Source organism: Canis lupus, chromosome 15 (assembly GCF_011100685.1).
Source record: "Canis lupus familiaris isolate Mischka breed German Shepherd chromosome 15, alternate assembly UU_Cfam_GSD_1.0, whole genome shotgun sequence".
NCBI lineage: Eukaryota > Metazoa > Chordata > Mammalia > Carnivora > Canidae > Canis > Canis lupus.
The window spans coordinates 53498656-53642834 of NC_049236.1; the positions used below are offsets into that span (position 1 = coordinate 53498656).

The 144179-nt window shown below is 37.9% G+C and overlaps 3 protein-coding genes across 3 annotated transcripts; 1 reads left to right on the plus strand and 2 right to left on the minus strand.

Annotated features, from left to right (window-relative positions):
- Positions 1 to 46484: 46484 nt before the first annotated feature.
- LOC111098919 (ragulator complex protein LAMTOR3-like) lies at positions 46485 to 47286 on the minus strand. The gene has a single exon (XM_038557613.1). The coding sequence runs from the start codon at positions 46761 to 46763 to the stop codon at positions 46485 to 46487; it is 279 nt and encodes a 92-aa protein (XP_038413541.1). The 5' UTR covers positions 46764 to 47286.
- Positions 47287 to 56754: 9468 nt separating this feature from the next.
- On the minus strand, positions 56755 to 66160 carry LOC119877053 (basic proline-rich protein-like). Its single transcript, XM_038559182.1, has 6 exons — positions 66114 to 66160; positions 61360 to 61487; positions 61047 to 61141; positions 59172 to 60709; positions 57863 to 57906; positions 56755 to 56819 (listed from the first exon to the last, which is right to left on the minus strand). The coding sequence occupies exons 1-6, from the start codon at positions 66158 to 66160 to the stop codon at positions 56755 to 56757; spliced, it is 1917 nt and encodes a 638-aa protein (XP_038415110.1).
- GUCY1A1 (guanylate cyclase 1 soluble subunit alpha 1) lies at positions 59142 to 119400 on the plus strand. The gene is given in 10 exon segments (NM_001018035.1): positions 59142 to 59175; positions 83109 to 83322; positions 91323 to 91690; positions 95200 to 95261; positions 98722 to 98780; positions 100259 to 100968; positions 102341 to 102826; positions 106513 to 106656; positions 110052 to 110206; positions 119019 to 119400. Coding segments are annotated over 8 exon segments (2073 nt in total). The 5' UTR covers positions 59142 to 59175; positions 83109 to 83322; positions 91323 to 91435; the 3' UTR covers positions 119221 to 119400.
- Positions 119401 to 144179: the final 24779 nt, after the last annotated feature.

A 144179-nucleotide genomic window follows, 5' to 3' on the forward strand; every position in this document is an offset into this window, starting at 1 on the left:
CTCCAAAATCCCACACAGGCAAAGATGGGAAATGGTGGTATCCCATCTGTGGAAATGCTTTCATCATGACTTGGCTCTTTTCTAATAGGGCCCATTGTCTTTTTCTGGTGATGACATTTTAACTAGACTACTCAGCAGCAGTCTCCCTCATTCATAATCACCAATTAATATGTACCTGCAACACTGGTGAGCAAGTGATTAAGGAAATTTTTTTTTTGATTCGTGCATGTGACAGGAAAGAACATAAATCTAACATCTTACTAATGACATAAGGATTCTTAAGGCAGGTTCTGCTCCGCACCTCTCCCATTGTCCATCTCCGTGTCAATCAGCAGCCATTTGGAAATAATGAAGTTAATGCAGTGGAATTCATTCTCAGAAGTGATACTTCCGGTAAGAGATGGTTTTGAACATAGCTTCTGCGTCTTCACTAATAAAAAAATAAACAATTTATAGTATTAAATATAATATTGAGCTTTCCATTTTATTATGAATTTCAGATGTGGAATCTTACCAGTAACCCAAAGAATCTACAGACATACATTTTTGGTTATCAGTCTATCTGAGCTTTTAATACTTCCATGCAAAATTTGAGAACTTAATCCAAAATCATGGAGCAATTGTGGTTCACAGAAGTTTAAGTTGCTTAACCTCTTTAGTTCTCAGATTCCTCGTGTGTAAGATGACAAATGAGAATCCATACTATCTTAGGTAAGTGTGAGTGTGTGAGCAGTCTGATCCTATGACGTTTCTCAGAACCTGCATTTTGGAACCAGCCTTGGATTACGACCACAGTAGAAGTGACGTGTATGTTAAATGGTCTGTTCTCAAAACTAAAGAGGAAGCCTGAAGGGGGAAAGCGTTAACCCTATCAGTTGGAAAGGGAAGAAGGTACATTTCATCTCACTTCTCTGTGCCTATGGTTATGCGCACAAACAGACACTAAAACTCTCAAAGTAGATAGTATGTTGATGGGAGTGCTTGGAGGGACAGGGAGGCAAATCAAAACTTGTCAGGAAGACGATTTGAAAGGACATGAGTTTTGGAAGATTTATAAGGCTGGATCAAGACATAGTTTGGAAGACACAAATGGCATCTGTTCTAATCTGAGTTGCCCATGGCTCCTAGATAGCTATGCTTAATGAGCTAGTCCTCACTGGCTCACTGAACCTTAAACACTGTCACAGAACAATTCCAACAGCTATTATGATATGCCAGCTATTATTTTTCTTTCTTTTACATGTACACATTGTTTAATTTCTCAACAAATTATTTGCTTAAGGATTATTAGTTTTAAAAAGATCTATTTGATGACTGTAATTTACTGCTATTATTTCCCTTTTTTCCTGATAAGGCCTAGTGTAAGAAAGATTTTGTTAATGCTTATCAGTAAATCCGATTGGAAGAAAATGTCTCTCTTTTTTTTTTTTTTTTTTTCTTTTTTGCCAGTGCCAAAGTGCTTGGTCATAGATATAGACAACCGTTATATTTTTATGCCAGCATTTGAAAATATTTTGTCTATTTTTTGGCTACGACTCATCAAGACAAAGTTCTTCCTACAAGGATGAAGGCAATTTGCTGCTGATGATTTTGGATATAATTCAAATGTTTTCCTAGATTTGGAAAGACCTTTTATGAACATTGTAATGGCTATAACATGGAAGTACAGACACTATGGATATGAATAACTGTCTTTAATTGCTTATTATTAAATCCATTTAAGATGATTATGTATATTATCCCAAGCCATGGAAAAAATGAGCTGCCTTTGCTGTTTGTTTATAGTTGCCTACCTCTCTACTTGTTTTTTTTTTTTTTTTTTTTGCATAGGGTATTGTATTTGTATGAAGGCAAATCAGATGGCTCAGATTTCAGTTCATGCTTCTCCTTAGCAATAAAGAATTTTATTTCCCCACTGAGCAATATTTCTGGCAGTTGAGCTAGTCTGTTTGTAGTGCTATTTAGTTTGGAAACATAGCTATGAGGTAGGTGCCCAGACCCCAAAACCCAGGACAGAAGACACCACAAAAAGCCCAATCACAGAGGTCTGGAGGATCCAATTTATCTGGATCCAACTTTTCCTTTCCCTTCTCAGGTCAGAGTCACAAAGAGTGGCACCATTCTCAATGGCAATGGAGTTATAGTTTCAATCTTCTGTGGTCACTTCACCAGTAAATGTCTTCATACAAATTATTCTCTCCTTTAGTTTCTTCTTTTGTTTTTCCTCTCCTCACTACACACTCCCTTTCTCGTCTTTTCTCTTCTCACCACATATCTTGACTTTACCTTTCTTTTTCTATTCCTTCTACTCTCCATCTTGTCTTTGTCACTTCCAACTTCCTTTTTCTTTTTCTTTTTCTTTTCCTTCTCTTTTCAGCCATTACTGGAAAACATACATCACTCAAAAGACTGGTCTCATTCAGCAAGAATGGAAATTCCAATATCTAGAGAGGATACCTTCTCTAATTCCACTTCTTCAGTAGTGGTTACTACTAAATATTAAAGGTGTATCAGATAGGGAGCATGGGTAGTCAGCCAGTTAAGTGTGGTCTCTTGGTATAGGTTCGGGTCATGATTTCAAGGTCCTGGGACTGAGTCCTGCATCCGGATAAGAGGTGAGGAGATTCTCCACTCAGCAGAGACTGTTTCTCACCCTCTACCCCTGCTGCTCACCAACCCTCTGCTAACTCTGTCTAAAAATAAATAAATAAAATTTTGAAGGTGCATCAGAGAATATAAAGGATTGATCATAAATGCTGTGTTCTAACAGAAATTGGCTTCTTTTTTTTAACTTGACCTTTTTTAAAAGATTTTATTTATTTATTCATGAGATACATAAAGAGAGAGGCAGAGACATAGGCAGAGGGAGAAGCAGGTTCCCTGTGGGGAGCCTGATGTGGGACTCCATCCTAGGATCCTGGGATCATGGCCTGACCCAAAGGCAGATGCTCAACCACTTAGCCACCCAGGTGCCCCAGCTTACTTCTTCTTAATCCAGTAAAGATTTTTCTCCATGTTATGGAACCTTAAGCTACAAGCAAACCTGAAAAACATTAGCCTTAATTATTTATGACAGATTTGAGGCTTTCCACTAGTAGAGAAATTCCAGAGACTTGCCTAGTCAGAGGAAGAAGTGATAATATTTGTTAACTTTAAATATTTAAATATTTGTTAACATTGTCATTGATACCTCGGCTCGACAATGTGAGCATATTTCTGACAACAATGTACTCAATAAATAAACAATGGTAGCTCCATCTTGCTTGGTCATGGGACCATATGATTACTCATTAATGGGATAAAAAACTGGATAAACAAAAAGCTGAATCAGATCTATAAATACAGAAGACAAACTGATGGTTGCCAGAGGGGAGGGGGGTTGGAGGTTGTGCAAAATGGTTGTAGGAGAGTGGGAGATACAGGCTTCCAATTATGGTATGAATAGGTCATGGGAATAAAAGGCACAGCATAAGGAATACAGTCAATGATATTATAATAGCAATGTAATGGGACAGATGGTAGCTATACCAGTAGTGCACATAGCATAATGTTGACAAACTTGTCAATTCACTAAGTCGTACCCTTGAAACAATTGTGACATTGCATGTCAACTCTACTCACAAAACAAAATAAATTACATATATGTGTGTGTGTGTGTGTATGTATATACATGAACTAAAGATAAAAATAAAAAGGAGGATTGGTGTGCAAGGTCAGAAATGAGATACAGAGCCTACCAGCTCAAAACCACTAATTGAATAGTTTCTTTGATCTGCTTTTGTATATTTAAGAAAGGCAAGAAAATAACTTCACAGTAGTCTGAAATTTTCCATCTAAGGAATTTTCTTTCTGAAAGATTTTATTCATTTATTCATGACAAACACACAGAGAGAAGCAGAGACACAGGCAGAGGGAGAAGCAGGCTCCATGCAGGGAGCCCGATGTGAGACTCGATCCCGGGCCCTGAGCCAAAGGCAGGCACTAAACCCAGGCCACCCAGGCATCCCAACATCTAAGGATGTTTCTATTTCACCATCGCCTCTTTCTACTTTGTTTTATCTAAATGTTTTTAAATTAAGCTTAAAAGTTTATTAACTTTTTTAATGACAAGAATTTTAATGAAGGATAGACATTACTCTGGTGACAAAGAGTAGTTTATGTTTCTTTCTAAACTATATTTTTCACAAGAAGGAAGTAAAAATTAGACCATATAAACTTATTTTTTACTATCATTCAAAGTACATTTTGTCTTCTGAGGTTTAAGTTCCTATATTGATTAAAGATTATTTTCTTAAAAAAAGAGATTATTTTCTAATATTTCAAAATTGACAAAATTAGAAGTCAATTATCTCTTAAACACCATGTATTAAGTGTGTACAAATAAATTATACAAAATCATCACAAAAATTGCATGTCAAATTCTCATGTGAGCTTCATATCTGCTAGAAGAAACTACTTTTAGAATGGAGACAGTTCCAACTCCTTTTCTATTTCATAACAGGAAAAACTGATTCTAGACAGCTAGCTACTTGTTAATTGTCATTTCTCCACCCAACTAAAATTTAAAATGTCTTCCATTTCTTTTAACTGAAGTTATTACTTTTTCTAAAAATATCTTTATATCAGAGTCGTTCCTGAAATTGCATTATTTCAATGAAGCTAACATATATTATAAAACTCCAGATCCTTTTTCACCTTTTCCAGAGTAGCAACATGTGAAGCCTAAAATATATTTGAAAGAAGATTTTTCAGTAAGACAATGTGTATGGCCTGTTCATTCTCATTAAATTGTTAACCTAGGGTGTGATCATAAATCCACATTCACTGACATTTTTGTCTGTTTACCATCAGAGAATAAATAACCTCAATCCTTGCTTACCAAGGAAAGAAAAAAATACTCAAGCCTTTCCAGAAACATCTTGAACTTGCTAAAGGAGGGTGAATGGACTTTGGGGAAAAATTATTAGCTCTTGGTCAAAGGAACAATTAATTCAAAACAGATTTAAATCAGGGAAGCCATAGACATTGGATTGGAAAGAGGAAAAGGAAAAGAAAAAAATGTTTTGAGTTTCAAGATGGTTTAAGGGATTTCTTTCAAGCCTAAAAATCCCAACCAAAGGAACTTAAAGCTTAACCAAAAATAACAGCACTATGATTCTTGGAAAAGAATCAAGTTTTTTTTTTTTTCAATAAAACAATTAGTACACATGAGGGATCTACTATACTAACAATCCTATAATATTTATATTGATGTTGCAATTGAGGAGTATATATATTGGACCAAAGTCATGCTAAAATAAAACAACACAGCATATGGCTAACCACAGAAAACGTATTTTACATTGTAAGATTCCATTAATAACAAGATAGATACATATCATCAAAACTACTTCAGATTTAAGATGGAGCAATTCCTCCCGCAGTTTGGTTTCGATAATTTGCATGATTAAATGATTCTACTTCAAGTCAATTTCCTAATACACAAGAACATCAAATTAATGTAGCTTCATGTTTAAACTAAAGAAAATACTACAGGAATTTTATATGAAATGATGGTATATTCCACTAAGAATCATCTGTAAGACTGAATGAAACCATGATATTATCCATATATCTATATATATATAATACATATATATGTATTAAGGTTAATTACATAACAAGCATGTTCTATTTCATCTGAAAAATATGATACCTATAATACCATACACACATGTAGGCAGAAATGTATTACAGTAACTTTTTATCTAATTTATAAATATCTAAATCATTTATAAGAAGAATAAACTAATTTCTTGGGGTTTGATAATGATCTATATCAGAATTTCTAAATTAATGGAACAAAATAGAAAAAAAGTACTTAAAGCCATAAGTTATATTTAGATATTTGTCAAGAAGCCAGATTCCATGGGTTTGGAATATCTGACCCTTTGGCATGTTCCCACATAATCAACCCTTTAACCCAGACTTGGAGTAAAGGGAATAACAGTTATGTTTTTCCTTCTCTGTTTAACTTGGCTTAACTTACTGTAGAAAATTCTCTTTCCCACAGCCTAATTTCGAACAAATTGTAATTTTAACAATACGCTTACCATGGTTAATTCAGTCATTTTGTCAGTTAGCTTGATGAAAGGCCAACTTTAGATATCATTTCCTTTTTAGGTGAGAAAGTAATTAGAAATTACAACCTACGATTGACTTGTATTCTTATTAGTCTTTCCCTGCCCCCCGCCCCCCACCACTGCACTTGAGCAAAAAAATCCTAGTCATGGGAAGATCCTAACCAAAAAACATGTGGGAGATAATATCAAGCGATCATGAAAAATACACCTTTTTCCTTCATTAGTAACCAATAAGTAATAGAATACTAGAAAATGGACTATTGACAAACCTTTGAAATTGTAATTTTTCCAGAGTAAATTTGGAAGGGCCAAATTTCTTGTTGATTTTTTGTAGACCTCAAAGAGAAAATTCAGGAATTTAAGAAGTAATTATATTTCCTAAATCAGAAGAGAATAGAAATCAGAAGAGAATTATATTTCCTAAATCAGAAGTGATTATATTTCCTAAATCAGAATTACCTTAATCTGTGATGTTTTTGTTAGACGATAGAGAATAGCTAGGGGTTGAAGAAGCAAGATAGTCTAATCCTGCATAAGGGAATTGAACAAGACACCACCCATGGATGGATTATTTCAGCATTGCTCCAAGCTCGCCTTCTTCATTTAATAGAGTATCAGTAACCAGAAGATATGTCAAAAGTCTCATTTACTGGGGCAAGGGGACTTCTGGGATGGCAGGTCGGCTAGGTACAATGCTGGGCAAGCAGCTGGCTAGTCTCTGTGTTAACATTTTCCAAGTAGGAATTGAGTGAAACACTGATGTTCCCATAAATGTTCAGGACATAAGTATCCTGCAAACATATTTTTTCATAAATGATATTCAATTGTCTTCATCATTGCCAGTCATCTGATCCAAGGATTCAGTGTCTTGGTGAAGAAGGAGGAAAATATTAAGGATTTTGGAACCCCCAGGATCTATTCGGTGGTCTAGTACTATTAATGAAGGAAAAAAAAAAAAAAAAAAAAAAGCTAAATTCCTTTTTTTAGGATCTTAAAAATTCATCATGTAGAAACTTAACATTCAATTATTTAGAGTATGTTAACTAATGGGAAAAAATGGCATCTTTTCCATTTTTCTCTATATCCAGAGCAGGTGTGGACATTCTTTTATTTTAATTTTTTTTAAGATTTTATTTATTCATGAGAGAGGGAGAGAGTGGCAGAGAGAAAAGCAGGCTCCATGCAGAGAGCCTGATGCGGGACTCAATCCCGGTACTCCAGGATCACGCCCCAAGCCAATGTCAGGCGCTAAATCACTGAGCCACCCAGGGATCCCCTATTTTAAATTTTTTAATGCAAATTCCAGTATAGCTAGCATACAGTCTTATATTAGTTGCAGTTGTACAACATAGTGACTTCCATACATTACTTGATGTTCATGGTAAGTATACTTTTGATCCCCTTCACCTATTATGCCTACCCCCTACCCACCAACTATGGTAACGATCTGTTTGTTCACTATAGCTAAGAGTCTGTTTCTTGACTTGTGTCTCTTTTTTTTTTTTCCTTTACTTGTTCATTTTGCTTCTTAACCTCCACATGTGAATGAAATCATATGGTATTTTTCTTTTCTGACTTGTTTCTTTCACTTTACAGTATACTTTCTAGTTCTATCCATGTCATTGTAAATGACAAGATATCATTCTTTTTATGACTGACTAATATTCCATTATATATATGTGAGATATGTATATATATATATATATCTGACTGACTAATATTCCATTATATATATGTGATATATATATATATATATATATATATATATATATATCACATTTTTATCCATTTATCTACTAATGGACACCTGGGCTGTTTCAATAGCTTGGCTATTGTAACTAATACTGCTATAAACATAGTGGTGCATGTATCCTTTCAAATTAGTGCTCTCCTTGGGTAAATACTCAGCAATGAGATTACTGCATCATATGGTAGTTCTATTTTTAATTTTTTGAGAAACCGCTCTGCTTATTGTCTTCCACAGTGGCTGCACCATTTTGCATTCCCACCAACAATGCACAAGGATTCCTTTTTCTCAACATCCTTCCCAACATGTGTTGTTTCTTATATTGTTGATTTTAGACATTTTGACAGGTGTGAGGTTACTATCTCATTTGAATTATTGTAGGGACTGGTATTTAAAGATTTTTTTCTTTGTTTATCTAGTTAATTGACTTTAAGATCTCCTCTAGGTAATCATGTATTTTCTATAACTATAGTCCCTCTTCTTTCCCATAGAAAACTAATTTTCCCAATTTAGATAGGATCATAATAGCAAAGTCTGACTCTTAGTTCAGTCATGAATATTCTTAAATGCAATCGGTATGTGCCAGTTTTGTTTAATGTAATATATAAAAATGAAAATCAGTCCTTAGGCAAATTTATTTGTTAAGCGCTGTCTCTTCCTATATACTATGGGATGGGATAAACATTTGGAGAATGCAGAATTGGAAGGAGATTGAGGATATGGAGGATATTGAAGGTATTAGGATGTCAGAAAGAATGTAACCCATGAAATTCTTTAAAGAACTCCTCTTTCTTGCAATTAAATATTTTGTTGCCCAATTCTGTAAGTTCCAAAAGAGTTATGAAATAATAATTATAAGCCATTGTTTGTGGTTATTTAACATTCGATGTTAACCTTAAACTCTAAAGATCCTCAGTGTGGCTGGGTGGGAAATGAGCAAACTCAATACTAGTAACAAAACCATTTTTTTTTTCCTGTTGGAGAAGGCAGGAGGACCATATTTAAATGTTGTTCTACATTTAAGATCATGACCTGGATATGGCAGTCATTTAATGATGCTGTTAAAATGTCACTTATGTCACTTCTGACTTTGGTCAGAAGAGTCTTCACTGCCATTACTGGAGATAGTAGGAGGCTACACGGCATGGAAATAAGATGTATATAGGAAAATAGAATGCATATAACAGGTATTTATGTAATAGACAGAAGTCCTGAGTATTAGTCTGATATTTTATTTCTAGATTAGAGATAATATCTTTCCTCTTATGACATGTAGTTTTGTGGAAATTTCATCATGACGAACCACATCTTGGAAAATGCAAGTTGCTATGTTTCTTTAAGATAGTATCAAATCATAGCTCTTCAACAAACTTAGAACAATACCAAATAGCACTTTTTCTTTTCCTCCTCATTTTATCTCCTTGACTCAGTTTGATCAAATAATAACACAATTTCAGGAATATTCAATTCAAATAAAAGCAAATGCTTTTCAAAAAAGCAAAGAATTTATTCAGTCTCAAAAGTTTTCAAACTTGTTCCTATATACGTAGTGTCCTGGATCATGAAATAATAATTGTCATGCACAATGAAATTTACTATTACAGAAATTGTACTATTCCTAAGCTAGCAAGAAAAAATATGTTTAGTTTTATTAACTTATCCTAGAGCATCTATAAAATCCTTTAACAAGTTTCTTTAGCTTCATATATTTTTTAAATTGTGTGAGACTGCATATATATTATCTATATATTAAATATAATATGTATTTTATAAATGTATATAGACATGTGGATATGTTATAGATATAGATATAAATATAGATATAGATCTATCAATTAAAGCTAATCTAATGCCAAAAGCCTCCCACTGAAAGGTTAGCATTCCATGCCAGATGCAGGGATTCTTAGTGTTATTTTGTTTGGTATACTTCAAATTTCACAATTTTGTAAAGATACGGAGATTATTACTTGTTCCTTTCCTTGTATTTTTGTGTAGTGAGTTGAAATTATAGAAACTAGTTACAAATAAGTCATATAATCCAGGTGTTTTTCAGAGATATCATTCATCCACCCATTCATTCTCTAACTCACCATTGAGTGCTTACCATGTGTGGAGCTCAGCACCAGGTACTAAGAAAAGAATGTTGAACAGACAGTAGGGGCTCTTTGGAGTCTACTATCTACAGAGCCACATATGTTGATGTTTTCTGTCAAGAAACTAGCCAAAAGAATCAATGTGTCCTTTCAGTGTTTGCTTTCTTTGAAATCCATAATTTAATAACATTTTAAAAAATCTTCTTTGGTCTTTAGAATTTCTTTACTTCAAATTAATTCAAAATATATTTGAAACATAAAAGAAACAAATCTTTTTATGAAATTACTAAAAGCAATGTTTATAAACTTGTGGACAACTGTGAAATTTGTTAATCACCTACACACACACACACAACACACGCACAAAACGGCTAACCTATCAGTAGTAATGGCAAAGGAAAACAGAATAAAGCTATTCTATATTTAATAATATTTCCTCTAAAGCTCTAAATGACCAAAATATGATTTCTGATGGAAAAATAAGTGATACTGACCAAAATATGTTGAGAAAACTAATCAGCACATCAACAATGATTTTCGTAGATGGGCATATTTCCCTAATTCCAGGTAACAGATGTCAAAAGTGTTTCACAATTTAGGATATCTGGAAAAACTAGAGAAAAATGTCTTCTTAAGCAATAATCATGGGCCTACTTTCATTGATGTTTGTGTTTATGTCAACAATAATGGTGATCAAATAGGTTAATTGTAGCAATTTATTGACTTTTGTTTCTAGAGTAATATAATTTATCTCAATTGTGATATTGATATAAATGAGGCATATAATAGTGAAACCCTATCACATTACCCGTTAATATTTGGAAATAATTCTATTCACTTCCGTGGCTATAATGCTTTCCTTTTCCACCCTGTCACCCCACCCTCACCAACCCACTTGGTTACAAACATGTTTGGTTGATTTATCCTAAGTGTACCATGTTTGATTTTCTCACATTTCTCCTCAAGACATTTGTACCCCACCTGTCATACATGTACATCCTACCCATAAATACATTTGAAGATTCGTAATAATTTCAAATTGCCCAAACTTGTATGTACTTACGGCCTCCTTTAAATCACCAATTACCCATTCCCCGATCCCCTACAGGGTAACATCTAACCTACCACAGGCTATTAAACGTGACCCCTTTAGGGTCACTAATGACTTCTTTGACTTTAAATAGAGCCCCTCCTTCCTCCTTGCCAACCCCAGGACTACTTGCAGAACTCAGTACTCCTCTAGGCTCCCAGAAATAATGTGAAGTCACACTGTGTGTCAGATATGGTGCTTTGTAAAGAGAAACAGAAACTGGTGCAGACCATCTGAAATAAGAAAGAAATTTTAGCAGAATCTGGCACCTCATGATCAATGGGAAGCAGCAGACCTGCCCAGGAAACCTGGCAAGAACAAAGAGGTCTTGGCAGCAGGATTCACTGGCTGCTGAGCTCCCAGTGCTAAAGCAGTCTGTTAGTCTCACATTCCAGACACCTTCCTTATTTCCATTTCCAAGCTTTGTGTAGGAGTCAAAGTGTCAGTCTTCAAAAGTCAAAAGTCCTAGAGAGAGCCGAGGGGTAAGCCAACTACATCACCATGCTTCCTCCTACCTGCAGGCTTGACTATTTCCACAGAATCTTTCCACACTTGGCTTCCAGGAAATGATTTCACTATTATTTAGAGAAGGAGAGGGCAGCCCGGGGGGGTTCAGCGGTTTAGTGCCGCCTTTGGCCCAGGGCCTGAGCCTGGAAACCGGGGATCAAGTCCCTTGTTAGGCTCCCTGCATGGAGCCTGCTTCTCCCTCTGCCTGTGTCTCTGCCTCTGTGTGTGTGTGTGTGTGTGTGTGTGTGTGTGTGTGTGTCTCATGAATAAATAAATAAAATTTTTTTAAAAAGAGAGAGAAGCAGAACGCCTCTGGCTGCATCTTCTCTTCTTCCTTTGCTAGAAGTGCTAATTGTGGCAGAACCTCCCTACTCTTACTTGTCTCTAAATTTTCGCTTCAGAGTCACACTCAAAGAATACCTCTCTGAGTCTACATCTTTCATCAGCCTCGATTTCTCTCCTCCTCCTCCCTCTTCCTCCTCCTCCGTCCGCTCGGGGGGGTTCCGCACGCGCCGTCGCCGCCCGCCCCGACGCTGGGGGCTGCTTCGCCTGCTCTTCCTCCGCCGCTTCTCCCGCCGCCGTCGCCTTCTCCTCTTCCTCATCTCCTACTCCCCTCCGCCTCCTCCTCCTCCTCCTCCGCCTCCTCCTCTCCCTCCTCCTCCTCCTCCCTCCTCCTCCTCCTCCTCCTCCTCCTCCTCCTCCTTCTTCTTCTTCTTCTTCTTCTTCTTCTTCTTCTTCTTCTTCTTCTTCTTCTTCTTCTTCTCTTCCTTAATCTCCACAGCCTGCTGGATATTTCTACTTGGATAAATTACTGTCTTTTCTAATTCAACATATTTAAACCTAAACTTTCAATCTTCTCTCTCCTCTCTTCTACAAAACCTTTGTACCACATTATCCCAAGCATATATATATAAAGTCAGCCTTCTACCTTGAGTTATTCTCAATTGTTAACAAACCACTGCTTTAGTTCCTATGTTCCCTTCCAATTTGTTCATTTGAGATGCAACTTTTCAAATTTATTATCCATTAGTTTCCCCATGTGCAGAATGCCTGGGATCTGCAACAGGTCCTCTTAAGGGCTTTGTTTGAAATGTCAACAGTAAGTCCAATGGGGCCCAGAGACTATTTGAGAAATAGGCACTCTTTTTAAGTTTCATTTAAATTCCAGCTAGTTAACACACTGTTTAATATTAGTTTCAGGTGTACAATATAGTGATTCAACACTTCCATCCAACACCTGGTGCTCATTGCAATAAGTGTCCTCCTTAATCCCCATCGTTTATTTCACCCACCCCCTCTACCTACCTCCCCTCTGGTAACCATCAGTTTGTTCTCTATAGTTAAGAGTCTATTTCTTAGTTTCTCCCTCTTCTTCCCCCCCCCTTTACTAATTTGTCTTTTTTTTCCCTTAAATTCCACATGAGTGAAATCATATGGTATTTCTCTTTTCTAACTGTTTTATTTCACTTAACATTATACTCTCTAATTCTATCCATGTCATTGCAAGTGGAAAGACTTCATTCCTTTGTATGGCTAAGTAACATTCCATTGTGTATATATACCATATCTTCTTTATCCATTCATCTATCAATGGACACCTGGGCTGCTTCTACATAAATGCTCCAATAAACACAGGGGTGCATATATCCTTTGAAAAATTTGTTCTATTCTTTGGGTAAATACTCAGCAGTGAGATTACTAGATCATATGATTGTTCTATTTTTGTGTGTGTAATCTCCCTACTGTCTTCCACAGTGGCTGCACCATTTTGCATTCCCACCAACCAATGCACTGTGCATGAGGATTCCTTTCTCTCCACATTGTCACCAGCACTTATTATTTCTTGTGTTGACCATTCTGACAGGTGTGAAGTGATAACTCAATGTATTTTTGATTTGTAGTTCCCTTATGATGAATTATGTTGAGCATCTTTTCATGTGTCTATTGGCCATCTGTACGTCTTCTTTGGAGAAATGTCTGTTGGTGTCTTCTGTCTGTTTTTAATTAGATTATTCATTTTTGGGGTGTTGAGTTGCATAAGTTCTTTTTGTTTGTTGCGTACGTTCTTTTGTAAAAAAAAAAAAAAGATTTATTTATTTATTTTAGAAAGAGAGAGCAAGGAGAGGGGCAGAGGAGAGGAAGAGAGAATCTTCAAGCAGATTCCCCACTGATGATGGAACCTGATGCAGAGCTGAATCCCAGGACCTGAGCCATAATCAAGAGTTGTCCACTTAACTGACTAAGCCATTCAGCTGCCTGTATAAGTTCTTTATATAGTTTGACACTAACCCTTTATTAGAAACATCATTTGTAATATCTTCTCCCATTCCATAGGTTGCCTTTTAGTTTTGTTGATTCTTTTACCTTGAAGAAGACTTTTATTTTGATGAAGTCTCAATAGTTTGTTTTTGCTTTTTGTTCCCCTGCTTCAGGACACATATCTAGAAAGAAATTGCTATGGCTAATGTCAAAGGGATTACTTACTGCCTGTGTTCTCTAGGATTTTTATGGTTTCAAGTCTCACATTTAGGTTTGTAATCCATTTTGAATTTATTTTTCTGTTCAGTATAAGAAAATTGTTAAGAAAGAAAAGAAGAAAGAGAAAGAAAGAAAGAAGAAAGAAAGAAAGAAAGAAAGAGAGAGAGAAAGAGAGAAAGAAGAAAGAAAAAGAAAGAAAGAAAAAAGAAAGAGAAAGAGAAAATAAAAGATGCTACAAATCAAAGAGTACCCTAATAAAACTTTAGGAGATTCAGGTTCTGTTTCCATTCTTCTCATTAATTAGCTCTAATAAACCATTAAACATCCCCTTACTTTCAGTATCTGCATCTATGAGATGAGGCATTAAGCTGTGTGGGATAAAATCTTTTCCAGTCTTAACACTTTATGACTTTTATTCAGATGACCCTGTTTTCCAGATGGCAGTATTAAAGCTAGATTATCAGAGGCCCCCCTAGATTTAAGTAGAGTTCTCAACAAACTCCTCAAGTGGTGTTTAAGATTGCTGAGGGGGAGTCCAAGAGCCTACAATTCTCCAACGTCCACTTTCTAAGAAATCAGGATCTGAAATGCTGAGCCAGAGTTTGAGTGCATTCTCTGTGAGCCTGGTCAATTATAGGATACGTGTCTCTCTCCATGAGCTACAATGTGTAGCACTGAAGGATAATCTGAGACATCATTTTAGGAATAATCTGAATCAGATGTCGATTATACCACCCGAACAAATCAACAATCTAAAAGGATTAGGCAGAAGAGAGAAAAATACATATGTGTTGGAGAAAGATTGAAGGACATTTCTCTTAGGAGAATTTTGTCCAGGCTCTTCATGATCTCAAGCTAAAATCTTTGACCTGGCTGGTGTGTGTGTGTGTGTGTGTGTGTGTTAGTATGAGAAGAAGGTATTAAAAGTATAAAGTAAAGGTATAAACTAAAGAGCAATGGGCTAAAAAGTGAATGAAATGTAAGAAAACAAAGGTGAAAATGCATAAAGTATTCTTTTAATCCTTTCAAGACATTTGATAGTAAAGGGAAAAAAAATATCAGTAGTAGCAAGAAGTAGATTAGGAGAAAAAAATACTTATTAAAAACCTATTGTATGTAAGGTACTATTGAAGAGGGTCAGTAACATATATCACAAACTTGGACCTAAAACTGTACTGTGACTTTAATGGAAAACTAAATTATCACAATTCTAGACCAAAATTAGACTACCAAACATTTTTGATGAAAACATACATCATAAAGAACAAACCAGATTGAGGAAGACTCTGATTTGTCAATCTTCTTGTAAAACTTCTATAGGTCTGCATGAAATAAGATGGCCTTGCTATCTCACATTTGTGACCCAAGGATAAATTGTCCGTCATGGCTTCTGGAGTTGTTAGGAGGCATGACTACCCAATGAAACTAAACACATTCAGGGAACTCACCAGACAAAAATGTCCTCTAAGCTACAGTTTATGACTAAAACTTTTCACAGAGTTCTGTAGTTTGAAATTGTGTGAAAAACAGAAAGTAAGGTTGATACATGCTAGAGGTCAGTGATAACACCTTTTCTTTTTAGAATTCCATCTGTCACCACAGCAAAGAAAATGTCCATGTATCACTGTCACTCACACAACTTTCTACAATACTTAGGGATGTGAGAACTGCTTTGACTTCTTTTCCTTCATTGATTTATGCATAATTCATTCCTACAACATCACTATTGCATATCATTCATGCAGTAGATACTAAAAGAGAGGAATAAAATGATGAAGAAGAAAGAATGCCATGTCCTTATAGGACTGACATGAACAATAACCAAATAATTACAGTGCAATGCAATGAGCATTATTATTATGAGAAGAGTGCTATAGAAACACAAGAGTTTGCACCCAGTCACAAATTTAGAAATGAATTACGAAAATAATTTAGAAATGAATTATGAGAAGAAAATAATTTCAGCTGAAACAAGAGGAGTTAGATGGACGAAGAAGAAGACTCTTCCAGGCAGATGTATTGGTAAAAGTACTTCAAGTTATGCTGAGAAAACAAAAAAGATCTCCAACACTTACAGGTTTACAACTATGAAGGTTTATTTTGCTTTCATTCTATGTGTCCATCATAGGTTGTTTGGCAGCTTTTGCTCCATGTCTTTTCTCTAGGACACAAGTTGATGAATCATCCTCCAGCTGAGACACTGCCTGTCTGTGGCAGAAGACAGATGTCCTTTTTAAGCACACAATGGCTCTTAGAGTTATCATCCAAAAGTGACACATACCACTTCTGCTTACATTTCACTGGAAAAAGCAAATTGTATGGCCAAATCCACAGGGCAACGATGTGTAATCTCCCAATGGGCAAGGAGGAAAACCACATTGAGAACTAGACTTAATGACAGAAGAATTAAAACATTTACCAATGGTATAAACAAGGTGATAGATCCAATACAGAATTTGGTATAGCTTAAGACTTAAATCAATTTCAATTAGCTTGAGCTTAGATGATGAAAGTGTGGGCCTTAATCCATGTGAAAAATCATGAGACCTGAATAAAGGCAGAAAGGATGGAAAAAGCCACTAAGATTTATGGGGATGTTTGAAAAACTGCCTTAGCAATGGTTGGAGAACACTTGGATATGAGACATTATCAAGGAAAGAAGTAAAGATGCAGTCCAAGTTTTGTTTCATTTGGTGTAGTAGTAACAGTCCTAGCACAGAAAACACAGAGAGGGATCGGGTGTGGGAACAAGATGGGAAAATCTGTTTGGAATATTTTGACTGTGGGTCTCCTAGAAGACATTCCACTGGAAATATCCAGTAGGCAGGTACAATTTAGATCTAAAGTTATACAGGAAGGAAAGCCAAGCCAGAGAGATAAACATGGTAGTCATCAGGACTACCATGTAAGCTAGGGAATGACTGGTGTCATCCAGGCTGATGGTATGAGAAAAGAGAGGATTAAAAGTTAATGCAGCACAACACAAACATTTTTCTTGTGGAGAGATTTTCTATGGCCTTCATTAAAAACATGCTCCCCATCCCTTTATCAGCCTGCCGCTAGAGGAAGGGCCTTCGCTCTTGAAGAAAGGCCATAGGTGCTTCCTTAGGCTCGCCCACAGCACTCAACATACAGTGATCAGAAGAACAATTCAGTAGTGAGTCACACAGTTTGGGTTTTATTTCCCTGCTTTGCTCATGGCAACCATGTGCCCTTGGAAAACCCTTTAATCAGCCCTGTCTTAATTCCCTCATTCGCAACACAGGGGTGCTGACACCTCTACTCCACACTGAGCTACATTGTCAGGACTGGCAAAGCTGAATAATATAGGCAAAAGCTCTTTGGAAGCTGGACTGTATTTTCCAAATGCGAGTTGGTATTCTAATGTGCACTCTCGAAGGGGAAATGCCTAAATCTATTTCGAGGTCTAATAAAATACGAAGAAAATAGAAAGTTCTTTGCCAGTCCTCATAAAAGAAAAATTGACAACATTTCTGACATGACTCATTCTTCCTTTGAAAACCAACTATCAGATAAGGGTCAGCTCCTTTTAAATAGAAACTTAAGGAAAACAAAACTTTCAAGAAGTCTTTTCTGTGTGAAGGCTGTTGTTTTTGACATTGCTCATTTTGGAGGTGCCTATCACTTATATATGAGTTGACCTCTGGCCCTAACCCCAGCTCCAATCTTTGTCTTTTTTCCCCCACCTCAGGCAGATGCATTTGAATGGTAATAAAATAGTTAGATTTTCCAATTATGTTATCAAATCTTCAGCAATCTTTCCTGTGGAGATCTCAGTATTAACCAAAAACTTGGAACATCATGATATTTATAAAAGATTAATTCCAGAAGGCTTGTCTAGAGATAAGAAACCAGAATTTGAGGGTTTGAACCACCAATGGCCCATTGGTGAATGTGTTTTCTAAAACTTACATTTTCAGACAGTAATTACAACTTTTTTTCAACAATTTTTATTTATTTAGATTCGAGCCAGCTTTCACTGTCATTGTTTATGTGTTTTGTTCTTGTAAATACCATTGTAAAAACTCTTTAATACCCACTATCCAAGCAGTTTATAAGAAAGTTTAGAGTCTTGGTTGCATGTCATTATTTTTAAAGCACTATTTTATTAATTTTTAATTTTTAAAGATTTTATTTCTATTTATTTATTTATTTATTTATTTATTTATGGGAGCAGATTCCCTGTGGGGAGCCCGATGCAGGACTCAATACCAGGACCTGAGCTTCGGCTCAGGCAGATGCTCAACCACTGAGTCACCCAAGTGTCCCAAGCATTATTTAAATACTCTGTCAAGAGAAGGACTTACACTTTCAAGCAAAAATTGCCCCAAACATGAAAGCAAATGAAAGTCAGTATATACCTCATAAAATACTGATTTAGAGAAAGAAATAGACACTATACATCTCATTAAATTTGAGTTTTGTGGAATAAAATGTTATCTATCTGTCTATGTATCTATCTATCTATCTATTCAGGGATATATTGATAGAAATTTTGGTCTTTGCAGTTAATTTCTTTTTTTTTTTTAAGTTTTTGTTTACTTGACAGAGAGGATGAGAGGAAGAGCAGCGGGGGGGGGGGGGGGCAGAGGGTGAGGGAGGGGCAGAGGTGATGAGCAGGGAGTCAGATGCAGGACCCAATCCCAGGATTCTGGGATCATGGCCTGAGCCAAAGGCAGACACTTACCCGACTGAGCCACCTAGGCACACTTTGCGGTTAATTTCTAAGCTATATTAGCTCTAGAGATAATGCATATTAGGTATATGGGCCATCATTCACCACCCCACCTCCAAAATCACTAACTTGTCATTATATATTTTCTCAATGAGTCCTCAGAATCTTTCTCAACACAATGTCCCAAGCAACCACTTCCAATCACTTAGGACTGGCAAAGAAGGTAGAAATTATTTCCCATTCTGAGAGCAACAGTCTAGAAAGGTGATAAATACCAATACCCAAATGTTTTTCATCCTACTTTAGAGTAGATATATCTTGTATGTAGATATGATCTTTGGTGTAAAAAAAAATTGCTATAAACATGAAACTTTTCTATGACTATTTTTTACATGTATTAACAGTATCTATGGTATAATCAATTACTACTCTTTTACCAGTATCCCCTCTGTCACCCTCATACCATCCAAAAATAATAAAGTGTTTGCTAATTGTTAATCCCTAAATGCTCGTGTAGCAATTATCACTACACTCATTTCAAATAAACTGTTAATTTAGGAAAGAGAGAACATGTTGATTTTAAATCTTATGCAGACTTTTGTCACTTCCATGACTACAGACTATTTTTCATATTTCAGCTAATCTTTTCATTACCATTTGTAAAGCAATAACAAAATGGACATTTATTATACACTAATGTGGAAAGTTATCATTATTCTTCTGGAATACATCCTTTTGCCTCTTACTAAAAGGCGTTTCCCTCTTTTTTACATTCTTTTGGACGCTTCCAAATGAAACTCCACTAATTGCATTGTAAAGTCATACTAGGTAGCTTTGGAGATCATGCAGATGTGTGTTGACAAAATAGCTATTTCAAACTTTGTACATTGCCTGAAAAAATGTTTTAATGATGGGAAAAAACACTTGTTAAAGAAAATGAGTTGACTGAAGGTAAACAGCTGTTTCTGTTTTAAATATCCCACCTGTTGGACTACATTTTATATCTGTCCCCCTTTCAATTCAAATCTTCAACAGATTCATCTTTTAGTTATTATTTATTTAACAACAGATGTCTGATATTTGTAGTTTTGATATATGCAACAAGCCGTTTGGTGTTATATTGCTCTTGGCCAAAGCCTTTGGGAACTTTATTATAATGCACAGTTCTTGGTTGACAGCATGAAACACATTTCCAACTGGTATGAAAAAAAAATACAATAATGTCTCATTGTCTACAGCATTATGATGTGAAATCTTAGAAATGTAGTTCACATCTTAATATATCAGCTTTGTACCAAGACTTGATATATCTCTTCGTAGAGAGTCCTCATTTAAAATTCACTTTGAATCAACTTAATAAATCCTGTTATAAAAATCTTTTATGGCTGCTTATCAAAGAATAGTTATATAAAAATTATTATTATATAATTATCATAAATTGATACTTGATTTTTTATCATGCATATGGTATAATTGTGGTAGTATAGTCATTAAAGTACATTTAGATTATTTATATAAATCATGACTTAAGTATCTTGAATAGTTGGACTGATATATCAACTCACTCAATATTAAGTAATTTTTATTAGCAATATTTCTTGAAAATATGTCTATTTTCTATTCTCACATATACTCAAAACTTCAAACACCTAACACATATCTCTTCTTCCACCAGATTTAGAGATACAAAGATAGTAAGATACAGTTCCTGTTTTCAAGGAGCAAACAGTTTTGTGGAACTGCAAGTCAAATAATCAGACTGTTCAAAAAAAAAACTTGAGCAGGATTGATCCATCCACTTGTTTGTTGACAAAATTAGTTGAATAAGTCACCTGTTATAAAGCAATTGAGTAGAAAGAATCTTATAGATTCTATTAGAGAAAAGATTTTGCCATCCTAGAAAATTCACAATTCATGGGCTGGATCATAGCATTTTCAATGTCTCTTGAATAACCACATACCTCAAATGAGAATTAAAATGACATACGCTAAACTTGTGTGACATTGATAAGCCCAGAAAACCTAACAGGTCCAATTTCCATGATTCAAACATACTGGCCAGAGAAAATGTATATTCCCTCTCTCAGAACCAGAAAACAATAATTTGAGATATTCTAAACTAACCATGACATGCTGTAAAGATTTTATTAGATAACAATAGAACTAGCAAAATGTCAGTATATGGCAATCATTTGAACAAAGAACTATTTGAAATTTAAGTCAAGAGTTTAATATGTTCACAGATATATTTGAGTAGATCATAGTCAATAATCTGATTTCTTCTCAAATGATATTCTTATCGATAAATTATAGGAAACTAATCTAATAAATGGGCTTGGAACCTTCTGGAATCCAATATTGGCAAATCAGGAATTTGGGAATGACATATCACATAACACCCTGGGAAGGCCTACAGAGACTATATGTACAGCTATGAGTTAAACTGCACATTTGAATGGTATGTGTGACTGGTGCTCCCAAAGCTCTGCAGTATACAACTTAGACAGTCTTCGGCAGCCCTGTGAGCCTGCAAATGTCTTGATAGTAATGTTTTGATTAATGGTTTTGTTGTTATGATTCTCACCTTTATGTCAAGATTAGTCCTAAGTTTGCTAAGAGGAAATTCACTCTGTTCCATTCAAAGCATCTGAATTAAATGAATTAGAAGTTCTAAATTATGGTTTGTTAAGATCAGTAGGGAATTGTATTCAAAATTCTACTAATTTCAGCAAAATCCTCAAGTTATGTGCAAGATTTGCTTGAAAAATAAAGTAGATTCAAGTTTATCCCTACAACAATGGCACTGTCATTTGCATCTCAAAGTGTTTTCTGGAGTAGCAGGTGAGGAATGACATCATAGTAAGCACCCCTACACTCCATCTAACCAGTGCCCCCCTCCTGTCTGTAAAATAGTCCTTAAGAGAGGCTGACCCATGGGAATGTGGGGCACGGTGCATGTCATTGTTTGTGTTGGGGAGACTAAGAGGAGGTCCACTCTGAAAAATGAATTGGACTCACAAATACAGACTAGTCAAGGGAAGTTCGGACTTTTGTTTGAGAATAAGAAAGTTAAAAAAAGAAAGAAAGAAAAAAAACCCACAGAACAAAACCTAAAAAAAAAAGTTAAGATCCAGAGTCAAGAGCATCAGATTTGCATTGGCAGCTGTTTCTGATCTGACCCAATGCCCCTTTTGACCACCTTTCCATGATTATTGCAAGGGAAGACTCCCTGCTAACTAGGCCATTCATCCTAAGTAGAGCTTTAAAGCGAATGAATTCAAAGTCAAAATTCTAATTCTTTAGTAACTACATAAGCTTTATTTTACTCATCTCTTGAATTAATAGATATTAGTTTTTGGGGATCCCTGGGTGGCGCAGCGGTTTGGCGCCTGCCTTTGGCCCAGGGTGCGATCCTGGAGACCCAGGATCGAGTCCCACATCGGGCTCCCGGTGCATGGAGCCTGCTTCTCCCTCTGCCTATGTCTCTGCCTCTCTCTCTCTCTCTCTCTGTGTGACTATCATAAATAAATAAAAATTTAAAAATATATATATATTAGTTTTTAATAAATATGACATAGTCCTCTTTCAAACAGTTCATAGTCAAGTAATGCAGTCAAATGTAAACAAAATACTGCACTATGGTATCCTGAATCCTAAATACATAAATGAGCAAAACAGAAAAGAAGCATGCTCAACTTTTATTTATAGTTTGGACGTAGAAAGGGAGACTTCACACATGAGAGGAAGTTAGAACAGCAAAGAGGGGCAGAGTAAAGACCCATAAGATTGCCAATACCACTCGTGGCTTCTCTCATCTCTGGAATATAAGGAGAAATCTCCGTGGAACAGTCTACAAGGGGCTGAGGTTGGGGCTTCCTTGCAACAGAGTCAAATTTACCTGCATCCTGCAGGTGGTGATACCTTCTGGGAAGAAATACAAATTTATAAAAGACTAGAGAGCAGCATGGGTCCAAAGTGGATATGGAGATAAGGGAATGTGATCTCTAACTCCTCCCTGGAACACCACATTTTTATTTATATATTTTTATTTTATATTTATATTTTTTAAAGATTTGTTTCTTTATGTGTAAAAGAGAGAGTGATGGGGAGGGGGAGAGAGAGAATTTCCAGCAGACGCCCTGCTGAGCACAGAGCCTGACAAGGGCTTGATGTCTTGACCCTGAGATCATGACCTGAGCCAAAACCAATGTCAGACCCTTAACCCACTGAGCCACCCAGGCACCCCTGGACCACTGTGCTTTTAAACTCAAATCAAAGTCAGAAGTTGTTTTTACACATAGCCAAAGCCATGATTTCTTTCTTCTGCTGTTTCCACGCCAGCTACACTCATCTCCCTTTCATTCTTCCAACGAGTTACATTTCCTATCCTAAGGGCTCTTGCATATCCTGCTCCTTCTGCCGGGAACACTATTCCTTCGCCAACACTCGACTATATTCCCAAACACACTTTATATCTCATCTTCAACTACACTCCCTCTGGGAGGTTCCCTGACCGTATCTCTACTTCCCATCTGAGAAAATCAGATTCCCCCTTCCCTGTTCTTTTTTTTTTTTTTTTTCATAGCTTTTAGGTTGTTTTTAATGATATATTTGGCTATTGTTTCCCATCTCACTAAGTATGGAGCAGTAGAAAAATATTAAACTGCTTTGCTCACCACTGTACTTTGTTAATGTGCATTTAGTCTAGGCTTTATTTAATAAATAAGAATATATCCTTAAACCAATTTGAAAATGTTATCTTTGATACACTCCTTTGTTGTGGCTGCTTCTGTGGTATCCTTCATTTCTGGATGTCAACATAGACTACTCAAATCAGATGTTTTAGTTATATTCTATAGTACTTCTAGCATAGTTTTGAATATCGAAAGGAAAATTATCTTTGCTTTTTCAGGAGTAAGGCTTAAGGGAAAAATCTTTAGTGTCCACTTTTTCATCTTTGCTTTTCTTTTGATGCATCTAACTTGGCAGTTATAAAAATTTTCTTCTGAGAAAGAGAAAAACCTCTGAGCCACAGGCTTTTCTAATGTGAGGCATAGGAAATTTCTGTTATAAACAGAGGAAGTCGGATGTTTCCTTTTCCATAACTTCTAAGAAAGTTATTATTGCTAACATCTATTCCCACCTCTGAATAAAAGTAACTTAATAACAAGTCCAAGAAAATCCCTCATCACAGAAATAAATTTGCTCCATCTAAAGAAATAGATGTTAAACATTCTTAGCAACTCGATGAGAGTATTTGCTGTTTGTACGTAATGTAGATATTTTAGTTATTGACAAGTCTACACCATGTTCTGCTAATGCAGGGCGATTTTATGTTTACCAAATATTTAAATCTGGTAATGAGTCTTCGTAGACAAAATGAAAGGCATTATAGTCAAACACTTGTACAGGACTTTATAACTGTAGGTGCTCGAACATCCCCACATAATTCATACTCCAAATCAAATATTTTTGAGTGTGCAAGAAGATGCTAAAAGTAATTAACATTATATAACTTTTGAAATGTTTATTCTTTAGCTTTAGGACAGTGTTAGTATATTGTGGATATATATAATTTTAATTATGTCCATTTTCAAAATTATTGATTACTTTGAATATAATATAAGCTAAAATTTCAGTTTCAGCTCTGACATGTAGAGCTAGGAAGTTGTCACCCTCATTTTTACAAAAAAAAAAAAACAAAAAAAAACTGAACATCAAGTACTTTTTTAGACCTACCAGAACACTGAGGTGGTAAGTCAAACCACAGTCCCAAAATCTGAAGAGATAGGAAAATCAAGAGGACCACAGCTCAGATCTGCTTACCAACAGCAGAAGACACTAGAGATATAACTGGGAGGAATATCAAAATGATTTTTTGATTAATTACTGAAGGTTGAGAATAGTCTGGCATGAGAATGAGAAAATCCTGGAGGCCACAGTCTTAGAAGGGTCCCTTACTTGTGGATTTTACCTCCATAAATCTCTCTAGGTTCTCATAGTGAAAATTGAAGAAAAATGGTAGAAGGAAAAGACAGCAGTCATTGTGAAATATGCCCACTGCCTTTTCCATTAAAAAAGCCCATTCTCTAAGGAAAAGGTTTTACAAAACCATGTCTTAACTGGGAGAAGGGAATTCTTCACATCCCAACCTTCTGCATTACCTAAGGAAGGAGCACATGCAACCCTCTGGGGAAACTTCCTAAAGACTGGGATTCAATCATAAGATTATAGAGAATTTTCCATTTTCCATATCTCACCACCAAAACGACAGAGCTTTTGTACAATAGTGGTTCATAGCTGAAATTGCGAAGGAGGTATACTTAGGGAAGCCCAGAGTCAAGAGGGAAGATCAAAAACAATTAAACTAAAGGAATTTGAAGTCTCTGGCATCCAGAGCTAAAGCAAACATCAATCAGAGTCCAGTGCCTATCATGACATAAATTTTCACACTAAAGACCTATTTTCTTCAATTACTATTACCCAATATATTATGCACAGATTTTTCCAAGAATTACAAGTCATGTCAAAAGGCAAAGAAAACAACAACAATAAAAGCAAACCAATGAAAAACCCTACAGTCTAAAAAAACAAGTCAAGTATCAGAAGTAGACTTAGATGTGACACCGATGTTGGAATCATTAGAACAGGAATTTAAAATAATCAAAATTAATATGTTAGGGGCCCTAATAGAAAAAGCGGACAATATGCAAGAATAGATGAGTAATATAAACAGAGATGGAAACTCTTAATAAAAAAATCAAAAGAAAATAATACAAATAAAAAATAGGATAACGCAAATGAAGAACGACTTGCACTGATTATAGAATAGGACTGAGACAAGAAAGAATCAGGGAACTTGAAGATAGGTTAATGGAATCTTTACAAACTGAAATGCAAAAATAAAAAGAATGAAAATGTGAACAGACAATTCAGGACAATGGGAAAACTTCCAAAGATACAACATAATTGGAATACTGGAAGGTGAAGAAAGAGAGAATAGGAGAAACATTTGAAATAATAATCGTTGAGAACTTTCTAAAACTAAGGACAGCAAACCATGGATGCAGGAATTTTAGAGAACATCAAGCAGGATAAATACCAAAATACTGACACCAGTGCATACAATATTCAAGCTACAAAACACAAAAACAAAGAGAAAATCTTCAAAGAAACTGGAGAGAGGTTGGGGGGGGATATTAACTGTAAAAGAATAAAGATAAGAATCATACTGGACTTCTCATCAGAAACACACAAGAAGAAAGTAGAGTCAAATATTTACAGTATTAAGTGAAAAATATTCACCCACCTGGAATTATATATCCAGCAAAATTATAAGTGAAAGAGAAATAAAGACTTTCTCAAACAAACAAAAACTGAAGACACTTCTTGTCAACAGACCTGTATAAGAAATGTGTAAAGTTCTTCAGAGAGAAAGAGAATGATACAGGTCAGAAACCTGGATGCACACAAATAAAGTGTTGGGAAAAGAATAATGGTATTTTTTTCTTTTTCTTAGTTCAATTTATTTAAAAGATGATGGTTTCTTTAAAGTAACAATTGTAAAAGTATATTGAATAGTTATAGCATACGGATAAATGCTATGAATGACATCAACGTCATAGGGATGGGAGCAGGAATTGGGAATATCCTGTTATAAATTACCTACACTACATGTGGAGCAGTCTAGTATTAGCTGAAGGATGACTTAGAGTAGTTAAAAAATATATATTGGAAAGTCTAGAGCAATCCTTAATTTTTTTTAAATGAGTGTAACTGATATGCTAAGGTAGATAAAACAGAATCATGTAAAATGCTCTTTAAAAACAGAGAACAGGGGATCCCTGGGTGGCTCAGCGGGTTAGTGCCTGCCTTCAGCCCAGGGCGTGATCCTGGAGTCCTGGGATCGAGTCCCACGTCGGCCTCCCTGCATGGAGCCTGCTTCTGCTTCTCCTTCCGCCTGTGTCTCTGCCCCCTTCCCCCGTCTCTTTCTATGTCTATCATGAATAAATAAATAAAATCTTAAAAAATAAATAAAATAGATAAAAACAGAGAACACAGAAAGCAGGAAGGGAAGAGAAACAATGAACAAATGTAATGAATAGAAAACAACTGCAGACATGATGGATGGATGGCAACTATACCAATAAACATGTCAAATTGTATAAATACAGTAATTAAAAGACAGTAATTTTATGAATAGATCTCTTAAAAAACTCAATTTTATGTTCTCTACAAGAAACCCACTTTAAATATAAACAGAAAAGCTAAAACTATAGCAATGGAGAAAAATATGGCATTTTAACACTAATCAAAAGGAAGCTATAGTAGCTGTGTGAATGAATCTCAGACCAGGTGGACTTCAGCATAAGAAAAATTATCAGGGATCTAGAGTGATTTTTGACAATAATTCTCCAAGAAAGCATAGCAATCCTAAAGGTGAATGTACAAAAAATCAGAGCATCAAAATAGGTAAAACTGATGGAACCAAAAAGATAAATGGACTAGTCCACTACTATTGTTAGAGAGTTTGACATCTCTCACCTATTAATCAATAGATTAAGCAGGCAGAATATCAATAAGGTTAAGACTGACCTAAGTAGTACCACTAACTAATTTGATCTTATTTACGTTTGTGAATAATTCATCCAACAATAACAGATGACACATTCTTCTTAAGCCCATGTGGACCATTTGCCAAGATAAGCCACATTCTTGGCCACAGAACACATATTAACAAATTTAAAAGAATACAAGTCATATGATATATTTTCTCAGATCACAAAAAAATTGAACTAAAAATCATTAACGGACAGATAGCTGGAGATTCCCCAATGTTTGGAAATTAAACAACACATTTCTGAACAGGATGGGTCAAAGAAGTCTCAAGTAACATTTGAAAATATTTTGAGTTAAATGAAAGTGAAAATTCAACTATCAAAATTTGTAGAAGCAGTGAAAACATACTTAGAGGGGAATTTAAAGTACAAGATTCATGTATTAGAAAAGAAGAATGATGTAAAATAACTAACTCTCTACCTTAGAAACTAGTGAAAGAAGGGCAATTTTAGTCTAAAATCAAGTTGTGGAAAAAAAGATATCAAAAATTAGTGCAGATAACAATGAACTTGAAAGTAGGAAACAGGGCAGCCCAGGTGGCCCAGTGGTTTAGCACCTCCTTCAGCCCAGGGCATGATCCTGGAGAGCCCAGGATTGAGTCCCAACTCGGGCTCCCTGCATGGAGCCTGCTTCTCCCTCTGCCTGTGTCTCTGCCTCTCTCTGTGTCTGAATAAATAAATAAAATCTTAAAAAAAAAAAAAAGATAAATAAAATGGATATATCTCTCTCTCAGTCAGGCAAATGAAGGAAAAAATAGAGAAGACATAAATGAATAATACCAGAAATAAGAGAAAGGTTATTGTCACCGATCACATGGACATTAAAGAATGAAAAAGGAATATTATGAACAACTCTATGCTCACAGATCTGATAACTTAGATGAAATGGACCAATTCCTTGAAAGACACAAAACACCAAAACTCGCACAAAGAAAAATGAACAGCCCTGTATCTACTAAAGAAATTGAGTAAAAAATTAATAACCTTCCGGAAAAGAATTCACCAGGTCCAGACAGTTTCACTGGTGAATTTGAGCAGACCTTAAAGTAATAAATGATAACAATTTTCAACTATCTCTTTTGGGAAAAAAAAAAAAAAAAGCAGAAGAAATAGCCCCTAACTCATTCTATGAGGCCAGTGTTACCCTAATATCAAAGCCAGATAGAGATGCCAGAGTGGCTCAGCGGCTGAGATTCTGCCTTTGCCTCAGGGTGTGATCCTGGGATCCAGGATCGAGTCCCACATCGGGCTCCCTGCATGGAGCCTGCTTCTCCCTCTGCCTGTGCCTCTGCCTCTCTCTGTGTGTCTCTCATGAATAAATAAATAAATAAAATCTTAAAAAAAAAAAGGCTAGATAGATGTTACAAGAGAGAAAAAGACATAGTAGTGTATAATATGGAAACGGAGCATGCTGGAGGGGATTCGGGAAGCGGGGGAGGGGGCAGGGAACAAAAGCAGACTATCACATAAAAACTGATGCATATACTATGAAATTTAGTTAATAATAATTTATCATTGTTGGCTTATTAATTGTACCAAAAGTACCATATTAATGTAAGATGTCAATAATAAAGGACACTGAATGTAGGGTATATGGGAACTAACTTCTGAAGTTTTCTATAAATATGAAACTTTTAAATAAAGTCCATTTAGGAAAATGTTTTTGCTCTTTGAAAAATACTATGAAAAGATGAATCATAAACCAGAAGAAAATTTTTGCAAATCACATATCTGATAAAAGATTATGCCTGAGTCTACAAGAACTCTTAAAACTCAATAGTAAAAAAACAACCAAATTTTTAAATGAGTAAAATGTCCGTATTGACACCTTACCAAAGAAGATATGCAGGATGGCAAATAATAACATGAAAAAGTGCTAAATATTATTTGTTATGAGGGAATTGCAAGTTAAATCAACAGGATACTATGAAACACATTATGATGACTAAAATCCAAAAATCTCACAATACCAGTTGCTGGTGAGAATGAAGAGCTAGCTGGAATTCCTAATGGGACAGCCTCTTTAGAAGGCAGTTGAGCAGTGTCTTACAGAGGTAAGCAGTCTTACCATGGGCTTTAGTAATTGTCTTCCTAGGTTTTTAATCAACTGAAATGAAAACTTATCCTTTCCCAAAGAACTTCATATGAATGCTCATAGCTACTTTTATGATTACTAAAAACTGGAAACAATCAAAATGGACAGACTGTCCATTCATATAATGGAACATTAATCAGAAATAAAATTAATGATTATCAAGTCAAAAAAGGAATGGATAAATCTTAAGTGCATACAGCTAAATTAAACAAGTCAGTCTGAAAAGGCTACATATTGTACGATTCTAATTACATGACATTCTACACAGAGTAAAATTCTAGAAATGATAAAAACACAGTAGTTTCCAGGGGAGGGTTGAATAGGTAAAGTATAGGGGAATTTTTTAGAGTTATTCTGTATGATATGGTAATGGTAAATACATGACATTATGCATTTTCAAATTTGCATTTCAAATTTTCCCGTGTATTTGGAAATGTACAGCAAAAAAGTGAACCTTAATGCATGAAAAGTATAACAAATTCATTTAGGAGGATGAGGAATCCCAGGATGGACTGCACAAAGTGACTAAATAATTTAACCATGTTACAAATATATGAAAAGACCTCACTGAATGGACTCAAGGAAACAGCCACTGACCTAAGTAAATCTGGAAACGAGTGGAGACTGTAAGAAGAGGCAAAAGAAACTACACACATTATATTCTAGTTGGAAAAGTTGTTTGCTATTGGGATGAAGTTTAAGAATTCTGATTCTGCTATATACCTATAGTGGAACTAAGCAATAAAGCAAATGGATGGGCAGATGCAGGAAGCCAGCTTTCTCACTATTAAGTGGAAAGTTACAGCTAAGCCAGGGCAAGAGACGAGAACAATCCACATGGTAACTGATGAGTCAGAGATATCAATATGAATTTACATTTAGCTTAATATGGATACAGATGGTTACATATGGAAATATTAATAAATATGACTACAGACAGTGGTTAGTATGCACACACATATTTCCATGCTATGTAAGCTGAGAAGTCTAAAAACAGTTAACACCCTATGATCAATGAGCAGACCTAATACCAGATCTTGGTTCTTAATATCATTAAAATCATATCATAAAAGAAATCAAATTTCCTTGGGGATGACCAAATCTAGGACTGGGGCACGAAATATATAGCATTACAGCATTAGCTTGTAGCATCTTGTACTGTCAGAAAATTTAAAAAAGGAACTCAGAAAACAAAACAATAGATGTATGTCAGAAGACAAAGGAGTCTTCTGAAAGAGTTCCCGATGGCCAAAGCCAGAAAAACTTGAGAAATTAAATAAAGCAGCATTGGATTACAACTCTAAATATAACTTAGATATCTGAGTCCACATTGATATTCACAATCGACTGAATGAATGAATACATGGAGAAGAGATAAATCTGTCCTATAGAAAAATTTCAAGTAACCTATGTGGACACTCCAGCCTCAAAAATTTCAGCATAATTCTCCACTACCTTAAGTGTGAGCAGCAATGTTCCTTCCACACTCTCTGGCAAGAGAGGGTGTAAAATGAGTAACTTCAAATGGAGAATCCTGACAAACTCTACCTCATCCAGGTGATCAAGATTATTATCAACAGTGACGTCATGTTGACAGTATGTACACTTGGTATAATGTGATGACAAAGGCACTCTGCCCCTGGGATTTTTCCTTCCAAAAACATATAACCCCAATCTAACCATGAGAAACACATCAGACAAATCCCACCTGAGGAACATCCTACAAATTACCCAGCCAGTACTTGTCAAAACTGTCAAGGTCACTTAAAAAAAAAAAAAAAAAAAAAAAAAAGAAAGTGAGAAATGGTCACAGCCAAGAAGAACCTAAGGAGACATTATTAAATATAATGCAGTATGCTGGAACAGGAAAAAAAAGACAGCTAAAAGCCAAGAAACGTCTAATAATTTACAAGTCTTAGATAACAAGAATCTATGAATCATAGATGATAGATGATATATATGATAGATGTATATATATATATACCTTTTTAAGAGGGACGGAGGAGGTGGATGGAGGCAGAGGGAGAGGGAGAGAATCTTAAGCAGGCTCCATGCCCCTTACAGAGTCCCACACAGGACTCCATCTGACAACCCTGAGATCATGACTGAGTCCAAATCAAGAGTTGGATATTTTACTTATTGAACCACCCAGATGTCCTAAGAATGTATCAATATTAATCAACTATATCAAATGTATCATATTGATATGGGATTTAATAATAGGGAAAATTTGATGTGAGTATATCAGGACTCTATACTATTTTTGCTATTTTTCTTATAAATCTAAAACTGCCCTCAAATAAAAAGTTTACATAAGGAAAAGCATAATCAATATAAGATATAAATATAATTGTTATATTTTATATTTATATATATATATAATTGTTATATATTCACAAAGTTTAGTCAATTTCGTGTCCAACTCTGCTTCTATTATCATGTTCCTGGGTAATTTTTAAAGAATTTAGCTATTCAATATATTGAATACTACATTCAGTTCCTTACAAAATTACTATATTTAGTTCCTTATAAAATTACCTTCAATCCTTTTCAAAGTAGCAATTTCTAGTCTGGGCATGAGTCTTTACCAGCTGGTGCCCTTTATGTGTTCTTTAATACAAAAATGCCAGTTATATTGCATCTGAAAAGGAAGATGGATTATCACTGTCTTTTTGATTACCACCTGTTAAAGTGAAAAGTCTTTCTATTGCAGCAGAGCACTCAATACTATATAGGGCGCATAGCAGGAGTTGTAAGCCCAAAAGAAAGTCTGTAAAATCTATTCCTGATTATTGTAATGCAACTATTAATAATAGTACTGCACTTTTAAAAATGAGAAATCTATACTGATGCTAATCCAGTTGTGACAAAGGGATTATAAGTATAAACAAAATCAGCCACAAGTCAAGTGGGACACTCCTGAATAAACTTGTACTTGTGGTCTTCCTACTTCCTAGGTCCTGCTTTTCAGGTAGGAAGTAATGCTAGAAATGGATTTTCATTGTCAAAGTCAGTAATATGCAAGATAAGTGAACTGCCTGAAATATTATATAGACATTTTCCACTCTTGTCTGAGCAAACCCTGGATTCTCCTAGGCTTCATTTCTAAATAACTTTATGTCTATTATGAGTAGTGTTCTGGTTGCCTGATGCCAACTATAAGAGTAAGAGAATTCTACGTATAGAATATTTCTACAAATGCCCCTAGGGAAGCATTTGTAAAACTAATGAAACTATCATGCAAGGTAGTATATCCTAGGAAAAAAGAATATTGGGATCAATCAAGCTTATATGCCAGTTGATGATATTGTTTTTGTGCTTGTTAGCTAATAAATGTTTTTTTTGTTGTTATTGTTGTTTTGTTTTTGTTTTTTTGTTTGTTTGTTTGTTTTTATGATAGTCACAGAGAGAGAGAGAGAGAGAGAGAGGCAGAGACATAGGCAGAGGGAGAAGCAGGCTCCATGCACCGGGAGCCCGACGTGGGATTCGATCCCGGGTCTCCAGGATCGCGCCCTGGGCCAAAGGCAGGCGCCAAACCGCTGCGCCACCCAGGGATCCCTAATAAATGTTTTTAAATAAATATTTGTGTAGCAGAATTTTTATGATATTTCTTTAAAGATTTGTTATTTATTTATTCATGAGAGACACAGAGAGAGAGAGGTGGAAACATAGGCAGAAGGAGAAGTAGATTTCCTGTGGGGAGCCTGATGGGGGTGGTGGCGATAGATCCCAGGACCCCAGGGGATCACAACCTAGGCGGAAGGCAGATGGTCAACCACTGAGCCACCCAGGTGGCCTGAGATTTGTTTTCATTATGACCTGTGATATGGTCCTGAAAAAATGGCTAATCTCCACCTACTGCAAAAAAAAAAAAAAAAAGAGTCTGTAAGTTGTGCATGATCAAGATACCTTGTACCGTTTGCAACAATGATGTTTAATTACATTTCCCATTCGAATAAATAACAACAATAAATTTGAATATAGGATTTATTCATCCAGTTTAACCTTAGAGATTGTGCTGTTAAAATGCCTCATACAGAGTTTCAGGAATAGAATTTAAAATATCATTGGAATAAAATCTCACCTACACATAATGCAGTGCCTCAAATCTTGTGTATAATTAAGCTCAGTAAAATCCTTATGATCTATTTACAACATATGTGCGCAACTTATTTTTTACATTAACCTAGTAGAATACACTTGGATATTCTTGGATTTTTAGTGAGAGCTGTTATGAACCAATTTTTACACTTTCCAAATATGAACAGGTATATGAAAAGTGCAAAAGGGTATAGAATTTTTAAGTGCTTAAAATTTTAGTTCTTCTTGCTTCAAAACTCTATTATTCCATTCTCAACAATAGCTGTTGGAAACTGACATGATGCATTTTCAGATGTCAAACAAAAGAATGGTACTGATGGGCTTTTTTTTTTTTTTTTTTTTTTTTAGAAATAGAGAGGGAAGGAGAGGCAGAAGAAGAAAGAGAGAGACTCTCAAACAGGTTCCACACCCAGCCTGATACCGGGCACAAACTCAGGACCCCAAGATTATGACCTGAGCTGAAATCAGTAATCTGACACCCAACTGACTGAGTCACCCAGGCATCCCTGATGTATCTCTTTAAAATAACTGTCCAATAATTTAAATTATCTATCAAGGCATAGCAAAGAGGCAGTGAAAATACCCTGTATGATACTATAATAACAAAAACATGTCATTACATATGTGTCCAAATCCATGGAATATGCAACACCAAGAGTGAACCCCAGTAAAACTGTGGACTTTGCAGATTGTGTGTCAGTATTGGTTGATCAGTTATAACAAATGTACCACCGTGGTGGAGGATGCTGATAATGGGGAGGCTATGCATCTGTAGGCCCAAAGGGTATATGAAAATCTCTGGGGGTGCCCGGGCGCTTCAGTCAGCTAAGCATTGGACTCTTGATTTTGGCTCAGGTCATGATCCCAGGGTCCTGAATCAAGCCCCAGGTCAGGTTCTGCACACAGTGGGGAGTATGCTTGAGATTCTCTTCCTCCTACTCTGTCCCTTCCCCTGCTTGCTCACTCTCTCAGATAAATAAATAAATCATTTTTTTAAAAAAAAGATAAAATCTCTGTACCTTCTTTTCAACTTTTCTGTGAGCCTAAACCTGTTCTGAAAAAATTCTTTAAAAAATTATCACATTCAAATTCTAAAATGTTAAAATTTTCATAAAAGATCACAATGCTTAGCTGAACAAGTATGGATTAGATAATGTTGCTAAACATAAATGTCTTCTTTGTTTAAGTCTTCAGTAAAAATTAAATATATGAGATAAAGGCATTTATTACTCTGAAAACAAAATTACTTACTTTTTAAAAACTGAATTTGAGAGGGTCTGTGGAAGACACTATTTGGATCTAGTAATATATATAATCTCTGAAGTTATTCTTTTGCAATAGTGATATTCCCTTTACATAAAAAATGCCAGCTTTCATATATCAATATGACTACCAATTTGTCATAAATCCAATTCAAAATTCTTCCAATAGCATAAAACCGGTCAACTTTAGATTGCTTAAGCCAACTGAGGACAACCTATTTGGAACAAAGCTATTCTTGGAAAATAAGGTTTTTATGGGATTCATTTTTTTTCCATTTAAAATTAAAATAATATTTTTGAATCTCATGGGAAAAATTACATTTTAATGGTACAGATTACTTGTACTCGATTATACAATAGCATGTCAGTGTGGAAATGTGTACTGCAATTTAGCCAGACTAATAAAATGTTAAGTTACTCTCTTTTTTGAGAAGTGGCCCCACTGGAAGCTGTTTTCTAATACATTCCTTATTCAGAGTTCTAAAGTTCACAAAAATATCTTTACCAGCATTATTTGATTTTATCCTTGAGGCAATCTTTTGAATCATGTTCTCTAGTTTATATATGGAGAAACAGAGGCTCGGTTCATGGAAACTGCAGAATTAAGTTATCTGACAGTTTATTGTCCTCTGCACCAGATTTACTGAGTTCTGATGGTGCACCCTTGCTGTGCCCCAGCCCTAGGGATAAACAAGACATGCTACTTGACCTTTTCACAGATCATGTCTCTCCATCCCATAATTAAGGATATTCTTTATACTGGGCTGGGACAAGCACAGGGGCAAGCCATTGTGCAAGTAGAAATAATACCAGTTCCTTTGGTGAAAATCAGGCCAGGCTTCCAGAGCCTGCTTGCTCCCTACTCACCCTCCCCTCGATGTATGGCATCCAGCAGTGCTGACATCGTGACCTCATCATCTCCATGTGGCCATGCTGTTCTAGTGCCTTAGTCCTGTGCTTGGATCACGCAGGCACTCGAATCTCGTAGGACAGCCTTTCCTCACCAGTATTCCGTGTAAGTAAGCCCAATTCTCCAATGAATGTTATATAACTAGTATCATTCTAGATGCCTAGGAGAGATCATCCATTACATACAATGGAAAATTTAAGGCCTTACAGCTTAATTCTGTCCTAGCTCCAACTGACAAAAGCCAGTGTAGATTCACTATTTTTTAGGCAAAATGGTGTCAAGACAACCCTGGGCTTATCTTTTACTTTTTTTTTTTTTTTTTTTTTTGATTTGTACATGTCAGGAAAGTCAAAACGAAATAAAGATTACAAATTTTTAGAAAACTAGACATGGTTTTAAAATGGCACGATTCAGATTAAGGAAATGAGTATGTCCAGAGAGTTTTCCAAATCTGCTTTATTTCTTTTTTAGTTATCATATGTCATCTTATAAGTGTTCCAAGAGCATTGCACAGACTATATTTTGTTCCAAGAATACTGAAACCCCATAGGCCTTGAACTTGTTCCATTCCCTGTGCCTTCTGATGGCATACGCAGAAACATATTGTGGCACTTTACACAGCATGGGTCCTGAACAAGAGTTGTCCAGAGACTTCTTGCTTTGGTTTTATTCCAAAATTTTGCCTCAATAATAAATTATATACTTATAATGGCAACATTAAGTATACATAATAATTGTGCTTCAAATGCCCTATGAAGACTATTGCTGATGCTACAAAAAAAATCGTTCTTTCAAAATGTGTAAGTTGTTTAAAAAACAACTGTGGCTAAAAACAGTAACAATCTTTGATCTAACAGTTATATTTCTGGGAATTTATCCACAGGAATTACTCATGAATGTTTAGAAATATTTAGAGAAATTAATAGTAAGAAGAATATAATCTCATTTTAAGAAGGAAAATATGGTTTGATTTCCACATTATTTGAAGTTTTATGGTAGGCATATGAATGAATAACATAGTGAGAATATATCTGCCAAAATATTACACAGGTTTGTTCTGAATGGTGAATGTTACATGAGATTTTAATTTTTAAGTTTCTCTATATTGATCGTTTTTTCTCCAATAAATTTATGTTGCATTATTATTAAATAATAAATAAATGAATGTTCTATTGAATCTCAAGGTGATATTGAAACGCTGACATAGCCAAAATATATTATCACAGCTACAGAATCTCAGAGATGGATGGGGTACAATTAGATGTCACCTTTCCTAAGTACCTTTCCAGCACAACCCAGCACCCCTGACAGAGGGCGAGCCAGCATCTATTGGTATTACTTCCAATAAAAAAGTTCACAGGCTCTGTGCTCTTGGATGATGATTTTGGATTATGGTTTACTGCATGAGAGAATTTTCGCTTTAGTAGAAAGCGCTCTTGTCTAGAGACGCCCTTGAAAACTAATTATCCCTATAAAGATAATTAGAATTTAAGTTGAAATGCTTTCATATATAACAAAAGATATTAAAACAATCAAAAGCAATGTGTAGCCAGCTTTTGACTTTTTCATCAAATTTAATGTTTCATTAGCATATAAAGTTGCCCAATATTTAAAAGGGTTAATATAAGTACTTAAAAGTTGAACAAGAGAAGGTTCAAAAATTCACTTTCACACAAATGACCACTTTACCACAACTCAGATTATAAAATCAACTATTCTGACCATGACTGCCATTTAAGTGCACAGAAAAATGCTAGCAGCCTAAGAAAAAACAATGTGAAAGAAATAAATCATTAATCTGACTCTCTGGTAATACATTAAGGGAATATGCTTTTAAACAAGAACGATTAAGAAAACTACTGTAACCGGGGAAAAAATTAAAAGGTTACTTCAAAGATAATTGCAGAAATACACTTTAAGAAAAAAGTGGCTAAAAACCGTTCTGGCAAAGCTTTAGTGAAGTTTAATATTTTATTGGAGAAAATGTTAATTAGTCACACAAACATATATATGTATATGTATGTACATAGTTAATGGAGTTATATTAGCATAGAAAGTCATCTATATCAACATACTGAATTACATAATTACATGCAATAAGTTTTATATATAGTGTATGGAGATGATTAGGGGTGGGAAGCCAGCGAGAGACAGACAGGCAGAGACACACACACAAGAGTGAGCTGTGAGTCCAGAAAGGAGATTTATAACAAGTGTTTTTTCTGTTTTTGTTTTGTTTTTTTTTTTTTTGTATAACAAGTGGTTCGAATAAGAAATATCAATCAGTCTATGGTGAGCACAGCATCAGTAGTTGATTTGTTTATACTATTTAAAGATCAGCAAATGTGGCAAAAATATATATTAATACATATTATAAATAGAGATAGATATGGACCTCTGTTGACACATGAGGAAACATATCAATATAAATGGAAGCTTTAGAATAAACTCAACTTTGCTCCAGATAAATTCCTTTGCCAAGATTTCCCTGGCTAATTAGAATTTTAGGGATTTTTAAAGTAATAATTTTATTCCCAAAAGAAATCTATAAGAAAATTATCTATTTTTAAATAATCCAAAAACCAAAATGTGCTGCAAAATAAAGCTCAGGCCTGAGATTTGACATCACCATAATTATTTTTTACATTTTAATATAATTTCTTTAAAGTTATTACCCGTTTTTCACTTTGAGTATATATTTTATATGAAATATATTGTAATAATTAGTATATTGATTTTTGGTAAATATTGGTCTTTCCTCATTTTAAATGTTATGACCCTTGTTTATTCGAAGCTGATTAATTTCTTTAAAATTATGGTATTCTGTGAAAGTATCTCTTAGAATGACATTGATCGGGGATCCCTGGGTGGCGCAGCGGTTTGGCGCCTGCCTTTGGCCCAGGGCGCGATCCTGGAGACCCGGGATCGAATCCCACGTCAGGCTCCCGGTGCATGGAGCCTGCTTCTCCCTCTGCCTGTGTCTCTGCCTCTCTCTCTCTCTCACTGTGTGCCTATCATAAATAAAAAAAAAAAAAAAAAAAAAAATTAAAGAATGACATTGATCTTTCCATTAGAATAATAAACTAAATCCACCGAAAAGGAAAAGATAAAGAGTAGATTTTATTTCTATTGTTTGTATACAGCACAAAATGAAGTGATAATTTTATAAGACCATCAATACTGCAAATGGCATAATGTAACTATTACCACAATTACAGAATCTTAGAGATGAATGGGGTACAGTTAGATGTCACATTTTTTTAATTCCTGGTTTCTTGTATTTATGACACGACAGTTCCAAAATCCCTCAACCAAAACTTCATGCAAACTAGAGTTTATATGAAAACTGTCCAATTGTTGATAACTCTGGCGTAGTGGGTTGAAGCATAGACCCCCAAAGACAGGTCTACCTGCAACCGCAGAATGTGACCTTATTTGGAATCAGGGTCTTTGCAGATGTAAATAAGATATGGATCTCAATATAAGAACTTCCTGGAGTAAGAAAAAATAAGTGGGAAATATCAGAAAGGGAGACAGAACATGGAAGACTCCTAACTCTGGAAAACGAAGTAGGGGTGGTAGAAGGGGAGGAGGGTGGGGAGTGGGGGTGACTGTGTGGCGGGCACTGAGGGGGGCACTTGATGGGATGAGCACTGGGTGTTATTCTGTATGTTGGCAAATTGAACACCAATAAAAAATAAATTTATTATTAAAAAAAAAAAAAAGAATTTCCTGGAGTAGGATGAGCCCTAGATCCAAAGACAAATATCGTTATCAGTGACGGAAAAGAAGACATGGAGACACAGAGGGAGAAGTCATGAAGATGCAGACGGAGGTTGAAGGGATGCAGCAGCAAGCCAAGGAAAGTCAAGCATTGCTCCTTCTCAGTAAGGAGAAACTCAGAGGCATGAAAGGGGTTTTCCCTCAGAGCCTCCCCACCAACACTTTGACTTCAAACTCTTGGCCTCTTGAACAGTGGGAGAAGAAATTTCTGTTGTTATAAGCTTCCAGGTTTGTGATCCTGTGTTATAGTAGCTCAAGAAACTAATTCATGTGGTGATTCTCAGAAGATGGATGCAGGAAAAGATGGTCTACAGATTTAGGATTCTATAGCCCCATCTTTAGGTTGCAGGAATATGAATGTAGTTGAATAATAATAAAATGAATAATAAAAGAACTAACATCAATGATAGTTACCTTGTTCTCTTTTTAATATCTAAAACGGGAGTAAGTTCTTTAATAAATTTATTTTTTATTGGTGTTCAATTTGCCAACATATAGAATAACACCCAGTGCTCATCCCGTCAGTCAAGTGCCCACCTCAGTGCCCGCCACCCAGTCACCCCCACCCCCCACCCACCTCCCCTTCCACCACCCCTAGTTCGTTTCCCAGAGTTAGGAGTCTTTCATGTTCTGTCTCCCTTTCTGACGTTTCCCACTCATTTTTTCTCCTTTCCACTTTATTCCCTTTCACTATTTTTTATATTCCCCAAATGAATAAGACCATATAATGTTTGTCTTTCTCTGATTGACTTATTTCACTCAGCATAATACCCTCCAGTTCTAAAGGAGATTTCAAATTATCTTCAGGCGAATGCTCATTTGATGAAATTTATTTATTTTCACTTTTAAAATTTTTTAAGAATTTTAATTCTGGTATAGTTAATATGGAGTGTTATATTAGTTTTGTGTGTACAATATAGTGATTCAACACTGCTTAGTTGATTAAGATTAATGTTGGGGATTGGAGTGAATTAATTTTGTTTTCTAGATAGTCAAAGCTTCTGGATTCTTGTGTTATGATGAATAAACTTTGCCTCTCAATATGGTGAAATTCATGGCTTATGACCTAAGAAAAGAGTTAAAGCATCCCGATAATTGTTTTATTGTCACAAAAATACACTCTGCCAAGCACTCACTCAAAATGCCCACAATAAAAATAGACATTTATACAAATACTTTTATTTTTTTCACTGAATTTCTGTTAAGACAGGGGAAGGGGGCACCTTAGTGCTTTGTACAACTATTCAATTTACCAGGAAATTTAAATAATTTTTTAGAGAATCAGGTATAGGAAATTGTATTGCCTTAGAATGTTTCATTCCACTTAGTTATGGAATAAAACCAAGATTAAATAAAGCAAGTTCTAAAAATAAAGTTTATAGTGGAAGACAGATGAGAAAATTTAGACTAAGAATCTGATGTTAATGTTTTACTAATTCAGGGTGATGTTTACTGCAGTTTTGCATTGTTATAGAAAGTTTAAAACATGCCTCTTCTTGAATTATCTAATGGTCATAATAATCACTGTTATTTGAACTGCTCCTTCCTCTCTGAAAGAGAATAGAGAAGGTGTACAAAGTGTTATCCTGGGGTGCCAGTTGGTTAAGCGTCTGCCTTCAGCTCCGGTCAGGTGCCCAGAGTCCTGAGATCAAGCCCCACATTGATTAGGAAAAAGGCTCAGCAGGCAGCCTGCTTCTCCAGTCTCCCTCTGCTGCTCCCGCTGCTTGTGCTCTCTGTCAAATAAATAAATGAAATCTTAAAGACAACCACAGAAAAACTCCCCGCCAAAACCTCAAAGTGTTATCCTGCCCTATTGAAAGAAAACCTGGTGGAGGAAGAATTATCTACACTTGAAAAAAAGATTGAATTACAAAGCAAGTTTTATTCCATCACCCTTAACTGTCCCCAAATCATGGTTCCAAAGTGTCATGGGAATTTGAGATCCCATACTCTGTTATAATATTCATCAAATAGCATCACATTTATTTTCTTCCAAAACTCACTTTTCACAAGGAGAATTACTGTTAAGTATTTCCTATTTGTAAAGGACACTGCACCACCTTTTTATGTTGGTTGAGTTAATTAAAAGGAGTGATGAGTTAATAATCAGTATATAATTGTCATAGAGTTGGTGAGCGAAATGCCCTTCTTAAGACAAACATAGTTTACAGCTAAGTGAACAAGTAAAGTTTTCTACAGAAAAAATTCATATTCTCAAAATTATTTCTCAATTTTCTTGAAAGTATTAAAACAGATAGTTCATATAATAGCACTATTCTTCGCCTCTTTTAGGGAATACAATTAAAATAAAACAGCTTTTGGACATAAAATGCAGATAGACATAAATTATACTTGTTATATGAACACAGGTATATAAATATTTTCTAGCCAAAAAAAGGCCAAAACACACGTATACAAATATTTTCTAGCCAAAAATATTTTCTAGACAATATTCATCCAGCACTTTGCTTTACATGTTCTCATAGAATTAGCATCAGTTACTATTTTACTTCTGTTAAAGATGTCTGTTTTTGAAGCTTTACCCTCTCTTGCCAACCTAATTTTACCCATGATTAAATTACATGCACTTGAAGTTCTGATGTTTATTTTCTGCTTAATGGAAGATGTCTTCTTTAGATTTTTGCACGCCTATTTCTAACACATATGAGAGAAATGAGAAAGAATGTAGTTTTTCTGATTTTTATCCCAACTCTTCAAATGTCTTCACAATACTCATACGACAAAAACCTTGTAACCAGAAGAAGCTACAGAGATGACTCAACCACACCCTCATCTCACCCCGAAGGAAAATGAAAAACACTATGTGCTGAAAAGCTTATACTTTGCTAATAGTCTCATGAAAAAAATTGATGTGCCTGCCCTATGTCAAGTCGCTAACCATGAAATAGTTATAAATAAGAGCTCACAAGGATAATTTTAAATTTTTGAAAAGTTAACCGAGTGGCTCAATGTAAAACACCAATAACTTAGTGGAAATTAATGAAAGTCGGAGACCAGCAGCATTCCAAATTACAGTATTCTTTTTACTGAAGTAACAGAAGATAAAAGTTACAATCAAATTAGTAAAATAATAATATTAATAATATGTCAACAGTTAATCTACTGCATTGTGATTTACCAAAACTGAAAGGAAGTCCTGGCATCAGATTAAATTACCTGTTTCATTTGCATAACCACAAAGCCATATTAGTTTTCACTTTCTCCTTTATTGTTTTTCTGGTATCTATAAAAGTAACTAATATTGATACCTTTTCTTCCTTAATATTACAAAAAATATTCCAAACTCCTTTCAATTTTTCTCACTCTCCCTGACCCACAACTGTGGGTCACAGAAAATCCCATTCTCCAGAGACCATTGTTCCTCTGTCTTCCTTTTCCTCAGATCCATTTACCACAATGCCCCAAATCTCTATGAGCCACATTTATGCAGTACATGTAGCTGCTGCTAATTTCCTTACTTCATCTGACGGCTAAAACCATAGGCAAGAATAATATGGCTAACTGGTACATGATGTTTGACATTGTCGAGATGGAGGAAGACATCTGAGTGGGATGGGAGATGAGAGAACCCTCCATAATAAGACCGGAGAGATGGAAAATTAAAACAATGTTCCAAATTTGCAACATCTGAAAGTCTAGAAGAGCATATGAGTTAACATGAGCAGAGGGTTTGTGTTCAGTAAAATGTATCCTTGGATAATCCCATCATGTTGAAGGGGATGGGGGGGCACATCAATAGGACACATCCTATTGATGGAGGAAGGAGATAGGGATAATTGGCCCAGGAAAATTCTTGTTTTATGTCTACCATCTCAACATAATAATTGTTAGTACTCTTTTCATTCTCATAAATGCCTCTATTTAGACAAGTCATCCTGGCAACCTAAGGCCCATCACCAGTTCTGATTTTTGAATAATTTAATATAGCCAAGATTTTTTATTTGCTAATTATAACTGCCTATTTTACTCATTTTCCATACAGAAATGTCAGTCGAAGTTTATTACCAAGTATGTCAAATTATCTTGCATTATAAGTTATTTCCACATTCCAGCTGATGGTTTTAATTATCTTAAAAATAATTCTATTAAATGCATCAATTTCACTTTGCATTAAGAAGGGAAAATTAAGACATAACAATTTTACTACTACTATTATGTTTTCCTATCTAGCAACAATTGTTCTTTAACATATAAAATTTCTAGTTACTTTAACTTACCCATTTTTAACACCAAAAAGAAAATAGTCATTATTGGGACACTTAGGTAGCTCAGCAGTTGAGCGTCTGCCTTTGGCTCAGGGCATGATCCCAGGTCTGGGGATGGAGCCCCAATCGGGCTCCCCTCGAGGGACCTGCTTTTCCCTCTGCCTATGTCTCTGCCTCTTTCTCTCTCATGAATAAATACATAAATCTTTTTTAAAAAGAAAATAGTCATTATTTGTAGAAGAAAAAGATATAGGCAATAGGATAAAAAATGCCCTTGCTGTTCCACTATGATTAAAATAATTAATTTTACTTGATAACTCATCAAAGTGCCCAGGCACCAGCTATTTCCTTTCCATGGCCAATAGGCTAAAATAATGATTCTGTAAAAGCAATAGTCTAAGTTGGTTCCTACCTATTCGATCTCTATCTTAGATTACAAATTTATGGGGAAAGTAGATAGAATGCATCTGGGATTATTAATAGTATTTGTTGAATTATATAAAACCATAATTAAAATGTATATGAATATGGTTGTGAATTTTCTTAAAAGATTTTCCCTTGACCTCTTGATTTCCTTTGTTATGATCATTTAACATAATTATATATGCCCTTTAAGCAAGTTCAATTTCTTTGTTCTTTATCTTATTGTTGGTATCATTTGCTAGGTTATTGTCACATTAAGAATTTTGTCTTTTTTAAAAAAAATACATCATGAATCTTTTGTTTTAAAGATTGTATTTATTTATTCATGAGCAACACGGAGAAAGAGGCAGAGACACAGGCAGAGGGAGAAGCAGGCTCCTCACAGGCAGAGGGATGTGGGACTTGATCCCAGGACCTAAGGATCATGACCTGAGCCAAAGGCAGATGGGCAACCGCTGAGCCACCCAGGCATCCCCATCATGAATCTTTAAAAAAGAAACTGAATCAAGCTCTAAGCATTTTCTGAAATTTGAAAATATAAACCCTAGAAATCTTCAGTAAATACAATAATATCTGCATCCTCATTTTGCTGGACACTAAATCACCCTTCATCCTTCCATCCATTCAATGAATATTGATATTAGGAGTCCCTATTCTGTGTCAGACACTATGTTAGATACCGTATGACTTTACAAAGTTACTTAATCTCTCTGAGCTTCAATTTCTAGTCTGTATAATTAGAATAATAATTTACACTTCCACTAATCCTCTTAGAAAATTACTGGACAGCCCCAAATTCTAATTCAAACATAATCGACTCTTTGAAATGGTTCATGACCCTTCATGGGTTCTTAAAGTACCCTCTAAGCATTTCTATAATAGCATTTGTATTCCTGTAGTGCAATTATTTTTTAATTTTCCTTTATTTTTAAACTGTGAACTCCTGGAGGGCCACAATTAGATCCCTTTAAAAAATAATAATAATAATTCCCGGGGCAGATCAGGTTGCTCAGTGGTTTAGAGCCTGCCTTCGGCCCAGGGCGTGATCCTGGAGACCCGGGATCGAGTCCCACGTTGGTTCTCCCTCTGCCTGTGTATCTGCCTCTCTCTCTCTCTCTCTCATGAATAAATAAATAGAATCTTTAAAAAAATGATAATTCCCAAGTTAGGTTAATAAACAACTATTGACATATTGTTGAATCAAGTGAAAGACTTAATTAATTAATTAATTATCTTTAATGGCATTAGTTTATCTCCTGAAATGGTAGAATGTTTCAATATGTGAAATTAATGAATATTGCCCTTGATGCTTTAAACTTTCTTGATACACCAAACATCTCATAAAGGACATGGCAATACAGTCATCTTTCCTCTCAGCCTCAACTCCACAGTTACAAGTTCTGAGATGCTCTTCTTCTTCTCTTTCTTTCTTGCGTCTGGTCTTTCGGTGTACTTGCGGTAGCTGGAGGAGGAGGGAGGGAGGGGAGGTGGGCGAGTAGGGAGTAGAGGGAGGGGGAGGGAGCGGAGTGATGAGGTGAGGGAGGAGGGGGAGTGGGAGGGAGGGTGAGGAGGAGGGCAGGGAGGGAGTTGGAGGAGGAGGTGAGGAGGGAGGGGAGGGCGTAGGGGGGGGGACTTTAGGATTGGCTTCTTCGGCTTTTCTTCTTATTCGTTATGTTTTTCTTCTCTTTTTCTTCTCTTTTCTCTTTCCTCCCTTTCTCCTACCTTCTCCCTCACTCCCCTCCCTCCCTTCCTTCCTTCCTGCCTTCCTGCCTTCCTTCCTTCCTGCTTTCCATGGTTGTACTGAGTCTATTACTTTTACTAAGCCATTTTATCTTCCTTACATTCAATACAGAGAGATAAAACAATATAAAGAAAAATATGCCCTCATTATTGTTATTTGCAATAAGAAGGGTCTGCTTCCATTCCGCACTCCAGGGGATATTATATAATAAGGAGCATTTAAAGGCTCAAGTGGATCAAAGCACTATTTTGATTCTGACCCACTGAATAGAGTCTCATGCATATTTGGGCTAACTTCATGGTATCCGTAATGTACCATTTCTGTGGTATCCTCAGCTCTCTAAATAAGGAAAGACTCTATACAAGAAAAAATAACAATCTGTCTGTAAATTATATCTATAGATTCTTTAGTGTAAGGTGGAAAAGGGGCCCATTCTTGAATACATGGATACAAATATTATTGTGATCTAAAGATTATTGGATTGATATTGTGTCTATTATACTGACAATAGGGTGTACATCAAAATCACTGTCAGATTAAGAAATTTCCACAACTTGTCTCAATTCTTCAAATAATGGAGCAAGTTCCTTTTCTAGACTGACAGCCCTGTACTGGCATTGCCGTTAGCTATGAAACTCCCCACCAAAGGTAAACAATCGAACTGAATCACCTGATAGGTGTTATAGTAGCAGATATTACTTTTATTTTTTTGAAAATTCAAGTTTGCTCCCCTGGTCTGATGCAAACGCAAAACTGATAAGAAACCAGGTTGCAAGGTGTGCTCTGGAGCATTATCATTGACCACTTTAATACTAGGCACTCTGCCTTTATCTGACACAATAGTGTGGCGCCCTTCAACCCTTGGCAACATTTTATGCAGGAATCAATTTAGGTCATTTGCCATGATGATCCCCTTTCTCCCCAGGTTCAGTTTCCACACCTGGTTTTCTGAGCTGTCATGTTCTCTAACCTGTAAATCCAGGGACATTTTCAAAGATAGTCTCCTCCGAAAGCCAACCTCACATGATTTGCATCTCCTCTGTGCTCCAGGAAGCACTTCCTATGCCTCTCAGGCCCAGTGACATGAGTCAGAGGCTCTTTTTCTAATACTATCTCTGTGCTCTGAAATTCTGGCTAATTAACTCAAAATTGGTGGGCTTATTTACACCTTAGCATAGTAGATTCAATATCCTACAGCAAATATATTGTATGGGCTAATTGGACAAAAATACACTTATACAATATTTGCAAGAATTTATTTCAAACTTCTGTTGTTATACCAGAGTCTTATCAATTGAGCATCAGCCCTGCCCCTTCATGTATTCTTGGAATGCAAGTGGGAGCATGGAAACTATAGTTCCCAGAGTCCCTCACCAATAGGATTTAGTTTGAATTTGTGAGCTTTAGATAGCAGAGAAAAAGAGAAGTGCTATTTCCCTCTGGCAACAGCTGGCACCTGAACTGACAAAGTGACTCATGAGATTTGGCTCAGCCACCCTCACACTAAAGGCAGTTAACATCATCAGTGGTATCTTCCTCTGATCTGTACATTCCTCCTTGAGATCTTCCAATATTTCTCTTAGCACCTCTCTCTGCTCGAAATGCAAAAAGTGATTTCTGTCTTCCTGAAGACAAAGATTTGGATATAGTGGTCATAATAGAACTTAAGTATCTGATAACTGAGATATGAAAGGAAAAAAAATCTTAGTGGTTGAATAAACAGTTGAACCTCCTCCTCACCACCTCACCTCCATCATCCTTCTCTGCTTAATTATACAAATCACCATCTGACACCCTAAATATATTTTTTTCTTTTCCTCTCTCCCTTTCTTGGGTGGGGAGGGGCAGTGGGAGAGGGAGAGAGAGAGAATCTTAAGCAGGCTCCATCCCCAGTGAGGAGCCCACTCCGTCTCACGACCCTGAGATCATGGCCTAAGCTGAAATCAAGAATTGGGCACTTAACCAACTGAGCCACCCCCGTGCCTTAGTTAATCTTTTTAAATTGCCCATCATGGTAAAAGTGCCATGACAACAAGGATCCTTCTTTATCACACTGTCGAGTCTCCAGTTTTTAGAGCGGTACCTGTTGTGTGATTGCTACTCAATAAAAATATTTTAGTGAATGAATGAATCTGAGAAAATGTTTTTCATTTTTCCTGAGTGTCAGTAAACAGAGAAAAAAAAGGCTGGCTCTAATTACAGTAAGAAGAAACAGAGCATGCATATTTAATTTTAAATAAGTCCTTGTCCTTTTTGACTAGTCTTCCAGCTGTGTTCTTCCTTCATTGTCCTACTATAGTCACCAGAAGTTTTATAACTAAGTTGAAAGGGGTAAAAAAAATCAGCCCAGTCCTGGACAACATTCTGTCTCTTGACTTATCATTAAATCCCCCATAGTTGCCTGTAATTTTAATCAAGAAGAATTCAATTTAAGGGTTGGTAATTCTGATATTTCAGAAGAATATTTTAATTTTTAAAGATTTTATTTATTTATTCATAAGAGACACAGAGAGAGGCAGAGACACGTGCAGAGGGAGAAGCAGGCTCCATGCAGGGAGTCCGATGTGAGACTCCATCCGGGATCTCCAGGATCACACCCTGGGCCGAAGGTGGTGCTAAACCACTGAGCCACCAAGGTATCCCTCAGATGAATATTTTAAATATACAAGCAACTCCTTCAAGTGAATTAGGGGAAAAAAAAGCACTAATACTTTAACCAAGGGCAAAGAGTATAAACTGACATTTCAAAAAATAAGAGATAGTGGTAGTGATAATGACCAAATAGGATAGATATTTAATATTAGATAGATAGGTAAGATATTTAAAAATAATTTATAAAGCTAATATAATTTGAAATTCGCTTTTCATGAAAATGTTTAACATAAATCTCTAATTAAAATAATAGCAAAACAATTTAAAATATTAAAATAAAATTAAAGCAAGCAGAGGAATATCCTTTATACAAATTTCATATTATAAATTTATTAAAACTTATGAAATGATCTGGCAAGTGACATTGCTAAGTATAAAGTAACTCATTTTCTAGGACCCAAATTCCTGAGAATGAATACAGAAAGATATAAGATATGTGAACAAATCCATCTATTTATAAAATTATTCATCCATTTTTAAGTATGTGTTGCAAATAACTTCAGTTTCTTTATATCTTGTCTCTTTACTCTCTTTATAGTGTCTTTGATAAAAGGAAGTTCTTAAAATAGAATTTAGCAATCAATTCCTTTGTTCATATACCTTAAACATATTTCATGTTTACTATTTTTCTTTTGCCCTTTCTTCTGTCTTCCTTTCAGATCATCTGACTGGAAATACTGTGTTTTCAAAAAAAAAAAAATTCTATTAAAAACGGGGTATAACTGGGGCACCTGGGTGACAGTCAATTATAGTCTAGACCTCAGCTCAGGTCTTGATCTCAGGGTGGTGATTTCAAGCCCCCTATTGGGTTCCATGCCTACCATAAAGCCTATTTAAAAGCAAACAAATAAATAAAGTTTTTAAATGGAGTACACCTTTAGAAATTCTTTCATTTATAAGACGATGGTTGTAAAATCACCCTCTTCTCACCCTGCCTGCAGTTCTCCCAAGACAATTTTATTGAATATACAGTTCTAGTGCCTTGAAAGTAAGAGTCTATTTTCTTCTACCTTCAATTGTTTCTATTAAGAAGCTAGCACAATTGAGAGTCAAACTAATTGTCATTCCATTGTAGGTGATCTGAATTTTTCTTGTCACTTTGGAGATCTCTTTACCTTTGGTTTGGTTATTTCATCAATGTTTTATGAGCAGATTTTTTAAAAATTGCATTTATCCTTTTTGAATTGTACTAAGAAGAGTGTGGGTGATTGGATTACATTCTGGAAAACCTTAGCAGGTGTCCCTTTTAATATCCCCTTCCGGATCCCTGAGTGGTTCAGTGGTTTGGCGCCTGCCTTTGGCCCAGGGCGTGGTCCTGGGGTCCCAGAATCGAGTTCCACATCCGGCTCCCTGCGTGGAGCCTGCTTCTCCCTCTGCCTGTGTCTCTGCCTCTCTCTCTCTCTCTCTTTCTCTCTGTGTCTCTCATGAATAAATAAATAAAATCTTTAAAAAAAAAATCCCCTTCCTACTAATTCTCGACTCCTTCTTGGTAATATCCTTCATAAATCTTCACCTGTCTTTCATATTTTCATCCAACTCCCTTTCTAAATTGTGGTTATTTCTTTAGATCTATTTTTTAGCTTATTAATATTCTCTTCATTTTTATCTAATGTGCTATTTAACTCTTCCAACAGAACAGTTATTTTCAATCATTAGAGTTTTATTTCTGGAAGTTCCTTTTGGTTCTAATTTCAAACTGGTCAAGTTTTATATTCTGGTTCCTTTCTTATGCAATGAATGTCTTTTATTTTACAAAATATATTAAACATACTTATTTTATATTCTTTTTGAATAATTTCTATTGTTGTAGTCCTTGTAGGTCTGTCTGACTTCTAAGTTTTTGAGTTTTTTCTGTCATTTGTGGTTGCATTCTTCACGTATTTGGGGACTTCCTTATTATGTGCTCATTTTTCCTGGGACTTTATCTGTAGAAATTATCCGAAGACTCTCTTTAAGGGAATTCCACCAGTGAGGATCGACACTTGCTCCTGCCAGGCTCCTGCAGCATTCCCAATGTACGTCCACTTTAAAATAAATGGTCTGCCTGGAGATTTTCAAGCCATTTAGTTTGTATTAATTTCCAATCCCAAACTATAGAAGTTTCTGACACCAGGAATACTTAGGGGAGACCTGGTTTCTACCCCGTACTCCAATCTGAGTCAGTATCTAATGAGAGAATTTACCCTGTGAAAACACCGCCTCCAAGATTTCTATTTCCTGTGTTATCATTTCCTAGTTGTGTTTCATTTTGGGGTCTAGGTCCCCCAAACATGTTGCCCAATAACCCAAGCTCTGGCCCCACCGTGAGTAGGCACATGACCTCAAAGCAATTGCCAACTACTGTGCTTGCCTACTAGGGAAGTCTTTCTTTCTCACTGCGTCTGGTTTCAGCTTGTGTTACCCATTTCCAGACATCCAGCCTAGTTAAGCCTTAAAATCATGTTTAACTTTTTCTTGGGCATCGTCAAGTGTGCTGTCACGGGAAGGGTTTCTCTGTACATCTGCTATGGTGTAGGAAAGGGGAGGCCTCTTTTATTACTTGCATTACTTGTATAATCAGACCAAAATAGAATATTTTAAAAAGTGAGAAGAAAGAGATTTGGTAAGGCACGATTGCCCTTCGGTAATATCACCAACCATTTAAACAAATTATTTTATAATCATAAAAGCTGCCATAACTGTCACGTTCACAAAACGAGACTTTAACCAGTCTGCCTATGCATAGTTTGCCTATTTTTTAAATGTCAAAACAGAATTCTCTTTACTTTGAAACTTAAATCAGTTTCTTTTTTTTAACGCATGGCACAGGATATACCTTTTGGCCCTGTCTGGAGAGATTATCATTTAAGAGCAACTCAGTCTCTCTGGCTGCTTTTCCCAGTTTTGAAATCTATGTGCTTCAGTTCTCCCAGAAGGAGAAGCATACGTGAAACACTCTTAAAAGCAGAGCTTAAAGAAAATATCTTGGCTTCGGAAATAAATCGAAAATGAAAAGCAAAATTGATACCCATTCATTAGATGTTTCTGCTGCACACTCATTAGCTCATTAGTAGGCACACATCACCAGTTGGTGAGTGTCCTGTGTTAGACTAGGGAAAACCACCAGGCCATGCTCCCGCTGGGCTGCTTAGTGAGAGGCCCATGATTATTCTCACACCATATTTTGCACCTTTAAGTTATGAAAGAGTAACAGAGGAAGCAGACAAGGTTTTCCTGTGTTATGATATTTAAAGGGAGAGAGGATGCTTTACTGACTAAAGAATCCTCTTCATTTCATTGACCATTATTTGAAAAATTACAAACATGTCTTTGCGTGCAGAAGGCTCTCTTCTCTACAGATGAGTAGGTCATGTTGCCTGGGAATGCTCCTCTTAAAATGTAAGGGTAGCTAGATATTTTTATATTTATATTTGCATATAAAAATTATCATTTTGACTAAATGCTTTCCTTTACACGTAATATTCTGTTTAAACTGTGATACTTGCACACTCTTATTTTAACCCAGCTCTACAGGAACCCCCTGAAATAGTATTGTCCTCCTGTGGTGGAAGCTCCCAAGGAGGGAGCCCTGGGGTCTCTTATACATTTGATACCTAGAGATAAAAAGTGTTAAAGAATTTCCAACCCTTTGTATAAGGCATTTGTTTAATCAGTGGTTACTTTTCAACATGACCTGCCATGAAAGGAAGCAGGAACAACTCAACCTTTATGACGTTTGAAGAATTGGTAGAAAATGACTTGAGTGTATCTTCCTTAATAGTTTCTTCTGTAAATTGCTTTATTGAATATACTTCCAATGTTTTGCCTACCTCTTCAGTAATCTGCCTAGCTTTGTCCTTCCCTTCCTTCCTTCCTTCCTTCCTTCCTTCCTTCCTTCCTTCCTTGCCTTCCCTCTCGTCTCTCTTTTCCTTTCTATAAATACATAATTACATACTACTATTTAGTTAACCATTCTATTAAAAATAAAGCTATCCAAACTCATGCTCTCCGTTCCTTACTTGGCAGCTTAAACTAATGTCAAGCAAAGAATTTAAGAGAATATATAAACAGCTCGAAGGGCAAGTGTTGAAAACCCAAACCTATTACATAATTGTGTCAGGAATAGGTACCCGTCCAAGGAATTCACAGTAAGACAACTTTACTACCTTGAAATATTTGGTCTTCATAGTCAACCATCAGAATGGACTACAGGTGCTTGTTAAAATGCAGGTTTCTGGGACCTACCAGTACTCAAACAGTCTGATTTAATGTGTCTGAACTAGGACTCTTTATTTCACATAATTAAGAAGCTCTTTTCAGGATAACCAGAGTGATTCATACCTCAGGCTTATGAGCCAGATGGCCCGAGTCTGAAACCTGCTTTTGCAACTTGTTAACTCTGTGCTTTTAGGAAAGTTATTTAATCTTTCTATGCCTCAATTTTTTCCTGTGTTAAGTAAATATAATAATAATGCTTACCTCAAAGGATTACTGGAAGGAAAGGATGACCTAATGCACGTAGTGGTTAGAACTGTGTTTGGCACATATTTAACATCCTACCATGCCAACTATTATGATTCTTCTTGACAATTAAAATGTTAGAATCCTGGAAGTCATTCATCCTTGTTTCAATGACTTTGGTTGTGGCCGATGTTGTTTTCAAATCAACTTCATTGAGATAAATTTAGATAGAATAAAAAACACTAATTTTAAGTGTGTAGTTCGATGAGTTTTGATACTTGTATACACCCTCATAACCACCACCACAATCACGATATAGAACATTTTAATCACCAAAACTTTACTTGAGCCCCTTTTGCTGGCGTGCTTCCACCCTGGCTCCAGGCAACTGCAAAGCTTCTCTTAGTCATTACAGACGAGCTTTGCCCTTTCTTGAATTGCATATAAATGGAATCATGCAATATGTACAATTTTATGTCTTCTTTCTCCCCCCCAGCACAATGTTTTTGAGATTCGTCCTTGTGATTTCATGTATTAGCAGCTTCTTCTTTTCTATTGCTGAGTGGTATTCCATTATACAAGTATACCATGATTTGCTCATCCACCCATCTGTTGCTGGATATTTGAGTTGTTTCCAGTTTGGGGCTATTACAAACTCCAAATAACCTTTGTTGGAAGCTGGCATTAGTTTTCCTATTTAAAAAAAATAGAAAGATAAAATACTCAGAAAACAGAATCTGGCTTTATATGGTCAATTATTTTGGAAGGTCTTTAAAAATCTTGTAAAAGCAGGGTAGAGGGTAGGGACTAAGCTACAGTGGAAGTAGCAATATTGAAAACTAAGTGTGTTTTGAACTAAGTTGGAATGAGAGATTAACCTTAGCTGTGGACTTTTCCTGTTGTTTTTATAGACATCATATCTTTGTGTGGCTGAGCTGTTCCTTTTCAATGTGTCAATTTTTACTCATAGGAAATATTTTTTTATTGGGTAGAGTTACACTCAATAAATATCTTTGAGTAAGTTTTGCAAGTCTCTTTTTTGCAGTATCCAGTAACCCATTCATCTTAAGGACTTCCACGTCAATGTCTCTACCCTATGTTTTCTTTTCAATTTTCTGAAGTCGACAGCAGTAAACATATCGAGGTCTACCACTACCGCTCTGGCCTCCTTTTGAAACACAATTCATGGAATACTACTGGTATTGTGTAATGATATAGAGGTAAAAGAGTCAATACGACTAGGACTTTAGGACATGAAATTAAAATAGGGGGATCTCCCCTATCGGTATGTTCAGCAGATTTTTCAAATATGAGAATCAATAAAGAAAACCTCTCTCCATGTCATCCAAGTATAGGGACATTACGTCTACCTGGAAAAGGGTGCCACAGCATCTTTCAAAGTCTAGATAAACTGAAGATTTCCTAAATCGCCAATCCTGGTTCCACTTTGTTTAATGGTTCTTTCTTTCCATTTCTCTTTCCTCTCACATTTTATAATAAGCAGCAAGGAAAACCCAAGCCATGCCTTCCAACACTTTGCTTAGAAATCTCCTCCACTAACCATCCAAATTCCTCCTTTCTGGTACCTGCAGACTGTAATTCAGCCAAATTCCCTTCCACATAGCCTTTCCTCCAGTTTCCTGTAACATATTCCTCATTTCCAGCTATGTCCTCACTGGCAGCATCTTCAACTTCCTAATTCAACCAGCAGTCAGATTATGACGTGTTCCGTATTCTCTAGAATGATACAGGATCTGTCTACCATGCTTCCAGTTCTCTATCACATTGTGGAGTTCTCGCCTGCTGAGTTAACATACATCTGTTCACTAACAGCACATTCAAAGCAACCTAGGCTTTTGAAAAATCATGCCCCACAAAATTCTTCCAGGCTTTGCCACTGCCCCATTTCAAAGCTACTTTCACATTTCTAGGTATTTATTACACTAGCACCTCACGCTCCAGTACCAAAATCTGCATTCCTTTCCCATTGCTGCTGTTACAAACAACCACAAACCTAGCTACTTAACACAAATTGAGACTCTGAAGTGAGTCTCACCGGATTAAAATCAAAGCCTTGGCAGAGCTGCTTCTTTTCTGGAGGCTCTCAGGGAGCCTAGGTTTTGTAGCCTTACCCAGTTTCTAGAGGCTGCACTCATGCCTTGGTAATAACCCCTTTGCATCGTCCAAGCCAGCAACTGCTGGTCAAGGCTTTCTCACGTTGCATCACTCTGACTCTGACCCTGACTCTCTTGCCTCCAGTTTTCATTTATAACCAACCACCCTTGGGATTACAGTGTGCCCACGTGTATTATCGGGGATAACCTCCCTATCTCAAGGTCAGTTGATTACCAATCTTCATTCTCGGTGCAACCTTAATTTCCCCTAGCCATGTGCCTCGGAGCATAACAGTCATATTTTTTCAGGGCATCTGAAGGCAGGGAGGGCACATTATTCTGTATACTGCTCTATTTACTGATAACAAACACCACTGGTTTGAGAAAACAGAGTGAACATTTCTGTCATCATTAGAATCCTTAGAGTCCAAACTGCTACCTGAAATTTAAGGACTCTAACCTTACATGGTCGGTCCTTCCTAACTGAAATTTCACACTCTAAAAGAGACAGTTTGGACCACGAAACACGGTCCCAGCAAGGACAAGTTAGCAATGTAAAGTTTATCTAACCAGCTGTATTTAAAACAAATTGAAAGTAAATCATCTTAAGAAGGAAAGGAGGGAAAAGGAGTCATAAAGAGGAAAAAGATAATGAAGTTATCTTTCTTGTGTTTGACAAGTTACCCTGCTTTGATAAACAGTAGAGTCAAGTGGTTTGTCCATTTGCTAAAAAATAAAGTGACGTTCTGTCCCCGACATATCAAGAGAGTACACAATAATGGTCAATGTTTCTCATGTCTTTCCTCCTGCTGCATTGCCCCCATCCGTATTTCTCTCTCCATTTCCTTCGGTTTATGAATTCATGTTTGGTTTATGAACTAGACCAAGAAGCCAGGAGAAATGAATCAGTTAGTCCCATGACTTTATATAAACTGATTTGGTGGTAATATCACAGGAAAAAAAAAAAAAAAGGATATGCTGGTTCTAAAAATCCCTAGGTTTAGACAGATTCATACAACCCGTTTCCACATCTAGCATACTTAATGCATTGATATTAGATCAGGGCTTCTCAAACTTTAACATACCTAGGAACCAACTGAAGATTTAATTAAAGGAATATTCTGATTGTGTAGGTTTGGAGTGAGGTTCATAACTCTTTATTTCCAGCAGGAAGACAGGTCACGATGATCCTGCTGATAAGCGGACCACACTCTGAGTAGCTAAGAGTCAGATCACTTCTCTGGTTGCCATTGTCATTTCTGAACGTGAGAAGAATACACATTTGAATGCTTTTGTGCTATTGTCAGTTGTAGACGCAGAAGAAGACAAGCATTTTGAGAAGAAAAATTTAAGCTTTTCTGCCAAAGTTGACAAGATCACCAAGGATCGCCTTAAACCAAATACTAGTCCATGTTAACATTTTTTATTGAGTTGTCATGACAACTTTCCTGTTCTCAATAAAGTGGAGGCAAGTAGGTTTTAACATACACATTATCTATAAGACAGGATATGGATCCAGCAGATGACGAAATACTCATCTACTCATTAATCCACTCAACAGTAATTTTACTGAATCCCACTTAGGCTGCAAAGATTACTTCCCTAACATCAGGAACTCTTAGCACTTTTTCAGGGTGCAACAAACATCCACGTGCTTCAGAACACGTGTTTCACCATCGCTAGTACCTGAGATTGGTTGCTTTTCCCACATACCGCATTGCCTGACCAACACAAAGGATGGGAGAAGGAGATTACACACACTCCTTAGCTGGGAGTTTACCCAGTAGCCCCTGGCAGAGATTCCTGAGGTTAAATGTAGTACTTGTGAAGGATTTGGGTGTGATATGGGCTATGAGGATGGTGAAGGCAGAAAGGAATGGGTTAAACAAGTCATGTTCCAGGATGAAAGGAATACCGAGAGTAACGCTAGTAAAAACACACACACACACACACACACAACAAAACCACAGTTTTCATATAAGCCTACAGTGCATGCAACTGGAAGATAGGCCAATGGGGCCACTTGGCCCCAACTAATCTTTCCACTTTATCTTCCTAGACTTTCTTTGTTTCTCATTTAGTTCATATTTCTAATTCATGGCATCAGTCTGTTTCTTGAATATTGGTCTTCATGCCTTCTCAACGCCATGCCCTTGCTCACACATTTCCCTCTGCCTGAAAACAAAACCAAACAAAGAAAAATCTCCTCTATTTCATCTTTTCATAATGACCACATTTTTAAGGCCTAACTCTAATGCTGCTCCATTATGAAGTATTTCCCCTATCAGAATGTATCTCTTCTTCCTCTGAGCTTTCATATCATTGAATTTATTTAAAAAAAATAGTAGGAGATCCTCTCCTCTTTCAATTGTGATGTCCACTGAAAGAAGGCCAACCTCCTGGTAGGTTAGTCAACGCCTTATTCATGATCTCCCTGAGGACTGGGACATAGTATTTCACATTGCTCCACAGAACTGTTTCGAAGCTTGTGAGCTACAGGGGATTATAGATACAAAAGGGAAAGAGTACCTACATATGTGCTTACAAGTATTTCCCTAAATACTTGCCATCATATATATATATATATATATATATATATATATACAGGTGTAAAATGTAATATAGTTGTAAATATAGTACGTTGTAAAAATTAAGGTTTTCTGCTTCCTACAGAAACACAAGAAAGGCCCTTAGGTCATCTTAACACATTATGTTCCTATCATATCTGATTGTTTAAAAATATTGCTTGCATGACTCTACTCACCTGGTTTTCCAGTGTTTCCTGTTCTTGATTCCTCCTCGAGGTCACTTGAGACAATCACACAAGGCTGACATAGTCACCTACTGCAATTTGACTGCACAGTGCAACACTGGGTAAGTATTTTTATTTTTTATTCTATGTCTTAAGTTCTTTGAGCTCTGAGGACAAAAGCCCTCCTGATTGAGACATTATCATGGACTGGGAGTAGAGGAGAAGGTTTCAGAGAAGGTGGAACCAAAAAAAATGCATATGTATAGCTCTGAACTTTTGCCTGATAACTAGGGCCAAGTTCACTTAAATATACCTTTTCACATTTAAATGTATCCAACCCCCACCCCACCCCCACCCCCATCCCCACCCCGTCCTTTGCTTATTTGCACAATGTTTGTCAAGAGGAGAACGCAGTAGGCAAGACTGGGAGAAAATTCTGCATATGTGGTGAGTCTAACATGGGACCAAATTATATGCTGGGTTGGGGAGAAATACAAGAACTGCAGATAATCATGAATGCTTGGCTTCAGAGTTCCCGGGTTTGAAGAAGGGTCACAGAATAATCAGGATTAATTATGAATTCAAAATGAAATAGCCTAATGGGTTTTTTTTTAAAATCGGAAAACTGACTCAAAATCAGAACTTATTTTTCTGTCCTAGAATACTCTCTCTCTCTCACACACACACACACATACACACACACACACATAACCAATATAATTAAATGCATTGAACCAAGCAGAGTGGGGACTTTACTGGGAAGACGGTATAAGCTCTGCAACCGAAGAATTGCATTTGCAAAGCCTTAGATTGGTTTTAAACCTATAAACCAGGACAAAAAAAAAACGGCTGTGCGGTATTAACTTCTCAGCAGAAATGTTGGAGGTTTTAACTACTGAAAACGACAGTTTTTCTGGACCAGTGCATAGCGGAGATTTTTTTTTTTTTTTTAAGTGAGCCAAATTTTCCCTGAGTTCCCTCCCTTTTTTTTTTTTTTTTTTTTTTTTTTTGGTTTCTCTTCCTTTGTCCCTGTCCCTTCGTCTCGGTCTCCGCACAGTAACTGCTGGGCTGGCGACGGGGCGGCTGGGGAGGACCGGACTCCGTCCCCTGCCCTAGTCTGGGCGTAGTGGGTGGGACTCCAACCCTGAGCTGATTTTCCGAAGCAGGTTTCTTGCGGTTTTCCGACACTTGGGCTGCGCCAAACCGGAGGCAAAAGGCCGAGGAGCAGAGCGGGAGCCGCCGCCGGCCGCCGCCACCTGCGGGGGGACCGGGGGCGGGGAGCGCGGCCAGCGTCGGCGGGACCGGAGCCGCGGGACCTCACCATGGTGCGTTCTGGTCTCCACTTTGTTTCTCCGTCCTTCGGTGCAGGGCCGGGGAGGGGGCTCCGGGGCCTCGGGGGCCTCGGGGAGGGAGCCGCAGAGGGGCCGGGGCGCCGGCTCTCGGGGCGCGCGAGCCGAGCGGGGAGCCCGCTGCCCTGGGCACGTCGCGGCCGGGGCCGCCTGTGGAGCGTGGACGCGAGCGAGCCCGGGGCGGTGCCGCGGCGCCGGGGCCCGACAGGTGCGCCCCCGCCCCCCGCCTCGCGTCCCCTGCGCCCGCTCTCCCGCGTTCCCAGCGGGGGGTCGGGGGCGCCCCCAGGCCCGGAAACGCCGCCGCGGGGTGCGGGAGGCCGGCGAGGGAGCGGACCCTGCGCGCCCCGAGGGGCCGCCCCTGTCCCCGGGCGCCCGGCCTGGGCTCGTCCCCTTCCCCTCGCCGGGGCCTGCGGCGCTGCGGCTGCTCTGCCCCCGGGGCCCGGCCCGGTGCCCACGCGCGGAGGGACGGCGGAGCGCAGGACACGGCGCCCGGGGCCGACTCAGCGCGCAGGGGAGCGCGGGGCCCGAGGGGGGCGCCGACGGGGGGCGCTGCTCTCACTGCCCGGCGCCGGGGCCTCGGGGTGCACTCGGGGGGGGCGCTGCTCTCCCACGGCCGGGCGCCGGGGCCTCGGGGCGCACGCGGGGGGGCACGGGGGGGCGCTGCTCTCCCACGGCCGGGCGCCGGGGCCTCGGGGTGCACTCGGGGGGGCGCTGCTCTCCCACGGCCGGGCGCCGGGGCCTCGGGGTGCACTCGGGGGGGCGCTGCTCTCCCACGGCCGGGCGCCGGGACCTCGGGGCGCACGCGGGGGGGCACGGGGGGGCGCTGCTCTCCCACTGCGGGGCGCCGGGGCCTCGGGGTGCACTCGGGGGGCGCACGCGGGGGGGCGTTGCTCTCCCACGGCCCGGGCGCCGGGGCCTCCGGGTGCACGCGGGGGGGGGGGGGGCGCTGCTCTCCCACGGCCCGGGCGCCGGGGCCTCGGGGCGCACGCGGGGGGGCACGGGGGGGCGCTGCTCTCCCACTGCGGGGCGCCGGGGCCTCGGGGTGCACTCGGGGGGCGCACGCGGGGGGGCGTTGCTCTCCCACGGCCCGGGCGCCGGGGCCTCCGGGTGCACGCGGGGGGGGGGGGGCGCTGCTCTCCCACGGCCCGGGCGCCGGGGCCTCGGGGCGCACGCGGGGGGGTCGACACGCGGGGGGGCGCTGCTCTCCCCGGCCGGGACCTCGGGGTGCTCGGGGTGGGGCTGTTCTCCCCGGCCGGGACCTCGGGGTGCTCGGGGGGGGGGCTGCTCTCCCCGGCCGGGGCCTCGGGGCGCAGGGGGGGCGCTGCTCTCCCACGGCCGGGGCGGCGGGGCGGCGGGGGCTCCAGGCCGCGCGGCGGCGTTGCGGCCGCTTCCCCCGCGGGCTGGTGCGCGGGGAGCCGCTCGGCTGGGAGGGAGCGCACAGCCGGGGCGGCGGCGGGGGCGGCGGGGGCGGCGGGGGCAGCCAGCTAACTTCCAGCGGGGCTGCTCGGCGCTGGGGCGAAGAGTAAGTGTGCGCGCGTGTGCGTGTGCGTGTGCGTGTGCGTGTGCGCGCCTGGTCTGATCTGGCCGCCGAATTTCTGCCCGGGATGCCGGGGCACCGGGATCCGGGGGTCCGGGGAGACCGGGGGGATGCAGAGGGGCGGCCGGGATGCGGGGGGCCCGGGATGCCGGGGGGGGGGGCGGGATGCCGGGGGGGGGGTTCGGGGGGACCGGGGGCGGTGATCCGGGGCCAGGGGAGACCGGGAGGGCGGGGAGCCGGGGGGATCCCGGGGAAGGGTCTGGGGCCCGGGAGGCCGGGGAGGGTGTCGGGGTCCGGGGTCCGGGGTCACCCCGGTGGCCGCCGCGGCCTCGTGCCCCCGCGACCGCAGGCTGTGCGCGTCTGGCTGCTGCTCACGCTGCTTCCCCGAGGCTGCATTTGCATTGGCTGCAGCGGGTGCAGTTTGCACCGTTGAAGGAGGCCAGGCTGACCCTCTCCCTCAGTGGTAACCGGCCAGAGGCACCTGGTTATTGAAAACCCGTCTGAGTTGTAAATACAACAGGCCACACACAGATGTATTTTCAGTATTTGTCAAGAGCGGTGCCCCCCGCCGGTGGCCCCGGGTGCGCACCTCCTTGGCGACCTGGTCTTGGGGCCTCGCTCACCCTCCGGTAAGGGACACAAGGGTTGAGGGAGGCGCTTGGTGGTGGAGAGTTTTAGATCCCGGTCCACAGTGTGGAGGAAATCTGTTGCTCTTCCTAAAACGGCTCTATTTTCTCCTCGGGAGTGGTCACTTCAGGTGTTAGGAAGAGTGTTAAAAATCAGTGACAGTAAAAATAGCACAACATGAAAATCTAAAATTCCAACGCAGGTTTTAAGTTGTCGAAAAGCTGACTAAGCTTTATTACTCTTCACGTGAGATTGTCTGTGTTCTGCTCAGTTACTGGACAAGTGAGTGTGAATCTGCTGCAAGGGGCCATGAAGCCCCTGATGCTGTATTTAAACATTTGAGTCCCTGCATTTTTGGGGCAATGGTCCAGAGTCCTCAGCTATCCAAAGGGACGTTTGACCCGAAAGAAGAATAACCACAGTTAAAATACTTAAACTTTACTTTTTCTGGTCAAAACAATTTTTCTGGTCAAAACAATAGGCTTTCCACCTAAAGCCTGCAGACTTAAAATAGTAGGCAAGATTCTAGAGTAACTCATGTTACAATAATTAAACATTTCCTATAAAATAGGTCCACTTGAATGGTTTTAAATGTATCAGGAAACTTAGGTAGGTGAACTTTAGTTAGTAAAAATTTGTCATGAATAGGTAGGTACATTCTGTTTCTTCTAGTACTGTGAGATCTCTTTCTGGCATGACACAGAAAATTAAAAAAAAAAATTGTATTTTTCTCTACTTGAAACCTGATAGAAATATAAAGTACTTATACTTGTGGTGGTGTTTCAAAGTATATGGATATAAATAATCCCTTAAAGGCTCTCCTTTTAGATGTCCAGGTATAATATATCTAAGATAGTTTTCTGTCATTTAAAGAATATAGAAGAAAAAAATTAAAAATTAAAAAAAAATAAAGAATGTAGAAGATGTAAATGTATTTGACTTACATCTGGCAACACTGAAGGGGGAAAAAGTAGTAAACCTCAAAAACTTTATTCCTTGTATCTCTTATAACTATGGTTTATAAAACAATCTTATTTTAAGGCATTTCTTTTGTAAAACTTTTAAGATCGCACTAAAAACTAAAGGAGTCATAACTAAAATTAAGTTATTTCTATTATGGGGATCCCTGGGTGGCGCAGCGGTTTGGCGCCTGCCTTTGGCCCAGGGCACGATCCTGGAGACCTGGGATCAAATCCCACATCAGGCTCCTGGTGCATGGAGCCTGCTTCTCCCTCTGCCTGTGTCTCTGCCTCTCTCTCTCTCTCTCCGTGACTATCATAAATAAATAAAAAATTAAAAAAAAAAAAAAGATTTTAAAAGTTATTTCTATTATGAATATGCCAATAAAATACTCTTGTGCCTAAATGTCAACTGTTTTTGTCTAGATATTTTTCAAACAAAAAGACTTAAATCTTCAGTTAATATTACTTTTTTTTTTTTTTAATAAATTAAGCCTGGATAACCTTGAATTTTGTCAGGAACCGTATCAGGGAAATTAAATCCCGTATTTACATTTGTAGATTACATTTGCTAAGAATTAATAATAATTGTAAGAGGGAGAATATGGATTTTCTAAATAATAATATTGATACCTCCCAAAATTTCTAGCTAGAAATCAAATTAGCCTTAAGAATTAATTTCTCCAGGTAAAGAGAAGTAGAAAGCTAAAGCAGTATTTGAATAAACCAAAATGTATGTTTCTGATGGGAACATTTTTTAGAGGAAATTAATCAGAATATTTTCTATTTGTCAAATTTGCCAGCAAGTTGCTTAGTTTTTCTTTGCTGTGATACATAACTTTTATGGCATTGATTTGTATACCATTTAGTTATAGGTATTCACTGAAGCTGCTTGTCTTACATACTACTAGTTACTTTTCTGCATATTTGTAGAAAGAGATACTATTCTTTGTAAAATATCAATAATTACAGTTTTAGTGTCTAGACCATCTGGATTTATTCAGTAAGTATTTACTAGGTGCCTATGGAATACTTTTGAGTATCTCTACCTTGACCCGATACAGGAAGCGCTTTTGACAATTTTTAGGTCTATATATGAACAAATTTGGTTGTCCATAGACTAGTGGACTTACTCGGGGTCAGAATAATATTTTGGCTGTCCTGAATCACATTTGCTTATTTTATTTCTCTCAAACAGTTTAGAAGTGTCTGACCTATTTCATTTTTTTTTTTCTCTCTCTCTCCTGGGTTCAGGACAACAGGTTTTGTCTTCCTATAGTCATGAGGGCTCTAGAGCATGAACAGAATTATTTGCAAGGAGTGAAGAGCTGTAGGTAAACTCCCTCCTCAGCCCAGACTAAGAAAGAATGATTACCATTTAAAACTTAAGGGAATTTACGGGTCTCTGGGGCATGATACCCCTTGCCACAAAAATGTGATTTTCACTGCTTGTAGTGACTCATATCACACCCGAAATGCTTTCTGGCAATTAATGCTTGTTTTATAAAATGAACCCTCCCTTTCAGAAAATCAAAGGCAACTCAGTTTAATTAACTCACATACCTTCTCCTCCTACTCACCACAGTAGGAATTAGCAAAAAGCCAACCAAAGACAATAGCTTTGAGAGTGAACACCCTGGGGAAAGGAAGTTGGGCAGACCAAAAAAACAAAAAAACAAAACAAAACAAAAAAACAAACCAAGACCTTCTTAATCTTGAATTATTTTCCAGGTCTGACCTATCTACATATCTCCTTTCTCTGTGTGGCATCACATTAAAAATACCCGTACAGCTGTCTGTGTTGTCTACTAAACTCAGATCTGTTTCAGGATAGTTGTCACTGGAATCACAGTGCCTGGCACATAGTAGGTGTCTAATAAGGTTAATTGTGCTGTCTTTGTAATTATTGAATTATGGGTTTTTTTAATGCTTTGATGCTGTAAATTGGTCTGTTCAAGAATACAATTTTTAAAAAAAATATTTGTTTTGTACTGATGCTTTATGGAATATTACGATCTGGATCACCCAGAGACACTGCTGTGCTCTTCTCTCATGTGCCGTTCAGAACTGCTTGTAAACTGTTATTTCTTTCATATTGAAAGAAATGTTGTCCAATTTCCCTTTGTCTTTTAAAATTTACAACCTTCACTTGTGTTACCCTGTCCCTGTTATCAGTGCTTTTTGACCTCCTGGACATTCTACTTTCCTTGGGAATCTAAAATAATGGAGGTTTTTCATTAGCTGTCACTGTTCAGGGCTTCATTCAACATCTGTGGGTTTGGCGGTCACAGGACCCTAACCTGCTTGACCTCCCTTTGGGAATCTGCTGGTATTTACCCACTTGGGCCTTCTCATCCCTCAGGACTGCCCCAGCAGAACAGAACGCTGTGAATTTTATACTCTTTCTTTCCACAGCCTCTTATCCCTCTGCTAGTTCCACTCACTACCCAACATCCTTCTTTCTCATTATTGTTCATTGGCCACCCTCAATTTTCTCATTTTTTCCTCTCTTTACTTACCACACTCATCTTGAACAGCAATGTCAGCTCTGCTCTAGACTTTGGATCTCTTGCCATTAGACCTACCAGAATCAGATTCATTCTGAGTTCAGCTTAAGAGATGGTTAATAGCACTAGGAAGTTATTTTATCCTCTCTTGGATAATTCCATATCAAATTCTCCATAGCCCTTGTTCCAGATTTATCCAGGTTTTTCAGCCCGTCCATATTATCTCTACTCTTTTCGTTCTTAGCAGATGACCTTACTTCCATATTCACAGAGAATATTAAGATCAGTTTAGGCAAACCATTTATCAAGATTCATCTGGAACTTAGGAGGCGTTTCTTTATTTGACCCATCCTGAGCATAAGTATTCTTTTCTTAGATTGAACGGTATTATTTACCTCTGTAATGTTCGTACCCTGATTATTACCTCTTGGGGTACTTATACAAAATGCTTTTATATATGACAACTCTGTGTCTCTATTGGTACTATCCAGTTCCTTCAACTCATCCTTAATTGGCATGCCTTGGAAGTCCCATTATCATGAGGGAATTTCTCTTTTGGATGCACTGGTGTTTTTCTTAAGGTGTGCTGCCTAGAGCATAGATGAGTGGACTGATGCCATTGGTTATCTCCTCTGGATACTGTATAGTAAATCATCCTAAAATCTAACCCGGCTTTCCCCCACCTTTTCTGTGCAGCCACACTATACTGTTTAATCATGCATCCTTTTATCCATACTCTTCTGCAGGTATGCTTCTCCCCAGTTGTACATTTGACTGCTTAAGTTGGGGTTTTTAAAAATACTGCAGTTAAATTTAATCTTTACCTTTAGTTAGCCTATTGTTCCAGAAGGTCAAGGTATTTTTGGATTCTGATTCCTTGATAAAGATTAGCCATTCTTCCCGATTTGGCAGCATTAATAAATTTGGTTAGGATACAATTAATATCTTTATCCAAGTAACTGTAAAATGCTGAACTGGAAAGACGTCTGGCATGATCCTAGACACCTTCCTCTTGCTTTACATGACTCTACGAATTACTAGTCCTCTTTATTGGGGATGTCCAATCGGTTATAAATAACATCAAGTAACTCTCTTTCTTTGGAGTTTACATCCCCTTGTGTGGCCCAGGGGTATACTGTGACAGACTGCTCAGATTCCTTGCTAAAATGCATTTCCACTTTCTGCAGAATAGATACCAAGTTATTACTTTTAGATAATGATATGCTCCTTGACACCCTTCACTAGCTTATAGGTAACGCCTCACATTTTTGAATACTCACTTACCATAGTTTTAAGACTCTCTTGGGAATCATGCCTGGAATGACTATCATCACGCTCTTTGTTCTCTATCAACCCTTCTCTTCATTGTAATATTTTAAAAGATGATTTTAACTATTCCCTTTTTTCATCTACAATTGCTTCCAGTACTTTGTAATGCAGTTTCTTTATATGAATGGATTAAAACTCATTTAGAATATTTAACACCATTTTATACCTTGGGCCTTAAATTTGTTACTTTGACTTTTGTCTTACTTGTGGCAGTGTGAATATTATTTTCTTGAGGAACGGATGTGAAACAAAACAAAAATAGAATAATTCTGCTTGACCAGTCCCGTGCCATCATCTGCATTTCGTCACCTCCCCTGCAAGTTCCTATACCCAATATAAATGCCATTGTCTCCACTTTATCTCAAAGATAAACTAGAAGAATTAAAAGAACTTTTTTTTTTTAATTTGTAATTTTTGAAAGCTTCGGCTTATTTTATATTTTACGGCACTCTTCTCAGAGGCTCAACTTTTTGTACTTCTCCCAGTAAGCTTTATTATGGATTATGCTTTATTATGGATTATGCTTGTCGCCGAGTGACATACAAGCAAAGTTTATGACACAGTCCCTGACTCGAGGGAATTTACAGTCTGCGTGTAGAGATAACAGAGCCCAGAAATAGTCTCAGCATTACACACATCAGCACTTAACAATGAGCTTAACGTGAGTGGTGCCTTTCTAGTAAGGGCTGAAGAACCTAAAGGAGAGAGTTTTGCAGGATGGACATCCTGAAGGCTCTCTGGGGAAGACCTGACTCTTCGTTGAGATTTTAAAAGAGGACTGATGTGGGACTTTGCAGGACCTGTAGGATTTAAATATAGAGAAGAGTGGGAAGAGTGTTCTGGGCAGAAGATAGGAAAGGCACAGAGCAGGAAGCGGCTGAGTGGGGTAAGCGTGGGGGGTGCGTGTGTGGGTCCATGTGTTTGCATGCCCATGTGGAACTGGGCTGTGGAGGGAGAAGGAGTGACACCAGGTCTTCTCAAGCACAACCTTGAAGTATTCCTTTGTGGAAAATACTATGACCTCTCCCTCCATTTCTACATTTCTTTTCCATTTGCTCAATTTTTGAGAGACCAATAACTCCTCAACATTTAAATCTCAAACTAGGCTCTCCTTTTCAGAAACTTCTGGCCTTCCCAGTCTGCGTTGAGTGCTTTGTTATGATTCCATTCAATGCCCTGTGCTTCCCCGTCATATTCTTATATTACCCTATCATTGCTTGCTCAATTGTCTGTTTTCAGCATTCATTACACTCCTGTTCGGTGGCAGGAGGTACCATATCTGTCCAGCGCTCATTCCATTCACTGACACCTAATAGAAGTGTCCCATGGATCCCAAGCACTCAGTAAAAATGTGTGCTATGATACGGGCCTGCTTGGAGTGATGAGGCTATAATGGGGCATATTTATAAAAAGATTTAAGGTAAAGTGAGATTGGATTACAAAGGACTGGGATGCCAGGCTGAGTTTTGGCTTTATTAGGTAATGAAGAACCATCTTGATGTTTGAGTTTGGGGACAAGATACGGCACATGCGTGACTTTTACTTAGACCTTCGTAAATCAATTCAAACTATTCAAAACTTGATACGCATTTCTAAATTTAATGAGGGAGTGATTTGGCTCCTTACCGTGGATCAGGTGCTTCCCTCTGTGAGCTTGAGAAGCTCCTGTAACTTTAATGCTGTGTGTTTTATTAGAGAAGTTTTGTTATTTTACTAGCCTAATTTTATATGTAGGATATTGAGGTTATTAGCTGCTAACTGTTCTCAAGTTTCAGTCATTTTGCAATTTCAGATACTCTCTTTTATAAGTATTTAAATGTTCCATGGTTTATATAATTAAGTTAATAACACATGGGGCAAGTGATTTCAATGTTCCATTGGTATCATATAAACTTTTATGTCGTATATTTGTGAGTATACAGTTTAATCAAGATAGCACAAAGAGGGGATCCCTGGGTGGCTCAGCGGTTTAGAGCCTGCCTTTGGCCCAGGGCGTGATCCTGGAGACCCGGGGATCAAGTCCCACATCGGGGTCCCTGCATGGAGCCTGCTTCTCCCTCTGCCTGTGTCTCTGCCTCTCTCTCTCTCTCTCTCTCTCTCTCTCTCTCTGTCGCTCATGAATAAAATCTTAAAAAAAAAAAAAACACAAAGAGTGGAGTATGTAGAGGATGACAACTGTAACATGGAAGAGGTTTGGATAAACACATTAACATTGTCAATACTTGATGTGTCAGTATTTAAAACAAGATATTCTTACAGTGGATTAGCATTCATTTGTAAATGTGATTAGTAACAGGCCCCTTTCCCAGTGAAGATTCTTCGGGTAAAATTCCTTTTTTTAAATGTTTTAAAATATTCACAGTCACTGATTGTAATTAACATTCCTCTTTGTCCATCTCTACCCCAAATAACAATTTAATCCGCCATGCATCTATCTTTGGTTCTCTTCTGTAGGGACTGGCTTCGAGTAATTCTTAAGCTCTTGTTGTGCTGTCTTAAACTTAAAAAAAAAATCAGCAGTGGAATATAGGAGAGCTGTGATATTTCTTGAGAGAATCTGTTCCTTGGGTAGCTAGCAAATTAGCCTAAGTGAATTTGCTATCTTTCTTCATTTTTTCTTTCTTTGCCACCCTTTGAAGCTATACGAATTTATCCCGATTTAGACTTGCAACTCATCTGATGGCTTAGCCAAGGGCAAGAAGGTTATATATGAAAGGTATCATAGGCCATCTACCACAAAAGTTTATTTTTTTCCCCCCACTGGTCCTATCCTGGGGATTGATGCAGTCCTTTGGATTTTATCTCTAGGGGGCCCTGGAATAGCTGTTTAACTGAGAAGAGTAGGATAATCTTGTTTGCCCAGTAGCAAAAGTCACATTGATTATATTGACTTCTACCTTCAGGCAAGAGCATGGTTTCCTGGACTGCAGACTTTTAAAAGTTAAGAGAAAAAGAAAACTGAAAGACCTAGTGTGTGGACCATAAATGGGAAAGGTAGATACAAGTAGGGTACGTTGGGTGACACAATGGTGCTCACACAGGAAGAAGAAGGTTAAACACAGTAAAGAAGGCCTGAAAAAAAGTTGTTTCTTCATACTTTTGTTCCCTATCTTCACTGGGGGTGGTTAGAACATTTTCCTCACCAGCCTGTTGTGGCCTTGATGATCTATCTAAATCAAACCAGAGTAACACTGGCTTAATTATTTTTATCTTCGTGTTGGAACTGTTTCAGTAGGTAGTGGAAATTGGTAGCTGTATGTTGTCATAGTCTGTTTTACACGCTGTAAAATGGTGTTTGGCTATGTTTCTTTACATTGACTGTCCTTGATAAATAATCACTGGTCATTGTATGAATACAAGAATGTGCTGCATGCCATGTGCTAAAAACCAGTGTAAGTGGTGTAGAGATCATGCAATGTTGGTAATTTCAAGCGGGTGTTCTGCTGGCCTTACTGTCTACCTCTGCAGTTCAAGGTCTTGATCATGCTCCTACGTGGATTCCTGTGTTGTGGACATATTGTCTTTACTGTATAGTCTTTACTGTAATGGATCACCAGGCTCTTTTTTTGTTTCTATCATTGTCTTTTGCACATATTTTTCTGCTCCTTGGAATACCTTTCTTGTTTTCTATGCCTTGTGATTTCTTACTTATTCGAGAAGATGCAGCTTAAAGTCTGTTTTTGAGGAAGCTTTTGCCAATGTACCATGTCAGGTTTGGATGCAGATTTCCTGTGTTCCCATCAGATGTGTAAGAAACCACACTTTAACTGAATTTTTGTGCTTCGAGTCTGTCCATACCCCATTCCCTACATGAAGCATTCCCTAAGGGTCTAGTGCTGGTTTGTTTTCATTTCTTTTGGGTTTTAGGTTCCTGAATCCTCATCTCTTAGAAAGTGGTAATAGGTGATTAATAAATATCTCTAGGATGTATGAACAAATGAATGAATGAATGACTGGTTAAATGGATAAATTGAGGAATTCAGATAGAAGAAAGGGGGAAGATTTTAAGGCAAGGTTAGGTAGAGTAATTATAAAGAAAGGTCCTGGAAAAAGCATGTTGTGACGGGGTCTAGAGCAGTATACAGACTCTGAAAAGGAAATACATAGTCTTGCCCAGTATCAGAGACAAGGATACATTGGTGGATACAGAATTAGTGTGACATTAAGGTAAATGCTGTGGAAGAGCAAAGTGGCACTACCCAAATGATTTGTGAGATACAAACCTAAAGCATATTATTTATAGTACTACCCATGCATTTGGTAAAAGAACCCACAATCATTATGTAATTGTTTGAAATAAAAAGTGATATTTTTATCTTTCTTTTAAAGATTTTATTTATTTTAGAGAGAGGGGAAGAATGCAAGTGAGGGAAGGGGCAGAGGGATAGGGAGAGAGAGAATCTTAAGCAGGTTCTTCCTTGAGTGTGAGACCAACACAGGGATCCATTCCTGCAGATCATGACCTGAGTGGAAAGCAAGAGTCAGGAACTTAACCAACTGAGCCACCCAGGTGCCTCAAAAGTAATATATTTTTTTTTTTAACATTTAACATATTCAGGTTGTTTTAGTAGAAATATATGAAAAATATTCGAGCCTTACTCTGATATGCAGTTGAAAAGGGAGGAGTGATTTAATAGTGTTTTCAAATAATGGTAAATTTTGTTGATACAACAATTTGCAAATTTGGAACATGATCATAGCTTAAAGGTTACTTGCAATATGGGACGTGAAACCATTACAATCTATATTCAATGAATGGATGGATCCTTTATTAATGCATGATTTTGTGACATCATGGTCTTTAGAAAATACTGGTTCACTGAGCTTTGCCGGGTCTAACAAGCATTGACACACTTTACAATTTATCATCACCATAAATCTCATCTGGAAAGATTTGCAAGTATTGGGAAGCTGTCGAGTTCACCACGGCAGATGTAGATGGTCCAGCTGTAGGCTGAGAAAGTCTTCCAGTCTCATCTTTTCAAGCCAAGAATACATCCTTAAATATATGAAAAATACAAATAAATTTTTCTTTAAATTGGAATAAATATTTTAGAATTTACTAAAATAGCAGCTTAGGTAAAAATTTACAATTTAGAAAACATACACTAATACAACTGCAAAATAAAACAGCAAAGTGTAGTTGCTTTTTGTATTTACATAGAGGTGTAAGAAGAACTGGGGAATTTCAAAATTATGATTTATTGAACAATGATGGGGTTACAGAGATGCTAGCAAGTAAAACCAATGATTTCTGGGAAAAGCTCAGAAGTTCTGAACTGAATTAATCCCTGAACATGCATATGTTTTTACACAAATCTCCGACCTTAGGAAGTTCTATGCAAGCACACATCCCATTAGCTGATAAAATGATGACATTGTTAGGTGTCGTGTCTATACCTTTGAGAGACTGGGAATGGAAAGGGCACACCGTAGCTCAGTAGCGTTATGAAAATTGTGAAGTTACATATCCTTTAAAGAGCCCCGGGGCATCTCCCAGAAATTGCAGATGACACTTTGAGTATTACTGCTTTTAGTTCAACCAAGCCATGAGCGATGTAGCATACAGGTGCTAGAATGACTTTATATCTGATTTCAGAAACTAGGAGTCAGCATTTATTAAGCACATATTATATTCCAGGCATTGTTAAAACAATTAAAATTAAAGCTTTCTTGAGCCCCTTGAGAAATGATCTAGTCTATCACTTAATGTATAGATGAGGAAATGGAGTCAAGACCATTAAAGTTCTTTGCCTTAGAATCATATCTTCATTCAGTGGTGGACCCAGTGTTCGTAGCTAGGCAACATCCATCCTCTTAAATACTATGTCTTAGCACCTTTCCTGGCCATATAAAAGTTTTTCTTGTGGTTCGCAAGTGATTTTGCATACATCCATATCATACTTGCTTGCTTACACATTAGTCAGCTTAAACTCAGGGGTTAGGTTTCAAAGACCTGTGAACTTCCAAATAGAATGCATGAAACAGGAGATAATTAATGTCATTGAAAGAATTATGATAGAAATTCAGTTAAATTAAAACAAAATATCTTTAAATTTTCCACCAGTCTAAAGTTGTTATGATTGTTATGAGTAGGCACCTCTTTTCTTCATATGTACTAACTCTTGAAGAATATTTTGTTGGATATATAACTTAAGGGAAACATTTATTTGTTTCTTCGGTCCTTAATTTTTTTTTAAATTTCATTATTTGCTAGTTTCCATGACTCCCTGGCTATTCTTTTTCTTTTTATCTTTGAATTCCAGAGATTTGGTAACAAAATGCTTAGGTGTGATTTTCTTTGGGTTTATCATACATGAGGATTTGCTGAACTTCATGGATCTCTGAGTTAATGCTACTGTCAAATATGGACTATTCCCAGACATTTCAAATATTTCTTCTTCTTGTATCCTCTCTCTCTTATTTTCCTTTCTGGGACTCTAAGTACATGTATGTTAGACCTTCAAATTGTTCTATAGATTTCAGGTGCCCTTCTACATCTTTGCTGTTTATTCTCTTTGTGATTCTCTTGGAGTTATTTCTATTAACCTGACTTGAAGTTCATCGATCCTTTCCTCTGATGTTAGGTCAACTAAATGGAATTCTTTATTGGTGGCACTGTGTTTTTCATTTTTAGGATTTCCAATTGTTGCATTTTCTTTGCTTTCCATTTCTCAATGGATACTCTCTGTTTACACATCCACACATACATACTAAGCTGCAAGTGTGGAAGACTGAGTCAATATAAATTGTGAGGCATCTCTGGATTCTAATCTATCTTGCAGCAGTTAAAAGCTTGATAAAGATTTACCCAGTTTTCTTAATACCTACCTGGGGGAGACTCTAACCTTCCACCACTTCATCTGGGATGAAAAGAGCCATTACTCATCTCTCCTAAGGTCTGTTTTTTTTTTCCTTTTGGAATCTATTTAAGTTTCTTTGAGTTATCCACTTAGTTTTGTTTTGTTTTTAAGAACAACTTAGACAGTGTGCAACTTATGTACAATAAATCTCACATATATAAAATACACAGCTGGATATGATTTGACACATGTATATACCTGTGAAACCACCACCACCATAACCAACGTAAAAAAGATTCCCATCACCCCTTAAAAGTTTTCTTGTGTCTTTTGCTGATCAATTCCTCCCTCTTCCTTTGTCCCCCAGACAATCATGATCTGCTTTCTTTCTCTACTTACAGATTTATTTGCAATATCTAGATTTTATGTGGAAGTAATGTAATCCTGTATGTGGAGTCTCATTCACACGGTTTGAGATTTATCTTCCTTGTTGCATGTATCAGCTGAGTGATAGTCCTTTACATGTGTGGCTCTGCAACATCTTTTTTTATTTGTTCACATGATCAGAGACATTTGAATTGTTTCCAGGTGTTGACTATTATGAAAAAAAAACCCTGCTGTGAACATTTGCATTCAAGTCTTTATTTGAATACATGTTTACCTTTCTTTTTGGGTAAATACTTAGAATTGGAATCACTGGGTGGTATGAAAAGGCATGTTTAACATTTTAAGAAATGACCAAACTGTTTTACAAAGTGCTTGTTCCTTTTTGGATTCCCACCAGCTGCATATAAAAAATTCCAGTTATCCCACATTATTGCTAAGTCTTGGCGCTGTCAAACTTAAATCTTAGACTTTCCAGTGGGTTTTTGCCTCATAATTAATATTATTGACTATAGGAAGAGCTATTAATGGAGTATTTATATATCTTTTTTAGTGAAGCATCTGTTCAGATCTCTTGCCCATTTTTTAATTAAATTGTTTGCTTTCTTATTTAGCAGTAAAACATCATATATTCTGGATTTAATTACTTTTGCTGATATATGTGTGGCAAATGTTTTCTCCCAGTGTGTGACTTATCTTTCTGTTTATTTAATGGCATCTTTTGAAGAGTAAAAGATTTGGAATTTTAATGAAGTCTAATTTGTCATTTTCTTTGATGTTTCATGATTTGTTTTTTCTATTTAAACATCTTTGCTTCATACAAGATCATAAGGATTTTCTCCTGTTTTCTTCTACAAGTATTATCATTTTAACATCTACATTTATGGCTGTGATCCATACAGAATTAACTTTTGTATATAGTGGTGAGATATGGATCAATGTTCATTTTTTTTCCATATGCATATCCAGTGGTTCCAACATCATGTATTGAAAAAACTTTTTTTTTCCTCACTGAATTACCTTGATAATGTTGTTTGTATAATTGAACACACAACTCTGGATCTGTTTTGGGACTCGCTAGTCCATTGATCCCTGTGTTACTCCTTTCAGACCAATATCAAACTCTTTCGATTACTTTATCTTTGCAATAACTTTTAAAATAAGGTGTATAAATCTTTTGGTGTTGTTTTTCCTCTTTAGTATTGATATTCTCTCTTCCCCTAAATCTTAGTATCATTTTATCAATATCTACTAACGTGACAGCTGGGATTTTAATTAGAATTGCTTTGAATCTATAGATTATTTAGGAAAAAATTGGTACATTAACAGTATTAAGTATGATATACCTCTGCATTTCTTTGGCCTTCCTTATTTTATTTTATCTTACCAGTGTTTGTAGTTTTCAGTACAGAGGTCTTACAAACCCTTGGTTAGATTTATTCCTAAGTATTTCATATTTATTGATGTTATTATATATGGATTTTTAAAAATATTATTTCCCAGGAGTTTACTATTAGTACAGAAATTACAATAGATTTTTGTAGATTGGCATACATACATATGTCCATGGTTGTATCTGCAACCTTGCTTAATTCACTTCTAGTTGTTACTGGCACCATTCATTTTATTGTGCTTCACAGATACTGTGTTTTTACAAATTGAAAGTTTGTCACAACTCTGAATCCAGCAAGTCTCCCAGTGTCATTTTTCCAACAGCATTTGCTCACTTTGTGTGTCTGTGTCACATTTTGGTAATGATCACCATATTTCAAGTTTTTCATTATTAAATTTGTTATGGTGATCTGTGATTAGTGATTTTAAGTCACTGAAAGCTCAGATGATAGTTAGCATTTTTTAGCAAAAAGTACTTTTCAGGGGCACCTTTGATTTCGCCTCAGGCCATGACCCTCATGGTGGTGGGATGGGGCGCTGGATCTGGCTCTGCACTCAGCAGGGAGTCTGTTCAGGGATTCTCTTTCTCCCTCTCCTTCTGCCCCTTCTCATCCTTGCCCTCCCCCTTCCTTTAAAATAAATAAATAAATCTTTTTGAAAAATAAAGTACTTTTCATTAAGGTATATACATATTTTTGGACATAATGCTATCGTACACTTAATAGATTATAGTAATGGTGTAAACATAACTTTTATGTGCACTGGGAAGCCAAAAAATTCACTTGACTCACTTTGTTGCAATTTTGCTTTATTGCCATTGTCTGGAACTAGACTTGCAATATGCTTATTTGGTAGATCCCTTGGGAATTTCTACATGAACAATTATGTATACATACAACACATAGGCATGGTCTCATTTCTTATTCTAATATGTGTTTTATTTCTCTTTCTTATCGCAATGACTAGGATAACTTCAGTACCATTGATTAGATGTGTTGAGGAAAGGCATCTTTGCTTTGTTTCTGACCATAGTAGGAAGTGGTAAGTCTTTAATTTTGGGTGTGACTTGAACTGTGTTTTTTTATAAACACCCCCTGATAGGTTTTTTTTAAACTTAATTATGTAGTTTATTTAGCTAGTTCTCATTATTGGGGCTGGAGTAGGAGTCTCTTGTGATTTTCTACCACCTAATTAGAAGTGAAGACTCTGTACTTTTACTTTAAGCTAACTTGATATAGATGTGGCTAAGCATTTCTATTTACAGAAAACTACCACTGTAAATAAAGAAAGAACAAGAGATTTCTCATTCTCAAAATCCTTTTTTCAAACTTGCTGTTTCTCAGTGTAATCCATAATCAATCACATTGTAGTATTTTCTCACCATAGTTCCTTATTTTTCACTTTTGCTCTACTATTCTTATTGAAATGTGTCTCATTAAAGTTATACATTTTTTTAAAAATTTATTTATTTATTCATGAGAGACACACAGAGAGACACACACATAGGCAGAAGGAAAAGCAGGCTCCTCTACAGGGAGCCTGATGTGGAACTCTATCCTAGGACTCCAAGATCATGACCTGAGCTGAAGGCAGACACTCAACCACTGAGCCACCCAGGTGCTCCAATAAATGTCTTTTTAATCTAAAAGTCAGATGATATTTTCTCAGCCCTCCTCCTATGGACTGAGTTGTGTCCCCACCAAAATTCACATGTTGAAGCTCTAAACATCCCCAACATATTCGGAGGTGAGGGCCCTTGGGATATAATTGGGTATAGATGAGGTCATAAAGGTGAGACCCTCATGATGCTATTAGTGCCCTTAAAAGAAGAGACAGCAGAGAACTTCCGCTGTCTCTTTCTCTTTACACCATGTTAGGATATGGTGAGAAAGTAGCCATCTAGAAACCAGGAAGAGAGCTTTTACCAAACCCAACCATGCTGGCACCTGCTCTTGGACTTTCAGCTTCTACAACTGTGAAAAAAAATGAATGTTTATAGTCTAAGCTACCCAGTCTATGGTATTTTGTTATGTCAGATTGAGCTGACTAATAGACCCCCTTACCCTCTACAGACTTGTAAAATACACTTCTTTTTGAACATGTGTCCTCTTCTGTTTCCATTCTCATTATAGTTTTCTGATTGCTGCTTCTCCATTTGAGTCATTAAAAATCCTTCTCTAACCCTTAAATATGAATATTCACCCAGAGTAATGATTTTGGCTATTTTCTCTCTTCACTTGCGGCCCTTTGCCATGAAACAGTTTGAATTAAAGTCAATTTTCAGAGCTTCCTCAGTGTGGAGGACCACACACTCATGTCTCTTATCCTTAATTAAAAATTCCAATTTTCAAGTACATCTCTACCTAGACTCTTGGCTAACAGTTCAAGATCCATGTGTATAAAATTAAATTCAACATCCCTTCTCTCAAGCTGACTTCTGTTACCTCTTTCTATTAATGGCACCATTATCTTTCCAGACAAAAAACCTCAATGTCATCTTGTTCCTCAGATCTAGTCATTTGCCATGTGATGCCAACTTTAATTTTATAATATCTCTAGCACCCATGCTTTCCTGCTCCTTCCCACAACTTCCTTCAGTCCTCATGTTCACTAACTGCTCTCCTTCTCTGGCAGGAGTTTTTGCTAATGACTTTATGGCCAAACCCTAGTCATTTTCAAATGCAAGATCCAATTCCATGCATTCCAAGAAGCTTTCCCTGATTATCTTTGTGCTGCCACTGCCTAAAAGCAATGTTTCTTATAAACATCATTAATTTTCTATCTCTACCTGTTCTCCACTTTCTATTAGCCATTTAAGAAAAAATATATCACCCATACTAGACTTTGAAGAAAATTAAAGAAAATTTTATCTTTATTCAGAAACTTAGTATTGATTGAATTATGTTGATTTATTAATACTTCATTATAAAACTTGTTTTCAAGAAGCAATAAATTTTATAGGCCTTCATTTTACTTCTATTTTATACTTTTTTTTTGCCTGAGTTTTGTCTTTTATGTTATTTATAAGAATGGCCCTATATTAGTATGTTTTATTGACATTAGTTCGTATTTATCGAATACCAAATAATATATGATGTTTTGTACTCAGTGCTTCTGATAAAGCAATGAACTACAGGAAACATGTATATTTTTTCGTTTAGCTAATTTAACAGAGAAGTAGAAAAGAGCATAGGTAATTACCTAAGCATTATTGGGTTCTTTCTCGCAATTCAGTAAACTTCATAAATTTCCATCTATAACAAGACTTCTCCCTTTCAAAAGAGGTAAACAATAAATAAAAAAAGAAAAGTAATAAAAATAAATCAGATGGTAAATACAGAATAATGAAATAGAAAAGGCAAACATATAGGAAAACTTTTTGAAACATTTTCTCAAGTTGTAAGCCATTTATATGTATATAATATATACATAATATACATATAATATATGTATATATGTATTTGTGTCTATGCATACACAGGATCCAGTGAAAATAAAAAGAAAAAAAATGAGTGAATTTGATAATAAAGATTTAAGCTATCTAACTCCTTCCATGTTTATAAAGATGACTCCTACTCAGTTACTCTGTCATTTAATTACAGCATAAAATAACTCATTGGAAGTCCAAAGTTGAATATATCGTGAATCTACATTGGCTGGTTAGATTAAGTCTGGAAAGATACTGACTTTTTTTAAGATTTTATTTATTTATTTATTTATTTATTTTAGAGAGCAAGAAAGCAGTGGGGGGAGGAGGGAGCCTCAAGCAGGCTCTGTGCTGAGTGAGGAGCTGATGTGGGGCTCGATATCACAACCCAGAGATTAGGACCTGAGCTGAAAACAAAAGTCGGATGCTCAACCCACTGAGCCACCCAGGTGCCCCCATACCTACTTTCAATTAAGTGGCAAAGATTGGATCATAAGTAAGGTTATTCAGAAAATATTTTTAGAGAATTGAAAAAGGACTTAAGATAGCTTCCTGACGAACTTCAAATGGTGATAAGAAAATCATGAAAAAGAGTCTGGGGAGATATTGTAGAAACTAAGACAGCCAAAGCAATCTTATGATACGTATTAATATTGATCAACTAATATTATTAATAATAATATGATGTATAGATGAAATGCAAACTCCTGATTGGACTGAGCTGAAGTATTTTTAACTCTCAAATTATTAAGGGTGGAATTTGAATTAAAATTACTGTTAAAAATAAATTTAAAAAATTGAAAACTAATATTACTAAGTGTTAAATTTTTCACAAAGCAGTCCTTGCAATTCCTGGGGATTCACAAAAGGGGAGCTTTTCTGCATTTCACTTGAGGGGGCGATAAAAGTATAGTTGATACTTGAACAATGTGGGGCTAGGGACACTGACCCCTGCACAGTTGAAAATCCACATGATTTTTGACCTTAAACTTAGGTACTCGTAGCCTACTGTTGACTGGAAGCCTTACCAATAGCATCAAGCCAATTAACATATATTCTGTGGGGCATATGTATTATATAGCGCATTTTTACAATAGCATAAGTTACAGAAAAGAAAATCTTATTAAGGAAATCATAAGGAAAATATATGGACAATACTGTACTGTATTTATTGGGGGGGGGGGGAATCAGTGTGTAAGTGGACCAGTGCAGTTCGAATTCATGTTTTTCAAAGGTCAGCTGGATAGTGGAGTAAATTCTGGGCTTGTAGTCCATCTGTCTGAGTTCCCAACTGACCTCTACACCTTAATAACTTTGAGATTTGGGCCAAGTCATTGAAATCTGACCTCTGTTCTGTTATCTGTAAGCAGGAAGGGTTACAATACATGGTCTCTAACATCTTTTCTAGTTCTAAGCCTCTATTATGTAAATGCCATCTTTATGTTCACTTTCATGTAAGAGATACTGAAATGGAGAAGAAAAATTGCCTGGAGTTTAGTACGATCAGGAAAGTTTCTTTTAACTTTTCCCATTTTGAATCAATTAGATATAAAAAGGCATTAAAATAATATGGTTGTGGTTTGGAATTTAATGGGAATGAACTCAGCCTTTCTCAACATGTAGCTTTGTGCGTATCCAAATATATACCTGCAAAGGACGTGTTCAGAAGCCAAAATTTACTTCTGGTAATGATTTCTTTTAATTTAATCATTATGTAAAAGTTCAGAAGGAATGGAATTTGTGCTGGACTCTGCTGTGTTTCTTTTGCTGGCCCAGTTCCAGCATGACCATCGGGGATCTGGATCCCACTGTTGGTGACAAAAGGTCATTTTCTGTCTCACGAGTCAGAAAAGCTCTGCTGTTGAACTGAAAACTCAAGAAGGCCCCTGACTGCCCATCATATCCCCAGGAACTCTCAGAGAAACATCATTCCTAGAGTGTCCAGGGGGGGATCTCAGGGTGAATTGTAGAAGAGGAAGGTCTTTTTCAAAATACAACCTTCACTTGCCTTCCCCAGGTGTGTTACCCATCTAGCACCTCCATGTGTTCACCATACCAAAAGCTCGCCAAAACCCCTTTGGTTAGGATTTTTTATGGAGGCTTCATTAGGTAGGCATGCTTGATGAAATCGTTGACCATTAGTGAATTATTTAAAAGATTTTATTTATTTATTCATGGGAGACACTGAGAGAGAGGCAGAAACATAGGCAGAAGGAGAAGCAGGCTCTCTGTGGGAAGCCTGATGCGAACCTAGATCACGACCTGAGCTGAAGGTAGATAGACACTCAACCACTGAGCCACCCAGGTGCCCTGAAGTGGCCTCAACTTTGATGGGAAGGAAAGGGTGATCTGACTGGAACAAAACTCACCCGGTGGTAGAGGAAAATAGAATTATCTGGGCTTTAACGTGTCATATTTGAAAGAAGATTCTGGAAGAAGACACAATAGTGACCTTCATGAGTCTTCTAACCCAGCCCTTGAAACTTTTCTCAAGATGTTGAGAAAATGGGCTCCAAACTTTAAAGCCATGAAAACTTAAGACTTGTAAATACTGTCTGTCAACAAAGATCAAAAAAGAGAACAGAAACAAATATACCAATAGTAGAGGTGCAGGCAGTGAAGGAGATGCCTAGACTGGGCCAGGAATGGGAAGGTCAGATAAAGCTAAACTACCACTCAGGAAAACAATGGACTCTCAGGAACCCTCCCCACTCTGCTTTCTTCAGAGAAAGAGAGTGTGCATGAGTGGGTCGGGGCAGGGTGGACAGAGAAAACTTTAAGCAGGCTCCATGCCACTCGGAGCCTGATGGGGGCTCAGTCTCATAACCCTGAGATCATGACCTGAGCTGAAATCAAGAGTCAGATGCTCAACTGACTGAGCCACCCAGGTGCCCGTCTTAGGACCTTTTAAAACAGGGGTTGACGAACGGTGGTGAAATCCAACCTGATGCCTGTTCTTGTTCTGCCCTAGAGCTAAGAATGGTCTTTATCTTAATAAATGGTTGACTAAATCCAAAGAAGAAAACTTCACAATACATGTACACTCTATGAGATTCAAATTTCAGTGTCCATAAATAAAGTTTCATTGGAACACAGCCATACTGTGACAGAATAAGAAATATATATTTGGCGTCTGCCTGTTGTTTCCTGGCACACAACTGCTAAAACCTAAGGAATCTCCAAAGTGATAAGGCTCCTGGGTAGCTTTGGGATGGGGCCTGGTTGCCAGGGGAACCAACCACATGAGGAGAGGATTAGAATTCTGTGTCCCAGCCTGACCTCTAGAGAGAGGAGAGAGTTTGAAGGTTGAGTTAGTTAATCACTAATGGTCGGGAGGCCTGGGTGGCTCAGTGGTTGAGTGTCTGCTTTCAGCTCAGGTTGTGATCCTGGGGTCCTGGGATCGAGTCCCACGTCAGGCTCCCCACGGGGAGCCTGCTTCTCCCTCTGTCTATTCCTCTGCCTCTCTCTGTGTCTCTCATGAGTAAATAAATAAAATCTTAAAATTAAAAGATGAGGCCACTTTGATATCTCCTCATTATTAAAATGTTAATTCAAGTTCTCCACAGGTGTGACAATCTAAACCAGAATCCATTTTACTCTTCTTAGAAACCATGGTATCTCCTATTTTAATAAGACTCTGGCTGACTTCACTTGATTTCACAAATACCCTAAAATTAACATCCTACCCATCTCTTAAACCTTTCTACAAAATAAGTACACATTGAGAAGGTAAGCACATAAAAGAGTTAGCCCTGAATCAATATTGAGATAGTTAGTTTATGAAAGCAGTGATTGGAGGCAAGATTGTTTGTATAACAATACTAATCATTTGTCAACCTAGCATTCTAGGAAAAGAAAATCAAATACCGCAGAATTTCTATGTCAGTTTGGTCATTACAGGTTTATTTTGTTTAAAACGTTTTCCGCATTGGGAATAATGTGGGTTTGTAGAATATAGTATGTACTTCAGCGATGTAAGATTTGCTTGATTTATATCACAGGTTTGGTTTCATGAGTGGAAAAATGGGTTTAAAATCTAGCACAGTCCAGGGATCCCTGGGTGGTGCAGCGGTTTGGCGCCTGCCTTTGGCCCGGGGCGCGATCCTGGAGACCCGGGATCGAATCCCACATCAGGCTCCTGGCATGGAGCCTGCTTCTCCCTCTGCCTGTGTCTCTGCCTCTCTCTCTCTCTCTCTCTCTCTCTGTGACTATCATAAATAAATAAAAATATTAAAAAAATAAATAAATAAAATCTAGCACAGTCCAATTTTTATTCTAATATTTTATTAAAGAAATTTGGCATGCAACTTATTAGCTAGTGGAATTATATAAAATAAAACCATATTAGAATATTACTCTTCTGGGCCATGCTGTAAACTCTATTATTTTGTAATTCAATAAAATAAACACTAATTTTGGACAAAGACACTATTTTCTTGGTATGCATTAATGTTCTTCAGGTAGAGAATGTTTTCCAAATTTGGAGAGTATATCAATCTTTAGGTATAAAAATTGAGAATTACAAGTTCCCTTAAACTGGTTTTGAGCGCTAATAGGAAAGGTGTCATAGGTATAAAATGTTAGTGGATCTTTCGGAGGAAATGGAATAAATTTGTCAATCTTTGATTTTGTGACTTCATTGAGCATGATTCTCTTGCACAATACCTTTGCATAGATTTTTCTCTAATCCTTCATACATCCCTGTTCCATCACCATTTTACCATTTCACAGTTGAGATAACAGGAACTCAGTGACATTAACAAACTTGTGTAGCATTGTGCTCCTGCCAAGTAGGAATTGTGATAGTCAACATTAATCATTACATCTTGGGTGCCAGGTACTTTTGTAAGTGCTTTGCATTTGTCAATTTGTTTACTTTCATAAATTTGTTTACTTTCACAACACATTTATGAGATAGTTGCTGTCAGCATCCCTATTTTCCAGATGGAGAATGTGGCGGTGAAGTTCAGAACTTAAGGTCACAGAACTGGTCCATGGTAGAGGCAAGAAGCAGACACAGACCACCTGGTCCTAGAGCCTGAACTCAGTCGCTTCTACACTCAGTCTACCACTTTAGGGCACAACTGTGCATGGCACTGACATCTGTGTGAACTTACCTCTCCAATCATGAAGTCTCTCTCATGATCATCATCTTCAGGTATATGGATATTAATATATAATCTCAGACACTTAAAAAAAGTCATCATTGCACAAGAGACAAGAGGGGAAGTTAAGTGTGTATGTGTATGTATGCATGAATGTGAAATCAAAGATGTGTTTCCAGGTCTTCCTGACTGGCCAAAACTAAAGAAAAAAGAGAGAGAGAAAATGGAGAAGTCTAGATGTTGGATGGTCAGTAATTTTATTGTGCCACTTAAATTAAATTTGTCAATCAGCCCAATTGTTTAATCCTCATGGACCTGTTTTCATTTTAAAAGTTTCATCAGGCTATACTACCTGTATCATATCATAATGGAATCTGTAGACTCTTCAAGAATGTGAACTTATTGAGTGTTTTTTTCTAGGTAATTAACTTAGCTTTTCATCTTCCTTGCAAAGTTAAATCAAACATTGTTGAGCATACAGGCATTTCTAGAATAATACGATATATGTGTTCCTGAAAAACCTCATATGCTGCAAAACTGCACTAAAAATAAAAGGGCTTGTGGGAAGAAAATGTGTTAGAGTGAAACCAGTAAACCCTATGAGCACCAACAAAAGCAACAACAATCATAAAAATTATACAAATTTAGGTAAAAAGACTGATTGCATTCTAAGGAATACTGCAATTAATGATAGGCCTGATATTAGGGGGAAAGCTGAATAAATTATAAGAAAGTGCTGAGCCTGCTGAGTTATGGAGACAAGGGGAAAAATAGAGGAAAGGTCTAATAAGTACTTCCAAGATGGGACAGTGGTCAGACTGAGGTAGGAGGAAGACCACAAGGTGGTTGGAAATCCAGCATGGCTGCTACTTTATACGGACATTATGCCCTCTTTAGGACTGCGTATGAGCCAGTTCACATCACAGAAATACACAGTATTTATATGAAAATTGATAGAAACAAAAAGAATTTTTATGATGTAAAAGGGAACTCCATTTCTCATTTAGCTTCTTCCATAATAATTGTTATATTTTCAGTAAATAGATTTTTAAATGACTAAGTCTCTAAGGAGCTATTTTAGTCATAGAACAATGATGGGAATTACAGAAATAGCTGCAGGAAATTGTTTTATGTATTTCAGGGACAAAATATTGAAATATTTATCTGATTTCCACATGACCTACATGACCTACCGTAAGTGGTAATGGTATTTAACTTGAAGACATACTAAGTGCATGTATTCAAATTTCAGTGATAATCACACTAGAAAGTCCTGAACATAGAGATTTAGGATTTATCCTCCCAAAAGTTTTGCTCTTTAGGTATAAAACATTTGGATGTAAACATTTGGATATAAAAATTGAGAATCACATAATGCTAATTGTTAGAGTTAAAATCTCCCTGCTATAGACTATACTAAACTCTGGTGTTACTTTACAGATATTAGAGAATTGCTCCCAATTCCAGTGAAAACAGATTGTGAGTCACACCCACCTTATTTTTAATAAAGCAGTAATACAATTTGGGGCACCTGGGTGACTCAGTCAATTGAGTGTCGACTGTTGATTTTGGCTCAGGTTGTAATCTCGGGGTCCTGGCATCAAGCCCCATGTGGGACTCCATGCTCAGTAGAGTATACTTCTCTCTCTCTCTGACCCACCCTCACATATACACACACACACTCTCTCTCTCTCTCTCAAATAAATAAATTGTAAAGAGAGAGAATACAGTTTATTAAATTATAATTATCAGTACTAGATATAACTATTATTATAATTATTATAAAACATAAGTTGCATGGCTACTGTAGCTTTGGTGAGGCAGTTGACATCAGGTGAGGGGGAATTTCTAGTATTTTGGTCACACAACTGAGGTTGCTGTTGCCCTTAGAGCTCACTTCTTTGTTTCGGAAAGGTTGACAGTATGGGCTCTCCGGTAACAAAAATTCAAGGTAAGTAGCCTTCACTCTCACAGATCACTGGAGACACCTTATGCGTACATGCACATGCAGTGTTGGAAGGTGAATGCTCTGTTTTGTAACATAAACTGGAGTCCGCTTTCCCACGTCTGGGCTTTTGAAGGAGAAATTACTTTCCAAAAGGAGATTTTAGCAGGAAAGTTGGAGCACTCTGACTCCCACAAGGTGTTATGTAATAGTGAAAACCCAAAATCTGGGCTTAGTTATGATTGAATAACCAAAGTCATGGGAAATGGATTATGGACTCTTGGTTGCTCTCCACGGGCCCTGGACTCCTTTCTTGGCTATGGTATCGAGAAGTACAGTTGGAGGAATATGTCCTTGCTCTCCTTCAGCCCTCATATCCAGTCAGTAGCCAAGGGCTATAGATTCTCTAGCTGAAATACTTCTGGAATTGATCCACTTTTTCATCCTAAGGTCATTATTTTAGTCCAACCCAGATCAGCCTCCTGTCCAACTCTGACACATTCCTCATTCTCCACTCCAAATAATCTTTTAAAAATACAATCCAATCTATTCACATTCTTCCTTCTTAGTCTTTTAGGTGGTTGCTCTTAGAATAGTTTTCTTTGTTTAACAAGGTTTGGAGAGCCCTCCACAATCCTGGCCTCTGCCTGTCTCAGCTCCCTTCCCTACCACCTTGCTCTCCCTGACCCCATGCTCTAGCCATGCTGGAATTATCTTGGTTCCTAGAACATGACCAGATCTGTCTTGGCCTCCAAGCAATGCTGTTCCGTTTGGAACTTTCTTGACCCAGTTCAGGGTCACATCTCAGCTCAGATGTCTCTTCCTCCTGGGACAGGGTCTGGATCCCTGGTTTGCACACTCAGAGCACTTGCTGTGCACTTCCCCTTTCTGTAGCATGCATCACATATAGCACTGAAGTGTCTGAAATAGTTCCCCTGCCAGATGTAAACTCCAAGAGGCCAGGCAATGTCCTTTATTCTGCATCTAAAAGAATGCCTAACACAAAGTAGACCATCCACAAATACCTATTGAGCAGAATGAGGAGTAAATGCAGTAGAAGTATCAAAGAATCAGTGGCAGTGGAGATTATGAAAAAGAAAATGCAAATGGCATGGTGAATTCATCAAGTATGTTAAAACCCAAAAGGTTCATGAGCTTTAACTTTTCAGAAATTGTCACTGAATTGAGCAAGGAAAGTGTCAGTAACACAGTGGAAGCAAAAGCCAGGGAGTTGTAGACTTAGGAATAAATATTTCTTAAGGAAATGAACACAGCACCCAAGGCTTGATCTTTCAAGATGTATGATTCATAAATTACATATCACAGATTTGGGGTAGGACTATAAGTAACAGAGAGTAGTGGCAGGTTCTACTGGCCTGTCCGCATCCATAATCATCCCCCATACCTAGCAGAGATAATGCTAAAGCTAGGGAAGCATGAGGAGATAAAAGAATCTGATATTTGCTTGCTTTTATTTTTTAACTTAGTACTGGAGTGACTTGGACATTCATACCAGTTTTTCTAGTACTTTGTCCTGCTTTCCTGATATATCACAGAGGAAAGTTCTATAAATATTTCCCACTGCAAAAGGAAAAGAAACACACCGTAAAAGGCTGGTTTATGGAGTTTTATTTGATTTTTTTTCAATTTTTGAAGAATAAAAGCTTTAGATTTCTGGTCTGCCTGAAAATTAAGCTTGACACCAGTTTATGAAAATGGTGATGAGTTTGTGCTACTGTATGCAAACTTTGTCCTCACTAAGGCATTTTGTGTTTCCAAATTCTCTTCTCCTTTCAGCTACTCTTAAAAATTTAGACTTTGGAATTTGATCTTAAAACACATATATCTCTTTAACCACAGATTTTGGCAGGGCTAGGTCCTAGGCCCAATATTGGACAGTGGATGTAACTGTTTGCTTTTACTATGGAGACTTCGTTCTTGGGCTCCTCCCACACACCCCAATTTCTAATTTGAAATCTGCTCTTTAAGACTTGCTGTTGTAAAAGAGGCTTTCTGTGGCAGAGTCCTTATGGGTTATTTTCTCTCTAGTCTTTTAATTTTTTTTAAAAAGATTTTATTTATTTATTCATGAGAGACACAGAGAGAGAGGCAGAGACACAGGCAGAGGGAGAAGCAGGCTCCCTGCAGGGAGCCTGATGTGGGACTTGATCCCAGGACTCCAGGATCAGGGCCTGGGTCAAAGGCAGACGCTCAACCACTGAGCCACCCAGGCATCCCTCTCTCTGGTCTTTTTATAAGTAGGAAACAAGATTTTTGTGTGTAACTCTAGAGTTTAAATGATGGATAGCCTCTTTACCTGAACAATCATGCATCCTGGTTATTAATATGAGGCCAAAAGCTGGGTCATTATTCCCACCATAACGGAGTTAATCACTTACTACTAAAAGGGAGAGGGCATTCAGTGTATCTGGAAGCTGTTTAATCATCAACCTTGAAGATGGCAAATACCTCTCTGAGTTTCTGAGAACATATATCCCACTGCTTGCCAAGGCCTTGTCACCAAGTTCATTACTTTAATTAATTTGTTTTTCCTTTACTGTGTTACTCTCATTTCTACAACCGGCTATCTACTGTGTTCAGCCACTGACCAAACCATTTCCAGAGTCACTGCTAAGGTTACACCTAAAAATCATCACTGGTTTAGTTGAAGAACATTTTCTGTATTCCTAGCAGGCAGACACAAGGCAAACAGGTTTCCAAGGTATCAGCGTTGAGTACATCTGTTTCGTAATGTAATTTCATCGGTTGAGCAGATGAAGAATGCTAATTAGCTTGTTTATATATATGTGATTTAATGAGATTAAACACTTAACTGATCTTAAACTAAGTACAAGTTGTTTCCTGTTGCTGTTTTTACTTAGTAAAAAACAGTGTTAGACACATTTTCTGGAAATTACAGTGCTGTGCAACCCAGAGAAGAGAGAATTTCAAGGTTGACTGGTCCGTTTTATCCTTCTGAGATTGCATAGGAGGCTGGGAATCAAAGTATTGGGTTTAGGGACAAGGGTTGAAATCCAACATTAATGAAAAGCCTAAAGTTAATGGGAGACGTTATCATAAACTGTATTTTGTCAAACTCCTAAGTCCCAAACTAAAATTCTGATATGTACCAGAATAATTTATTTCAGGGAGCAGTTCTATACCTTCATCGGATCCAATCTAGAATCTTCTAATTTATTTTTTTGCTTTCCTTTTTTTTTTGAATACTTTCTTCTTCTAGTTATTATGGTCGTATCTTGATATAATTGAAATCATGGCATTCAGTTAATATAGCTTTTCTTCCTAAAAATTATGTACAATAATGGTATTATAATTTTTATGGTTATTTAATATTATCTACTATGCTGTCTTTTTTTTTTTTACTTTCAAGTTGAACAAAACAGATGCACAAAGGCTGCTATATTTTGAGGGTGGGGTGGGTAGAGGAGATGAGGAAGTAGCTCCGGTCCTATAGGCAGAATTATATTTGGCTTAAAATGCTTCAGTTAACCTGCTCAGCTTTCTATAACCAGAGGTCAGCAAGCTATGGCTGGATCCAAATGGATAGGACCCATCTGAGGGCCAAGTCCACAGCCTGTTTTTGCAAATTCAGTTGTATTGGAACACATCCATACCATTCCTTCGTATATCAGCTGTGGTTGCTTTCATGCTGAAATGGCAGGCGTTAAGTCATTGATAGAAACCCACAAAACTGAAATTATCTCTCTCTGGCCCTTTACAGAAAGGCCCACTGTCCACTGATCTAAAGCATGTATGAGGACGGGAGTTAGTGCATAGTAATAGCTACATTCGAATGTAGTAAAGAATGAGAAACATATATTTTCTCAGAATTGAATCTTTTTTCTTTTTAAATATTTATTCATGAGAGACACAGAGAGAGAGAGAGAGAGAGGCAGAGACACAGGCAGAGGGGGAAGCAGGCTCCATGCAGGGAGCCCAACGCGGGACTTGATCCCGGGACTCCAGGATCACGCCCTGGGCTGAAGGCAGGCGCTCAACCCCTGAGCCAACCAGGGATCCCCCCCACCCCAGAATTGAATCTTAAAGGTGGTTGAGTACCTTGGATTTTTAGGTCTTTCAGACTCCAAGTAACCATTTTCTCTATCACCAGATTACTTTGGGTCACTCAGTAGCCTGCTGAGAGAGCTCCCTATTCTATTCTGGCAGAAAGTGTTTTCTGTTCGTGAATAGATAGGCTCTTCCTTGTATCTTCTTGCAGATTCATAAATTACATATGATCACAGATTTGGGGTAGGGCTTTCACAGAGAGTACTGGCAGCTTCTATTGGCCTGTCAGCATCCATAATCTTTCCCCCATACCTAATAACCTACGACACACCCAAGGGCCATCAGATGACAAATGTAGCTTCTTTATTTGTCCCAGTTCAGCAAATGAATTGTCCATTGTCCTAAACTTATTAGAGAACTTATCTGCGACAAATTACAAGCTGTTACTTACACACATTAAGAACATATTAAGAGTATTGAGGCACACAGAAAAGAAAAGGAATAATTGATCTCCAGTTCTAAAGACTGAAGTATAAGGCTTTATCCTGGATGATTCAGCTGCTACCAGCCTGTGAGCAGGAGAATTATGTTATTGTTTGTTTTTTAATATAAATATGTAAACCATATCTTTAAATGAATCCTAGTTTATGACCTAAGCCTGATTACGTAGAAACTGGTCTAGGAGTTTGGGTTCATAGAAAATACATTGGCCCTGGTGTGACATGGACCTAGATTTGAAGCCTAGCTGTCACTTTCTGGCATGTCAAATGAAAGAAAATAACCTCAACTGTTGAGCTTCTGGCGCCGTGAGAATAACAATAATGTGTCATATGGTTTGTGTGAGGCTTAACTGTAAACACAGACTCCCCAGCACCTTACATCATAGGAAGTAAGTAACCTTGGGCTCTTTTTGCACTCCTTTTCACTCTGTGTGTGTGTATGTGTGTGTGTGTGTGTTTCAAAGAATGGAAGCAGTTGGTGAACCCAGTTAATCAAGACCGTTAGTATGGCTGACAAGCTGCATTACTAACCAGACGGTTTCAGTGACAGATAACTAGTTATCTGGTTGTGGATTGTGAGTGGAGATTCACAGTCACAACATCAATACAAACAAAATTATAAGGGAAACATGCTGGAATAGCCGCACATATGTTTTCAGTGGGCCTCTGGGAGAGAGACTTTCTTGGTTTACTCCAGTGTCATCTAGACTCAGATCCAGAGACCCCTGCAAATCCAATGGCATGATCTTAGGGATCAGTTCTTTGAAAAAAATATTATTTGTTTTTCATTTTGATGATATTTCAAAATTCCTTTGCTATTTATAGAAACAAGCATCTTCTTTTTGAATTAACATTTCAATTAATCTTTTTTTTCATCTAAAATTCAGCATTTTAGATCCATAAACATATACTTGAGTAGCACTAAATATATATTTTTTTCCATATTGGGAGACACTGGTTTCTGCTATCCTGATTTTTTGGAAAGAGGAGCATAATGAGAATGTAGTAAGACTAGCACTAAGACATAGATTTATACTTGGCTTTTATTTTTTTTTAAAGATTTTTTTTATTTTATTTATTCATAGAGACACAGAAAGAGAGAGGCAGAGACACAGGCAGAGGGAGAAGCAGGCTCCATGCAGGGAGCCCGACATGGGACTCGATCCCGGGTTTCCAGGATCACGCCCTGGGCAGCAGGCGGCACTAAACCGCTGCACCACCTGGGCTGCCCTAATACTTGGCTTTTATCATAAAACCATAAAGTTTCACTCTTTTGGAATCAAAGTAGACCAAGTGGGCTATAAAAATGGAAATCAGTAGTTTGTGGTAGGGACATGTGGAATGCAGCTCTGTTCCATTTGAAAAATACTAAAACCAAGTATTTTACTAATATACACACATTAAAGATCTTTACCAAATATTTCATCCATTCTGTAACTGACATGTCCACCAGAATTTTCTGTCTACTTGGAAATGATATATGAATATGAGGTCTTTGCCTTTTGACACCTGTCTTTTTCTGTTTTCGTAAGTATACAAAATCACTTCTCTTTCTGTTCTGACTTCCTACTACCCATAGACACTCCAGTCACCCGTATTCTTGATCTGCTAGTGGCTTCCATTTGTCACTCCGCATAAGAAGAACAGCTTTCCCGGAGGTGATCCACAGCAGGGTGAGAGGCCACTAACACCATGTTCTGCACGAAGCTGAAGGATCTCAAGATCACAGGGGAGTGCCCTTTGTCCTTACTGGCACCTGGGCAGGTTCCCAAAGAGCCAGGAGAAGAGGTAGCGGGAACCTCAGAAAGTGGCAAAGCAACTCTGCCCATCTGTCAGGATGTCCCTGAGAAGAATGTACAAAGAAGTCTTCCTCAAAGAAAGACCAGTAGGAGCCGAGTCTATCTTCACACTTTAGCAGAGAGTATTTGCAAACTGATCTTTCCTGAGGTGAGTGCTTGCCCTTTTGAGATTTTACTGATATTTTGAAAATTGTAAACGAGTATTTTTAAAGGAAAATGTAAACGCGTGCTTTCTCACTTTCAAGGCTATAATAGATGTAGACTGTTTCCTGGAAACATATAAACACACTTCTTGAAAATGATCATGTTCTTAAATTATGTTTAATCTTAAAACGTTTAAGATCTTGAATTCTTTTAAAGGGTCCTGCACTCTGATGAACTTTATGACTTTGAGCAACTGCTTAGCCCCTCTTATCCTCAACTTCCTTATTGTAAAATGGTAGTAATAACAGTACCTACTCCCTAGAGTTTTAATGAGCATGGTCTGAAATAATCCATGGCCCTTGCCATCCCTTAAGTGCCTTAGGTAGTTGTTAGCTATTATCTTAAAATTAAATTCCTTGAAGAATGACTTCTTTTCTATCCATTTTCTTCTAATTCCAAAGAGCGTTATATGTTCCCTGCCCATTTGTGGAGGTGGGAAAATCTCCGTTTCCACCTCCAGCTCTGTGTCTGAAGTCTGCACAAGCCAGGCTTGACCTGCTTCCTTGAGTCAAGGTCATGGCCCAGTGCTTGCAAATTAGCTCCCGACACTTCTTCTTCTTCATTTTTTTTTAAAAGATTTTATTTATTTATTCATGAGAGACAGAGAGAGGCAGAGACTTAGGCAGAGGAAGAAGCAGGCTCCCTGCTGGGAGCCTAATGTGAGACTCTATCCCAGGACCCCGGGATCACGACCTAAGCCAAAGGCAGACACTCAACCACTTAGCCACCGAGGTGCCCCTAGCTTGGGCACTTCTTGATACAGCTCTGTGAACTGCCTAGCCTCGTGCCACTTCAAAATCTGGAGCACCTTCTGTTAATCCACCTATAAGACATCCCTGGGGACAGGACACGTCCCTAATGAGGTCACATATCTTAGGAATGCAGGGATATGTGGAGAGTTCCTCTCCTCCTGCAGGGCTAAAGAGAAGAGCAACTGAAAAGTCTTCATGATGTCTTCCACCCTCTGGCAGTGTTCACAGTTTTATATGAACTCACTTAATCTGGGAGATTGCACATTGATCTAATCCGACTCCAGCTATAATCACTGAAAATTTTCTGTTAACCCAATACCACCCCTCTGCTTTGGGTGGAGCGCTGAAGAACCACAGGCTACTGAGTTTTGAAACTTAAAGGAACTTCAGAGGTCATCTTGTTTCATTCCCAGGAAGGACCTGGGACGACTTGTTAAACGACTTGACTTTTACAGTCGCACAACTTTCAAAGGGAAGAACAAGTACTGCTGTCAACAGAATGACTAGAGCGACTGAGAAAGAAGAGACTAGCATTGAATCTTGAAGATGGAGAAATTAGAATCAGCAGAAAGTTGGAGGAACTTACTTCAAATACAGTATTAGCACAATAGTACTTTGGTTAATGGTCTTTGAAATGGAAATATTTCCTTATTCTCACCCCACCCAAGTTACTAGACAGCCAGCTTTGGCTAGGATGAGCGATGTCATCCTTCTCAGGGAGTTGGTTGGCATCATCGTCTGGGAAGTGGTTGAGACTCTCATTTCCAAGAACAGAGTGAGATGCACAGAGATGAACAGATGGTGAGGATGGGAAGGCTGGAGAGCTTCCATATTTTCCCTGGGTCCTGTCATTACCATGTTGGCTTCATTATTTTGTTTGATAAATTTTGAATTCCTGCCATTGAAGTCAGACACATGTTGGAATCTCTTTTTAAAACACTCTGAATACCAACTCTAAATGACATTTTACCTTTTCTCTGGTTCTTTATTTAGAATAATCTGTGTTGTTTGTGAACTCACAGGAATAACCATCAAAATTTGACTACAGCGTCACGTAGCAGGGAAGGCAAAGCTATAGGATCTCTAGGGATAAAAGGTAGAACTCTGACAACTGAGGCCATTTGCCTCATGACAGTAAATGTCCCACTACCAGATGTTTTTGGACTGTATGGTATTCAGTGTAGATTATTTCATCAACTGTCCAAACATCAGCGTGTCTTTGATCAAATACAGCTTTTTTTAATTGATTCTTTTTTATGTAGACAGATTTAATGCTTAGCCTACTGTTTAGTTTTAATCCTATCAGCAACCTAAAGGAGAGGCTCAAAACAGCATTTGACAACATTATAGTTCTTGTTTTAGATAATTAAATTTAACTATGCAATCGTGGTGTTTTGGGTTTGTTTGGGTTTTTTCTGGCAGAGGAGGGGGTAAATATCCTTAGCAGATTTAGAATAGGGAGCTGTCATTCCAGAGTAGCAGAATAGAAGGGCCTGAAAAGGTGTTATGTTATTGCTCATCCGATGCAAACTTTTCATTTCTGTTTTTTTTTTTTCAATAAATTCTAGATTTTTCCCCCTGAGCTCTATATGCACTTTAAAACTGAAAGTCCTTCCCATAACTCATTTTATTAAAACAGAAGCTTGTTCTATTTTGCTTAACTCTGCTGCCTCACTTGACCAGTGGAAACTGTAAGAGGGATATAAATAGTTGTTAGGGAAAAAGGAATTTCCCAACTTGGAGCATAACCAGAAAATTCTTCACTTTCCTCTGGACAAACTACAGAAAGAATCAACAATTACATAAATACACGTATAGATACATATGGTTTTTATATGGAATGCAAAACATTGGCAGCACTGCTAACCAACGCTCTACATCCCACTTACCAACTAGAGAAAACACGCGATTAAGAGAGATTAATAGATAATCAAGTATTTCTGAAGCATCAAGGATTACATACAAATAACTTAGAATGTGGAAAAACTCATGAAATACTCAGAAATCAATAGAAGAGAGTAAAAGTGTAAGTATTTGATGAAAACAATTGGTTTAAAGAAAGGAAATTAGTACAAGTTAAGGTAAATGCAAGATTTGTTTGAAATCAGTGATCAACGGACATTGGTGAAAGCTTGGATTTAAGGGATTAGGGAAAAGGGAAAGACAGATAGCTCCAGACTTTTCTAGGCCAGGACATGTAAATGAAATATGAAACATAAATCCGCATTTGTAGTTGAGAAAGTCAGTGGGGGGCTGGGTGTGAGAACAGGAATTTGCTTGGCTTGAGCCCCGCTCACACTGAAGTATTGGCAACACATCCAAGAGGATTTCCTGACCCAGAGGAAGTGGTGCCCACCATTCCTTCGTGGAAGACCTGGCACTACCAAACTGGAGTCTTCTATTTGGACCTCAACTCAGCTTGTTTTGTGGCTGTCAGCAAGACCACCCACAAAGGGCAAAAAGCCTGTGAGCCACAGCCCACATCCAAACTCAAATTAGCCAAAGCTCATTGTTTCTTCCCAGATTGGAGAAACGTCTAGAAAATCAGTCTCCGTTTCCGAAGCATAAATTCACCACGCTCACTATTAAAGTAATCATGTTTCTGCTCGATAGAAACTTTCAGGACAAATCTTAAAAATATGTATCTTCAAATGAATTATGATTTAAGGGAATGCTTAAAACATTTCTTTTCATTTTTTAGTTGGAGCGGCTGAACCTTGCACTTCAGAGAACATTGGCAAAACACAAAATAAAAGAAAGCAGGTAAATTGAACCACTTTAGTTGTGTGAACCTCCCATTACACTTACTGACACCCCTGCAAATAGCCACCACTTAGTGTCTGCATCGACACGTTTCGAATCACTGTGGTATGTGAGAACTGGACTGAGTGCTTTAACTGCTACTAATCTGAAAGTAGGTGCATTTATTTTTCACATTGAATACATCACTAAGCCCAGGTTCATGTAAAATATTTAGGATTTGACAGCTGTTTATGCAAAGGCACAACTGAGTTTCAAGCCTGGGTTTCTTGGAGCCCATGATTTTAACCATGTCGCCGTGTACTGCTGCTTTTTAACAAGCCATCAGGCCTAGTCTTTCCAACTAAGAGGTACTGTCAATACTTAACAGGTAAGGCAGGGACCCCAGATGATAGGCACAGGCTCCTTGCCTACAGGATACTTCCTAAAGGTGGAGCAGGGTCCCAGTGCCCACCCCCACCCCCGCTTCCCACAGCTTAAACTTCCAGTTGCTGCATCGGGAGGAAATTGAAGAATCAAAGTTGGGGGGTGGCTAAAAGGAAGGGGTTGACTCAGGAACCTTGAGGCAACAGCTGTTTATCAATCCCAAGGGAAGTGTTTCCGTATTTTCATAACCAGTTTGGTTATATTTGTGGGCACTAGCTGAGTATCAGTTCCAGTTAGACTTTTGTTCTTGCACCCTGTCTTTTGAACATTTTTTAAAGAAAGCTTTTTGTAAAGGGTTAATATAGAAGTTTTTGTTTAAAAATCTGCTTTATATAGTTTTTCAAATATATCTTGGCACATTTACTGCTGGCAGATAATGTGATTGGCCTTGGTTTTGATTCCTTGAAGTTGCAAGGATTATTTCATGTGTAAATAATAGGATAAATACTTGTGTTCAAATTTGCAGAAATGAACATTGTAGCTTTGCAAACCAGTACCATTGCGGGAATATTTTATAAATCCATTCATCAGTCTATTTCTCATGAGCTGATTATCTGTCCTTAATTTTCCCAGTTGACTAACTGGTCCCAGACTCCAGGCAGCAGGCAAGCCAAGAAGGGATCAGCAGGGGTCCAGAAGGAGAAAGTGTGAATCTATGCGTCTGACAGAAGCTTTATTTACATGAGTGATACAGAAAGCATTCCAGAATGCCTCTGACCTTAATTCTCAGCGAAGCTGATAAGATAGCCACAAGTCACCCTAGCTATGCTACTGTGTCTGTCTGCTCAAGTCCTTGGCAGCCAGTTGGCTCCAAATTTATTCTCAGGGCTTTGTGTTCTGAAATGTTCCTAAACTAGTTGCACGGGTTCAGTTAGGATGTATTCCCAGTGGGGTATCTCTTTAAAAATACCTCAAACTAAAAAAATAAAAAAAATAAAAATCATTTTATTTGGAAATCTAAAACTTTTTTTTACCACTTCCTTGATTTCTTAAAGAGCTGATCATACTTTTAAATTGTCTTAATGATAATTATTCAGTTGTTGAAATAAGATGACAAACCTTCTTCTCATGACTGCCTGCTGATATGCTAAATGGCTTCCCTCTGCTTTGCTTTTTTAGTTTCTTGGATATAATTTTTTGTTTCCTTTTTTCCCCATCTCATTTTGGAAGGTCAGCTGCCATTTCTACTGCTCTCAGCTTACCAACCACTGACCATAACTCTTTTTTTTTTTTGGACTGTTTATTATCTTATATTTGAGAAGCAAAAAATCCATGTATTAAAACAATAAACTGTCCTTAACTGAAGACTGGAGCCCCTTGCTCCCCACCTTTTAAGTGAATGAATTTTAATGCAGCCATTGTGATATCTCTCTGGGTTGGCTTCACAGAGAGCTTTTGCTTTGTTTCTTTTCCTGGGATCTTTGGATCATATCATCATATTTGTGCATGGCTGATGTGTGTGTGTACAAGCACACACACATTTGCTGGCATATATGCAAGCTTAGTCCTTTTTTAAAAAAAAAGATAAAGATAGGAGACTTATTTTTAATTGTTTTATGTGCTGTTTGTTATTTTTTCTTTTTAAAATAACATCTTTAATTAAAGTTTTTGCAAAGGTAAAATATTAAACTTAAAATGGGTCTTAGTACATCAAAATACTAAACTCTCTAATTGTATTCCAAGAAGGTCTTTAAAACATAATATCTTGTATATCACAGAAGAGCAACCTTGATCTGCAATTGTACAGGATGAATTTTACAAACATAATAAATATATTTACACCCTTATACATAACAGTATGTACAACAGCAGTTGACAGTAGTAGTATTATGTGCTGTTGGGACTAAGTTTTGTTCACATCTCATATCATGGGTGCAAAAAATTGGCAGAACTGGGTTCTCTGAGCAGAAATTCTCTCATTCTTTAGGAAAAAAAAAGAAAAAACAGAAATTGCTTAAAAAATAAGCAAATCTGAAGATGATTCATATAAAGTAATATATTACAAGAGGTATGGGGATATCTAGATTCATCTAGATTCAAACTAGATATAAAATTATGTAGTGATCCTCAACCAATTTAGATAAGAAAGTATTTCTACCTAGCACTTTGTACAATTATAAGCAGCATGCCTTTATGTGATAAAATAGTGGACTGAGCAGTTTTCCTTCTTAAAAATACTTACTTTGAAACTTTTCTATATGTATTGTGTTTTACTGAAATTTGTTTAAAATTTAGATTTTTGCCTGTTTGTAAAATTGGTTTATCTAATGACAAACTGACCTACAAATAGAAGCTTAGGTGTCTTTTCACGTGGATTAGTGATTTGGCCAGTTTGGTCATAAGAAGTCGTCACTATCCGAAACCATCAAAAAACAATTAGGTAAATGTAAATCAATAAATGAGTCATCCAGTCGAAATTACTAAGACTTTTCATTAATCAAAATGTATGCTATTATATTATCAACTTCTGTTCTGTAAAAACCAATGCAGTGTGATTGAATAAAGAATAGATTTCTTTAGTTACTAATTTTTATAAACATAGTTCAATGTAATAGTGCCTGAGAGTTAAATATATAGAGCCTTAAACTCAGAAGCAAGATATACTACATATTTGCTTTAGGAAAGAAGATAGTGAAACTTAAAACGTGAAATCCATCAGTATGTAAAATTTTCTTCTTGATTGTGTTATCAGAAAAATCCGGGGCAGATTTCTTCCCATCCCCCTAGTTGGCCATTTCATACTTCTGGTTCTCTGCCAGTGTAAACCTCTATATTACTAGCCTAGGAAAAGTTAACTGAAAAGGTAAATATGCTTCAAAAAATGATGAAACACTACAAATCAGGTATGTTTTGAGGTTTTCCAACATTGTTTTGGGTTGCATGTGTCCTTGTTCCTCTCCTCTAAACTTGATAAATCAAGGTTTGTCTCCACAGAAAAGGTAGGTCAAATTATTTTGTCATCATGTCTATATGTTCTGATCTGAAGTTGTAGCATTCATTTGTCAGTTTATAATTTAAGATGTTGACATGTTTTCAGGAAATCTTTGGAAAGAGAAGACTTGGAAAAAATAATTACAGACCAAGCAATTGCAGCAGGTAATAGAATTGTTTTAAGAATATCTAATTAGGGAGTAATTATATTTACAGAACTAATATTTTACCTGTAAACTAATACTTTCTACTAATAGAAAAGTAAAAATTAATTTTCTACTAATAGAACAGTAAATATTTTCTACTAATAGAAAATAGCAGAACTAATAGAACTAATATTTTCAGTAGAACTAATCTTTTCTCCTAAAATATTCATATTTATTTTTTGGTGACTTCCAGTGTGAAGTATTCAGCATTATGTATTGTGTTAACATAAAGAATAATTCTTTTCATTGCTGTGTATTTTTGTTTGACCGAAAACATTTCCTCTTCTTTATAATGTTTATTTGCTGACACATAGATAAGGCCGCATGGGAAGCTGACTCATAGACATTTACATGCTTTGGTCTTGAACATAACTAATTATTCCTCATTTATGCATGAAAAATTTTATTTAACAATGTAAAATAAAGAATTTTTTTAAAGATTGGAAACAATCCTGGGAAAAAGGACTAACAGTGTTCTCATATTAATAATTTGAGAAAAAAATAATAATTTGAGAGAGGCAAGTGGATGGGTAACTTTGTCGTACTATCCTTTTCAATGTTGGAGGACATGGCCCAATGGGTTAAATCTTTCTAAAAGTACACAATATTAAGAATTTGATGATGATGATGATGGCGATGGCTGACATGCTGAGCCTTTCCTTGGAGCCAGGCACTGTTCTAAATATAGTCTCTACACATCACCACAGTGCTATGAAAAGGGCACTATTGTTTTTCCAAATTACAGATGAGGAAAAAAGAAATGATACACAGAATTTAAAGAATAAAGGAGATTAGGGAAGGAGAAGTTACAGGAAGTAAATATATTCCAAACAAATATTCATTTAGGTAACATTAAACAACAAGAATGCTGTGTTGCTTTAAAAAAATTATAAATCACTTTACATCAACTCTAGAGAAAATGACAAAATGGAGTTTCATAACCAGTGACTTTAAATTCATTCCTAAAAAAAATATAAATAAATAAATAAATAAATAAATAAATAAATAAATAAATTCTTGTCTGATATTCCTACTGATGGAGGACCTCCAAGTGAGACAGTACTCCTTTATCAAGATGTACTGGTTTGTCATTAGCAGAATGATGGGAGAGCTTTTTTCTGAAATTAACTTGATTCTGTAATACTGATTGTTCTTTTGTAAGAAGAATCTCCTAAGGAAGATTAAAAATTGTGTGCTATGCTTAATGTATCATTCTTTCGTGATTAAGTGATTGGGAATTTTTATTTGGAGTTACAAGAATTGTAGAAACTAGTCTGTGTAGATAATTTGAACGTAGATGGTCTGTTGTAGTTGGAACTCTTGTTACCAGACGTAAAGGGAACTAAATCATCAACTCAGTGTTAAAAATAGTAGTAACAGTACAGCCCTCCAGGACGATGTATTTGATAATGTGGAAAATGTATTATTTGCTTTCAGGAGTTCCAGTGGAAATCGTCAAAGAATCTCTCGGTGAAGAACTTTTTAAAATATGTTATGAGGAAGATGAACACATCTTGGGTGCGGTTGGAGGAACCCTCAAAGATTTTTTAAATAGCTTCAGCACCCTTTTGAAACAGAGCAGCCACTGCCAAGAAGCAGAAAAGAGAGGCCGGTTTGAAGATGCTTCCATTCTGTGCCTGGATAAAGATCATGATTTCTTAAATGTTTACTATTTTTTCCCTAAGAGAATCACGTCCCTGATTCTTCCGGGCATCATTAAGGCAGCTGCTCACATATTGTACGAAACCGAAGTGGAAGTGTCACTACTGCCCCCCTGCTTCCGAAATGATTGCAGCGAGTTCGTCAATCAACCCTATTTGTTGTACTCCCTTCATGTCAAAAGCACCAAACCATCCCTGTCCCCAGGCAAACCCCAGTCCTCGCTGGTGATTCCGGCTTCCCTCTTCTGTAAGACTTTTCCTTTTCATTTCATGTTTGACAAAGACATGACCATTCTGCAGTTTGGCAATGGCATTCGAAGGCTGATGAACAGGAGAGACTTTCAAGGAAAGCCTCATTTTGAAGAGTACTTTGAAGTTCTGACTCCGAAGATCAACCAGACGTTTAGTGGAATCATGACTATGCTGAACATGCAGTTTGTTGTCCGAGTGAGGAGATGGGACAACTCTGTGAAGAAATCTTCCAGGGTAAGGAAAATGTCATGGCACTTTGAACAGGAAATAAATCATTTCTTGGTTAAGGACTAGAAATGAAAAGGTAAAAATACATGCATCTCTTGAGACATTTTGATAAAACATGTTTAAAACAAGTCTGACACCATTTTAAGGCAAAAATCAATTTAAAGCAAAATCCTTTCTGCATTCATTTGCTTGCTTACTTGATTCATTACTTCCCAAATATTTACTGAGTGCGATCTACCTTTTAAAATTCTTTCAGAGCATTTTTATAAATGGAATTAGGTAAATATTTATATAAAAATATGTTTTCAGTCATCATCAAATAGCTGGCAGTTGGGAGTAACAAGAGGCATTATCTTGCAACAAACATACAAAAACTACTTGTTTCTTATAGGAGACCACTAGATGGATTTTTAAATCAATATATTTAGTAGACATGGAAAATCAGTAACTTTGTTAACTGTTAGAGAATGTTGGGGAGTGGGGTTGTCCTCATGGTAGAGAATCTGGGTAATCTTTTAGTCCAAGGAAAGAGTTTGCAAAATCATAGTTGATGGTATGAGCAAAGCTAACGTTGAAGCTTATGATGCATATAACTTTGGAACATGCATGATTCCAGGAGATTTGCAGGTTGTTCCCACAATGAAAACAGTTTTGCCACTTTTTATCATAAAAGCAGTGGAGCTAAAGGTTCAAAATAGGTACTATGGAAAGATGTTCATTACAGCCAAAAAAATAAAAAAACAGTGAGATACATTTTTCTGTGTGAAACAAAACAAAATGCTACTTGCAACTCCCTTTTTTTCACTAAACAACACGTTTTGGGCATTCTTGCATGTCATGAGGTGTAGGTTGATTTCCCTTTTACAATGACTGCATAGAATCCTAATGTTTGGTTGTCCTCTATTTCGCCAGTCCCCTGTTGAAGGACATTTGGGTTGATTTCTACTCTTTGCTGCAGGGAACACACGTACACATATTTGCTCACACTCGTTCAGTAAAGCAGGATGATCACCTACCGCCTCACGTCTCTTGAGGCATCCTTGGCACGATCCTTTACACTGCCTGCTACTATTGAAAGAATACAATAGCAGAAGCGTCAGCGTTCCCCTTAGTGAGAAAGCCTTGAAGCAAGGATTTTTTGCATTGTTTACTGAAAATCCTGATCTCTATGTAGAGTTACTCCTATCTATCCGCTCTTCAAACGTCCACGTGCATCTTAGAACGCACAAGGAATTCAAACCACAAGAAAGCGTCCTCTTCCTTTTCAGCAAGTAAGAAAAAAATAGAATTTAAATACAAAGGGATTGTCACTGTCTGCCTTTCTGTTTGTCTCAAAAAGGTATCGGAAACTTACAGTTGATTTGCCTTTGCTTCACAGGTCATGGACCTCAAAGGCCAAATGATCTACATTGTTGAATCCAGTGCAATCTTGTTCTTGGGGTCACCCTGTGTGGACAGATTAGAAGATTTTACAGGACGAGGGCTCTACCTCTCAGATATCCCGATTCACAATGCACTGAGGGATGTAGTCTTGATAGGGGAACAGGCCAGAGCACAAGATGGCCTGAAGAAGAGGCTGGGCAAGCTGAAGGCCACCCTTGAGCAAGCCCACCAAGCCCTGGAAGAGGAGAAGAAGAAGACGGTGGATCTCCTGTGCTCCATATTTCCCTCCGAGGTTGCCCAGCAGCTGTGGCAAGGGCAGGTTGTGCAAGCCAAGAAGTTCAGTAATGTCACCATGCTTTTCTCAGACATCGTGGGGTTCACTGCCATCTGCTCGCAGTGCTCGCCGCTGCAGGTCATCACCATGCTCAATGCACTCTACACTCGCTTTGACCAGCAGTGTGGGGAGCTGGATGTCTACAAGGTAGGGGAGAGGAGGGCAAGGCCCATTTTACAGGCAAGAGTTGCTGGGAAAAAGCATCATCACTAGGACCCGAGTTACAATGCCGATGAAAGGCTTTCTCTGCAAGCCGCATCCTGGGAGCAGGCATTGTGCATTAATCATGTGGGTGTTCTCTAGCCAGAAATAGCTCTGAATCTGCTCAGAAAGAGAGATAATCATTCTATGAGAGGACTGCCCCATTGTCTTCTCAAAGAATAAGCCTATAATGCGGGGATGCTAGCCTGAGTGGAGGATAGGGTGTAGGACCCATGAACTGGTTCAATTTAAAAGTCAGTGAACAGGACCCTTGGCTGTGGCAACCGAGTTGAATTATTAATCATGAGATAATTTTAAGTATGACCTGCGTGGGGTAAAGTTATCCTTTGTAAAAGTAAAAGTACAGAAGAAACATGGTGTTATACAAACTGTCTTCAAATAGGTTAACTCAGTACAGAGGTAACGAGATACTTTGCATGCTGATTAAGAGGAAAAAAAAAACACTGACTTAAGGCAGTATTGAAGAAAGGCCAAGGACAGAGACATCTGTGCAAAGAGAGACCTGTCTTCAAATCTTGTTCTCTGCTTGGCTTTGGAAGCTGAGAAAGTGAAGTAGCCTTTCTCATTTCTAAAACAGAGAAAGTAATATCCACCTACAGAGTTTATATGCACGAATAACATACATTATGTCCCATAAGCTTCATGAACATGACTGTTCCAAAGATTATGGCAAATAATATCTGTTATTCAAGATACCGCAGGATTTATTGAGTGCCTCCCATGTACCAAGCATCATTCCAGGCATGAGGAGGCACAGTAATTATCCCTAACATGTACTAGCCTTATTTTAATGGAATTTTATTAGCCATGAGAGAACAATGAGGTGGTTTTGTGTTCTGTGTTCCTAGAATTAAAACATTTTTTTTTTTTTTTTTTTACTAACTTAAAGTCTTTTGCATTATTTTAGCCATTGGCATTAAGAATAGAGCACCCTTCTCATTTATGTGGCTTGAATCACCTTTTAGTTTGCCATGTGCAATCTGGCATTTTAAAGTTTCACTCAACATGAAATAAATACCTTATTGAGGAGGAAACAAATATTTTGTATGGGAATACATAAGCTTCTGCTTTGTTCCAATCTAGATTCTAGAAATAAAACCTTCCTTTAAAAAATTTCCAGCAGGAAATTCCAGACAGAGTCATAATTCCCTTGGGAAAAAAAAAAAGAGGTCCATGTATACTTACTGATAAAATAATTGGCTTCATTTAGGTTAAGCTTGATGGCCTCTTCTGGAATTTATTATATTTATTAGTAGATAGTTTCTATCTTGACACTGTCTCCTCTCAGAATTGTACGAAGAAAGGCTCGCTCTCCTTTGCTGCTGCTGCTGCTGTCACTGCTAACAGGGGCAGTAGCCCTATTCTACAAATTTCAACTTGTTGAAACTAAAACAATTCAGTTTTTCCAATCAAGTATTCAGAATCCGTGCTGTTTACCACGTGGTTAGTAGCCAGAGAGTTCCGTGGTTAATCCAACCACAACCCAAGCTAGCTAGTGAATCATCTGCTCTGTCTGTATTTCCATCCTTCCCTTCCCTTCTGATTTTGCATGAAAATACCTGGAGACAAATCAAGAAGCTTCTTAACCATGAGATAAATGTAAGATATACGGATTGTGAAATCATAAGCTCGCCTGTGAGTGTGGTGGCTTCCAAGAAACAGTCTAGCTTTTTTGTTTTCCCCAGGACCTGTTTGTACCAGGACTTTATTTAACTTCATTTTCTTGTTGTCTTTAGTCTTTGGTTCATTTTTCAATTCATTCAGTACTCGTTTTTTGATTGTTTTAGCAGATATTTACTGTCATCCAGGATTGGCCAGCATGAGTGAAAAGATCTCATGTCGGGGGAGAGAAGGGCGGGCTGACCAATGCCAGATTTCCATATGACATGGTGAATGCTCGATTCTGAACACATGCCCACGAGGTGCTATGACAGCATAGAGAATAGTCATCTAACACCAAGTAGGAGTGAGGCATCACTTCTGATTCAGTAACACTTATTGGGTACCTGAGACATGTTAGCCATTATTTTAGGTACTTCGTATATCACTGGGGAAAGTCTTATAGAGAGGCACTGCTGCCTGGTTCACTCCTTAGCAAATATATCGGGCACTTGTAATTTAGGAGTTAATAAAACAGACAAACTGAGATGGCTAACATTTTACTGGGGGAAAGAGGGAAAATGAACAAATGAGCAAGTATATAGTATTCCAGTTAGTGTGATATTCCGGATAGAGCTAAACAGGAGAAGTGCAGAAGATAAGGAGTGATTGCTATTTATAGAGGACAGTTGCGGCAGGCATTTCTCATATGGTGATGTTTTAGGAAAGGAGGGACATACCAAGTGGCTGTCTGTAGGAGACTGTTCCAGGCAAAGGAATAGCAAAGTGGGAACATGCTACATACATTTCGTATGTTTGAGGGATAACAGGAGGCCAGTGGCACTGGGACAAGGTGAGCAAGAGAGAGGATGAAGAAATAAAATCTGAGATTAGCAGAAAGGTCAGAATTCTAGGGGCATTGTAAGAGTTTCAAAATTTATTCTGAGGGAAATGGAGAATCACTGAAGGTTTGTCTGCCTTTCTTTTTTCCTTTTTCATCTCCATCCCTCCAGACTAGAAGGTTTGGGCAAAAGGAGTGATATGATTTAATAAGTTACAGTAAATATTTAGTGGAGAAAAGAAATGCAGTGGTTACTATTTGGTGGATGATTTGTGGATTTAAATTAACCAGTAGCTTTGTCATCAGCATCACAGACGGATAAAAATCCTCTGTTACAACAACAGTAATGACAATGATGACACTTGGAATTTATAGAACAGCTTGATTTTCAATAACCTTCCAATAGGACCATTGTTTGACATCTTCATTTGTGTCCTTTATTATTGATATTCATGTAGACCCACTTATAGTTCCTCTGAGAATCCTCAAATCCTTTTGAAAAACTATGTCTTAGTTTTGTATCACACTTTCTTAGTAAATTCGTATGACATTGATTGACCAGTGACTGTTCAAAACACTGTATGCGGGCAGCCCAGGTGGCTCAGCAGTTTAGCACCTGCCTTCAGCCCAGGGTGTGATCCTGGAGACCCGGGATCGAGTCCCACGTCAGGCTCCCTGCATGGAGCCTGCTTCTTCCTCTGCCTGTGTCTCTGCCCCTCTCTTTCTCTGTCTCTTTCATTAATAAATAAATAAAATCTTAAAAAAAAAAACACTGTATGCTAAGAGGATATAACATCGGCAGGTGATTCCAAAAGCTTTAAGCAATTTGTTATAAACACAAAATATCATTTGCATTACATCATTTGCCTCTACAGAGCCATTTAGATGATGGGAGAAGGGAAAAAAAAAAAGGTAAAATGATGTGTTGAGTCAGCAGCAAGTCTGGGAGTAGAAGCCACTCCCTGATGTTGTGCTCACAGAACCACACTGCCCTCCAGAGCAGGTGCCTGATGCAAGGCTCCCAAACCTTATGACTTTTGCCATTTCTGAGAGTATCTGATTGACTCTGATTTGCCACAGGGCCCAAACACTGAGACTTCTGCTATATGATGTTGTACTATATTTTTTCCGAACTTGTATTTGTAATATGGAAAATATCTGTTATGTGTAGGTGGAGACCATTGGTGATGCGTATTGTGTGGCTGGGGGATTGCACAAAGAAAGTGACACCCATGCCGCCCAGATAGCACTGATGGCCCTCAAGATGATGGAGCTCTCTGATGAAGTCATGTCTCCCCATGGAGAACCTATCAAGGTGAGGCAGACCGTGTATTGTCCAGCAAATGTCATGGGAAGAGAGTAAATGCTTATTAATTAGTTATCCAAAGAATAGAGCATCAGTTGGGGTTTAGTTGTGGAGAGCAAAATCTGTAAGTTACTGAGGCTGGGAGAAATTTTTGATAGAGTATCCAGTGGCTTACAGAATCGCTGAGAGGACAAAAGAAGCCATCTATAAGTGAAACCTTCAAAGAAGGGCTCCACTGGGTGTTATGCTAAATGTTGGCAAATTGAACTCCAATTAAAAAAAGGGGGGGGCTCCCAAAGCTCTTGAGAGCCATTGCTTTTTCCAAGATCAAGAAGCTGGTTCTGGAATTCTATCACCCCAGCTGCAGTCGGCAAACGTCTGTGTTCAGAAACCTGCTGCCTCTGTTATTGGCACTTCTTATAATTTGAATCAGGTTCGTGGAAATCCTGCATCGTGACCCTCACAAAATCAGGGACTGGAAACTAGGCCCTCTGCTAAGCATGCCATAGGACACCCAAAGGCTTCCACAGTTGTGCTTGCACTTGGAAGCAGCAGAAGTGCGGTCCCGGCAAAAATCCCGGCTTCCAGATCGCTTGCGAGTGTATCTGATTCACCAAACCAGAATGCATCTGGAAAATGCAAGCGAGTTTGGAAAATGTAATTTTTAGTTTTCCAACCTCTGCAGTGGATGTCATGACACTATAATGAAAATTGACTGCTAATCCAACCCAGTATTTTCCAAAGCACATAACACTCTAACATTTCTAGATTATCTCAGAATAATGTCTTACTGAAGCCGAGAAGATAAAATTACCATGCCAGGCATTAGTTTACTAGAATACAAGAAGATCACCGTGACTCGTCCTACACATAGTGAATCTGCTGCTTCATTTTTATAGGACAGTCCTCTATTGATGATTTTCAGAAATGGGACTTTGAAGTCCCAGAGAATCCTATATGGCATGCTCTAAAATCATAGAAAAAAGAAAAAAAAATGTAAAATACAAAACTATACTACTCAGAAGTGTAGGCTTGGCTCTCTTCGTAATGGAAGCCATATGTTGAGCCCAGTCTTTTCCTCCTTACCCTGCTACCCGATGGAATGAAATCAGAGTGAAAGAATAAAAACTATTTCCCCCCCTCCCCAAACTCTACGTGTTTTTCCAACATGCCATATGTATAAATCATCTACCACTGCTGATTTCCTTACTGACATCTACCCACTTCGGCTTAGAAAGCTGCAGGTGGAGTATTGATAGAAACCAGAGGGCCGAATGTGGCAGGGAGAGTAAGTGCAAAGTGAATTTGAAATCAGATTCCTGTTACTCTCCTTCCTCTTCCCAAGATGTCCCTGACGAGACATGTGCTGCGTCAAACGGGGTCCCCAAAGGGAAGACTCCCCCAGCAGGTTTCCACTCAGGACGCATTGTGCATCTTAAACTTTGGATCATTGTCTTGTGAATTGGAAATGAAATTTGTGAATTTGCATGTGAATTTGAAAAATTCCCCGGAAAGAAAGCTGTGGCTGTTGAGAGTGAAATTCAGAACCGGAGAAGGGGACGGAGGGAGGGAGAGCAGCATGGGAGGAACCAAGGGGCATTTTCATTGTCTGGGCTGTTTGGATTGAGTGATTAACTGATGATTGATTATGAAATAGAGAAAAGTTTTATGATAAGTTTATCATGGACAAAGCTAAAATAACTAAGTACAGAGAGAGAACCTGGTTTAACCAGAAGAGGGCCCAAAAGGAGCAGAAACTTTCTGATGTAAATTATGTGCTAAAACTGTGTTTCATATTTAGACACAGAAGATAGCTTTTTGTTCATACTGATTGGTTGGTACATGGGCAAAACTGTATTGTCCTAAAGAAGAAAATACCAGATGTAACAGGTACCTAAGCTTTGCTGATTAAAATGAAATTGTGACAAAAAAGAAAATGAAATTGTGACAAAGAAAGGACTCTAAAACTAATCCAATCCTGTGTTTTATAGATGAAGAAAGAACGAGCGGGACATAAAGAGACTCACAGAAAGTCAGACTGTCCATTGTTAGTAGAGTTTGGTTGGGGATGCAGGGCTCCTGATTCTTACTCGTGTGTTTTTGTTTGTGCAGAATTCATGATTTCACATCTTACAAGCAAATGATTCCAGAACGTTGTTAGCAAATATTTAAAATTAGTTGTAAAACTAGGCAAAACTAGAGTCTTCTGAATTGTGAATAACATTAAATCGTTGAGTACTTGGCCTTTGTTTAAAATGCATATATCTAATGAAACTTTTTTTTTTTAATGGTCCACTGAACAGAGGACATGAAAAGAATGCATGCGATGTCCGATCGTCATATAAAATATCCCCACTTTAACTTACTGTATTGTAGCGGCAATTTAAGAATTTGGGCATCCCATAAGAACATCAAGAATTCAGACCTTATAGAAGATGCCTGTTCAAAATATTGTTTTAATTGTTCTCCAAATCACTGACAATCTTCAGAATTCCCTTTTTTTTTTTGAATCTTCAGAATTCCTAAACTTTCACCCCAGCATATCAGAGGCCGCACATTATATCTAGATGTGGCCCAGCTCTGGTTTTTCCATACATCCAGGAGTGTTTAACAAAAGTATATTATGGGGATCCCTGGGTGGCCCAGCGGTTGAGCACCTGCCTTCCGCCCAGGACGTAATCCTGGGGTCCCGGGATCGAGTCCCACATCAGGCTCCCTGCAAGAGCCTGCTTCTCCCTCTGCCTGTGTCTCTGCCTCTCTTTCTGTGTGTGTCTCTCGTGAATAAATAAATAAAATCTTTACAAATTAAAAAAAAAAGTGTATTACGTAATGACAAAAGTCATCACGATGTAGCTCCAAGCAGCTCCATCTCTGCTTCCTCTGTCACCGTCCGCTTAAACCTTACAATTCCTTTCTCCTTTCACGTTAGTCATTGAGCAGTGACAAAGTGTTTGCCGTAGATCTTTTTATTCTGTATATTCTAAGAACTGGCTTCTCTCGCCCCTGCCTGACAGTGCATTGGGAAACCCCACCTGGGGGCCAGGAATTTCCGTCTGTCTGTCTGACTTGATGGACAGAGCAGGTCCACGTCCACAGCCATCCACCCTTTGTCGTGTCCCCCTGGTGACCGTGCGAGGTGTGCCCGGAAGGGGGTGCCCCGAAGGGGGCTGAAACAAAGATGCTCTTTTTTCCAGACCCAAGTGCATGCAGAGTGGAGAGGAGCTGAGGGGGGACTGACCTTGTATTAGGAATTTTCAGCCGGATGCGAGTGAAGGGAGGTTGGCAGGAGGTTTTGCAGAAGAGGGGAACAAAGGGTAAAAGCATTTAAAGGGCGTCTGTATAGTCCTGCTGAGCGGGAAGCGTTTTATCCCTGACGGGGACCTTGTGTCACCTTTGGCTTCCAGATGAGGATTGGACTGCATTCCGGGTCAGTGTTTGCTGGAGTCGTTGGCGTTAAAATGCCTCGCTACTGTCTTTTTGGAAACAATGTCACCTTGGCCAACAAATTCGAGTCCTGCAGCATACCACGGAAGATTAACGTCAGCCCAACGACGTACAGGTACGGTTTGCATTGAATGCCTGAAATCTATTACTTTTGTTTATCTGTAGTTGGCATTTTCTCCCATGGATTTTTCCTCCCTAACAGTCTCTGGCTTAGATAACCCTACCAAGAAGAAAGCAAGACCTTCATGGCCCTCGCCTTTTTAAACATGACTCTGCTTCATAAGAACAGCTCTCCAGGGACACATGGGGCCCCGGCGTGATCCCTGACATGTCCTGTCTTCCCCCACGCTGATTCTTGTCAAAGCACCTATAATGCTCTCCTGCTTCGATGGCTCTTCTGACAGCAGTACAGTCCAGGCACTAGTCACCCGGACTTGGTACGGTCCCCACGGGCTATAGGGCCCGGTCCCCAGGATGCCCTTACCTCAGATGCCAGACAGGAATACATTGGATCTCATTTTAAGAATCCAATTATAATGGAAACTCTTGAATAACAAAAGGTTTTCCAGATATGTGGGGTAGCTCACTTACCAAGCTAACTATCCCCAGCAGGTTATCTTTCCTATTCTCCGAGACCAGTGTTTTATAGCATCTTCTTTCCCCTTGAAGCTCCACAACCTCTCCTTTCCAGCCCTGAGTCTAAATTGATAACCTCACTTCATGTTTCACAGAAGAAGAATAAAAAAAATGCAACCAGATAAGCACTACACCACCTTCCGGGGGCAGATCCCATCAGCCTAGCCACCCCAGGGCCCTTGTCTTAGGCACTTATTCCGGGGCAAAGCCCTAGATGCCCCGCTCCCCTTCCAGGCGATCCCTCCAGGTTTGCTCGGAGGGCTGCTGCTTCTTGCTTTCTCAAAAACTTGTCTCCTGAAAATACTTGCTTGCTCTCTACGATTAATTTCTCTAGTGAAACGATTACTCCCATCAAAATACAGACATATCTTTTACTATCAAACCTCTTAAAATAGGATCGTCCTTGTTGCCAAGTGTATCTCAGCTACCCCCCGTGTTTCTGTTCCTTTTTCCAGCAAAACTCCTTGCAGGAGTTGCTTATGCTGACCGTCTCTACCTTTTTTTTTTTTTTTTTTCTTTTTCTTTAACCTCCAATTGGCCATTTGACTCACACCGATCGACATGTGTCCTTTGCAGTCCACCAAAATGGTTCTTATTAGGGTCATCGGTGTCTCTTGCTAAACTCATGGGTCAGTTTTCTCATCTTCCTCAACATTTCGATGGCACCTCAGTAGCTTGAGCACACCCTCCTTGGAGCATTTTATTCCTTAGACATTTGTGACACCCCCCTAACCTGCTTTTCTCATTACCCCAGGGCTTCACCTTCTTAGTTCTTGTGTTTTTACTCTTTCCCTATCAAACTTTCCAAGTCCCCAGAGCTCTGTCCCTATGGTCTTCTGAGTCTGAACTCACTTTCTTTTTTAATCTCTAGCCCATCCCACAATTCTCCTCTGAGCTAACGACCCATGTATCCTATTCTGTATTTTTACTCAGATGACTAATTGTCAAATTAAAATTAACGTGATCGTCTTAGAACAAGTGATTTCCCACATACCGCAGCTTGAGGAAATCCACTCCCCCCAAACCTAAGTTCATCAATCTCCTTGAAATGGCACCACCGTCTACGGAGTGACTTAGACTATAAACCTCAGAATGATCATTGCCTCTTTCTCCCGTCACAGCTTACCACATCCACCTACAAATTATATCCCGAATACATCTTTTTTTACTTCCTTCAGTGTTACACCCCAAGGCAAGCCTCCTACCTCTGTCCCACCTGAGCCAACCCAGGATCACCCTCACCCTTCTGCTTGCTGTCTCGCGCACCTCCTCCCCACAGTCCATCCACCACACTGTAGCCAGATTGTCTCTCTAAATTATGAATCCGGGGCTTCTGATGGCTCAGGTGGTTTAGCATCCGCCTTCAGCTCAGGTCATGATCCAAGGGTCCTGGGATGAAACCCATCAGGCTCCCTGCTCAACGGAGAACCTGCTTCTCCCTCTGCCTGTCACTTCCCCTGCTTTTTTTTTTTTTCTCTCTCTCTCTCTGTGTCTCAAGTAAATAAATAAAGTCTTTAAAAAAATAAAGTATGGGGATCCCTGGGTGGCGCAGCGGTTTGGCCCCTGCCTTTGGCCCAGGGCATGATCCTGGAGACCCGGGATCGAGTCCCACGTCGGGCTCCCGGTGCATGGGCCTGCTTCTCCTTCTGCCTATGTCTCTGTCTCTGTCTCTCTGTCTCTCTCTCTCTCTGTGTGACTATCATAAATAAATAAAAATTAAAAAAAATAAAGTATGAATCTGATCTCATCACTCCTACATTAAAACCCCTCCAATGGCTTCCCAATACAGCCAGAACAAAATTTAAATACGTTACCACAGACTAAAATGTCCTCTTTGATCCATGTCCTGCCAGCCTGTGTCACTATATTTTCTTCTACTTTCTCCTTCACTCACTGACACTCTGCCACCTTGGACTTACTTTTTTTCATTTGACTTGCTAAACCCATTCTTGGATCAAGGATATTGGCCCTTCTGCTTTCCACTTCTTTCCTGGATCATCCTACGTCTTCCTCTTTCTCATCATTACACCTTAAGTCAAGGTCACCTCTTCAAAGAGACACCGTTAGCCCCCATAGCTAGAGGAACAACAACTGCCACCTCTCACAGCTCACATTATTTTATTTTTTCATCTTCTTAGCTTGTACCTGTATCTGAAATGGTGTTTTCTTTAAGTGTTTATTGCCTGCCTCCCCTTGTAGAGTGTCAGCCTCCTGTGGTATACATTTTATATCCTCAGTTCCCAGATCAGTGCCCAGAACACAGTAAGAAAGCTATAAGTATTTATTGATTGACAGTCCACTCTTTGATATAAAAATGAGTCACGATAGCATGAGAATTGGAAAAGTCCTCGGTGACTCTTAATAGACCTAGAGTCTTCGTAGATGCACCAGGGAGGGATAAGAACTCACATCCTTAGAGGATATGACTCTCTTCTCTGGAGGATTTGAGTAATGATCCTGTGATAACAGAAGAGTGGTTCTTGTTAAGTGTTCAATGTATACGCATGGGCACTTTCAGGAATCCTTGGGTGTATGTCTATCCTTAACACCAAAACTTTTCATTGAAAAAGTGCATTTTCTGTTTCTTCTATTTTGTTTTTAACCAGTATAACACAAAACTCTTTCAAAATCTTCCTTTGGGGCAGCCTGGGTGGCTAACCCTAAAGCACCGCCTTCAGCCCAGGGCATGATCCTGGAATCTCAGGATCAGGATCGAGTCCCACATCAGGCTCTCCTGTATGGAGCCTGCTTCTCCCTCTGCCTGTGTCTCTGCTTCTCTCTCCGTATCTCTCATGAATAAATAAATAAAATCTTAAAAAAAAAATCTTCCTTTGTTTCACATCTCAAAGACTGGTTGTCTTGAATCTTAATAGAAGACATTGATAACAGCTACTCATTTTACTCTCAACATGTAATTGATGATCTCAATCGTGCAGAATTGCAGAAAGCTGAGACGAGACTAAATATGGTCCAAGTCTTCCAGCAGAGGAAATCTTTAATACAGATTTTCAGCAACAGGAGAAGGCTCATAGCTTAAATCCTTAGAGTTGCCATATTGGCAATGCTATGAGACATACACATACAGGATTTTACACCATGCAATATGGTGTCACCACCAATTATCAAAAAGATAATTTGTGATTATAATAGTTCTATATGCTCATTGATCGATGTTGAAGATCAGTGCTCTGGCTAAATTTATTTCAATCTTTTGTAGACAAATATGGTATGGTTTATTTTTTTCCTTTTTCAATTTACTTACCTCTTACTTTCATATAGGAAATATTTATGTCTTATCTAAAGGGCAAGTGGTAGTTAAAATACTTTATTTAGGTAAGAAATAAGCACTTAATATGAAATACATTTAACCACATTTTAAAATGCTTTCTTTTAAAAAACTATTTTTTTCCAAAGGATAGGGAAATTTAAAGTAGAATAGATAATTTAAATTTCAATCAAAAATCCATGCTTTGTGAAATTTAATAATTGGGTTGTAAAATAAAGACATAATTTCAGCTCTATCAAAGTTTGGGACAAACAATAGACTCCATTAGACCTTGTACCAATATAAAACTGAATTATTTCCTTGAAGAATTTTATTGCTAATACATTGAATCTGGGGTGACATTTCTCAAAAAGTAAAATAACATCAATTGTAGCTTCCTTGATATATTTATGAAATAGTTGTAAATTTAGGGCACAGAATACATACCCAACATGCACAAAAAAATCCTTAACTTCAGATCTTACCTTTCACTTCCAATTTTAATCAGTAATTTAGAATGCTTCTATGTCATGACAGTTATACATTCCTTTATTCTCAATGTCATGAGGAGTTTTATTTTGGGGGACAATTTTCTTCATTCTTGTTTGATCGTACTGAATTGCAGAAAGCTGAGACAAGACTAAATATTGTCCAAGTTTCAGGTCAGTGGATTAATAAGTCAAGTTTATGTGGTGATTCAGGGATCATTAAAGACAAAAATGGCAGGTGGGAGATAAAAATGGATTCTATGCAGAGTGGGTGGGGAAGTAGACCCAGGAACCCCTGGTTGCAAGAGAGATCTGAGAATCTAATAATAACAGAGAAGAAGGACTTGAATTTTATAAGGGGAAGGACAAAGAGAAGAAAGAGAATAGGAGAAAGATGACAGAAAATAGGAAAGTTGTTGCAGCAATCTGGGGAGAAAGCTGTCTGGTCGAGGGACAGTAAAGAAAAACCCCACCATGTGTGGACATCTGCCTGAGACTATTGCTGCTTTTCTTGGGTCTTATCTCCTTCAGCCTCTCATCTAAATGGTTTTATTTTTGCAACCTGTTTTCCTTAAAGATTCTGATCTTTTGGGAGCACCTGGGTGGTGCATAAGTGTCTGACTCTTGCTTTCGGTTCAGGTTATGCTCTCCAGGTGGTGATCTCAGGGTCATGAGATTGAGCCCGGAGTTGGGCTCCTTGCTCAGCACAGATCCTGCTTAAGATTCTCTTCTCCCTCTGCCCCTCCCCTCTGCTCGTGCTCTCTCTCTTTCTCTCTCTCTCTCAAATTAAGTAAATAAATCTTTAAAAAAGCATTCTGATCTTTCCTTAAAGATGATATCATGAACATTTCTAACTCCATGACACTCTAATTGTGTTTATCTCTAAGTTTCTTTAAAAAGCATAGAATTTGTATTCAGAAAGCATGCCGTACAGTCCTAAACATAGAGCTTTCTGGATGTGTCATCCTGAGTAAACCCCTTAATAAAATCAAATGGTATCCTTTAAGGCCACTTCTAGGTACTGATTATTTTATATAAATTTAAATATAAGGTTATGATTGTAAATACCGTATTTAAATAGGAAATGTTGGGTTGATGTGAACAGAAAAAAGACCTTAATTACCTATCATTTTATGTGTTGCCATTTATCAAACCTTTATTATTTTTATGCATTTTACAAATGCATTTTATAAATTAATTTTTTATAAATTAATTTAAATGATTAAAGAACATAAAAGAAAACATGACATACATACGGCCAATACTAGTATTTAATAAATGTCATCATTTTGTCATTTTTGTTTCAGATCCCTATTTTAAAACACAAAAATAAAATATTCTAGTCCTCCCACCCCGTTGTCTGACATGCTGGACTCTGTGCCCTATAGGGTTTGTGGGGGCAGCTGACAACATACATTTCCTGCAGACAGGCAGGCTCCCAAAGAGAGAGGCAGAAAGGCACTGAGAAGAGAAAAGCACGCCCAGCAGCTTCTCCCAAACTCACCAATAAGATTTGCTGCTTCGTTTTACCGGGAAAGAAAGTGGGCAGAAAGAGGCCAAGAGTGTAACTCTCATTTAGGTTCCTCCAGGTAGTAAAACAAAACCAGAGAAAAATAGATTCTCATTCAACCTGCCCCTGTCCTTTCATGATTTGCCTTAAATCTGCTGAATATTGTTTTTCAGATTTTTTTTTTTTTTATGAAATGTAAACCCAGTTCATTTATTTAAACTATTCCTGGGATGCCTATGTGGTTCAGCAGTTAAGCATCTGCCTTAGGCCCAGGGCATGATCCTGGAGTCCCAGGATCAAGTCCCACGTTGGGTTCCCTGCATGGAGCCTGCTTCTCCCTCTGCCTGTGTCTCTCCCCCCCACCTCTCTCTCTCTATGTCTCTCATGAATAAATAAAATCCTTAAAAAAAAAAAAAAAACTATTCCTAACGCAGCGGTGTGCTGATAAACCAACATTGGGAGTAAGGTGGAGAATCTTTGATTTTTAGCATCTACCAGTTTCAATGGTGTATGTCTTCCCACCACAGTCGGTTTCAGGCTACAGATGGTTTTAATTGGCTCATAAAATTTCTGAATGTTTGGCTCTCATAAGCCAGTCAAAAGCCAGGTCTAGCATGTCACTATATGTGCATGTCATATAATATGTATTCTAGAGTATGAATAAGCATGTATCTCTATAATATACCTACAAATGGTATTCCCAGATCATAGGCTATATCCAGTTCAGCTTTACCTAAGCATCAATCAGATGTCCAAATTGGTCTTACCAACTTATATCCCACCAATAGTAGATGAAGGCTTCTGCTCCCTAAATGTTACCGATACGCTGAGTGTTAACTAATAGCTAATTGATGCTTAACCAGTCATGTTTAATCTATTTATTTAATCTTTACAAGTGTCCTAAGGGACCTGAACTGTTATGACTCCATCTTAAAGGCTAGAAAACTGACATCCTTGCTGCTATTCCAACCTAGATCTACCAGACTTTGAAGTTTATACTTTTAATACTATGGCATTCTGTAACTTTTCATTATATATTAACAAATGGTATGCTTTGTAAATAAGAGGCTCCAAATATTTACGGATCATGACTAAAGCATTATTTCATAAATTATTTTGCAGATTACATATTTATTGATGAGTTTTTAAAAATTAGCTCATTGAATGCTCACCTGTTCTTTTCTACTGAAGGCCTCCCATTTTTGAGACCTAGATTTCTATTCAGTTGGTTTCTTGAGTACATAGAAGGATGTCATGGTACCAAATCTAATGTGACACCATCAGTCTATTACATTTAGACATGATATCACAAACTGATGAGTAGGTGGCCATGATCTGGTTGGGCAGATACAATAAGTGGTTTTCTGTGGAACTTGGTTTAGGGCCCAGAACTGTCAACATTTTCCATTTTGAATGCATGTGCCTGAATAATAAGTTAGAAAGATGCTTATTAAGTATGCATTTGACAGAAAGCTAGGGAAGCAAATAGAAAGAGGAGCCAGTAACTTCATCAGTAGGATTGGAATTTAAAATGAATTTAACTCATATGTGGAATTTAAGATACAAAACAAACAAGCAAAGGGGAGAAAAAATAGAGAGACAGTCAAACCAAGACATAGACCCTTAATCACAGAGGACACACTGATGGTCACCAGAGGGGAGGTGGGTGGAGGATGGGTGAAACAGGTGATGGGGATTAAGGAGGGCCCCAGATGTTATATGGAAGTGTTGAATCACCATATTATCCTGAACCTAATATAACACTGTATGTTAACTAGCTGGGATATAAACAAAAACTTTTTTAAAAATAAAAAATAAACAAGCACAAAAAAATGAGTTTACCATAATGGACAAGTAGTTAGTAGCAAATAGTAAAATATGGTAAACAGATAAATTTAGAAGAAATATTTCCAATACCAGATAGTAAGAAAAGTGTCAATTTGTACAATTAAATCTTCTTTTACTCTTACCTACTTGGAATTCATAAAAATTCTATTGAGAGATTCAAATGTTATTCTCATTATTAATTATTTATTTCTATATCTATATCTATCTTATATAGAACTTTTCTTTCACAACTTCTTGCCCTTGATTACTTTTTCAAAATATTTACAAAATAAATGAATCAATAAATGGACAATGTCTTCTTTTTCAACATAGGAAGCCTTATTCTATAACACTCACTATGTTTATTCATGGGTTTGGGTTTTTTTTTTTTGCTATAATTAGACTTTTAGATTATTTTCCATTTTTCCCACTACTGTGAATTTACTGTTATATGAGTTATTGATTATATCTATGATTACTTTTCCTAATATGAGTGAAATACATTATTTGGTAGAGTTTTTTTGTTATTGTGAATTGATTTTTCATTGTTCTTCTGTGAAGATGCTTATTAAAATAATTAGGATCTTTCTGTCAATCACCCTGAAAATGGTTGGTTTATTACAGATGGTCTCCAGCTTTTGATGGTTCAACTTAATGATTTTTCAACTTTAAAATGGTGCAAAAACTATATGCATTTGGTAGAAACCATAGTTTGAATTTTGATCTTTCTTCGAATATTGATCTTTTCCCTGGCTAGTGTTATGCCACATGACATTCCTATTCCCAGTTAGGGGCTAAACAACTGATACATTCACAACCATTCTGTACCCATACAACCATTCTTTCACTTTCAATAAAACATTGAAGAAATCACATGAAATATTAAATATTTTATTATAAATGTGTTATAATAAAAATGTGTAGGCTACAGGATTTTGCCAACTGCAGGCTACTGTAATTGTTCTGAGCACATTAGGGCACGCTAGGCCAACGTTCTGTAGGTTAGGTGTATTGAATGCATTTTCAACTTACAGTATGTTCAATTTATGATATTTTCAACATATTAAGATGTAACCCCATCATAGGTCAAGGAAGATCTGTACTCTCCGGAATATTCATTTAGTTGGGTTGTTTTATCTTGTGTAGACAGTTATATCACTATTAGATTTTAATATTAATGTTTTGATTTTAATCATTTCAGATTACTCAAAGACTGCCCTGGCTTTGTGTTTACCCCTCGTTCAAGGGAGGAACTTCCACCAAACTTCCCCAGTGAAATTCCTGGAATCTGTCATTTTCTGGAAGCTTATGAACCAGCAACAAATTCAAAACCGTGGTTCCAGAAGAAAGATGTTGAAGATGGCAATGCCAATTTTTTAGGCAAAGCCTCAGGAATAGATTAACAAAATATGTATCTGATTATTAGTCTTTGGGTTTTGACTCCTATGAGCATGTGTGGAATCTCTGAAAGCACTTTAAGATTGAAATGACTAAGAATAGTATTAAAATTTCAGGAACTAAGTCACGATCTACTTTTCTTCCACTTAACATGACAAAAATGTATTCACTTCAAACCTTCAGAGGAAAAAAAAGGAAAGAAAAGTCAAATTAGGGGGATATTTCTCTTACTGTAACTATCACTTGTTACCTGTACTCGAAATTCAACACATTGTACATATATCAGGTAATTGTAGTGACCTGACCTGTGCAACCTGATGGAGTAACCTGCAGTCTTGTGTCCTGGTGGAATGCTATGGTTGTCAAAGTGTATTTGTGATTGTGTTGCCTTAAAAAATTTCCAAATAGAAATGATAGTCTTTGATACCATAAGCTCTTTGCATCTTTCAGCTCTGCATTTTATTACATTTCTTCATTTAACTGGTGGCATATGTAATGAAATAGGTTGAGTATTTTTTTTCTGTTGCACTTTTCCTTTTTTTTAAGAAAATGAGCAATTATGGGTTAGATGCAATATGAATATAAAATAGTTCTTCTATAAATATCAAGATTGTTTTATAAAAATATCTGCCATAACATGATGTGTCATATCAATAAATGCTGCCTTTTCTTTGACATTTTTCTATTCTGCACTTTTAAAGGCTATTTTAATTCATATTAGCAATTTAATTCATATTCATTTGCTTCTGTATCATAACATTTGGGATAAAAGAGACTTATAGCCTGTATTAAAATGCAATAACATCATTCTAATTTAATTAGAAGCAACATGAGAGTAAAGTAAGAGTCCAGGGGATATACCGTAAAGCACAGAAATAAGACATTAAAACACACGCAAACATACAGAAATTTGGATCTATTTCAGCAGACACCCTGCATTGCCTTGCTGAGCTGTACAAAGTTCCAATGAGAAAATCTAAGTTCAGAAGTGGGAAATGAGATTTGTTCTTTTTGCTAGTAGCTTATTTTTAAATATTTGTGTTGGACACTTTGGTGTGTATATATGTCCTAAGAATCATCAAGTTTTTTGTCTAATTAAGTACACATCTGTGAATTTTTTTTATTCTAGTTGAATTATCTCAATGATCTTTTTAAAAAAGAATGTTAATATCAGTGAAGAAAACGATGCTGTGATTTCATTATGGAAATTCTTTTTTTTTTTTTTTTTTTTTTTTTTTTTTTTTTTTTTTTTTTTCATTTTTTTTTTCATTATGGAAATTCTTAAACATTTTTCTGGAGCTGGAACTTTTATTTTTAATGATATTAGTCTAAGCTCTCTGAAGACCTAAATAACATACAGAGTTTGGTTTGGGATAAGGATCTGATTTTAAAAAGAGTTCAATTTCAAGGCAGGAGAAAGATGAACATTATAATTTTTAAATCAGTATTAGCAGAGCCATAGACACTCTAGCCTGGTGATCTCAGGAATGAAAAGTCATTACTGATTGACCTCTAGTATCCAAAATTTACTACAACAGGTACAACGACAATTTATTTACTAAATGATATCCCAACATCTTGAAGCACTGACTGAATCTTGTTAAATACCAATCCTATTATCGAAAAGTATTATAGGCCTTGGGAAAATAGAATTATAGTCTCACAATTATATGAAGTTAATAAAAGCATTTTAAAGAAAAATAAAGACTTCTACACATATTTCTTTCTAGAACTGAGCCCTTATTACAACAAAAATGAAACGAATTAAAGGAAATTGGAAAGCATAAAATGAAATGTGTTTATCAAATTTTTAAACAGACCCCAACTGGGTACGAATTTGTGTTCCAAGTTTGTAAGTTAATTAAATGTTGGCAACTTGAACTCCAATAAAAAAATATATTAAAAAATAAATAAATAAAATAAAATTCAAAGAATATTTTCTCTGTATACACACACACACCCAATGGAAGAAAATGTAAACAATGTGAGTAAAAGGTCTACAGGAATTCCTTGTACTTTTCTTATAACTATTCCATAAGTTTGACAATTTATTTAAATAATAAGTTACCAAAAATGTAATTTCACAAAGAAATTAAATTTTCTGTGATAGATGCCCTGGGCCAGCCTACAAAGGGTCACTAATTATGGAATACTTTATGGATCTTAAGTAAGATGAACATACATTTCCATGATAGAATATATTCAAAATTCACAGCATGGATCCTAAAAACAATTAAGGAGCACTTTTTTTCTCTTATCCATGATGCCGGGTAGCAATTATGGAGACATTTTTAAATCCAGACCACTGATAGTAGCCAGGGACAGAAACCCTAAAGGGTAAGATTTCAAGAAAAGTAAAGGATCAAACTAGCAGCTCTGAAGTTAGGAGTAGAATTAAGGATGGTGGGTAGAATGGACAGAGGGTCTATGACAGGTTTGGGGGCTGAGAGTTTTGAATATTGTTGCCAGTTTAACTATTCTAAGAAGTAATGTGGGTCCCAAGAGTGCTTCCCAATCAGCCTGTGTCTCCGAATTCCAGGAACTGTTCTTTTTGTTATAGTCTTTTTTTTTTTTTTTTTAAGATTTTATTTAATTTATTCATGAGAGACACACAGAGAGAGAGTCAGAGACACAGGCAGAGGGAGAAGCAGGCCCCGTGCAGGGAGCCCGATGCGGGACTCAATCCTGGGACCCCAGGATCACACCCTAGGCTGAAGGCGGCACTAAACCGCTGAGCCACCTGGGCTGCCCTTGTTCTAGTCTTATTGTTTCCATCTGTGGCTTCTTGTTCCTTTTATATCTCAAAAGAAAATGATTCATGCTATTCCCTGAGTATGAACACACAGGTGTGAACATAAAGATGGCACGTCTGGTACTGGAATTTCATATTACTCTAAATGTCATTAGTCCTTCAGATCCTTTGGTCAGAAGGAAAGAAAAACTGCTTTAACATTTCACCAACCTCTCTGCCAAATGACTTCTCGCTCATATTGCCAATCATGCCAAGACAGACCCTTCCAAGCATGTCCTTTGGTTATGTTAGAAGCAGTCATAGGATGGAACAGGGTGTTCTGTGGTGGGTCTAGCAAGTGAAAGAAGTGAACAAAGGGGAGAGTCTACTCCACATAGTGTCTGGGAGATAGACATGGCTCCCTGAGATTCCCCGGCTGGAAAATGCCCAACTGGAGCTTTTCATGCAAAGCCCCAATGAAGTCTAGGGCTATATAATGCTCTTAAGCAACTTGCAAGTCCCTGTTAAAACGACAGTCAATGGTCCCAAAAAGAATGGGTTAATGAATTCTTATAGTAGTTTCAAGTGCATGGATTTTTTTTTTCCTGGATAAATCATTATTAAAGAGTGAAAAGGAATCTCTCACACACACTCATCGGGATGGCTGGATAGATCATTAACCTTTACTGAACAATAAAACTTAAAGTACATTTTGCCTGATTGTGCACGTCAGTGCACTCTTTAGATGGTTGTCCCTGGAAAGTTAAATGAAGGCAGATTTGAAGGGTGGAAGGATTGGGAATATGATGGGTGAGAGAGATGGGAGGGCAGATCCTGGAAAGAGCTAGGCCGGGGTGTTAACAATTCCTGTGTTGAAGGACTTGCCATCCTCTACAAAGCAAGAACTCAGTGCTGCAGAGACCATAGAGAAGTGCAACCTCCTTGTCTAAATACAAGCTAAAAGCAAGGACTGCCTGCTTTACTAAGCAGAGAACACCAAAATGTACTTTAATCAAAGTTTATAGTTTTAAAATGTACCTTTGTGGTTAGGATTCTTCTCAAAGCCTGGGACATCTTTGTGTTCTCTCGCGAGCAGAGGAAGAATCACTCCTGTCCTGAAAAGCCTAAGCTTATGGAAGTAATTAGTCCTTCATAGTTTTTGTTGCACTCAGTTTCCTTCTGCTGTTAGCACGTTTGCTTCCAGATTCTAGACAAAGTGCAGCTTCCTTTTAAGTGCTTCTGTTAGTAGGTTGATGATGTGCACTCATTTGGTGTTCTTACTTTCAGTCACTTCAAACGTTTTACATTTTGTTGCCATCTATATATTTCCTGTTGAAGCAGCTTTGCTCTTAATCTTTCGTACCTGCATCTGTTTTAACTGGCTCACAAAATCGACATACTTTTTCATCCAAAGCCATTATTCCTCTACCTATGCCCACTTCTTCTATTCAAATGGTATCTGCAAAAATAAATAAATAGATAAATAAATAAAACAATTTTTAAAAAAAATAGCAGAGGCTTCATAAATGCATAGATTCCCATTTTAAAAAATAGAAATAAACTAAACAAAAAGAAAAAAAAGTGATACTTCTGAAAGCCAGGCTTCTTTTATCAATATCAGTACACACTCCTCTCCATCATAATGAACTTTATTTCAGGAAAATGTTAATATTTTAGATTTAAACCCTGGGACAGAAATCAGGACAAAATTTAAATGGCAGATTTGGATTTCTCAGATATTCTGGTAAAAGATTTTGGATAAGGTTGTGCTTCCTTTCAATTTTTTTAGTATTTAATGTCAAAATATTACATTGCAAATAAACCTTACAGATTGTGATGAAATGTGCTTGGCAGAAAAAAGTGACTATGCATAGTGTCCAAACCTTAAGTAAGGTAACTGCTAAGATGGTTGTTTAGTCTGAAATGTTGCCAAAGCCATTTGTATTGAGGAGAGAACTCTGAGGCAGGCTCAGAGAAAATTAAAACAAAGCGAAACAAAAAAATGTTGCTACAGAAGTTGGACAATCCAAGGTATTACACAGTGGGAATAAGAGGGGTAAAATTGAAGCCTTCTGGAAAGCTATAGTGATAGTGGTCATGGAATTCTATGCCCTCAGGAGTACTGCTGCCCAGTGGAGCAGGGATATGCAGCATCTCGGCAGCGTTCAGTCACAGTAGGCTGCCTTCTTCCCCAAATAAATTGTCTTGGAAAGTTGAAGTGAATAAAAATATATTAGTATTTGAGAATGTGCTGTTCTTTCACCTCCTCCCACATGTTAATTAAAGATGCCTTGCAAAATCTTATGACAACCTGATATTCACTCATCTAAAGCAATGCTCGTCAATCTTTGGATTCCTGCACACTACTAGCAAAATATTTTAGTACATTGACAATATATTATAAACACATAAGCATAAATGTAATATTACTAAGATTTATGATTTAAAAATGTAATATGCTGTCCCCAATCTGATATACTATGATATAGTGGTAAAGCTTATTTTATTTTTTAAATGAGCATGAATACAATTTAAAATTCTAGGGGGTTTTTTTTGTTTGTTTGTTTTGTTTTGTTTTGTTTTGTTTTACTTAGCCCCAGTGGAAACTGCTGCAATAGCCTAGTGGGTCTTCATTTTCACCGAGTCACATACCACTATGAAAAAGAGGAGAGACACAGACCATCACCCTTCCTAAAATGTGCGTATGACCTGTACCCTAAGACTTATCTGATCTCCAGAGGTTTGGAGGTTCCCAGCATTCTACTCCTAGAACACCCCAGGAAGGTAACATAACCCTCAAACTTAAGAGCTTTTTATCAAGAGAGGAAAAAATGTAAATAATATTTGAAATAAATGTATAACTAGGAGAAATTGGTGACTTTTGCTTTAGGTGAAACCACTTTTGATTTTTGAGGAATAAAGAGAATTAGTTTATTTCGTTCTATCTGTGGAATGATTCATGAAGCTTCACATATAGGCAACTAAAATTTTCTTTTCAGCATATCAACCTATTTTCCTCCAGTTTTTGGTAAACATACATTTTTTTTTTCTAATTTAAGTACTACTTTTCATTTTTCTTCTATGTAAAATAGAACCCCCGTTGGACCTGGCATTGAAAACCTTCTTGATACTAACAACACTCCTTTTATTATTACTTTCACAGTCTTTTTAAATAACACATTTATTTTGAGTTCTGCTTTTGGCCGAGTTGCAAAGTCTTTCAAAAAGTTATCCTGTATCTCAAAAGCTTGTTAGATATTGCTGCCACGTAACTATTGTAATGAAAGTGTTAAATAAAAAAAAAAACTTTTTAAAATTTAAAATGAGTGCTGTTTAAAAAGAAAAGTGAACTGTCAAGTGACATAAAAGCAATGTTGTTCCAAGCCATGCAAACACATTTGTTCTGATGTAGGTCTTGTTGCTACAGATGTAAGAAACTTCCAACACAACAGTGTGGAAAAACAGGACCAACAACTATTATCCCTTTTCAAAAAGTTACTGTCAAATATGGCACTAACATAACCAAAATGAATTTCCTTAGATATGTAAAGTTCCTATTTTCAACAAGACTCCTATCCAAGTTTTTCAAATAACTATAAAATCAAATAAAAAAAAAATAAACTGAAGAATAAAACTGTACTCTGGCTATCCAAGTGTAATGGTTAGTGGCACAAGCTCTGGGGGGCAATTTGTCTCAGCTACATTCTGCTGAAAAACAACTTTCCATCACTGCCTTTTATTTGGTAGGGAAACAAGCACAGATTGCCTTTGGTCTACATTATCTTTTCAGGATGTTTGTCTAGGAAACCGCCTTTGAAAATCAAGATGATGTCTCCCTTGAGCAAAAGGGCAGGCATATTTAGTGACCATTATAAAAAAATTTGTGTTCCTAAGCTCAGGGCTTCTTTCCTATAATGCAACCCATTGTGTGTGCAGGGTCACTTGGTTCTCTTCACAGTGTCCTGTGGAATTGGGGCCCAGGGAACCAGTGCAAATTACAGCTGAGGCTCTCTGTCTGCTTTCATAGTTGTGAGAAATGAAGTCTTTAATCTCTGACCCAGGAACCTGCTGCCAGCCTCCATGAAACTATGGCAGTTAAAATTGTTAATTTGCAATTGAACTAAAAGCTCACTCCTCATAGTTTTTGACAGTTTTAGCAATGAGGATGAGATGCTGACAGAGAGATGGTTTCCTGGAAGAGGGAGTATAAAGATGCTGCGGGCTGATGAACAGGTTTTGAGGGAAGAGTCTATGGGAACCGGTGACAAGTATGGTGACCAGATCATATGGAGGATTATACATGGTCCGCAGGATTATACATGCTCCTCCATTTTGTTGCCTGCTAGTGAGGAAGAATTTGGGAGGAATTTGCATGTCAAGCATCAGAAAGGAGGTTCAAAACCAGTTGCCTAAACTGTGGCTTGGTTGTTGGTTGTAGTCCTCCAAGTGAGAAGACTTCCTCCCCAGCCAGGGGGCCAGCCTCTAGTCTACCTCATTATCATAACTGAGGCAAAGATCAGTCCTGGCTTAAAAGATGTTTCCAGTCCTCTTTAGACAATGGTTACTGGGAGGTACATTTATATTCAGAGCAAAGGAAGAAAATCTGCATGCCCAATGAGCATAAACCAGGTGAATTATTAAAATTTCAGCTAGTTCACTTGGGGAATGAGCATGCTAGATGCACCATGCTTTGTTAAGAAAGGATGGCAGCAGCCGGGAAGTCTTTGTTTCCTAAATTCCAGAAGAATTCCCCATCAGTAAGAGCAGCATGTAGGTAAATGTTAGTAACTTGGGTGCCCCGCAACTTTAACCACATCTCGGAGCTACAAGGCTCTCCTCTGATAGTTCTGGTGATTACAGGCCTTCCTCAGAAGCCCTCCTTGAGGTTTAGACTTGTCGCCTCCCCAGAAGAGCTACTAAATGACTCTTACTATCAAGCCCCTATTAGTTTGCCACTAGGCTCTTGTCAAAACCGGAAGCCTTAGCCCTCAGGATCTTGAGAGTGTCCAGCCTGATATTCCACTTCAGAGTAGGTTGACTCAGACTCAATCATTAACGAGGTGGGAATAGCTCACAAGCTTCCCCTGGTAAGTACAAACAGGATGATCAAGCACGCAGCTGGCCTGACCCCAGCGCCATCTCAGCCTCACATGGAAAAGTGGCAGCTGTCACTGTGGGGGGAGCTATTCGGCTGCCACACAGCAAAGCTACTGGTTCAATGGATCCCTTGATTCACAGAGGTTTCCTATATGTCTGGGCCTGGTTCACTGATGGTTCAGCTAAACTAAAACCCACTGGTGCCCTAGTATATTTTTTACTTATTCTTGGATAGTTGCTAACGTCCTAGCTCTTTGGACTGCTACGTATCAGCAGACTAAAGATACCCCTCCCTGGGGCCATGAACAGTCAAAACAAATTATAATTGCTGAATCATTCATGTAATTGCCTGTGATAAGGACCTGTTCTCTAAAGATATGGAATAGAACCCAGAGACTAACTGAAACTGCACCATTCAGATTTCTCCCATCCCTACCCTGGATCCACCACTGTAGTGAACATAGCAACGCGTTCACCATCATAGGTCAGGCACAACAATATGCGTCAGCCCTTTGACCCCTTCTTGAAGCTATCAGTGGTGCATCACCAATGTCGACACCTTTTTTGGATCACAGTGCAGCATTCCAGCTGGATCAGCTTGCTGCAGTTATATTATTACAGCCCTTGAAAATAAGCTCTGTATTGTTTTGACATTCTTGGAACATTTATAGTCTAACAATGGTGTACTTTTTATTGCCAGAGCTACTCAACAATGTGCTGATACTCAAATTATTCAACTCCATGCTTCCTACCACCCTCTGGTACTTGTATCATTGATCACTAGAACGAATTTCTCAAAAATTGCCTAAAACTTTTTTGACTCTACTCTCGTCACCTCCCCTTGATTTACACACCTTAATAAGGAAGCTTGATTACTGAATGCAGTAGGCTAAAGGAAAGAATCATCTCTTCTAGGCTGCTTCTTGGGTAATGAACAGAATGAAAGGTATAAGGAGCTGCTAAATAGACCTTATTTAAAAATTCAAGACTTTGCTCTGGCTTTTCTTGGGCATGATTTTCTTTCTGTTCCTAAAAGAAATTCGAGGCCAGCATGGCTATCCAGCCTCTGGGTTGGCAGCCCAGATGCCATGGGACCTAGAAATTCAGACTTAATTTGGGTTTAGCCACTTTGATTCCCCTTGTTGGGTTAGCATAGTTCTAAATCATAGGATGACTTCTTGATTAAGCATAATTTTTACTGAGTTCTCGCTTAGGCCAGAGAGGGGGGAACTCAATCAATTTCTCTAAATTTTATTTTAAAATGCCCTTGTTGGGGCAGCCCAGGTGGCAGAGCAGTTTAGCACCACCTTCAGCCCAGGGCCTGATCCTGGAAACCCAGGATCAAGTCCCACGTCAGGCTCCCTGCATGGAGCCTGCTTCTCCCTCTGCCTGTGTCTATGCCACCCTCTTTCACTCTCTCTCTCTGTGTCTCTCACATGAATAAATAAATAAAATATTTTAAAAAATGAAAATAAAATAAAAACGCCCTTGTCATTCACCATCTAGCCTTTCCAAATGAATGGTCCGGGTGAAATTAGGGGAAGATTTTTAAAAGGTGAAGTTATAGCTACTAAAATAGGACCCAGATTCATGATGGTGAAGGAGAAGCTATAACCCTGGCCCCTGGTGAGTGAACACATTGACCCCCAGGAAATGTGGCAGAGGGAGGAATATTAATGATCTTTATCATCCAGAGCCATCCCTGGATCCTTTCTCATAAAAGAAAATGCTTTCATTTGGTTCCAAGTTGTTTTAAATGCCTTAAATTGTGCTGACTAATGGCTTGCCATTTCCTATGAGACAACTCTAAACATGAATTAATTACCATCCCCTTAACCTTACTGAATCTATCAGACACAGCAGGGGATGGCTCCAGCACATGTATATCCTACATAAACCATCTTTTCCACTCCATTCCTGTAGCTGCTGCTCAGTTATTTAGTGGATCGAATGAATACCACTGGCTGGCGGCATGGATCCATGGGACAGGTTGGGCCAACTGCACTCAGTGCTTCCATTAACAAAGACTAGACTTATGTATTCAAACTGAACTGGGAACCCCACTGTCTACTAGCTTTCTGGGAAGCAACAGAGGAGGCATTATCAACCTGCACCCCCTGACTAAAGTAGGTTCCACTTGAGAGATCTCGAGAATGGTAAACACCACTATCTTCTTTCTAGGGCCACCACATGTGACTTGGGACTGTCCTCCTCATGCATTAATTCTGAAAGCACAGTGAATTGTACTGTAGGGGTAGGGGTATGGAGTAATAAGGAAGGAATATGACACTTTCAAACGTTCAATGCAATGCCAAGAGTAGGCACCTGCAGAGGACTACAGAGGTCTCCCCAGAGTAGGACCACTCTTGATTACTCAGGGAAACTTCCTGGAGGGATAAAGGACTGACTATTCACGCATATGCTGCAAGCAGTTGTCCCTGTGATGCAAGTCATAAGGGTAGAATGGTGCAATAAAATTTCCCCCAGCTTTAGCTGAAGTCAAAGTTGCCACGTAGGCCCTCGAAGGCTTCACACCCAGACCAGTAAGCTGAGGATTATGGATGATGATAAAATTGTCCTAGCCTTTCCTCCTGTAGGTCAAGGTGGAGTCTATGCAATCTCTAACATGAACAAGAAACTTAAGGAGAAAGCCACCCGGCCTTCTAAATTAGACCTGGTGGTTAATGGGGCTTTTTCAGCTGTTTGGGTCTAAGATTCCAGGGCAAGATTGAGGTCAGTACTTCAGCGTGGCCTCATTCTGCTGCACGGTATTGTTGATACTAGCTATAATTAAATGTTATATGAGCCAAATTGAACATATTTGGACTCAGTTCTTTCAATCAAAAAAAAAAAAAAATCAGAGTGCTATACTTACAAAATTCACCGAAAGCCAAGATGGCATAGAAACTAGGAATGAATAATGTTGGGAGATAATTTTCCATGGGCCCTTCATATTTATGCATGTTTTATGACCAGAGGCTCTGACTACCTTTTTCAAGGATGTTTGTATAGCTAACTCCTTGTAAGCTACAGATAGTATCTCCCTCTGGAACAAAGGGAGGCATGCCTACAGTCCAGGATAAAAGACTCAGGGTTCCCTAAGGTCAAGGTTCCTATGTTATAATATAACCCAGGTGCCTCCTGGCCCATTTTGCATCATCCTGTGGGAACTGGGACTCTAGAAACTGGCTATTGCTTTGCTGTGAGTAATACAGTCCTTAGTCACTGTCCCAGGAGTCTGATGTTTTCTGCCAGTAACCTTGGAACTGCCTCAGGCTAACTGGTTAGCTCGCAAGTAGGAAAAGGTTAGGACAGAGTGCCAAAATTTAAAAATTAGATGATTCTCCATAGAAATCTAGATCATAGATCTCACTAAGGAATTTCAGTGTAGTTAACATTATTGGCTCACAATTTATCCTTTCGATGAAAGGCTGTCCCTGAGTGGAAGCTGCCTCATTTGGGCTGGAAAAATATCTAGCTCACTGCAGTCCCCAATATCACCTTTTGTCTTAAATGTACCCAAACGGTCTCATCACTTTATATTACTTATCCAATCCAGTGGGCTTTAGAGATTATGGCTCTTGCATATTTTACTAGAAGAGCAAACCTGCTTTATGAAAATGATGATAAAATGGAATATTCATCGTGTCAAAAGAGTCTTTCCTTTATAACTCATAACTCATATTAGGATTTCATTAAATAGCTACCCTTGATACGTTTAAACGCTATTTGATTTATGGTCTTCAGAACTATGTACTTGTCACAAATACAGTTTCTATAACGTGAGATTTACATTAGTGCTGCTCTCTCACAGTTCTGATAGGAGAGAGCTGTGTGTATTTATTCAAATTGTAGGTGGCACAGGGTGGTGAGTTTGCACTCTGGAGCTGGTCCAGTAGTACAGACATATTTTTGGGTTCAGTCCCCAGAGAGTTGTTGTGTCAATAACTTGAATATTATGACTCATGTCAAACTTGCCTGATGATTTTGAGACCAGATAAAGTCCCAGATTACACCTTTGCTTCCCGTTTACAGAAGAAGTAGTCTTATTAACTGGAGTCTGGATTCTTAACAAAGGGCAAGGCATAGGCCCACACCCTTTAGGATGGACAGAGTATAGGGGAAAGAATTTCCTCAGCTTCCTGTCCTGTAAAGGCTGTATGTGGTACAGGAGGCAGAAATATTACAAGGGTGAGCAATCCAGTCTGCAAGCCCTCAGCTAGTCCTGTGTTATTTAAGGTAGGCTAACCCACAAATAAACAAAACCCAGAAGGTTAGTAGCCCACATGAACCCGTTATCTCTTACATAATGGGGGGTGATGCTTCACTAGTCATCCAGGATCCAAACGGACCCTCTAATCTTCAGCTATACCCTGAGCATAGCTACCCATTGGGCAAATGGGAAAAGGAAATGGGAATGTTTGTGTGGCGAGTTGTTATGTTCAGGCTTGGGGGTAACACATGCCCCTTCTGCTCACAGTGTGAGTTTAAGCTAAGTGACCTGGCCAGCCTCACTGCAAGGAAGGGGAAGAAATTGATCACTTGGTGATGGGCACAGTTCCTGGCACAAGGATTTATTGAGGATGTACTCAGTACCAGGCAGTGTTCTGTACTTTGCGCCACACGTCATCTGGCAGTTCCACATAGTCAGGAAAGTGAATGTTTTTGGACAAATCATACCCAACTTCAGGTCTGGGAGCAATGCAGGACTGAGAGTAGGTGATAATGAAGGTAGAACCTTAATGTGGCAGTGCATCTAAGCCTCCAAGGGAAGACTGTGATGTCCTCTCTTCCCTCTCCCAGAACAGGACAATCGTTGATGATGCTCTCTGGATTTTGTCCATCATCTGCTGATCCCACTGGACCAGGGCCCAGAACCCTTTATCCCTAGGGAAAGATGAAACACATTCGAGTGAAGAGCAAACAAACAAACAAACAAAAAACCCTCCCTATTATATACTTGGGTGGTTCCCAAGTGAGGGAGGTAGGACACCTCTAAAAAGAAAGCCAAATAACGGGTCTTGTTATAATCTGGCAAATGCAAGGAAATGTCTCTTCCTCACAGACTGTTTATGTAAATAGTGGGTGTCACTACACTTTGGCTACTGTTTGGGCTATGAAGGGATTTGGGACGGGCTCAGTCTCCTTTAATCAGATGCTCTGGCCAATCAGTCCTTGCATGCTGGTTCCCTCCCACCCAACAAATTGCACACTGAGGGCAATTTTTTTTTTTTTTCAGGACAAGTTTTACCCTAAGAGCAGGAATCTTGCAGAACAACTGCTAACGGGAGCTCATCACTACCAGAGCTGGAAATAGTCTGTACAGAACCTTCTTGCAACTGACACAACCCGCATAAGAATCTCTTGTAGTTTTTTTGGAGGTGTTCCCTGCACCTTGGGTGTCATTCATTTTTCAACCCTGATACCAAGTTGGAGGAGACCAAAAGTGCCACACATCAGGGTTTACCTGGGATCCAGACAGCGGATCTCTAAATGTGGACCATTTGCTTTAGAATCGTTGGATTCCATGTGGATTTCTTGGTAAGCATTTCAATCCACAGTTCCCCTATTTCCTGGACCATAATGATATTCCTAGAGGCAAGGAACATGCAGCTTCTTTGGATTCCTTCTACCTTGCTTGTTCCTAGCTCTCCAAGTCTCAAGGTTAGGGATATGATGAGAGACTCTAAAATGCCAGATGATACACCATCGGGTTACATCTGGGACCAAGACTAAATGACAGTTACTAAGAATCTGTGCCAAGGAGTAATAAGGATGCCATGAACCAGAAGATAAAATGGTAGAATTAGACCAAGAAAAGCCAGTCAATTGGTTTACAGGGGTTTCAGTGCATTTATTCTTAAATGCATAATCAGTATCTTTAGTGTAATCCATGATAAATAATCTTTTGATTTTTATGCACATACTCATCCCTGAAATGTGACTCATCTTCTCCTCCAGAATTTCTCCCTACCCTCAAGATAATTAGTTTCATATGTTGCTCCCCTTTTTCCTTTCCCAGCCTTCTAGTTTCACTGCTGGTTTTTTCTCAAATCCCATTCTCAACTCTCAGGATGAACTATCTCCCTCTATATATTCCTGATATTCAAATACAAGTTAAAAAATAGAAAAATTAACTAGTGTTGGGAAACAGACCACATATTTTGGTAATGGTGGAAGGAAGGTTTCTGGCTCTGAGAAGACTGGTGGGGAAAGAAACTGTAGATTCTGTAAGGCACCTACCAGCACAAAGAGCAAAGATAAATTTTAGTTCCCCAAGTCCAAAACTATTAAATAATGCTATCTATCTTGTAAAAAGGAAACTTCCCAAAATCTACCTACTTATGTCATATGTACACTCAAATCAATATCTTTTGGATCACTTTTCATGCAGGAAATGAATAGAATTCCATGTAATTTATGTTTTTCCCACAATTTTTCCAGTCTTCTTTGTGATTCTGTGAATTTCTCAGGGGTCATATGTTTCCTCTTGTGTTTAAGTCAGCCACAGCTAGTTTCTTTTGCTTGCAGTGCAGAACTTTGATGGACAAGCCAACAATTCCTGTGTCAATTATTTCTGGGGAAATATTGTTCCTTCTAAGAAGACTGCAGCTAACCATGGGAGGGGCACCCAGGTCCTATATTATATATAAGCTACATCAGTATGGTCCTTTTCTCGGTGAAACACAACATAGCCAACAAGATAAGAGATTGATACACATAGTAATAGGATATGCATAGAATAAAGTGGGAAATTTACTACAATTACTGACACCTCTGAAGGATTAGCATAGAAATATAACTTATAAAAAAAGATAGAGGGAAACAAACTCCTATGAGACTCTTAACAACAGAGAACAAACTGAGAGTTGATGGAGGGAGATGAGTGGGGGATGGGTTAGATGGGTGATGGTATTAAGGAGGGCTCTTGTTATGATGACCACTGGGTGTTGTATAGAAATGATAAATCACTAAATTCTACCCCTGAAACCAATATTACACCATATGTTAACTAGCTGGAATTTAAATAAAAATTTAAAAAGAAAGAAAAAAAATATAACTTATAGGTCTGCCTTAGTCAGCTTGAGCTATTGTAACAAATACCATAAACTGGTGACTTCAATATCAGATGCTTAATTCTCACAGCTCTAGAGGCTAGGAAGTCTAAGCTTAAGTTGCTGACATACTGAGTTCCTGAAAAGGGCCCTCTTCTTGACTAGCAGATGATTGTTTCCTTGTTGTGTCCTCACATGGCTGGCCACTTCCTCTTTTTATAAGGACATTAATCCCCTTTTAGGACCCTCACCCTTATGACCTCCTCTAAACTTAATCACCTATCAAGAGCCCTAATACTGTCACATTAAGAATTAGAAAAGGCTTCAACATATGGATTTTAGAGACATAAATATTCGGTCCTTAACAAAGTCTTCAAGAGATCTCAGAATTTGGTTCAGAAAAGATACTGAGAAAACTGTATTAGTATCTTATTGCTGCTATAACAAATGACCAAAAATTTAGTGGCTTAAAACAAAAGGTTGTTACCTAGCAGTTCTGTAGGTCAGAAGTCCTAAAGTCAAGGTGTCAGCAAGGCAGCATTCCTTCTAGTGGTTCTAAAGAAAACCCATTTTCTTGCCTATTCCAGTATCTAGAGGCCACCTGCATTCCTTGGCTCATGGCAACTTCTTCAAATCACTCTCACCTCTGCCTCTATCACCACATCTTCTCTGACTTTGATACTTTTGTCTCTCTTATAAGAACCTTTATGACTATATTAGGTTCATTCAGAGAATCCAAGATACTCTCCACATATCAAGATCCTTAATTATGTGTACAAAGTCCCTTTTGTCATATAGGGTAACATATTCACAGGTTTTGGGGATTAGGACATGGACATTTTATGGAGAGGGGAAGGGGAGGGTATGATTCTGCCCACTACACATATCAAATATTACATATGTGGGAAGGGCCACATCACAGCTCAGGACTCCCTTTTCAGTTCACAGTTCTCTCTATGGTACCATGTCTTTTCATATGGGACAACTCTTGACTTCACCAAAATCACCTTTACCCAAGTTACTCTGGAGAAACCACAGATTTCCATAGCAGGCCAAGAAAGTAGGTCTGAGTGGTCTTGGAAATGATAGGTATTTATTAGTGGTCTATTTTTGTGTGTGTGTGAGACTTTTGGCAGAGTTGAAAATGAAAACGATGAAAAAAGAAAGAAAGAAAGAAAGAAAGAAAAGAAAAAAGAAAAGAAGAAAAGAAAAGAAAAAAGGAAAGAGAGAGAAGGAGAGAGGGAGGAAGGGAGAGAGGAAGGAAGGAAGGAAGGAAGGAAGGAAGGAAGGAAGGAAGGAAGGAAGGAAGGAAGGAAGGAAGAAAGGGTTCAGTTAAGTGAATATACATTATTTCGGCAGATAAAATTTAAACACAGAGCCCTGGGTGGTTTGATTTTCATTCCCTTAGGATAACAAAATGGAATGACTCTAGACTGCTTTATTCTGCTGACTTTGGCTTCCGTCTGTAGGGCTGGAGTGATAGAGGCAGGGATCAGGAAATCCTGGCTTCTAGTCTCTATATAATGTCATTTAAGATTCAAGTGTTATCTTACCTCATGTTAAAATGGACTATTTACATTTTAATGAATACATTTCTTAAATGAATTGTAAATTCACATTTGGTGGGTATTTACTGTGTGTCAAGCGCTGTAGTATTTCCTTTACATACATTATCATATTTCATCTCCACAATTGCCTTACTTCACAGGTTTAGACAGTTCAGTAGCTTGTCCTTAGTAGGGCTAAAGGCCAGAAGTCCTATGTAGCCCATTCTCATATCTTCTTTGTGGTATTTTCTCACAAGAATATTCATAATTCACATAATTCAGACAGAAAATCATATAATAAGAATAGCAAATCCAGTGTGCATTAAGTTGTACTATATATAAAAAGCATTCATATGTATCTATTCATTTGATTCTTGCCAAAATGCTATAGAAGATATAAAAGTTACTATCTGTAATATCTTTGTTTTAAAGATAAGAAAAGTGAGGTTTATGTCAATTCCCTCTAATTTACATAGCTCATTGCAGATAGTTTGTCTTTTGATTTCTCTTTACTCTATCAAGCATTATAATAAACAAACACAAACTGTTGATTTCTCCAGATAGCTAAGGGAAAAGAATGATGTCATAAGGAAAGAGCTTTAGGTTTGGAGTCTAACGATCTACCATGGGGTCAATGAGTAGAGCCATGGTCTTTATCATTGTACAAGTCCCTTACTCCTCTGTGCCTTGGTCCCAACATCTAAAATGATCAAAACCATCTCCTTCATGGACAAGGGCAAAATATGTGTGAAAGTACTTGGTAAACTGCAAAGGTTATTTAGAGGCAAGATTTTTTTTTTTTTAACTAAACAGCTTTAAAATCATTCTAGTAAGCAAATGTTGTTTCACACTCTAATCTTTTCAATAGGGTATAGATGCTTCTCAAGTGAAACATCATTACCAGCTTTATGAATCTCGTTAAACCAGTTTAGAACTTTTTGTTTCTGTATTCCAGTTTGATGTTCTTTGTCATGCAGGGAGCCATCATATAGGTACACCAGAAACCATAAAGATCCTTCAAAATGCATTCTAAATGACATTTTATTAAATACTTCTGTTTTGTGAACGTACTCATGATTACATTCAATGAAACTGTTTTACTATAAATGTCAATGGAAATGAGTAATATTTTATCATAATGTCATGGGCTAATTTTCTTTTTGTATATTTTTTATTGGAGTTTGATTTCCCAACATATAGTATAACACCCAGTGCTATCATGGGCTATTTTAGCTTCGTATGATACTGATAAAGTTCCCATTTAGAAAAAAAAGTTCATGCTGCACATAAGTGGATCAATGGACAATCTACTTCCTTTTCATTATTTTTATTCATGTTGTATTTGTTAGAAAATGCATAACATGATTGTATCTTTTAGTTATATTTCCATTTCATTTTCAACAAAAAAGAAAAGAATGTCAATATGAATGTCAACAGACACAACTGTTGGGAAGAAAGAATTTCCTATGCCCTCAAGATCCTTCTAGCTAGACAAGAATCAAATTGACATGAGACAGATTAACAGGAGAAAATCAAACTGAATTTCATAGACATAGGGAATCCACATAGACATGAAATTCCAAGACTGTGAGGCAACATGAGGCTTATAAGAGCTAAGGAAAGGGGTAGGAATCTGAGGATACAGAGGAGAAAGATCATTAGGAGAAAGGTGAAAGGAGATGTTTGGAAGACAAAACAAATAGTTTGCCTACTATGATACAGATAAGTAGTTTATTTAAACAAGAAATCTCTGTTAATAGTTCTCCTCCTGGTACCTGCAGGCAGTTGGTGGGGGGTATGTGGGGTGAAGCTAAGAAGTTTTTTTCTGAATCTGCTGGGTTTTATTTGCTTTTAACTCAAAACAAGATTTACATCCAGGTGGCCCATCTTGAGGCAGCCTCCCTTGGCCCCTACACAGACAAGGGATTGTCTAGTTGTCACTTGTCACTCAGTTCTTCTTACGTGAGTCTTTGGTTTATTCAATTACTAATGCCATATAATCAGTAGCAGAGCAGTGTTGCTCTTTAAGGTTTATGAGAAGCCTTCAAACATGTCGCATTTGATTCTCCTAGTACCCTAGTTTAGGAAAGTGGGCCAAGCAATATTATCACCATTGTAAAACGGAGAAATTAGGGCTCAGGTTAACTTGCCAAGTAGTAACTGACAAGGCTGATCTAGATCTTCTAATTGCCATGTTTCAGCTCTTTTTGCTATGCATTCATTGCCAGGCGATGCCAGTTAACTCCAGGGCTCGTTAAGCCTACATTTCCATAGGGGGGCTTAAGGGGTTTAGACACGTTAATGGTTGATTGCAAAAACAGCAATAACAGCAACAACCTCAAAAATAATATTTGCTGATAGTTTCTCAGTGCATAATGGTTGCCACTCTTGTTTTAAGCATCACATTTGTATTAACAATTTGCTATTCACAATAAACTTGTGAAGTAGGTACTATTTTTAATCTTCTCAACACTGGAGTGTATTGACCTACTATTTTTCCCATTTTATAAGTGATGAAACTGTATTTAAAGAACTAAAGTGACTTGTCCAATGTTAATACCACTACTAAATCACGGGGAGGGGGCAGTCTGACTAAAGAATCTAGTTAACTACTACACCATGTTGTCCTCAGAGCTGACTCTGTTCTTTGTTGATTTTTTTCAATAAAGATAAAAAGAGAAGTATTCAAACAAATGAATCAGCGGTTCATTCTCTCCTATTTCCTTCTGTATCAGTAATACTCAGTCATGTAACTGAACATAGACTAGAAAAGATCAACACTTTAATGTAATATCTAGAGGTGTTTAAGAATTGTGAACTGTTTTGGAATAGACATATATAGCTCAAGTACCAAAGGCTCCACAAAGAAATATTAATTGGGCTCTGAACCACGCAGGTTAAGGAGGATACAAATATAAATCAAATCAGAATTGTTGAAATTAAGGAACATGTTGCTCCACGAAATGATCCAAAAATAGAAGCCCCGATTCCATGGTAGAAAAAACTGGCAAAACATCAAAACCTTGAAAAACACATGCACAGACCCGAAAACACCCTCCAAAAATGTGTTCCTTTTTGCCACTAACCTAAGGTTTATTATTTTTGTATCTCTGGAAAAGCCTTGAAAACAACAGTTACAATACATTTAATATTTAACTTATGTGACTAATTTATTGTTATTAGCTGAAAATGAAAGTCATGTTAGCTGATATTTCTGAAGGCCATATATTGCCTTTTTATTTATTCATCTTTTACGAATTGAACTAAGCTTCAAATAGTGTTGTCTTAAGGGCTGGCTAAGAGATTCCTTAAGCTCCTCCTATTCTTACAGTACTAATTCTTCTTCTCAGCATGGGGTATACAGAGAGGAGGGTATCATGAAGCAAGAATTCCTGTCCCCTTCCAGAATCCTTCTAGCTGGACCAAGAGTCAAATTGACATGAGACAGATTAACAGGAGATGATCAAATTTAATAGCTTACATATAGGGAATCTACACAGACATAGGAATCCCAAATATAGTGGGGAAAATGAGGCATATTTGTCATCCTGAACTAAGGAGAGGGGGGTATTGGTCTGGAACTTGAAAGGAAAGGAATGTGATTGACAGGGTAACAAGAAGAGCAGATGTTTCATAATTAGACGTTTGCCCTGGCATACAGATGTATCACACAGATAACATTTATGTCTGCTATTAACCCTTAATCTGGGAAAAAAAATCCCCAATTTAGATTCTTCTATGTAGTTAAGGAAAGGGTAAAAATTTCTCAGGTATCTCTAGAGTCTCAATTGCCTTCAGCTCGAATAGTCTGCTTGCCAAGTGGCTCATCTGGAGGCAGCCTGCCTTGGCCCCTATGGTTCCCTCTTCTGAAACTTTAGGAAAGATGACCTGGTATACTGTTTCATGTCCTTGAACTAGTCCTTTATTCCTGACAATAGGTCAGTTCAGGTAAGTTCATTTCAGGAGGCAGTGATGCAGTTGTGTTCTCAAAGTTAGGCCTGTGGTTCAAATAGTCAGATATTAAATGAGAGGTATTTCAGTGGAAAGAAAGGAAAGCAACAGTTAATGATTAGATCAAATTACAAACCAGTTTCTGAGTTCTCAAAGGTAGCCAGTCAAGATTTCTAGATGTCAGGCTCCAAGCATCTTCAGATAGAGTAAGGGCAGGCAGTGGCAATCTGACCAATTATCCCAATTTGTAGTTTAAATATCTCTGGGGATCTTGTTGCATGGCCCACAGAGCAACAGACACAAAGATTGTCTATACATGTATTATGGTAGCAATTTCTCTGAAATTTACATTTAGTTGTTTATACTCAGTTTGCAGAGCTTTAGGAAAAAGGGTAGTTTTAGCTCTCAAATGATTTCAAGTCAAAAAGAGGGGGGGAAATCAAATATTAGTTTAGAGAGGTGTAGCCAGGTATTGGAGGACACTAGAATAAATCAGGAGTTAGTTCAGTTTATAATGAATAGTATCAAAATCTAATATCTACAAAAATGGGCTACTGAAACAAATTTTTGCTCTATAATCACTCTCATTTCTATCAAAGATAGCCAAATTAACACTAATTGGCAAGATAAGTCTAGTTTCAAAAAATAAAAACAAAAACAAAATTTGGCCTATTTCCATAAGTCCTGCAAGAACCATATAGATTCTTTAAAAACTTCTTTACTGGAACTTTTCATTAGGATCCTCTAGATTGAACTCTTAACAGCCTCTTGAGGCCAGAAGCCAAGCCAAATACTTGCCATCAGACTATGTCTGCAATACCTGTGGATTTGGGTGAATTCTTTTCTTCTCAAGGTCTTCAAAGTATTGTTTCTTACACTTGCCAGGAACTGACCTTCTTACTCACTTGCAAGGCTCTGGGAACTCGAAAAGACCAGGCTGATATTTCTGAAGGGCTTTATTGGTTCCATAAAGCTAAATCTGATCGTATCTGATTATACTAATCACTCTCTCAAATATCACATTCCAGTCCAAGCTTTGGTAGCAAAACTAATGCGTTCAGTTGTATCCTAAGAGATACAGATTCCTATTGAACTTATGCAAATAAATATTTTGCTGTTAAAATTTTAAGAATATTAACAGTTTTTGAGTTCTGGAGGGGGCAGATAGGAAGCAACATAAATGTTTCAATTTGTTCACAAAAGTATATTTTAGCAAATCACTGTCAGTTTGCTTAAGACAAAAAGTTTTCTTAAATCAAGAAAACTAAAGCATTTTTGAAAAGTCAACAATGTTACAAACAAAAAGTTATAAAATTTATAATTATCTTCCTTAGTTTATTCAAGTCCCATGATAATAATTCTTATTCCGCTTGAATTCAGTTTTTCTAGTAAAATGAGAAATGTAACCTAGTTCAATTTTATGATCTTAAGGCTATCAGAAACGTGTACTCAGAGTTCTTCCCATGAGTCTCACTGAAGATGAAACAGGTCCATAGGAAGCTTTTAATAAGAACATCTGAGTAACAGTTTAACTGTCCATAAATGAGAAAAGACTTAAAAATAGCTATCCTTAAAGAGCTGATTCGAGTTCATTACAATGCAATTGATAAGAAAATCTGATTATTTTGTGACACACACATATCATTTCAAGATAATAACATACCTGGTTATTATCATCAGCTTTCTAGGTTTTTTTTTTTTTTTTTTTTTTTTAAGGATTTTATTTATTCCTTTGAGAGAGAGAGAGCAGGCAAGAGAACTAGTGGAAGAGAGAGGGGGAGAGGGTGAGGGAGAAGTAGATTCCAGTAGGGAGCCAGGTATGAAGCTCCATCCCAGGACCCTGAACTCATGACCTCAGCCGGAGGACACGTTTAACCAACTGAACCACCCGGGCGCCCCTGCTTTCTAGGAGTTTTACACAATTTTTAGAACACTTATTTTATTTTATTTTTTAAAAAGATTTTATTTATTTATTCATGAGAGACACAGAGAGAGAGAGAGACAGAGACGTAGGCAGAGGGAGAAGCAGGCTACAGGCAGGGAGCCTGATGTGGGACTCGATCCTGGGTCTCCAGGATCATGCCAGGGGCAGGTACTCAACTGCTGAGCTACCCAGGAGTCCCAAAACACTTATTTTAATTACATATCTCTAGAAATAGAATCTAAGGGCAGCCCAGGCGGCTCAGTGGTTTAGCACCACCTTCAGCCCGGGGCCTTCCATTGTTTGGAAATGTTTCCAGGGGCCCACTGGTTCAGCCCAGGGCCTTCCATTGTTTGGAAATGTTTCCAGGGGCCCACTGGAAAATTTCGGTTAGATTGTGATCTAAAGTCTTCATTTTAGAATTTCATTTTGGCAAGTATGTCAAAAAATATCAAAAGATTGAATATTTGATTAGATATGAACATGAAACATTATAAAACAATATTGAATTATACATTTAATCAAAGTGACAATAAAAGATATCAAAGGCAAATACAGAAGGTTACATAATTGTGAGCAAAATTTAGCTCTTTTATTTATTTATTTTTTAATTTTTTTAATTTTTAAATTTTTTAGCTCTTTTAATATTAACACAGTTTTTGTATGTAATCAAGGGCATACAAATAATAAATTATATATAATAAACACAGCAAATTATTTCGGCAAAACATGGATTTTTTTTTAAGGTAGGTAGATAACTTAAAAGGTAAAGAAAAACTTTTATTTTTTTTATTAAGGGCAAGCCGATATTCAAGAAATGTTTGTCCTTTTAACAAAGAAAATACAAATATTTTGCACTAATGTCCTTTTTTTTTTTTTTTTTAAGCAATGTATTTATTTATATTACAGAGGTGGGGGCAGAGGGAGAGGGAGAGAGAAACCCAAGCAGACGCAGGGCTGAAGGCGGAGCCCAATGTGAGGCTCGAGCTTGCACCCTGAGATCATGACTGGGCCAAAACCAAGAGTGAGATGCTTAAATGACTGTGTCACCCAGGTGCCCCTGCACTAGTGTACTTTTGATATTAAAACTCATTTGCTTACTTAAATTTATCTTAATCTTAGCAAGCATTGACCACACATGTAACTCCTCTCTAGAGATTCCCTCTTGAAAAAACCAAAACAAGACGAAATCACAGAGGGACACGAAGGATGAGACTCTTAACCATAGGAAACAAAGTGAGGGTTACTGGAGAGCAAGTAGGTGGGGGGAAGAGGTAACAGAGTAGATGGGCAGTAAGGAGGGCACTTGATGTACTGAGCACTGGGTATTAAGAAGACTGATGAATCACTGACCTCTACCTCTGAAACCAATACTACATTACATGTTAATTAATTGAATTTAAATTAAAAAATTAAAAAAAAAGATTCCCTTTCTACAAACCTGCAACCCGTTTACATTCAGACTTTGTCCTCACTCCTCCCTGCCCAAATAACCAGCTTCACTTTGAGACAAAACCACTTTCTTTTCTCCAAACAAAACCATACTCTTATTCTTCATACTTTCTCTTACTGAAATCACAAATCATATTTTCCTTGCATAGAAAGTTGTTTCCCTTATTATTTCCAGTAGTCTTCATTACATTGAGTAGGTTTTGTAATACTTAGAAACCTCAATTTCTTGTGAGAGTTAAGAAGTGAGCAACTGTGAACTGTTACACAGAGTTCTTTAGCCTGGCAAATCTATTAATATATTTCAAAATTTTTAGAAACTTTTCACAGTACAATCTGTCAATAAAGCATAAAGCCTGCTTATGAAAAGATCCAAATTTAACTTTAGTTTTACTGTAATAAGACAAAATTAGATAAATGCAGGTTTAGTACTTAATGCATCATTATTTTATCTTATTTGGAAATGACCTAGATATTCAATAAATTTAACTTGACTCATCATTTAACTTATCAGAACTTTATTTTTTTTTATTTTTTTCTTTTATCAGAACTTTAAAGTTTTAGATTACCAAATATTTTGGAAACTATTTCTCACTGGTCAAAGCTTACCCATCTTTTCATTTATTTACATCTATTTAGTTTGTTCTTAACAATTATATTTAGACTACCAATAAGACTTCATGAGGCCCTACACACAGTCAACCATTCTAAGCTTTTCTTCCTAACAAAATTTGCAACAGGAATATCATGGACATATTTGACTTCCAGTCAACACAAGCAGAATAAAAGTTTTATGTTTAGGGATCCCCGGGTGGCTCAGCGGTTTAGCGCCTGCCTTTGGCCCAGGGCGCGATCCTGGAGTTGTGGGATTGAGTCCCACATTGGGCTCCCAGCATGGAGCCTGCTTCTCCCTCCTCCTGTGTCTCTGCCTCTCTCTCTCTCTCTCTGGGTCTATCATAAATAAATGGATAAATCTTTTAAAAAAATAAAAGTTTTATGTTTAATGCTGATAATTCTAAAGACAGACACATATATCTTAATTAAACCACCAATGTTAAATTAGCTTTAATACCAATGCTTTCTCAGATCATGTGAACCTGAAAACATCTGGGTTACTCTTATCTTTCTGAATTTTGGAATACCAATCCTTACAAGATTTTGCTTTCAAATCCATTAAATAGAGCCCTTTTTCAATTAATTTTAGCAACACCTT

Excerpts from the sequence above, each read along its gene's own strand:
- LOC111098919 (XM_038557613.1), bottom strand. The coding sequence starts at position 46,763 with ATGTTGCCAAGGGTTGAAGGGCGCCACACTATTGTGTCAGATAAAGGC.
- LOC119877053 (XM_038559182.1), bottom strand. The coding sequence starts at position 66,160 with ATGATAGTCATTCCAGGCATGATTCCCAAGAGAGTCTTAAAACTATG. Across the intron at positions 61,142-61,359 it reads CTTGTGTCCCTTACCGGAGG|CCAATGCAAATGCAGCCTCG; the intron begins GTGAGCGAGGCC and ends CACCCGCTGCAG. Across the intron at positions 56,820-57,862 it reads AGGAAACACTGGAAAACCAG|GCAATGCGGTATGTGGGAAA; the intron begins GTGAGTAGAGTC and ends TGTGTTGGTCAG.